Source organism: Vipera berus (genome assembly GCF_964194415.1).
Source record: "Vipera berus genome assembly, chromosome: 2".
In the NCBI taxonomy this organism is placed as follows: Eukaryota; Metazoa; Chordata; class Lepidosauria; order Squamata; family Viperidae; genus Vipera; species Vipera berus.
Genome location: NC_138203.1, coordinates 126,158,799 through 126,280,587, shown reverse-complemented (window position 1 = coordinate 126,280,587; position 121,789 = coordinate 126,158,799). Strand labels below are relative to the sequence as shown.

At 42.4% G+C, this 121,789-nt stretch overlaps 3 protein-coding genes across 5 annotated transcripts; 2 read left to right on the top strand and 1 right to left on the bottom strand.

Annotated features, from left to right (window-relative positions):
* Positions 1–2,026: 2,026 nt before the first annotated feature.
* Positions 2,027–9,864, top strand: LOC308664519 (uncharacterized protein). 3 transcript variants are annotated; one of them, XM_081321838.1, is made up of 8 exons: positions 2,027–2,214; positions 5,103–5,356; positions 5,523–5,586; positions 7,418–7,545; positions 8,347–8,465; positions 8,936–9,071; positions 9,480–9,576; positions 9,724–9,864. In XM_081321838.1, exons 1-8 carry the CDS (start codon positions 2,106–2,108, stop codon positions 9,768–9,770), a joined length of 954 nt encoding a protein of 317 aa, XP_081177964.1. In that variant the 5' UTR covers positions 2,027–2,105; the 3' UTR covers positions 9,771–9,864. The 3 variants fall into 3 exon arrangements, with proteins under 3 accessions (XP_081177964.1, XP_081177963.1, XP_081177965.1); XM_081321837.1 differs by having other exon boundaries at positions 9,480–9,864; XM_081321839.1 differs by lacking the exon at positions 2,027–2,214 and adding an exon at positions 2,277–2,379 and having other exon boundaries at positions 9,480–9,864.
* Positions 9,865–10,041: 177 nt separating this feature from the next.
* RBM10 (RNA binding motif protein 10) lies at positions 10,042–43,965 on the bottom strand. Its single transcript, XM_081321836.1, has 24 exons — positions 43,864–43,965; positions 34,554–34,672; positions 30,432–30,618; positions 27,382–27,573; positions 27,073–27,142; positions 24,831–24,904; positions 22,794–22,880; positions 21,838–21,898; positions 21,569–21,742; positions 17,362–17,522; positions 16,565–16,662; positions 16,348–16,435; positions 15,743–15,956; positions 15,483–15,640; positions 15,235–15,376; positions 15,003–15,094; positions 14,661–14,837; positions 13,947–14,096; positions 13,117–13,182; positions 12,598–12,783; positions 11,265–11,339; positions 11,052–11,155; positions 10,750–10,879; positions 10,042–10,295 (listed from the first exon to the last, which is right to left on the bottom strand). The coding sequence occupies exons 2-24, from the start codon at positions 34,568–34,570 to the stop codon at positions 10,170–10,172; spliced, it is 2,829 nt and encodes a 942-aa protein (XP_081177962.1). The 5' UTR covers positions 34,571–34,672; positions 43,864–43,965; the 3' UTR covers positions 10,042–10,169.
* Positions 43,966–45,384: 1,419 nt separating this feature from the next.
* Positions 45,385–95,799, top strand: NDUFB11 (NADH:ubiquinone oxidoreductase subunit B11). Its single transcript, XM_081317624.1, has 3 exons — positions 45,385–45,582; positions 80,563–80,693; positions 95,622–95,799. Exons 1-3 carry the CDS (start codon positions 45,400–45,402, stop codon positions 95,749–95,751), a joined length of 444 nt encoding a protein of 147 aa, XP_081173750.1. The 5' UTR covers positions 45,385–45,399; the 3' UTR covers positions 95,752–95,799.
* Positions 95,800–121,789: the final 25,990 nt, after the last annotated feature.

Genomic DNA, 121,789 nt, shown 5'->3' with positions numbered 1-121,789 from the left:
TTTGAACAGGGGTTTGCCTTATTGCAAGGCCGGTAGCAGGCTGGTTCAGAACACTGGCCTCAATTTGGAAGTCAGGATAATAAATCTACCTGAATCAAATGGTGGAGTTTTTCCTGGCTGTGTCATTTACACGCTGTACAGTTCGGTTGTAAGGTTCAGTGTTTCCCAAAAATTCAATTCTCTGACCAGAAAAAACAGAAACTGAACCATCCTTGTAGCCATTCCTTTAGGTACAGAAGGCTCATTAGAATTTTGGAAAGCATGTTATACTCACTTACAAAATCTTTGCTCTTTTTTCCAGACAGTGTGAGGTAGTGTTCATCCATCATGTTTATTTTCTACAAAATCAAATGCCTCTCTTGTAAATACAAAGGTGGTTTGCTGATTTACTTATCACCTTTCCAGATAATTAAGTATTCAAAAATTAAAACGGGTTAAGGTAGGGAGTCTAATGAGTATGAGGGCAAGGGCCATGTCAACAATATGCATATATGTATATATATTTCACACTTCTTAACCCCCCATCTCCCTCACAGTAGTATTGCTCTCAGCTAGATTTAATTATTTTTTCTTAGCTTATGATTTCAACTTTCTTTCCCAATAACAATAACAATAATAAGAGTTGGAAGGGACCTTTGAGGTCTTCTAGTCCAACCCCCTGCTCAGGCAAGAAACCCTATACTGTCTCAGACAAATGATTTTCCAGTCTCTTCTTTTTTTTATTGAAAAGTTTTACAGTACATTTTTGAATACAAAACCCCTCCCATCCCCCTCCCCTCTCCCCAAACATCCCCAACTCTCCCCTCCCCTCCCCCCCCACTCCCCAGAGCTAAATACAAGGTATAAAAATACAAACAAACATAATCTAAAATATGCAAACAACAATAAAATATTAAATTCTATCGCACTTTAACTCTTAATAAAATAACTACAAGCTAGTTATACATCATATAAATCCACTACTTATTCAAATGCTAAGTGAAACTTTTTAGTCCCATATTTATTCTGGATATAATCAGTCCATCTTCTCCACTCCACAATATATCTCTGTTGCAATTGGTCTTTCAAATACACTGAAATCTTTGCCATTTCTGCCAAATTGGAAACTTTTAAAGTCCATTCTTCTATAGTCGGCAGTTCTTCCTTCTTCCAATATTGCGCTACTAAAAGTCTCGCTGCCGTGAAACCTCGGCTCTTTTATGACACATGGACTTCAACTCCCAGAATTCCTGAGTCAGCTGGGAGTTGAAGTCCATGAGTCATAAAAGAGCCGAGGTTGCCTACCCCTGAACTAGAGACATACCCAATTTCAGCAACCGTTCCTTTTAAGTTTTAGCCTCCAGTCCCCTCCAGTCTTCTACTTCTCTTTTGCCTACTTCGGATAAAATGGCATTCTCTGAGAACAGTATGATGGGTACTGTTCTGTCTGCATTATTAAACCACAAAGAGTTGGATACCCTTGCTGTCTAGTGTACTGTATTACAAACTCCCAGAGATCTTCCAGTGAATGCAGACCCACATCCTTATCACTCCCGATGTATTGCAATAGTTGGTCGCTTTCCAAGTTCTCTATACTGGAAACTTTTCCAAAAATATCCTTTGATTCTTTTTTGGAACTGGGACATACCCTTCCCTCTAAGTCTAAGCCATAATTCTCTCCCTGCAAGGTTTTTTTTTTTTTGTTTGTTTTGGTAAACGTATTTCTCACCCCCAAAGAAGACCTGGCTCTTTGAGTTCTCTGGCCTGGTCTGAGCATATTAATTGGGATTTTAACTGTTTTTTTTACTGGGGTTTTATTGCAAGGTCTATATAATTCTTTTTAATTGATTTTAAGTTTTGTAATTGTTGTATCTGTTTTTTTTTAAAAAAAACCTTGTGAGCCGCCCTGAGTCCTACGGGAGAAGGGCGGTATATAAATTGAATAAATAAATAAATAATAATAATAATAACACATGAAATCCTCGACGGTAAAAGAGGCAAAGCGAAGCGCTATTAAGTTTTTTTTTCCCCTCTGAGCTCTCCGCTGCTTCTTGATGGAATTCGATGGATGAAGGCGAATCAGGAATCAGAACGACTGGCCTAGCCAATGAGATGGGTCCGGGGTGATGAGCAGGAGTGGGGGCGGGCTTTACACAAGAGGCACTATGGCGGCCGAAGGATGGTCCGAGCGGGTTCGGAAGCTGCTGAAGAAGATGAATTCCTTTCACGGAGCAGGTACGACCGCGAGCTTTCCCCGCGAGCAGTTTTCCACAGGATTTAAGCCACCGGAGCGCATACAGACACGCCCAAGCAGATTTAAAGCCAGCGTTTAGACGCCTTTCATTCTTAAACAGGATTGAAATTCAACCGCTAGAAATGCAGAAAGCTTCAGCCTAAAAGGTAAGCAGCCAAGGCGAGCTTGCCCTCGTAAGGGGCATGTTTCATTACCTGCAGCTCTACTATGGGGAGAGACCCAAAGAACGGGAACGTATAAAAAGGTAACTGCCATTTCCTTTAAAAGCGCGGAAGAAATCAATGAGAAACGGAGTTTACTCCCCCACCCCCCCTTTTTTTGTTTTTCCTTAGCTTCACCTCGTGCAAATCGCACCACAAATCTGTTCGAAGTTGTGGGCGCTTCATGATTGGAGGTTTTTAAGAAGAGACCGGACAGTCCCTTGTCTGAAATGGTAGAGGATCTCCTGCTTGGGCAGGAGGGGGTTGGACTAGAAGACCTCGAAGGTCTCTTCCAGCTCTATTCGGTTTGTATTGTATGGCTTGTGGCAGTCAGTTTTTCAAAGACCTCTATGCCAGGGGTCTTCAAACTTGGCCCTTTTATGACTTGTGGACTTCAACTCCCAGAATTCCTCAGCCGGCATGCCTGGCTGAGGAATTCTGGGAGTTGAAGTCCACAAGTCATAAAAGGGTCAAGTTTGAGGACCTCTGCTCTATGCCAACAGCAAGATAAATGAGCACTCTCTCTTATGGTTTAATTATTTCCAGTACAGAAAGCCCAGAGTAGGAAATAAATGGGCAGTTTTTGCAAACATTGGGAATGATGCTTTTCAGAGCCTTCCTAAAAGATCCGGAATGAAGGCAAGCTCCGAAATGGATCCGTTTGCTGGTACCTTAAGATCGTGGTTTGTTTGTTTTTTTAAAGAAAATGACAGTGAAAAGCTCTTTGCAAACAGGGAAACAGACATCAAATGGCAAACGTGGTTTAAGATAAGTCATGTAAAAACAACGGGGCAAAAGGCTTAATTTTATGTGTTCTGATTGAAACTGAGATGATCAGGAAAGAAAATGGGAATGTAGTGAATTAGACTTAGACTAATATACTTATATACCGCCCTTCTCCCGTAGGACTCAGGGCGGTTCACAAGGTTTTTTAAAATAACAATACAACAATTACAAAAATTAAGAACAGTTAAAATAATTACATTTAGTAATGAGGACATATGGCGGGACCCTGTATGTCTTTTCTGACTTCTGTTGATGGTTCTCCTGGAGGATGGATCCATTCCATTCTTCTGGCTGAGGTCGCCCACTTAGGTGGGTTTCAGATCCCCGGCAGCTCCCAGGAGGGACACCTGCTGGGGTGCCTGAATCCCGCTGGGACGAAGGAGGAATCAGAGGGTTGAGGCTCCCTCCTCTATTTTTAAATGGCACAGGCTTAGGCGGAGAAGATAAACTGATGAACTGGAGGCCTTATTAAATCCTGCTGCATATAAAGGACAGGCAATAAGGCAAAGCCAGAGTAACAGAATACAAGAGCTGGAGGTCTTCTAGTCCACCCTCCTATTTTCCTTCTTTCTTCCCTCCTTTTTTCTTCCTTCCCTCCCTCCCTTCCCTCCTATCCTTCTTTTATCTGAATTAGCAGAATACCAGAGCTGGAAGAGACCTTGGAGATCCCCCAGTCCAACCCCCTGCTCAGGCAGGAAACCCACCATTCCAGACAAATGGTTGTCCAATCTCACAAATGCCTAGACAACAAAATTCTACTTTTTTTTGCCCCTGAATTAGTGAGAGCCAAAAGCCCATTTTAACCTAGCATCATTAAAAATCTAATATGCATTAAAGGTGGTGTGTTACTTTGTGGGCCTCTTGGACCACCCCTGTTTATTTCTGGGCACTTTAAACAGGGGGCCCTTCATTGTGCATACGGAGTCTGGTTCTTCCTTCCACGGCGATGCAACTGATGATGCACGTGTGCCCAGAATCCCAAATGGAAAGGAATGGGATCAGAGCTGGCAGTGTCAGATGAAGAAAGAGAGAAGTGGGAGTAAAGGGAAACAGTTCAATGGTGTCTACACATTGAGAAAGGCCAAGGGCAGGTAGAAACGGTATTGAATTGGTGGATGAAGACGCCAACTGAATTGTGGCAGTTGCTCTGAAAAGGCAAGTTCTATATAACTTGCATAAGTAGGAAATGAATTTAAAAAATCAGATACTGTAATGACGTTTCACAAATTTGTGCAGTGATGTCACACAATATCCTTATTCAGGTTTTGATAATTTCACCTTAAGAAGTTGTAGGTTTTGGAAAAGGACAGAAAAGAAAATGCAAAAGCTCAAGTCATCTGTCAAGAAAGCAGTTTGGAGCTTTTTAGCTTACTACATGATAGCCATCAATTTGAATTGCTTGAAAAAGAAATTGGATAAATCCATCAGTAAAGTTAGGTAAATAATAATAAAAGGCTTTTCAGTATTGGTTGTTTGCATGCTGCTTGTGACCGTCACATGGTCACCTTTTTACCTCTAAAAGAAGAAAACGGTGGTCTGGTTTTTTCCCCTCAGGCTGTAATGACTCTTATTAATCCTTTCCTCATAATGATTTTTGCTGTAAGTAAGCTACTTTCCCTACATCATCTTTGGGTTTGTACAAGTAGTCCTTGTCTTACGAGCACAACTGAGTCCAAAATTTCTGTTGCTCACCAAGACATTTGTTAAATTAATTTTCCCCCATTTTATCATCTTTCTTGCCAGTTGTTAAGTGATTCACTGCGGTTGTTAGGTTCGTAACCCATAGATCATTTTCCAAGGAAGCACTTTGGCAGATTTGTCTGATTTGTAGAAACTAGATCTTAACTGCAATAGAGGATTGATTTGGGTTGATTTCTCTGCAGGTTCTTCCAAGGCACTGTGTTTGCCATTTATGGTTACTGGACAACAAGTAGGGTATGTCCCACCGGCTGTAGCCAAATGTCTCCATCAGCACCCAACTGTTTTCTCAGTGCCTCAAGGAGATGAAGCCCCTCCACGGGTGGAACTTAACAAACAACTGACTTCTTGTGACCAGAGGACAGCTGCTGTACAAAGGGTGCTCAAGGAGCTGAAAGAACAGGAAACTTTCCCTTGTTTAAAAGGATGGAGAGATGAGGTAAGAGGATTTGGCACAACCAGGCAAAAGGAAGGTGACTCTTCTATTTCTGACTATAGAAGAGATGTAGGCAAGAAAAATCCAGTTTTTCCCTTCTGAATAACAGTTTAGGAGGACAACAGTGCAGCGGGAGCTATTCACTAATAAAAACATGCCTCTGTTTCAGATGTACAATGTAATGCCCTATTTTTGTGACATACCTTTCTTCAGCATGGAACGTGCTGCAACACGTGAGTTTGAAATTTAAAAATCTTGGCACTGCTTTGCTATATAGGAAAGACCTGACTTGTGCAAAAGTAAATAATAATGCCAATGTGTGTGATTTTTAAAATTATCTTAGAAAAGAAAGCCAGAGTGGTATGTTAGTTAATGTGTTGTACTAGGGGCAGAGAGGCCAAGATTCTAGTCCACCCCCAGTCATGGAAATTCATTAGGTAACTTTGGGATAATCATTTTTTGTTTATCCTACCTTAAAAAGGTAAAGGTAAAAGTTCCCCCGCACATGCGTGCTAGTCATTTCCAACTCTAGGGGCCGGTGCTCATCTCCGTTTCAAAACCAAAGAGCCAGTGCTTGTCCGAGGACATCTCCGTGGTCATGTGGCCGGCATGACTAGACGCCAAAGGCACACGGAATGCTGTTACCTTCCCACCGTAGTGGTCCCTATTTTTCTACTTGCATTTTTACGTGCTTTCAAACTGCTAGGTTGGCAGAAGCTGGGACGAGTAACAGGTGCTCACTGTTACACGGCACTCGGGATTCAACCCGCCAAACTGCCGACCTTCTGATCGACAAGCTCAGCGTCCTAACCCACTGAGCCACCTTGTTCCTATCCTACCTTACTGGGCTGTTATTACGAGGAAAACTAGAATGGTGCACTATGTATCCTGCTTTGAACTGTATACAATATGGGATTTAAATCTAGGAAGACTGTTTTAAGCTGCAGACATGGGATAAAGCCTCAACCAAAGAACTTATGGCATTCCTGTCAAAGTATTTCATTTACTTAGGAAATTTAGATAAGAAATACCTTAGTGAAGAAACAGTGGGGAAATGTGGCTTCTTTGCTGATATTCTTTTAAATGTGCACATTGACAATTGTTTAAATACTGTAAATACTCCATTTGTTTCAGAAAATATTTCATTATTAAGGTTTCCCATGATCAGGTATATAGAATAAATCTCTTGAGTTTATTTATCACCAATTCTAAAGGAAAAATGATATTTTCTTCCTGTTTCCCAACCCCAAAATAGGAATGAACATTCTATGAATCCTGCAATTACATTTTGTTCCAATATTGCTTCCTGAATAACCAGTATATAATTTTATAGGTCTTTGAACAAAAACTTTATAATTTTATTTTAAAACAGATGGAATAGTTTGGACATAAAGGGTAGCTCAGTATCCCTTTAAACTGTTAGGGTGAATACAATAAAGCATGTCAAGATCACTGCACAACCCAAAAATAAACCTAAGCTGACACTAATTTTCCTTTCCTATGAAAAAATTTCTTCAATAGTATGCTATAAAAAAAACTGTTCGTGCCAAGCATTCCTCTTCCATAAAATGCAACTATTAAAAGTGTCAGACTTCCATCAGTGTATAGGAAGCTAAGCAGAGGCAAATCACTTCAGAAGAGATGATAGCAATTCATTCTCTGCATTGGAGTTAACCACAATATAGTCTCTTCAGTGCAAAATTCTGATTATTGAAAGTTTGGGACTGGTCTTTAGGTATTTTTAATGGACCACCAATCCTGGATCAACCTCAGCAGCTCTAGAGAAATAAAGAACAGTTTGAACTTGCATAAGAATTCTTCAAATATTGCACTGTGAATCTTACGGAATTGTGCCTATGAACCATCCTCGCTGTTCATTTAATATCCTATTTTCTTGTCAATAATCCCCAATGTTTGTGGTATTTTAAAACAATAGTTATGTTATGAAGACTTAAGCAGATGAAGTCACCCAAATTCAGAACATGTGGTGCAAAGGTAGGTGTTTGATTTAGGCAGCAAGAAGCGTTGTCTAAATCCATTTCTCATTTATTTCTCTTGATTCAGCATTATTCGGAGTGAAGTGCTATGGTGCCCACCTAAATGGCTATACTTGGCGAAAAGGTGAAATGCACATGTGGCTGGCCCGTAGAGCCTTGAACAAACCCACATATCCTGGCTTATTGGATAATTTGGTAAGAGACAAAATAGGATGACAAACAAAATATCTCATCTGAAAGTGAGATTAGCTAACAGCTATCTAATACACTTATCGGTCCAATATAATCAGAGAAATAACTTAATGAGCTTGGGCAGGCCACAGTATTGGGTTGAATGCCCAAAATACAAACAAGCCTTTATTATTTATACACAATTTTCAGCATGAACCATTTTTTCTTAGCAATGTGAATAGGGAAGTTCTTCTTGCCAACATTCTTACAGATTAAAAGCATATGTACTAGTCCTCAATCTACAATAGGGACCAGAATTTCCATTACTAATCAAGGCAATTAACAGAGTTGCACCCAATTTTACGACCTTTTTTTGCCACCGGATAAGCAAACCACTGCAGTTAAATACACAGTAATTATGCAAATCTGGATTCCCCCATTGACTTTGCTTGTCAAAAGCCAGTTGGAAAAATCACAAATGGTGATCGCATGACCTCAGGACACGGCAACTGTTATAAATTTATGCCGATTATTAAGCGCTCAATTTTAGATCATGTGACTATGGGTATGCTGCAAGTTGTAAGTGAAAAGACCAATCATAAATCACTTTTTTCAGCGCCATTGGAACTTTGGCTACTAAGTAAATAATTGTGTGTAAAAGCTCCAAAGCAGTCTTGAAGCCATCTAGTTTGCAAACTCAGAAATTATTCATGTTTCATGGACAGAAAAGATCCTTCTTAAAATACCAAAAATAGTTAATGTTGGCTGCTTCCTTTATGGTAAACCACAATTTAGGTTTTGGGGGGGGGTTTGTTTATTGGCTAGGCTGCAGGTGGCATTTCATCAGAGCTGGGTGTCAGAGACACACTAATAAAAGAGTGCCAAGAAGAGGCTTGCATTCCTGCTTCACTTGCTACATTATCCAAATCCGTTGGAACTGTCAGGTAATGCAGAAAGTTCTAAAATCCAAGGTACTTTGTAGTGTAGCAGTATTTATGTTTATGTTGCATGTATATTTACATAACTATGTCCCTTGAACTTGACATCGAGGGAACACAATTGTATTTATAGCCAGTCATTTCGCATTTCAACTACTATATGGCAATTTTCCTGCTTGCTACATATTCCAGCTGAATCGTGAAAATATGGAAGCAGCATTAATATGTACAATTTCTAGACCAGATTGCCTTAATGTAGCACACAGCATTTATCTATTAAGCATATATGGACCTTTAAATGTGACTCCTAATTTCATAGGAATCCAGGTAGCAGTATATAAAGATGAGCTCTTCCAGAAGAGGTCACTTCCTCTGTAACTCTAGTCAGTGTTACTCCACATGAGAACATTACCTGAACCATTCTCTACGCAAGTCACTGGTGCTATTGAATTATTCTCCCTCTTTTCCTGCCCCAGCTACACATATGAAGGGTCAGATGGAGGCATCTATTCTGAATGCCAGTTTGTATTTGACCTGGAGCTGCCTGAAGAATTTGTGCCCCAAGTGGGAGATGGAGAAGTGCAAGAATTCTATCTTTGGTCACTTGATAAGGTTCGTAGGTGTTATGTTGCTTACCGATAAAGGTTGCCCTTTTTGAACAATAAAAGATAAGCACTGGCAACGCCTCCCACAAGCAATTTTCTTTGTTGTTCCCATTTGTGATGTCTCTCTCTCTCTCTCTCTCTCTCTCTCTCTCTTCCCCCCCCCCAATGAGAACTGATTACACATTACTGATCCTATACCATTTGGTGGCATATTTCAAACAAGAGATGGTAGGGCTGCAGCTCCCCTGTGGTTTCCTAGCTTGTTATTATATTTAACTTTATTTGGAATGATAGAGGAAACGTATTAGCACACATTCTCATTAATTCTGTGCTATGGTAGCCAGTCTAGGCACGACATTAGGAATACTAACTGCCATTTCTACTTTATATGTTCATTGTAAATCTTCTTGGGCAGGTGAGAGAGGCCATCGGATCTTCAGATTTCAAGCCCAACTGTGCAATGGTAGCATTGGATTTTCTGATAAGACATAGTTACATTCAACCTGATCAAGGTAGGAGTCAGCAATGTATGGTCAAAGTAAACGAACTAGGGGAAGAGAGAAGGGGGAGAAAATGACAGAGACAGGCTCCTTTGTTAGAAATGCATCTGAAGGATAGCGAGTACCATGCATACAGTTTTCCTCTGCTTCTCTTTTCAGAACCCCATTACGTAGAGTTGGTGGAAGGGCTACACCAGAGCCTTTGAAAAGCCAAGGACTGCCTGTTGAGATGATCTAGGGTTTTTCCTGCGTTTTCTTTTTTGCTAAGCCAAGACCTGCACCTCAAATGGAAAGCCCAAGGACGGAGACTACAAGATCCTGGTCAGTGCTACAATTACTGCCTCTTTGTACCTATTTGTGGAAAGTTTGTAAACTCAAGGGTTTACTGTACCACATTTATACATAGTGAACATTGGAAACGTTAATGGTCACAAGAGCACCGAGTATATTATTCATTTTCCACATGCTTCAGCCGTGTAAAATCCTCTTTTGTCCATTTGAACGTTTAATAAAAAGTCAACCAAAAGAACATTCTGAAAATTGGATGGCGGGGAGTAAGGGGAGACAGCAGCAAAATACTGTACAATAGGTGCTTCTTACAAAGTTCAGTCTGACTCATTGAAACGAGTGAGCATTGTCTTGTGCAATGCTTCCCGGTACGACTCTGATGCTACAGCCCCATAAGAGCTGCCACGTGCACCAAGGCCAGACCCTCGTACCCGAGTTGGGGCCTAAGAGAGAAGGAAAAATAAAATCACATTGAACCACCCAAACAAGATAATGCCTTGTAACAGAAGGGGGGGAGAAACTACATCACAAATCTACTCTTTACCCTATTTTGTAAGATGCCATATTTTCCCTAGACCATCATCGTAAGCACACCATCAACTCCTTGTGGAAACAATTCAGTTCTTGCTCCCAATTTCTATTTTTTTTAACAATTATATTTCCTAGCTATAACAGCAATTTTCTTTTTTAAAGACAGTGTAATATATGGGACAGAAGAATCCCAAGGCAATTATGCATATAAATTGATCTAACAAAGCTCTAATGCTATGCAATAAAACTCAACTTTCCCTTCACACAAAGCCAGTGTATAATAAGAGAAAGCATCTGGAGAGGCTGAACGCCCTTCCAGAATACAAAATTTATTTTTTTTACATATAGATCAATCCGAAAAATTACCTCAATGGGGGTTATGATACCCTGTTTCTTGCGACCCAACCCGCTGCCCTCTTTCCAACCCATGGCCTGTAGCATGCGGCTGCCAATGTTGTCGCTTCCGAGTCCGTCTCGTGTGGGTTGTTCAAAATCCCTGTTGCAAATGGGGGAGGGGATGAAGTAAAGAATTAAGACAATCCTGCTCTCTTCTGCCAATCAAGACCGGGGGGGGGGGGGAGAAACACAGCCCAATGCAATGAGGCAAAGGACACTTTGTTAAGAAAAGCAGCTTCTTCTAAAAAGGTAACACGTAGCGTAAAACGTACACCGTGGCTGGGGTCACAGCTGAATACTTTCTTTTCTTGGGTTCTGGTGGCTCAGGAAGCCCGTACTTTTCCCTTCGCTCAGCTGCACGATCTCGATACTTCATCTGACAACAGTGATGAAGGGACGGTGTTAGCTGACGAGATGCTTCCTATATAACACGTTCCCTTGTGTCCCACCCACCCCAACCCCATTATCTGTTCCATCTATTGTACCTCCATGTCATTCTTTTCAAGAGCCTCAAGCTCTTGCTCTGACAAATGTGCCCGTCGGTGAATCTCCAAATTTTGCTGCAGGGGAGAAAAAGAACAGAAGGATGAAGGGTTGAAAGTAGAATCAAAACAATCCTCTGGAGAGCCATGTTGCTCCTAAGACATGTAATCGTTTCTGTGTCAGCAGGATTATGTTTATATTTCAGCTTAATGCTTTATACCTGAAGCACCAAAGGCAATAAGCATCTTGAAAATAAATGATGGCAAATTAAAAATTACACAGATGTGTAAGTCAAACTGGAACAAACGTTTTCAGGTTACATCTAAACCTTACTAAAGGAACCAAAAACTCGAACAAAGAATGCTTTCCGGGCATCTCTGAAACTATCTCAGGAATACGGTCAGAAATAGTCTGACTCTTTGGAGCTTAAGATTCTGCCGACAAAATTCTGAAGCAAACCTTTTGGGAACTTTGTTGGCCAATCTCACCTTGCTAGCCGGATTTGGCTGTACTCTAACAAGACAGGAGTAACAATGATTTTTGACTTTCCTTGCTGACATTTTCTGCTTTTGGCCAGGATAAAACTGAAGCAGAGGATTTGGGATTTAGATAGTCAAATTCAAACCAGTGCTTCCCATCTTTCCTACCTCAGATCTAGATTTTAATATCTTAACACATTCTTCATTAGACTTTGGCACAAACTGAAATAATACCTATTGGGAGAACAACTGGCTAACTAACTAGTTGAACGCAGTGGTTGCCTTTATTCAGATATAAAGGTTGAATCTATATCACGTGTTACTACAATTACCTGTTATATAGCTAACAGGAATCAAAACTCCTATTTCCCATTGTCAGTAATTTCTGTTGCTCTTAACAATTAGAAGATTATACCTCTCCTATGTGATCAATTCTCAGAAACATTTATGAAAGTTGCAATATTCTTATTGATAGTCATGACTCTTATAAACCACTTGGTGTGTCTCATTATCTCTTTCACAATATTAGCTGTTCATTATTATTATTTTTTGCATTTGTTGCAATTTGCTTTTTTATAACCGGTCTTAGATCACAAATAATGCAATTAAATAATTCAAAACAGTAACAATCTGTTCCAACATGCTGACAAGAACAAAGTTGCTTTCTAACAATTTATAGGCCAGGAACAGCGAGGTCTTGCTGGAGCTGGCATGGTCCAAGTATTAAAGCTCTGCCTACAAAGAATGAGAATCGTCACAAAATGTCCCCCCCCCCCCGTGGCCTCTAATCCAAGCAATCCAATTAGCTGCTATTGTCGATTGTACTGAAAATGGCACACCGTTGTCAGCTGCATACCTTATGTAAACCCGAGAGCTGCTGGTGACGAATAAGTGCCTCCTTGCTGGGAAACTGTCTGCGACAAAGCAGACAAGCCAGTTTGTGCCAATCAGTCAATTTCTCCTCCCGATCAGCTGCCTTCTCTTGTTCCTCTTCACTGTCGCTTTCACCACTGTATGCAGCCACTAAGCCTCGTGGTGGACTCTGCAAGGGGGGGGAGGGGAGGGTTACATGCCCTAATCAGAACTATTACCATAATCTGTCGCAACCTTTTTCAATTTAGTGTTGTTCCCTGGGTGAGTGAATTCCCATAATCCCCACTGTTCTGGATAATCTCAGAAATAGCTTTTGACACTGAAGAGTTCTGGCGTTCAAGACTTCCCGTGATACATAAATACTAGTATTTCTTATACCTCAACGTATGAAGACGTCAGCAAGATTTATAGAATCGCTACACTTTTACCCGTTCTTCTGGTCACTCACGAGCGAAACCCAGAAAGTTTTAAATTTCAGAGAATGTCGAGAGGAAAGGCTTACCAGCCTGTCATCACCCGTAAGCTTGGACAAATCCATGGTACTATGTTGTCGCTCAGCCAGCGCTCCCTAAGAAGACACAAAGGGGAGCAAGGGAAGAATTTAATCGTTTTTCTTAATGAAAATACTTTTTTTTTCTACTCGGCAGTCAAAACAGTCTCTCAAACTACACAAGGAAGTCATTCAGGACGTTGCATAATGATGAACACTAACTCAAGCATAACCACTCCTCCATTTCTGCATGATTGTATTTTTTCAAAACGTCACATTGCAACAGCAATTGTACAATAGATATATGCGTTAATGGTGAAATAATATCCAGTATAGCTCTTTATTAGTTAACGAGGGCTGATGAATCTGTGTTCTTACACCTTTATTAACTACAGGTAGTCCTCGACTTGCAACAGTTCATTTAGTGACCATTTGAGATTACGATGGCATTGAAAAAAGTGACGTACAATTGTTTTTCACAACCACTGCAGCATCCCCAGGATCAAAATTCAGATGCTTGGCAACTGACTCAGATTTATGACATTTGCCGTGTCACCTTTTGCAGCCTTCTGACAAGCAAGATCAACGGGGAAGCCGGATTCACTTAACAACCATATTACTAACTTAATAACTGCAGTGATTCCCTTAACGACTGTGGCAAGAAAGGTCGTTAAAATGTGGCAAAACTCATTTAACGATTGTTTCGCTTAGCAACAATAATCTGGGGTTCAATTGTAGTTGTATGCCGAGGACTACCTGTATCGGATTGTTTTGTTTCAATTGTCCAAAATGAGCAAACAGGTATATTCCTCATTTAATGGTGGGCTCCCCACAAATTGTACCTTTTTCTCAAGGATAGCATAGCCAGCATCAGCTGTGGCCGATTCCCGCCTTTCATCCTCTCGTATGGAGGAGACTGGCTGAAAGCTGTTTTTGAAGTTCTCCTTCTGTTTATTGAGGCTGCGGGCCCAGCGTTCCATATCCTTGGCAATCTGGAGGACAGTCCATAAAAAGGAAGGAAAAGTACAGGGGGAAAAGGGGGAAAAAAACAAACAAGAAGGAGAAATGAGCTCTCGTTTCACATTGAGAAGATACACTGTCCTCAAAAGAGCAGGAACGTTAGCAAGACTGAAAGAGCAACACTAAATTTCTGTCAAAAGGGCTCCAGAGAGAACTGCCTTTCCCCCCCCCCACTCTCCCCATGGGAGGGAAATGCTCTTCCACTATGGGATGCCTTGCTACTATTTCCAGTCATTGTGGAATGTATTTTCCCGCTTTGAAAAAAAAAAAGAACATCTTAACACAATGTAAAATTCTTCCCTGTGCAAGTTACTCAGTCTAGAGAGGAATACCCTTTGAGGAAGACAGAATCATAACTATACTTTATTTATTTTATTTATTAAATTTTTATACCGCCCTTCTCCCAAAGGACTCAGGGCGGTGTACAGGGCAGCTTGCCAGAAAATTCTAAAGGCTCTTCAGAGGTGAAACATCTAGAATTCAAAGGCAGAGGAAGAGAGGCAGCGTGAGGAGAAAAAAAAAGGTGGTCAGCTCACCTGCTGGGCTGTTTTTGTCTTATGCTTCTCCTTTTTCTCTTTTCCCTCTTTGCTGCTGCCACCTCCTGAACCGCTACCATCCTTGTGGCTGTCAGCCGCTTGGTCTGAGGCTGGGATGTAAGTGCATCTCTCACTTTCCCAGTACAGATACTGCTGCGTCTGAGCATTGTAGTAATACTGGCAAGAAACATTGACACAGCACATCTTTGGATACCGCAGCACATTGTGCACTCTGAGAGCTATCCTAGTACTACAGGACGAGTCAAACTTTCAGCTCATTGTTCTTATCTCTTTGCCGCAAGAAGAAAGTAACCAAGTCTGCCCCAAAGACAGACAACTCACCTGGGAATTAGGATCGTAGTAGAGCCCGGTAAGAGGATCGTAATAGTAGCCAGAGCTTTCATCATACTGATACGTGGAGACATCTGGGACAGCTGGTGGCCAGAAAGAGAGAAAGCAATGAGCAAAAAAAAGCAGCCACGCAGCCTAAAAGCGTTGGCAATCTCCTAATGGGGGTTCCCTGTTCCCAAGAAGATCTGAATGTACACCAATCCTTCCTCCCTCCACCACTCACGGTACTGTGTGTAAGGCTCCTGTCCAGCAGAGCCGGCTGACAAACTGGAAGTGCTGGTGGACATGCCGGGAGTTGTACTGGAGAGCTGGGCAGCATTAGGCACATCAGGCTTCAATACAGCTGGGGAGACTATGGTGTATGACTGAGAACAGGGGAGGGAGAGAGAGAGAGAGAGAGAGAGATCAGTAGGTGCACAGATTATGAAATCTTCTTTAATGCATGGACTTAAAATCACCCCAAATATATACCTGACCAACAGCATTTCCTTGGGCTGGACTTGTCCCTTCAGAGCCTCCGCTGGCCTGGTACGCGGCTGGTACAGCTGCGTTCTGGCTGGTGCGAGGGAAAGTTGGTAGGACAGGCATTGGATCAATACCTGGCACACCAGGTTCCTGTGAGGCCTCAGCTATTTTGCAAGGGAAAAGGCAGGGAGGCAAAGTAGCCAGTCAGTCAGGAGGTACAAAGCATCCTAGAGGTCAGAAAGGAGTATGAGGCAAGAGGAGCTTACCTGCTACTGATCCCTCCCCCTGGATCTTGTCTGCCTTCCCAGCAGCTGCTGCTGCCCCAGAGGTGCCAGACTGAGATTGGGATCCTTTCAGGTACCCCGCCTGGGAGTACGCTGTGGCTTCTTGAGCGCTGTAAGGTTCATCGTGCTGGTAATAGCCATAATCTACAGACTGCTCGTCCTGGGTAGCCCAGGAGCCCTCTCGGCCCTGCGACGCCTATTTGGCAGACCAATCGAGAGGAAACCTGTTACTAAGGCAGGGTAGCAATTATACTTCTTTCCCACAGTAATAAAAAAATTGTTGAACGTAGATGTTTTCTTCTTTTTTAAAGGTTTAAATTTTACGGCACTATGCTTTTAATGTTAAATTATATATTTTTAGCTTCTTCCCCCCATAATCGGTGGCAGCAATTCACTGTACATCACTGCATTTCTGCTGCTGTATGGGATATACCTAAATGTTCCCCTTCTTGCCCAGAAGTGCTCTAAGAAGTCAGAATATTTTCCAGAATATGTTTGAGAAGAAAAAAAAAGTCCCCCCCCACCTTCCACCTCCGTGTCCTAAACCTGTTCAATCTTCTTTCCTTTCTCTTCCCTCAATCAGTTACCTGTGAGATAGCCCACTGCGCAGCTGCAATGGCGGTGCTGGCTACCGAAGCAGCACTAATGCGGTTTCCATCTGATGAACTTAGGTCCCTGTGCAAAGGGATGAAGAATTTTTAAATTTTACTGTATTCATCTTGTCCCCACCCCAAACTCAATGACTCTCGAGCATTCCTACACCAGCAGAAGACTCAATTCTTAGGCAAATGACTTTTTACAAACCGTTTGGAACCTTTTGCAAATTCCACATTAATTGTCTTGCCATCAATGTTTAGTGGTGGATGGAGGGCCTGAAGGATCTGCAGCAACTGAGCTGCCTCCTGAGAGACAAAAGGACAAGAAATTAAAACCCTCTGAAAAATAAACGTACAAGCTGCTGAATAGGATGTTAAATGTGCTATAGTGATGAATCGGGAATATGCAAACTCAACTTCCCACTCAACTACATAGTATCACTGGGTATCTTTGATCCCCCTGTCTCAATCCAACCTATTTTACAGCATTGTTTTCCATCTGCCTAAAGAAACATGAACCCTACTGGCATTTAGTCTTAGCAATTTCTTTAAGTGTCCTTGAGGGTGCAATTCAGAGGAGAACAAAATGTTATTAATCCTGAGCTCCATTCTGCACTATAGATAGTTCTGCAGCAAAAAATAGTTCTCAATGCACAAAAGATTTTGGATTGTGCTCCAAGGTTGTGTTTTGTTCTTCAATATTTAAGTATTAGTATGCTTACTTTTCCATAAACTGCAAAACCAGACACTGACATAATTTAGTCTATATTAGTTTACTGTCCTTTTCTGTTTGCTTCCCCTCAAGTCTTTAGCCTAGTAGAAGGGAGGGAAATAATGCCTTGAGCCCGTAAGATCTTCTACATAGCTTCCCCTTGGCTTTCCTCAGACTAAAAGTTCAACTAAGCTCTGTTTTCTAAGATATTACCTTCCTAAAGCCTATCATTCTCATGATTTTAACCTCTAAAGCAAAACTGAATTGCCACGTGTGTTGTTTGTTGCACTCACCACAATAGTAGAGAGCTGAATGAAAGCAAAACCACGATTGAGCTGTGTCTGCTTGTCTTTAATGACCCGGACATTTGATGAGGAGAGAACTGCATATGGCGCCAAGGCACTTAAGATGGAATCCATTGTGCTATGTGGATTCAGGTTTCGCAAGATAATGGCTGGCAAATAAGACACAGCATGGTAGTTGGAACTGTAAACTTGCGAGTACATGTGAATTTTCATCTAAAGGAATTTAAAACGCCGCACAAAAGCCAATAGAATTTTGCCTTCCTTTTTGAATGATGATAATAAATAAAATTTATATACTGCCCGACTCGCAGGACTCTGGCCCTTGTGGCTATGAATGAAACTTTACTCTCATTTTATCTGTTAAACACAATATGAAGACAAACCAAATCCAAATTTAAAAGCTTAAACAACACTGTGGGCACTCTCCTGGCTATTCTGTTTATGTATGGCAGTGGCAGATTCACAGTTTGAATTCTGATATACGCTGCCATTACTGTTTGGCTGTTTCGTTTTGATAACAGCTTCTGATGGACAACAAAGTCAGGAGGACATCTTTTTCCATTTCAGATACTTGACTATGACTGGTTCCCTTTCTCAGCAATAGCAATGAAACAGTAGCAGAGCAGAAAAGTATTCAATTGTAGAGATTTTTTTTCCTTCTCAGTTTTCTTACTGCTATTGCAACTATCTTCTTTTTCTCTTGGAGGGAAAAAAATCTCTCTTATCAAATAACAAGCTGTGGTATATTTTCCCTCAATAGAAGGGGACTTCCGGTTTTGCGTCACGGCGAGACGGATGCAGGAAGGCAGAGCTCTGCCTTCCGCGCACCATTTTGCCCTGATGGGAGCCCTAAAAAGGCCCTTCATCACCCTGAAGAGGCGATGAAGAAGCAGGGGTGTCTCGTCGATCACAAAGACGGTGGTCTTTCCGTTCGATCCGAGAAAAGCCCTCCAAACCAGCAGGGGAAAGACTGGCTACATTCCTATAGCCACTCAGTAGCTGCTGACAACTGAAGAAGAAAAGCACCAATTAACACATCCTAAACAGCATGTATGGAACTGGGTGAGAATATTGATCCAGAGCTGTCAGGGGAAATGCTACAATTTGGGAGACAAATGAGGGGAGAAATTGCGGGAGAAGGAAGGTGGGAGTTGCTTAAGGAACTAAGTGGGCGGAATTCCCCCCCCAAAAAAATACCCTACCTAAATTGTTTTCTTCATACCAAACAACTTTCATAAAAAAAAGAAAATTCCTGGGTGATCTAATTGCCTTGGCTTGGAAAGCTACTTGGCAAAGAAAGAAAGACAGAGTGAGTTAGATTTAAAAAATAGAAGATTTGACCTATTAGAGGGGCAATATGTTTAAATACAGGGAGTGCAGAATTATTAGGCAAGTTGTATTTTTGAGGATTAATTTTATTATTGAACAACAACCATGTTCTCAATGAACCCAAAAAACTCATTAATATCAAAGCTGAATATTTTTGGAAGTAGTTTTTAGTTTGTTTTTAGTTATAGCTATTTTAGGGGGATATCTGTGTGTGCAGGTGACTATTACTGTGCATAATTATTAGGCAACTTAACAAAAAACAAATATATACCCATTTCAATTATTTATTTTTACCAGTGAAACCAATATAACATCTCAACATTCACAAATATACATTTCTGTCATTCAAAAACATAACAAAAACAAATCAGTGACCAATATAGCCACCTTTCTTTGCAAGGACACTCAAAAGCCTGCCATCCATGGATTCTGTCAGTGTTTTGATCTGTTCACCATCAACATTGCGTGCAGCAGCAACCACAGCCTCCCAGACACTGTTCAGAGAGGTGTACTGTTTTCCCTCCTTGTAAATCTCACATTTGATGATGGACCACAGGTTCTCAATGGGGTTCAGATCAGGTGAACAAGGAGGCCATGTCATTAGATTTCCTTCTTTTATACCCTTTCTTGCCAGCCACGCTGTGGAGTACTTGGACGCGTGTGATGGAGCATTGTCCTGCATGAAAATCATGTTTTTCTTGAAGGATGCAGACTTCTTCCTGTACCACTGCTTGAAGAAGGTGTCTTCCAGAAACTGGCAGTAGGACTGGGAGTTGAGCTTGACTCCATCCTCAACCCGAAAAGGCCCCACAAGCTCATCTTTGATGATACCAGCCCAAACCAGTACTCCACCTCCACCTTGCTGGCGTCTGAGTCAGACTGGAGCTCTCTGCCCTTTACCAATCCAGCCACGGGCCCATCCATCTGGCCCATCAAGACTCACTCTCATTTCATCAGTCCATAAAACCTTAGAAAAATCAGTCTTGAGATATTTCTTGGCCCAGTCTTGACGTTTCAGCTTGTGTGTCTTGTTCAGTGGTGGTCGTCTTTCAGCCTTTCTTACCTTGGCCATGTCTCTGAGTATTGCACACCTTGTGCTTTTGGGCACTCCAGTGATGTTGCAGCTCTGAAATATGGCCAAACTGGTGGCAAGTGGCATCTTGGCAGCTGCACGCTTGACTTTTCTCAGTTCATGGGCAGTTATTTTGCGCCTTGGTTTCTCCACACGCTTCTTGCGACCCTGTTGACTATTTTGAATGAAACGCTTGATTGTTCGATGATCACGCTTCAGAAGCTTTGCAATTTTAAGAGTGCTGCATCCCTCTGCAAGATATCTCACTATTTTTGACTTTTCTGAGCCTGTCAAGTCCTTCTTTTGACCCATTTTGCCAAAGGAAAGGAAGTTGCCTAATAATTATGCACACCTGATACAGGGTGTTGATGTCATTAGACCACACCCCTTCTCATTACAGAGATGCACATCACCTAATATGCTTACTTGGTAGTAGGCTTTCGAGCCTATACAGCTTGGAGTAAGACAACATGCATAAAGAGGATGATGTGGTCAAAATACTCATTTGCCTAATAATTCTGCACTCCCTGTACTTGTTTGAATATGATTAAAAGAATGGATGACTCTTAGATATAATTAGACTTTTATAATGAAAGATATGATTTAGAATTAACATAGTATTTTTTTCTCTTCTTTTGATATGGGAAATATGAAAAGAAGAGGATTGGTATGAATAGGTTTTAGCTATATAAATGTAATTAATATTGAGAGAATAACTGACAAAGATACTTTAAATATTGATGGGAAATCAAACTTTTAACAAAAGCACGAAAAACAGGATATCGATTTGTGAATTGATATTATTTGTATAATAGTAAAATATGATGAAGATGTTTATAACTGTATACATCAATAGTATCAAGAATTATACTTGTATAATGAGGGGGAAATGGAAAAAATATGGGGAAGAAAGGAGGATCGGGAAAAATACTGGATTGCGCAGTACTGAAGAGATTTATATTGAAGAAGTTAATGTTAAATATGTGAACCCAGACATGTTGTTTACTAAGCTCTAAAGATTGTAATTCTTAAAAATTAATAAAACTTTTTTTTTTAAAAAAAGAGGAGGAAAGGTAACTAATAAAATAGCTGAGCAATAGCTATAGCATGTGTATGTTTGTGTGTGTGTGTTTTCAGCTCACTGCAGTCATATTTCCCCATAATTTTCCTAAACTTATCTTCATTTTGCAAAGAGTGTTTTTTTGTTTTTCCGTATTTCCTGTTTCTACTTTATAAGTTCTCACTTATCCACTTCAAATCAATGATAACACCATGTCCTGCTATCAGATTACTTTCAAAAAAGAGTTGACATAATTCATTCCAACTGCAGGATCTACTTTTGCAGGGACTTTCTTCCATATAAGATTTCAACACCTACTACAAAACATCTATCTACACATTAGCACATTTTCCCCTATTTGCCAATCAAGCTTACCAATCTGGGCTCACTTTCTAGAGCTAGGAGTTACATTTAAAAACTACACCAATTAAACCAGCCAATTTATATTTTACAGCCAAGTTGGGCCTGCCGACTTCCAAACCTGCCCACAAAAATGCAACTATGTAAAATGTTATGGAACCTTCCTCAGAAGCTTTGACATTTTTGAATCAATCAATCAGCGAGTAAACCTAATTAATAAATCTCAACCCTCTCATCTATAACAATTGCCGCCCTGAGTCTTCGGAGAAGGGCGGGATATAAATGGAATTTAAAAAAAAATTAACAGTTTCATGGGAGAACACCATGAAAATTGAATGACTTTATTGCCCTTATACATCAAATTCTATACTTACTGTCATTAGCATTCTCTGTACATGGTTCAGACATGGGGGCCACAGGCTGAGTGGAAAGAGCTGCCGACACCTGGTATGGCTGTGGGAGAGGCAGAAGGCCTTGGCTGAGTTCACGCCCTGATAATGCCACTAGTTGATCTAAGCGACCGCCAGGGGGTAGTTTCTGCTCAGCTTCTGTTGCAAAATGAAGGGTGATAAAATGGGGGGGAAAATAAGAGTAGTTTTTACAAGCACAAACAGAGCTAAAAGAACTGAGCTATTAATCTTACCAGATCTGGGAATGCCACACTTAAAACACTTCTCTCTGCGCTTGAAATTCTGAACTCCACACTGTTGGGGGGGAAGAAAAAAGATAAGACTTCATTTTCAAATAAATGTTCACCCACTGAACACTCTTTTATAAAAATGTTTCCCTATCAGGATATGTTCCTTATTGCAAAATCACAAATACAAGTGGCTTCCATTATCCAAGGACTTGGTATCTGTGGTTTCATATAATTACAGTTGGAAAATACACAACCTGACTTTGGTGTCCATAATGTTCTATCCCTCACATCCCAGTTTTTTTTCCTTCATGATTTTGTGTTATTTTATGTTTGCAAAGATGCATTTCTGCAGGCCTAAAGTACTTTGTTATCAGCAGATAATGTTGGAATGGAATCTGTGAATGAAAGCCACTGTACCTAGTACTATCCCTTAATGTGTGATTTAGATTTTTGTCCTGATGGTTGTGATGGAAAAGCTTTGAAAAATATTCAATATAACCTTGAAAAATAATCCCTTTGTCCTACTTATGCATCAGTCTTTGCTCATAAAGTCAAGCTTCCTAAACTTCTCTGAATCTTTTATTATCTTCTTGGTGGTGCAATCTTTGACAAAAACATTTGCAATCCTTATTTTAGAAAAATACTGAGGAAAAGAACACTTTAATCCTTATTTTAGAAGCAAAAACTATTCAAGATAAGCAAGAGGGCTGAACTTATCCTGAGCTTTCATTACAGAAACAGGGGGGTGTTGCTTCTGCCTTTGATTAATATTCAACATTTACCCCTTGCAACTGCAAAAAGTCATAGCCGTTGTTCAAAGTACACCAGGCCACTGCTGAACTCTCCAATCTTGTTCCTCCAGCAGGACCGCATCCTTCACACCGCAGTCCTGACCCACAACTCTTTGAGTACCACATCACAGAATACCTCTACATACCGATTCCAAAAAAAGCAGATACCTTGCTGCAGAGCCAATCCTCGTTGATCTTGGGTTTAGGGTCACTGTAGTGCATGGAGACCTTCTGGCCAAGGATGGTGAGTGAATGCTGCAGGGAGAGAAACACCCCAATGAGACTCTGAAGTGGAGGGAGAGAGAAGGTGCCCATCACTGCCGCAGCAGAAAGAAGGAGAGGTTCAAACCCTTCAGCTGAATGGATGAGGGTGAGGGAGGGAAGGGAGCATAGGCTGAGAGAGGTTTGGAACTTGTCTATTTGGCTAGTGCACACCTAATCTGGCCGACACCTGTTTCTACCCAAGGCACTGGGACGTCCGGTTGTTGTGATGGAGGGAGAGTGTGTTGGAGAGAGAAAGAAAGATGAAGAAAAGGAGAAACAGACAGGAGAAATGCAGCCGTGCTGTGAGATACCACTAGACGACACCTCTAGACCACTAGAATAACCTTTGTTGACCTTCTGCCCTACCAGCTAGCAACATTTCTCTTTACTTCTCTTCTCCCAACCCAGTGCCATTATGCCCCCCACAATGGGCATCTTTCCCTACCCGCTCCCTCATTCAATACAGATCTCTGCTACAGTAGTGTCACGTTCCAGTTTAAGGGCATGCTTGGAGAAAAAGTCAATCTCCTTTGAAAAAGAAAACTTTTGGGAGAGCTTAAATAAGATTTTAAATTATGCACACATTCCTAGAGGTTCAATGCTAGACTTCTATTCTGTTCTACCATACACAACACCCCAGTTTAACTGTCTGCTGTAACTGTATATTTACCTAAACTCAACGTTTGGTGAAGTCGCCAAAAAAAATTCTACGGGCATATAATCCAGGAGGACCAGAACACTAAGCCAGACCACTTTCCACAACCAACTTCTAAAAGGCCTAATTGACTAGAGCCTCTTTCTGGTAAATGTACGAACCTTGCCTCTCTCTTCCCCACTGCCAACCTTCAGACAGAAACACTGCCACTTTCACACACAGTTTACAGTCTGTGCTTAAAAGGAAACCCTCGTCGTGTCTCTCATCCCAATTTTTCCGCATCCCTCCCACATCCAGAGCAACATGTATCATCTCAGCCATGCCTGGGGCTACACGTCAGCTCCCACTGGGGATGCGCACATGTGGCCCGGCTATATTGTCAACACAAGAAAACAGGAAGAAAAGGAAATGGCAAAGGTATCTACCACAGCTGCATAAACCCCGGGAAACCCAGTCAGGGCTAGGATTGCATTTTCATCCACATTATGGTCGCTTGGAAATTAAGAGTAGTTTTAAACTAGTCAGAACAGACAGTTTGGGTCTTGAAAAACCTGGCATGTCACATCGTCTCTACTGTAAACCTACAGTGCTAAAGAGAACATAGGGTCTTAGACAGAGAGGCTGTCAAGAGACAGCTGTTGTGGTAAAGGAGGGGGGGAAAAACCTTCCTAGGGAAGTTTCCATTTTAAACTTGCACTCCTATCATAATATCTGGCAGATTATGGAGGAAAAGACACCCACTGAGAGGTGGCCAGCTTCAATATCTACTGTTCACCTACAGCTATAAACTGCCAGAGTCACACTGAGCATGCGTATTTCCAGAGCAGGAGAGCACAGACAGGACTCGTGATTTCCCAAGCCCCTATTCCCTACTGCTAGGAATTCCCACAATCCCCTTAATGTGGATCAGCATCTAGGTTCCCCTGCTCAACATGTCAGACCCCGCTGTCATCCCCATGGTGGAAATTAAATCCAGGTCTGACTTGCTGCCTGCATTTTTTTTAATGTCACTTCAAAACCCTGTTTTCTTGAAAACCCCCCCCCCTTTTTTTCTTCCAGGTCATGAGTAGACCTCAGAAGTCCAACGCCCAGTTCCCAGTACTCTGTTTGATTCCTGGAATTGTAAACAAGGCAAGATAGCTGACTTTCAGTTCTAGCTGCTCTTCCTAATCCCAGTTCAGTGATTCCCTAAGGGGAAAGCATCTAGGATTTGTCACATGAACCAGGTGTTCGGATTGGTCATTAACAGTAGCAGTACTTGTGGGTTTCAAGTGCAGCAAAGCAACCTGATTGGCTTCCATCCATCGTGTAGCGTCCTGCAAGTGATTAAACTCGACGAAGGCGAAGCCCCGGCTCTGACCTGGAGGACAGCATTCAGATACAGACGCAGTGTGTTAGTCAACAGATCCAGCCAACATCACGCACCCCTGTTGCTGTACCAAATGGGGCAAGGGCGGGGCGCAGGGGAGGAAAATAAGGTAGAGTGGGAAGGCACAGAAAAGGCACCCTAGTTGCAAAATGGAGTGCTGCAGACTCAAATGCTGGCCACCAGCATCTCTTATGATCATTCCAGTAAGGTATTTTTGATGGACAGATGCTATTCACTGCTACTCAAACCATAGAGTTGTTTATTTTTCCCAGAACTGAGAAGAGAATTGTGGTGCCCCACTTCCAGGTCAAGGCTTATCTAGCCTGTATTTCCAAAAGGATAAGGACAAGAGAGAGAATATCGTTGAAGAGATCTAGTTCTAGCACTAATAGAGTCAATTATCTAAAAGAATCTATGCAGGAGGCTACATATGGCACTTGTCCTATTGACTTTGCTGTTTAGCTTCAGGAAAGGTTAAAAAAAAAAACACAACCCACATAACAGGACATAAAATGCTCCAGTCTGCTGAACTTGATTCGGAAAGAATTGGATTTTAATTCCAGCTTAACGTTCATTTGATGACTCTGTCAATCACTTTCAATCTTATTGGTCCATCTGTCCAACAGAAACAAGAATAGTTCCTTTCTACTGCAATAAAGAATGATAAATGTTGCCTGCATAAATGTAACAAATTTGTGTGCCTACATTGAGAGACGTTTCTTAAAATTCCAAAGAGGCATTGATTTCCACTTTTTTCCCCCCTTAGTAGCACTGGAATTAAGATAAAACATTTAAAGGGAAACCAAAACTGACATAGGTGAGACCAGTCGACTAAACGGGAATGTTCAAGAGAAGACATTTGGGGGGGGGGGGCTCTTTCTCAAAGAGTCTGCAATTCCAGTCTTTGTGAAAATGTAAAATTCATTTTGCATTGTAATTTTCTCCTCTTAGCCTCTGGTTGCCCAAAGACGCAGGGTGCCTTTCTGTACCCTCCATCTTGCTGTATCTGCCAGTCCACTTCAGGCCTTGAACAAGGGCAGATATGGAGGGCTATAATCAAAAACATAAACCTTGCTTTAAAATAAAGGAGGGGGGGGGGGAGAAAAGAAAGGTACACAGCCCTATCTCAGGGCCTGCAACTGTGTGTGATAGGTAGGGAATAACCTTGGCAAGAAGAAGTATACTTACCTGCTTGATTAAACCACTTACTTTATTCCCAGAACAGGCCTACATCATTTTGTTTTGGAGCAAACTAAAGAGATCTCTTTTTATACTTGCCTATACCATACCCATCCAGCTTGTGGGCAACCTGTCCTCCTTAATGTAGGCTGGCACTATTTATGGTCTATTAAACTTAGCAAGTTCACTAATCAAGTACTGTATTCACACGGGTGCTTGACAATCTCCTATCCCATCACAAAAAAAGGCAGAAAAAAGCCAGGAGTTTTCTTAAATCCTTGGTGAATCACAAGTGCCTGGAGAATTATAGTTAACTTGGTGGGAGGGGTCAAGAGTTGGACACACGCCCAGGTATATGTTTCATCAGTATCAATCTTAAAATGAAGTCTAATTCTCACTGCAGAGATCTAAAAAGGCACACAGATGTGGTCAAACAGAAAGTGCAATATATAACCAAACGTTTGTCTGCATCCCTTGCCATGTATTTGTGTCTCTTTATCTCAAAGAAAGAGGACAAGTAAGAAACATAGAGGACAAGTAAGAATTCATCTTAATACAAAAAGCAGTACTGAACCACTAAACCTCTGAAGAGTCACACTTAATGCAGAGTACAGTGAAACTTGGAAATGACAGGCCACGTCTTCTGCTACTTTTTCAGGCCAATCTCACAGCAGAAGAACCACTGAGGCCCCCATGTATAAGATTTTGATAACAGACAATAGCACTTAAAGGACTTACTTCTGAGTCAACTTGCTAACATCTGGAAGACTGACTTATCCTTATCGCTGATTTGGCAGATTCTAAATACGCTACAAGCAGAAGCTACAACTGAATACTTAATGCCACAGGGCAAAACTGCTCCACAAGCACACATGCATAGCATACCACACTCTTAGTTTGCCGTGTGTCAAATGCTAGTTGAATTCTTGCAACCGTATCAAAAGAAAGGAGTAGGAAAAAAGCTGCGAACAGAAGCTCACCTGAGGCTTTATTTCGCATGAGTCGCACCTCACGGGGCTGGAATCCGTGTGCCTGGAGCTGAGCCCGGATCTACAGATGCAAAAGGATGCCAGTAACAGGAGGCTTTAATATAACAGTCACTGAAAGTAGTAGCGCAAGGTTGTTAAAACTGCTGGCCCACCTCATGCGTCATGCCGAAACCGCGCCCACCTCTGCTCCGGCCATGGGGAAAAACTTGTGATACGTCACGACACATCACGTGACGTGACGCGTTTGACACCCCTAAGGAGTAGTAAACGTTGGCCTTTTAGCCCAAGCAACCAACTTACATCACTCTCAGTGGCAGATTGAGGTAACATCCTCAGCATAATGATACTGCTAGCCTTCTGTTCTTCTTCTTCCTGTTCAGTCCGATAATCTTGGTCCCGGTAATCGCCATCACCGGGAAATCCCAAATGCTCATTTGGGCTATCTCGTTTTCTGTGTTGTGTCTCTGATCCGGAGGAGGCCTCATAAGAATCCTAAGAAACAACAGCACAGAAGACAACACCTTAGCAGAGTAGGCGGCCAAGACTGACCTAGACAAAGAAGCCCTTAGGCTTGCAGGCGAAGGCCTAGCACTGTACAACCACGTTGCCCTCCGAGCATTCTGCCAAACGGATACCATGTTTTATGAACAAACACTTATCTACAAACCCAGTTCCAGTGTCTCCATTCTTTTGCATGTAGTCCTGCACAATTTCTTCATATAGCCCGCAGGAGAAAAACGAGGGATGAATCCAACCAGACATGACTTATATCGGCTAAGGTCTACCTTGCAGCGATAAGAGAGGCAAAGCACCATTATTTCTCCACCCTCGTTGCTTCTGCAGACTGTTGCTTGGCAGCCCTTTTCAGGATCACCCGGTCTCTCCTGGGACAGGAGGGCTCACGTGATCATCTCCAGGCCCATACAGGGGAATCTGTTGAAGTTGCTTGGATTCACTCTCAGCTGGGACCCATACAAGGTGCAGGTCCATAAGAGATGCCTGGGGAAAGATCTTACCCGATCCGGTGGGACCGGAGGAAATGGACAGGGTCCTTGATGCTGTCAGTACAGTGCAGTGATGCTGTCAATTAGATTCCAGTCCCTCCTGTTTGGTGAAAGCCTCTGGGATGGTGAGTGCCAGGTGGGTTCAGGCAGTGATTAATTCTTCATTGCAGTAGGGGACATTTCCAGGACTTTTTAAGGAGGCCCTAGTTTGCCCTCTCCTCAGAAAAAACCATCTCTTGATCCCACCTGTCTGGACAATTTTCATCCAGTCTCCCACCTTCCCTTTATAGGGAAAATGGTAAAAAAAAGGTGGTGGCTTGGCAGCTTCAGAGAATTACGAATAAAATGGATTATCTTGAACCCTTCCAATCAGGATTCAGGCTGTTTTGGGGACAGGAAAAGCACTGGTGACACAGTAGTTAAAAGTGTAGTATTACAGGCAAACTCCTCCCACTATCTGGAGTTTAATCCTGATGGGGCTCAAGATTGGCTCCGCTTTCCATCCTTCTGAGGTCAGTAAAAATGAGGGCCCAGATTGTTGGGGGCAATATGCAAATAAGGCTTACACTGTAAACCATCTGAAGAGTGCTGTAAAAGAGGCGGCATATAAGCCTAAATGCTACTGGCATGGTGGACGATCTTTGGTCCGAGTGGTATAGGGTTAGTGCCTCCGTCCTTGCTCTCCTTGACCTCTCAGCGGTCTTTGACAGCATTAACCAGGGTATCCCTTTGGACCGGTTGCAGGGCTTGGGGCTGGGTGGCATAGACTTGCCCTGGTTGATCTCCTTTCTCCAACGCAGGTCCCAATTGGTGTTGATAGGGAATGAAAACTCCAGTTCATGGCTGTCCCTCTGTGGCGTGTGGCAAGGCTCAGCGTTCTACTCCTTTTTACATAAAGCCACTGGGTGACATCATCCGCCACCACGGCGTGAGGTACAATCAGTACGCTAATGAGACTCAACACTACCTACCCATTCCCAGTGATCTAAGTGCTGCTGTCGCTGCTCTCTTGCAGTGTCTGGAGGCTGTGGAGATCTGGATGGGGGAATGACAGGTTTTTGCTGTACTCTGGTTAAGACCAAATGGCTTTGGGTGCACAGAGCTTCAGGATCCCAGAATTTTTAACATTTTTACTTCTGGAGGGCTTGTACTACCCGACAGACTTGGTGCACAACCTGGAGGTTCTCCTGGACTCATGACTCCTGCTTGACGAGCAAGTGACAGTCATGGCTAGCAGATTCTTTGCACAACTTTGTGTTGTGTGCCAGTTGCCATGGCTCCTGCCCTTTGGAACATTGTGCGTGCACACACACACACACACACACACACACACACACACACACCCACACACCCAGGGGAGATCAGCACCCACCCTTCCGGTCTTCTGAAAGGGCTTGAAGACCTGACTCTGCCAACTGGCCTGGGGCCCCAATGGGATAAGATCATTCTGGAGATGGTTAACAGACTAGATAAGATTCCCCCACCCCATGCTTTTGCTTTCTTTCTTACCATCTTTATCAATTTCAAATTAATTTAAGGTTGCTATTTATTGTTTTAACATTTCTATTAGTTTTTAATGACTATAAGCTGCGTAGAGCTGCCTCGAGGAGAGATGAGTGGCATACATGAGTGGCATACATGGCCTGGGTCCGGGTTATTTGAGGGAACACCTGCTGCCGGCATCAAATGCCCTTCGCCCAGTGCGCTCCCACAGGGAGGGTCTGCTCAGGGTTCCGCCGGTGAGAGATTGCCGGCGGGTGACACCCAGGGATAGGGCCTTCTCAGTGGGAGCGCCTGCCCTCTGGAACCAGCTGCCGGTGGAGCGGAGAACTGCCCCCGACCTCCGATCATTCCGCCGGGGCCTGAAGACCTGGCTCTTTGAGCTCTCGGGCCCAGGCTGAGGAGAAATTTTTAATTGGGGTTTTAATTGTGTACAGGGTCAATTTAATATTTTTTAATTTGGTTTTAACTTTTGTATGTTGGATTTTTTAATTCCCTGTAAACCGCCCTGAGTCCTCAGGGAAAGGGCGGTATATAAATGTAACTAAATAAATAAAATAAATAAATATAAATTGAAGAAATAAATAGTAAACAAATTTGACCTCCCCAATCAGCTGCACTTCGAACAGTATGAAATTTCCTTAGGGATTCTAAAGTAGGAAAGAAGTTCTGATGCCTAAGTCGAAGGAATCCTAACCCGTGAGGCAGCAGTTATTCAAAGGCTCCAAGTTATTTAATTGCTCAGAAAAGCCATTACTTTATTGTTGCTGAGAAAACTACACGAATGTGACCATTAAACAAACAGGAAACAAGATTTGCTGGAAGGAGATTTTACCCTCAACCTACCTCCACGCTATGTTCTTCAGAGGAATCATCATAGTCGTTAGAAGGTTCCTGGCTGTTGAAATCTCTCATGTAGGATCGATAGTCCATATCTCTGTAATCGTGGTCCCTCTGATTCCGGCCTTCTGAGTTTTCATCCTGGATCTGTTCAACAGCACCATATCGACCTGTCCGATCCCCACGGCCACCTCTAAAATGTGTGAAAAGGAGAAATGTTAAAAAAAGAGTGGTAAAGTACCAGCACCACTACTGACAAAGAGGAGAGCGTACGTTCTCCTTAAACTTTCCATTACAGCTTCTTAACACAACTGAAACAGGAAAAAGTGATAAAATATTTAAAGAAGTCAGAGCTTCCAAGGAGTATTATTTCCCTTACACTTGTTTATACAGAAGTGTGTTTATATATTTATATTTATCCACATTAGCCGCCCATTTCACAATCAAGTCATTCTGGGCAGCATACAACAGAACACATTCTCTCTGTGCAGGTGTATGAAAACAACATGTGCTGAGAGCTTGTGGCTTCGAGACAGTATTGAAGTTATGCCCCATCTTTCCTAGGCAACATGGGAGATGGATTGGAGATGAGCTTTGCAGACTGACATTATTTAAATGGCCGTACCTTCCTCATTATGCCAGCAAGAGAGCATTGCTCTGGCTGTAACTTAAAATTACTTGCATGCTGGAATGCAATGAGTAAGGTGGTTAAATGCAACTATCATTCGTGTTTAAAGGTAGATGGACACAATCTTTGTGAAATCTTCAGAACTATAATCAGACTAAGATTCCTAACTTACGGTAGTTGTTCTCCACCTGTTAAAGTTTGTTGACTATCAATCAACATATCTATATGTTTCGTTCCCTATCCAGCAAGCTTTGTTGCTGTAGTGAATTGCTCTTAACCCTCATGAAGAAATCAATGGAAATCAAGAGCATTCACCCCTACTGCACTTCAGTAAAGATACTGGTAATCCCTTATAACAGGTCTGATCGAAATCAATTGTCCTAGTCATCAACTGAAAGGCATAAATTTAGGCTAATTCAGTCTTTAAGAAGATCCACTGATTGATTACTATTTCTTATACTTCTGTAACTTGGAAGGGCATATGAATGATGACACTGCAAGTTTTTCACTTCTTTTTGCTGTTCTAGTGATGAGAAACACAGGCAAAGCTCAGCACGCTAGGTTTCCAAGTACTGCCAAGCCCGTTCTACAGCTGCTTTCTCTGGCACAACGCATTAAGCGCCTTTCTTGTGCCAAATCTTTTCTTTACTATATTAAGAACAGTGGACAAATACTCTTAGATTACATTTTTAGTCACACAATTCTCATATTGCAGTGTTGCTCTGCCCCCAGAAAGACTTCATTATGTTTGTAAGGCCAGCTCACAAAGGTCTACTATAGAGAGTGTCCTCTCGTATGGTATTGTGGTTTGGTATGCTGGTCTGACAGCCGCGGACAGGAAAGTATTACAGAGGGTAGTGAGTACAGCACAAGACATCGTGGGCTGTTCCCTGACACCACTGGATGACATCGCCAGGGCTCGCTGCCTTGGAAGAGTGAGGAAGATTCTCAGGGATGACTCACACCCTGGACGGTATCTCTTTACTCTCCTACCATCCGGTAGGAGATATAGGAATATAGCCAGCCGTACCAACAGGCTGAAAAATAGCTTTTATCCGTGGGCTGTTAGGCTTTTAAATGGGACATAATCTTATGCAGAATTGACTTGGGAGGCCGGTGTGTGGTGTAGTTGGTTCACATAGTGTGGTGGGATGGAGGGTTTGTTGTCACTGTGTATTGGGGGGAGAAAGCACGGGGGGAGGCTCAGCTAATCTCAATGTACACATGTTGTACTTTGACAATAAAGGTTTATTATTCACGTTCATCATTACAGATTATACATTCTTCCTATTCTACTAATAATGATGCTGAAGTTAATGACAATTAAAGAGAGACTGGCCTTAATTTAGCTATTCATTCATTTTAATAAACTGATTATGTGCCATCATGTTGTTTGCAACACCTAGCAACTGTATAGGTAGATTTTCTCCATGACAATCTATCACTAAACTGTCCTTTTGGGTCTCCCAATACCAATACTTCTCTATTTGGCTTCTTTAAACTCCAACTTTCACTTCCATGGTATCATAGGAAATATCATGGTCTGCACAATTCTGACTTTTGTAGGCAGACACATCATGGCATTTCAATAGGTTTTCCATGGCTTTCACGGCTGCTCTACCAAGTAGTAAGTAATCTGTTACATATCTCTTTACTGCTGATGGTTGATCCTAAAAAGCTATCCACCATTTCAATGGCTTCATTGTCAATTCTAAGATTGGTTGTTCTACCTGTTGCCATTAATTTGGTCTTTATCCCATTTTTTCCCAATGTCCTGCTTAACTTTTAGTACTAATGTTTGGAGATCCTCTGCAATTTTGGGCTATCAGGGTAGGGTCATCAGTGGTAGCACAGATTATTAATCTTTCCCCCTCCAATTTTAAAATCACACTCATCTTCTACTAGTCCAGTCCTTCTCTTAATATAATACTCTGCACATTGGTTGAATAAGAGAGCCAGTTTGTTTCACCATGTTCTGTCTGGACTGTGGCTACCTGACCTATATCTAAGTTCCTCATGAGGACAATGAGATGCTCTGAGAATCCCCCTTTTCTGAGCACATTGCACAAACTGACACAATTAAAGGCTTTTCTATAATTATAACAGATGCAGTACATAGTGACATCTTTCTGTAATCCTTTGGCTTTTTCAGTTAATCAGCATGCATCAGCAATAATGTCTTATTTTCCTTGGTCTTTTCTAGGCCAGATTGAACATCTGGCGTCTCCTTTTCTACGTAGGGCTCCAATCTGTGTTGGATGACTCTAAACATTCTTTTGCCAGCATGTGAAATTAAGGATATTGTCCAATAGTTTGTACGCTCTGTTAAATCTTTTTTTTTTTTGGTATTGGAATGTAGCTTGACCTTGTGTCATTCTTCAGATTTGCTGGCCTAACTTGATTAGGATTAGGGCGGGAGCTTCTGCTGCCTGCTTCTGGGTGATGGGTTTGGGTTTTATTGCTTTTTATGTATTTTAACTTATTGTTATAGTTTTTGGGGCATCTTGTTTAATCTCTTTTAACTTTTGTATTCTTGTTTTTTAACCTGTATTGCCCTGTTCACCGCCCTGAGTCCTTCGGGAGAAGGGCGGTATACAAATAAAATTATTATTATTAAATTATTATTATTTAATGGGTATTCCGTCAGTTCCTCTAGCTTTCCAATTTATTAATGACTGGAGTGATCTAACTTGGTTTTCTAGTACTAGAGGCCGTCATAAATAAAGAATATCTTCTAAGATATCTTAGATGTTGACATCTCTACTGTATACTATTTCAATATACTCCTTCCGACCTCCTTTGACCTCCTTGGAATCGGCTACCATCTGTAGCATCCTTTAGGTTAGAAAACCAACTTGAGGTTGGAACTTTCTTTTTAAAAGACTTTCCTCCTTTTCTGTTTCTTTTCAACTTCAGTATCTTTATAAATGTTGCTGTAATACTGCTTCTTGTCTCTTCTGACAGCTCTCTGAAATTCTTTATTACCAAGTTTCTTTCTGAGATTTTTGTCTTTCTTCTTTCTCGGCAGTCTCTTTTCACATTTATCCTTACTTACTTAAGTTCATTCCATAACTTCTCCGTTTATCCGTGAAATTCAAGACTTCAAAGCGATTTCTGATGTTTTTCTTGAAAACTGCTGGTGTACGATCATATCCTGGAAACTGAATAGCTTTCTTCTTCTTTAGCTTAAGTTGAAGTAGTTCATGGTTTGTTCCACAGTCAGCACCTGGTCATGCCTTTGATATTATAATTGAGTTCCTCCTATTATTAGCAATAATATAGTCATTATGATTTCTATACATTACATCGGGTTATGTCCATATATAGAGGCACCATTTTGGTTGTATGAAGTTTTAACAGAGCAGATCCTAAAATTACTGATTTCTTTTCACAACTCCTTGGCTTAACAGCATTGCTCATCTAACCTTAGCAATCCTAAAGGAAAAAGAGAAACAGTATATTTCTTCCTAGGCTGTAAAGTAATTGAAAGAATACTTTACCTTCTCTCATAGTCCATTGCTATCTGTGAAGTGCAAATGCCTCAGGAATCTCCCAACACGAACCCTTCAATGGGTAACTGCCATCCCAGAAGGTCATAAGAAGTGGATTATAAAGATTTCTGTAGGGAAAATAGAACACCATGTGTTTATTCAAATCCTCATGTAGCTTAGAATCCCAGCAGCAATAACTTCTAATGCAATTTCTAACATCAAAATGTTTCCGGTTTCATGTGTAAAGGCTGCATAGTTTTTAAATTAATTGTATTTAATGTTTTGAAAGAAGATAAATGAAAAGAATGTAAGAAAATACAGAACATGTAAACCCAAGAAATAAGATAAAGATAATTATCCTGATTGAACTCTGAATTGAACATACTTGGTTAATGCAGTATTAATCTCTGACAAAACGAGGAACGGTAAGCAATGCATTATCAATACTAAAACTAAGATCTGATTTAGTTCTGTAAACAAGAAAAAGAAAATTCTGGATATGGCACAAATCCATGTATTGCCTTCTAATACAAGAATGGTTACAGGTTCTCAAATCTGCAATTCCCCACAGTGGTAACCCACAATTTCACAAAAACTCCAACTATTATCTTCAATTTTGCAAAGATGTATGTTAACTTAAATATAAATCTAACATCTCATTGCTGGAATCAGCTACGTATGTAACTAAGCTCAAATCTGTATGACTGGTTATTATTATATTATTATTATTATTATTATTATTATTATTATTATTATTATTATTATTATTATTATTAAATTTCTATACCGCCCTTCTCCCGAAGGACTCAGGGCGGTGTACAGGGCAATACAATAAAATACAACATACAAAAATTAAAAAAATATTAAATATTACAGCCCAATTCAATACAATTAATACAGTAACATTAAAATACCCCTAAACCCATCAGACCAGGCCGGCTTGTTCAAATAAATATGTTTTTAGGTCACGTCGGAAGGAGCGAAGGTCGGGAGCCATCCGGAGCTCCACCGGTAAACGGTTCCACAGGTCTGGCGCGCCCACAGAGAACGCCCTCCCCCTGGGGGCCGCCGGTCGACACTCTTTGACCGACAGCACCCTAAGGAGGCCCTCTCTGTGGGAGCGCACTGGACGAAGGGAAGTTGATGCCGGCAGCAGGTGATCCCGTAAGTAACCCGGACCCATGCCATTTAGGGCTTTATAGGTCATTACCAGCACCTTGAATCTTACCCGGAGGACAACCGGAAGCCAATGCAGCTCGCGGAGTAGAGGTGTTACATGGGAGTGTCGGGACACCCCCACCACAACTCGCGCGGCTGCATTCTGCACCAGTTGGAGCCTCCGAGTAGTCTTCAAGGGCAGCGCCATGTAAAGAGTGTTGCAGTAGTCCAAACAGGAGGTCATGAGTGCATGAGTGACTGTGCGCAAGGCATCCCGGTGCAGATAGGGCCGCAACTGGCGCACCAGGCGAACCTGGGGGAAGGCCCCCCTAGTCACAGCTCCTATATGATCTTCCAAAGAGAGCTGTGAGTCTAGGAGGACACCCAAGTTGCGAGCCCTATCTACGGGGGGTAATATCTCACCCCCCCATAGTTAACGATGGAATAATCTGAATTTCCCGAGACGCCAGCACACACAGCCACTCAGTCTTGTCAGGGTTGAGACGAAGCCTGTTCCTCCCCATCCAGACCCGAACCGCCTCCAGGCATCGGGACATCACATCGAGGGCATCACTGGGGTGGTTCGGGGTAGAAATAAAAAGCTGGGTATCATCCGCATATTGATGATACCCAACCCCAAAACCACGAATGATCTCACCCAGCGGCTTCATATAGATGTTGAACAGGAGAGGCGAGAGGACCAACCCCTGAGGGACTCCACAAATGAGAGGCCTCGAGGCCAACCTCTGCCCTCCTGCCAACACCGACTGCGAACGTCCCAGGAGCTAGGAGAACCACCGTAAGACGGTGCCTCCCACTCCCAATCCCCGAAGACGCCGCAGTAAGATACCATGGTCGATGGTATCAAAAGCCGCTGAGAGGTCTAACAGGACTAGGACAGAGGAGCAACCCCTGTCCCGAGCCCGCCAGAGATCATTCACCAGCGCGACCAATGCCGTCTCCGTGCTGTACCCGGGCCTGAAGCCTGATTGGTACGGGTCTAGATAATCAGCTTCCTCCAGGAACAAAGGAAGCTGCTGCGCCACCACACTCTCGACAACCTTGACAAGAAAGCGAAGGTTGGAGACCGGACGATAGTTGTTTAACACAGCTGGGTCCAGGGCAGGCTTCTTGAGGAGGGGTCTCACCACCGCCTCCTTCAAGGCGGCGGGAAAACTATCCTCGCTCAAAGATAATGTGGAGAGTTCTTTCATAAATTGTTCATAGGGAAAATGTCATGGTTTCAGAAAACCATAGGCAGGTAAGGACAGATCACAACTTTTCCCACTATATACTTCTGATCCCTCCCATTTCCTGAACTCCAGAAAGAGACTAAATTCTAATACGTCTTTCATGTATTAAACTAGTTAAAACTTTTACAAATGCATTCTTAGCTTTTTAATCGACTGGCTATCTGACCTTGAGTACATACATATCGGGTTTCCCGATACTCCCATGTAACACCTCTACTCCGCGAGCTGCATTGGCTTCCGGTTGCCCTCCGGGTGAAATTCAAGGTGCTGGTTATTACCTATAAAGCCCTATATGGCCTGGGTCCGGGTTATTTGAGGGAACACCTGCTGCCGGCATCAAACGCCCTTCGCCCAGTGCGCTCCCACAGGGAGGGTCTGCTCAGGGTTCCGCCGGTGAGAGATTGCCGGCGGGTGATACCCAGGGATAGGGCCTTCTCAGTGGGAGCGCCTGCCCTCTGGAACCAGCTGCCGGTGGAGCTGAGGACTGCTCCCGACCTCCGATCATTCCGCCGGGGCCTGAAGACCTGGCTCTTTGAGCTCTCGGGCCCAGGCTGAGGAGAAAATCTTAATTTGGGGTTTTTAGTGTACAGGGTGAATTTAATACTTTTTAACTGGTTTTAACTTTTGTATGTTTTGATTTTTAATTCCCTGTAAACCGCCCTGAGTCCTCAGGGAAAGGGAGGTATACAAATGCAACTAAATAAAATAAAATAATTCCGGTGTTTTATCAGTCAGATGATCATTTTTGAGGTTTGAAACAGATTTAGAAAGATTTATGGGTCTAAAGCACTTTGAGTCTCAGTAGCCAAAGCTCCCACTAACAACAACAAAAAAATCCTTTCAGAAACATTCTCTGTTATTCTCTTGTAGAATTCCAGAATTAATTATATTTCTTAGTGCAGTGGCTTATGAAAACTAAATTCCAAGAATTTTCAACATGGAGAAGAACAAACACAGGTAAGTCAACAGAAAACTGTGAATTCTTTATGAGCTGCATAACAAATATACAGGTTATCCTCACATTACAATAGTAATTGAGATGGGAATTGCCATTGCTAATTGACACAGAAGTAAAATGCAACATCACATGACCATGTCACTTAGCAACAATTCCAGTAGTCCCAGGTGCCATCATTAAGCAAGGACCACATGTGACCATGACTTCCAACCTCTCCATAAACTTTGCTTGTGGGAACCCAGCAGGAACATTGGAAATCACAGTTACGTGACCAGGAGACACACTGTGATGGCTGGAACTCCAAGGACCAGTTATAAATCCCCCTTGTTCGGTGCAATTACCAAGTCTGAATGGTTGCTGAACAAATGGCCATATCCCAAGGACCACCTGTACTTTGCTACCATTATTCATATACTCACTGTAATGGTTCCCATGAAAAACTGGAATTAATCTTTTAAGAAATAAAGATTTTCTTATCCTTGCCAGGTTAAATCTAATGGTCTTTGTAGGATCTATGCTTGTCTTACTAGTTCCCATTCATCTAATATTAAACTAAAGACAAGGTACAATTAAATCATCACACAACTGCAGCTTTTATTGTACTAGTACAGTGGTAAGAATGCAGTATTGCAGGCTTAACTCTGCCCACAGTCTGAAGTTCAATCTTCATGGGCTCAAGGCTGACCCTACCTTCCATCCTTACAAGATTGGTAAAATGAGGACCCAGATTGTTGCTGACATTGCAAACCGCTCAGAGTACTGTAAAGCACTATGAAGCAGTATATAAATCTAAGTGCTATTGCTAATGAAATTTAAGACATACAAAGGATATAAATATCGCCAGTTTCTTTGTGCATGCTGACTGTTCTATGAACTATTTTCTTATTCACTCCAACAAGATACAGTAATTTTTATCGCTATTCTTAGAGTAGAAATCCAACCCAAGATGTAATAACTAAACTTAGTAACTTCATTAAAGCCTCTTACAAGTAACAAAAACTCTTCCCAGATATGATTATAATTAAAACTGACCAAGAAAGACAAATTCCCAGTGGCCAAATCAGTCACGATATCACTTATATCCCATTAGTACCTTCTCCTCTGATGTTTAATTTAAATTTACTTAAAGATAACCAATAATGCTGTTCAGAAATGTGTCTCTAGTCAAGAATATTTTAACATTTAAACTATGCCTTCCTTCCCAAGCATGTCAGATGAAATATACATTTGTAGATGAGCGTGCGGAGATTCAGTGGATGTGAATTTTGCATTTATGTTTGAAAATGTATGCTCAGCTTCATCAGTTTATCTCATAGGTTAAGCATAACAGTTTGTCTCTTGCTTAGCAAGTTCTAAAATCTAATTCCAAAAATGTGATTTCAGAACCAAGGTTTATATCTTATTGCTGAGATCAGCATCACCTTTCAGGTATCACTGCAGAGTATTAAATGTATCACTTTTTTTAAAAAAAACCTCCAAAATCCCACATCTCTCAAGTTTTGCAAGATTTGTTCATCTTCCAAAGTTTTGATTACTTTGTCTTCATTTTGATCTTCTGAACTTACTTTGATGAGAACAGCCACACTGTCAATTACTGGCTTGATATCTAATACAAAACAAGCATTTTTTTTCTTTAATAAAGCCATTCTCTCAGCACTTCCAAGTCTGGACCAAAACCAAAACCATGAGTACCAATATACTCTTATTGTACAGTAACAGAATCTTGCAAATCTGAAAGCATTTCTCCACTGCCCTGCTTTTACTTTTCAGAAAATTAAAGGGGTAGGTGTCTTTTGAAATATTTTCCATTCCCTTATTACTATCCCACCAGGCTCAAGGCTGACTCAGCATTCCATCCTTCCGAGGTAGGTAAAATGAGGACCCAGATTGTTGGGGGCAATTAAGCTGACTTTGTAATAATGCCGCTTGGGGGGGGGTGTGAAAGCCCTAATAAGCAGGCATATACATAGAATGAAGGCTACTGCTAAGTTTGTAAGCCGCCCTGAGTCTTCGGAGAAGGGCGGGATATAAATGGAATTAAAATAAAAAAAAATAAAAAAAATACTTCCACAGACTGAGATATCTCTTGTCTTGACTATTGTCTAAGCCGCAGCACTTCCTCTCGTCTCCCAAGATCATTCTCACAGCCCCATTCTATATTCTATAGCACAATGTTTATTAAACAGTACTGTATAATGCACACATATGATACATAACCATATATGTCCATGTGTGGATAAGACGACCTTCAAATTTTTAACTAAAATATCATGGAAAATGTGCCACCACCTGATAAGCCATACCTCAAAAATTTTGTATTTTTTTTTAAATTTTCACAATTGGCTTATCTGCAGGTGGTGCAGATCATTTTGGTTAAAGATTCAAGGGGCTGCTTAGATGTAGATGGGCTTATCCATGAATACGTACAAGATGCAGAGGTTCTGAGGGGAAAACCTATCATATATATAACCAACGTTTTGCAAAGTGCAGGAAAGGAGTAAAAATAATAAGCCTAAATAATGAAGGCATCAGGTACAAAGAGAACAAAATATGGCTAAATCTAATTTATATCAAACCATTCACTACATCACTCCATATCCTTATATCTTGCAAACCAACCTTGTTTGTATCACTTTCATACACTGCTTTTTACATTTCCTTTTATTTTTAAATTCTCATCTCTTATCTTTGGAGGATCTTTACCAACTCCATTGAACCAGCCATGACTTTCACAATCTTTTTCTTCTTCTTTCTCTTCCTTCTTACACTGGATTTGTGATTCTCTCTATATGGCTAAATCATCTCAACACAGAGAAGATTCTCATTATTCACAATAGTTATGTCCTATGAAGTCACACTGAAAACTGAATTAGCAAATACTGAAACCTCAGCTTGTATAATTCAATTTTTTGCTTCTCTCTGTATCCACAAATGACAGCAAAGGTGCCATGAGTATTTTGTCTTTATAAATAATTTTCACCACATAGGCCCATTTCTTTCTATCAATATTATAATCCTAATATTTCTCCATCCCTTTTCCTATATCTATTAAATATTCTACCAAGATACAGAAATCATTCTACTTGCTCTAGTTTAGATTTATGTAAAATTTAAATATTACCGGTAAACTTAAATCAAGTTCAGGAACGGTGAAATATGGAAGACTGCTTTCCCATCAAGTCCTACAAATTGAACCATCAATTCTCAGAAAACTGAAATAACAGAATAACAGAGTTGGCAGGGACCTTGAAGGTCTTCTAGTCCAGGGCTTTTCAAGTTTTTCGCCCATTGTACCACTTTTAGGATATGGCAACATCCGAGTACTACCAGTTACCTAGCAAGGTGTCAAAAACTTGATTACCCCCCCCCCAAAAAAAGAAAGGAAAAAAGTGATGAAGTACAGTTAGTCCTCAACTTACAACAGTTCGCTTAGTCACTGTTCAAAGTTACAATGGCACTAAAAAAAGTGCCCCCCAAGCCACAGCCGAGCAAGACACCTGCCTGCCCGCCCGGCGGCGCTCTTCCTCCTGTCCGAGGTTTTCATTGTTGTGAGCATTTTGTTGAGGATTGGCAGTGGGGGCGGGGTGTGTTTTTGGTTTTTATTCCCCCCATCTGCTGGGTGGTTGCAGCACGTTTTGGTCACTTCACATGACCCTGGGACACTGTGACCATCATAAATAAATATGAATCAGTTGCCAAGCATCTGAATGTAAATCACAAGACCCTGGAGATGCTGCGACATTCCAGCTGATTGGCGCTTCTTCTGGGCTCAGCAGAAGTGCCAGGATCAGCACCAAGCTCCAGCTGGAGCCAGGCGCTGATCCTGGCACTTCCACTGAGCCCTGACAGCTCTGCAGCTCTAGCCATCTCTCGCTCAGGCTTGTGTGGTGCTGCCATTCCCCTCCCCTGCTACCCCTTTTCTAGGATGGTCATGTACCAGCTGCCAGGTGCCAATGTACCACAGGTGGTACCCATACCACTGGTTGAAAAGCCCTGTTCTAGTCCAACATTATTGTGCCACCCCAGTCCTTTTCACTACCGTGTTTCCCTGAAAATAAGCCCTAGCTTGATTTTTGGGAGTCGCCCTAATATAAGCCCTATGCCAAAAATAAGCCCTAATTTTGGGGTGAGGCAAAATCAAGCTAGGGTAGGGGTGTGGAGCCACCCCACGCAACCCCTTACCTTGCAGCCAGGCCTCTCCTTGCCTGTCCACTTCTTCTGTGGCGTCTTCTGCAGCCAGGCCTGCATTTCTCAATCACAGGCCTTTCCAGAAGGCCTCTGCAGCCAAGAACCGAGCTATGGATTCAATCCACAGCTCAGTTCTGCAAGACCTCTGTAGCCGAGCTATTCAATCCATAGCTTGGTACTCGGCCACAGAGGCCTTCCGGAAAAACCTGACTATGAAATTGCAGACCGGAATGCCACTGCAGAATGAAGCTGCTCCTTCGGCCACAGACGAAGTGGACCAGCTGGGCAGGGCTGTCAGTGCCAAAGGGAGTATAAAAGACATCCCCCCAAAATAAGACCTGATGCCTCTTTTGGAGGCAAAAAAAAATAAGACCCCGTCTTATTTTCGGGGAAACACAGTAGACTAGACATACCCAATTCCTGCAACTATTCTTCATATACCCCATATTTTATACCCTCCAGCCCTCTAATCATCTTTATTGCTCTTTTCTGCACTCTTTCCAGAATTTCAACATCTTTTTTATAATATGGTGACCAAAAGTGGATGCAATATTTTATGTGTGGTCTTATTAAGGCTTTATAAAGCAGTATTAAATGACTTGTTTCTATTCAAAAATAAATGTCAACAAATTCAACAGAAGACACTACTAAGTACGACTGGGCTTATCATATTAAAGATAGCAATATTACCAGCAATTGGCAAACCTGGGGTTCTTTGTTATCATGCTGCATATACAGTTCTTAGTGTTTCGGACTAACTGCCTCTCTTACATTTCCTGGCCCCTTTTAGCTCCTCAATGTTTCCGCTCTGAAGTCAGTGTTTTTGCAGCATCTGCCTTTCCAATCTCCAGAGAAAACAGATTCTAGACCTCAAAAGCTTGCTCCACAATTGATGTTTGTTCTTGACCAGCCACAAAAACATGTTGCTCTTCATATTGACCCCCTCCTCTTCATAAGAGGAGGGTGTGTGTGTGTGTGTGTGTGTCAACTTATTTTCCAAAGCACCAGAGGGCAAGGCAAGAAACAACGGATGGCAACTAATCCAGGAGAGAAACAACCTGGAATTAAGGAGAAACTTCCTAACAGTGAGGATAATTAATCAGTGGAACAGCTTTTGCCTTCAGAAGTTGTGGGCGATTCATCAGGGGAGGTCTTTAAGAAGGGACTGGTCTGGAATGGTATAGAGCAGGGGTAGGCAACCTTGGCTCTTTTATGACTCATGGACTTCAACTCCCAGAATTCCTGAGCCAGCATGGCTGGCTCAGGAATTCTGGGAGTTGAAGTCCATGAGTCATAAAAGAGCCATGGTTGCCTAACCCTGGTATAGAGAATCTCCTGCTTGAGCAGGGGGTTGGACTAGAAGACCTCCAAGATCCCTTCCAGCTCTATTCTGATTGCTATACACATAGGACCTAAGAGGCGAGCCCAAGTCTCTCTCCATAGGAGCTTTTCGCTCCACCCCACCCCACCCCCAGCCCCACTACCGAGCAGGTTTCCCCTTCCTCTTTTGTGTTCGGATACAGGGGCAAAATTGGAGAGTCCTTCAGGCGCGGAAAACACAAAAGCGGCCTTTGGATCAGTTTCCGCCAGGCTCCAAAGCAAGGCGGTTTTCTTCTCGACCAGCAGCGAGGAATGATGCTTTCTCTCGGATTGCCCAGGGCCCCCGCCTGTCGCGCCTTGGGGAAGGGGGGGGATACCCAGCCTATACCGCCCCGTCCAGGACACCAAGCCCCACAATCCTCGGCGCGCCCGGCTTACTCACCTGGCGAACCCTTCCCAGGCTCCCGACCGCTGGAGAGACCACCGAGCCACCCGTCTCGCCTTGCAAAATGGCGGCGCTCCTCCAAGCCACCTTCCCCGCCCCCCCGCCTCCCCCCCGCCTCTTCCCAAGACTCTCTTCGTCACGGTCGTCGTCGGTGACACCGGAGCGTCCGACCGCCTCCCTCATTTCCCCTAGCGCGCAAGAAAGCCCATCATCGCGAACCCATTGGCTCGCACTGTTGTAGCGACCGCCCCCTCCGCTTTACGATTGGTGCAAGACTCCGTCGCTCCAGCTTTTGGTTCGTCGTCGTTCGCTTTTCTCGCGCCGGCTTGCTGAGCTGGTCCTCCGAGCTGCTCGGAGAAATTTGCTTTGATTTCGTGTTGTTGTTGTTGTTGTTGACAGATGCGAATATTTCTTGTTAGTTGGAGTCTAGCAAGATCGGCTCCTCGTTTGCAAAAGCCTGTGCAAAAGGAGTAGGGATACCCAACTGTGCGGAACCTACAGTAACCATCAATTTATTCATTAATTGCCTTTGCATTCACGTTGAACAGTACACTAACTGCACCAGCTAGGTTTGCACAACGCATCAAAGCACACTCCAGTCCACTACGTTCGGTAAACCTAACCGTAAATGGAAATCTTTATTAATCAATGCATCTTTCCTTTTATGATATACAATCTTCCAAAGAGGCTTAGAAGCTGATAAACTGTTTTACATTAAAACATTAAATAATATTGAGTGGTACTGGCCTTGAGGAAAGAATACAGTTGGGGCAGGCGTCAAGGGAATATTTTCACCTGTCGCTTCATAAGTTACTTTTTCCATTGTGAAGTCAGGAGGGTGTTGTACTTGGAATAATCTCCCCCTCCCCATGAATTCATGAGACGTTTTCTACATAGAATAAAAAAAAACAGGACAGCGCTATTAACGCAATAAGGAAAACTGACAAACAACTGAGCTCAAGTATACCTTTTAAAATAAAGTTACGAGCAGAAACATTCTTTTTCAGAATAAAAGGTAGCTGGAGCGATTGATCTATTGCTCACCTTACAATCCTACTAGCTTTGCAATACGAACTCCAGGCAATAGAGTAGGGACCATTTGAAGAGAAAACCCTGAGAGAGAGACTTGTTTATACTAGTAGTTCAATACCACTAACAATCTAAGTTGTATTTGGTCGTACACCGTCACAGAGGCTTTTTCAACTTCTCTATCGGGGTTTTTATTTAAAAGGAAAAAAAAGTCATCTCTTACAATTCCGAAATATCCATCGAACCTTCTCCACCATTACTATATAGCAGGGGTCGGCAACCTCGGCTCTTTTATGACTCGTGGACTTCAACTCCCAGAATTCCTGAGCCAGCATAGCTGGCTCAGGAATTCTGGGAGTTGAAGTCCACGAGTCATAAAAGAGCCGAGGTTGCCGACCCCTGCTATATACAGACTACAAAAAAAAAGCGTGAAACTTTTGCTTCCCCTTCCCAGCACAACTTCCGGAGGAACTGGTTCCGCTTCCGGTTAGATTGTTGTTGACCATGGCGGCGTTGCGGAGGCTGCTGGGCTCGCAGAGGTTGCTGGGGTTACCGGTTCGTGCGGTCTCCTCCGGCCAAACAACGAATGCCACGGTTTCTACCCGGATCCCGCCGGCCTCTCGCTTTCCGGACGTGGTTGAGTGGCACCCAGTGGAGAAGAAAGACGAGAAGAGCGCTTTCATCAAGGTGAGAACTGTCAAGAGGAGAGAGCTAAAGAGGCAGGGGATCATAGGGGCAAGCTGAGTAGGAGTTTTGTTCCATTCCTGTTGAAAAGGAGGTGCAGTATATTTGGAAAGGTGCTTCATGTTCTCTAAGAACATCTTTCTGCGATATTTATTTTTTATTTATTTTTATTTTAATCCCATTTATATCCCGCCCTTCTCCGAAGACTCAGGGCGGCTTACAATTTAAGCACAAACCAATGTGCTTAGCAATTGCCTTCATTCTATGTATATGCCTGCTTATTAGGGCTTTCGCCCCCCCCCCCAAGCGGCATTATTACAAAGTCAGCTTAATTGCCCCCAACAATCTGGGTCCTCATTTTACCTACCTCGGAAGGATGGAAGGCTGAGTCAACCTTGAGCCTGGTGGGATGCGAACCTGCACTAATTGCAGGCAACTGGTGTTACTTAAGGAGGCATCAGCCCACTGCTCCACCATGGTATGCCCTCTGGATAGATCGGGCTACAATTTGTAGGATTCACAGCCAGAGACTTGTGCTCACGGAAAGTTTGGACAACGATCTTGCCAGCACGTCTGGAGATTTCTGAAATGTAGTTGTCTATCCTGGAATTATGAGTATTTCATGGTCCCAGTTTGTAGCTGCAAAATAATACCTTTCATGCTAACCCAAGAATGCAGCTACAGCTAGTCCTCGACTTACAACAGTTCATTTAGTGTCTCTTCAAAGTTACAGCGGCACTAAAAAAAAGTGAGTTACGACCACTTTTCACACTTAGGACCATTGCAGCATCCCCATAGTCATATGATTTACATTCGGATGCTTGATAACTGACTTACATTTATGATGGCTGCAGTGTCCTGGGGTCAAGTGAACCCCTTTTGAGATCTGATGAAAAGCAAACTGAATGGGGAAAACCAGATTCATTTAACAACCATATTACTAATTTAAGAACTGCAGTCATTCATTTAACAAATGTGGCAAAACTCACTTAACAAATTTCTCACTTAGCAACTTAAATTTTGGGCTCAACTGTAACTGTAAGTTGAGGATTACCTATTCTGGAATAAGTATAGGGTATGTATTCTGCCCAAGAGTGCATCATTTATGCTTCTTTCACTCAGGATTTGTGCTGCATGGAGAGATGGGAAAACTAGCATTGTGTAAGTTTTCTTCACTCTGCTTAGTGAAAATGTTAGTATGTCCAATTTCAGCTTTTCAGAGTCCTGAATTACTAATATGCTCACTAGAGAGAGAGTCATTGAGTTTAGGCTATAGTTTTGAAACAGTCCTTTCTTTTTTCTTTCTATTTTAGAGTCATAGAATTATCATTGGAAAGAATCTTGAATCTTGAAAATCATCTCCAAACCATACTCAGTGCAGTATACAACCTCAACATCAGTGGGAGATAGAAGGCTCTTGATTTTTACAAATATTAAGCAGATTGCTGTCACAACATAACAATAATGAATGAAGACAAATGAGTCTGATTTTTCACTCTAGTGTATTGTTTAAATTGAAGCCTAAGATAGCACTGCAATATCTAATATCCACTTGCTGATTAGCCTTATGCCATGCTTTAACCGCTACATTAAACTGGGTCTCATAAATGCTGTAGCTGGTTGCAATTAATATAATAAGGCAAGAGAGAATTAAAATGAAGTACAAACAAAAATTCAGTATGTGTAATAAACAATGGTTTGTGTAACTATACACTTTCCATAACATATTAAATTATCTGTTAAAGATAGACATGAGGTTTGTGAGCATTATATAAACATCTATTCATTAATCAGTTGATTAACATAATCATAATCTTAATATGCAATTTAGTGATTGACTTATCATTTTACACTAATTCTAATAGTTTGTTTAAAGTAACATGTATGAATGTAGATAATTATACATTATTCAAAAATTTTGTCATGAAACAAGCCATGGCATAGTGTAAACCTATCTATATGATTCTCTACTCAGAATTAAAACTTAATTAGTTGAATGTGGCAGATATTGGGAGCGGCCCAGAGTTGGTTGGAAGATGGGCAGCTATATAAATGTTTTAAAATCGATCAAAACTGAATAGCAGATGTTTTTACATGAATAAAATGTAAACTGTTCTTTATATATATTTTTCTTTTCTCCCAAATCGAGCCACAACTTCAAAAAGTATAACTTTTTATTAAAAGAGTGATTTTACCAAGTTTGTAAAATTTATTAAAATCAGCTGTTTTAAAGAAATTAAGAATTGCATTTTATATCTGTATGGATACCTTTTATCTGGTTACAATTAATCAATTGTATGTTTTCAAATGAAAAATTCCAAAAGGAATTCACACAATAAAATACGAAGCAGGGAATTGTGAGTGATCCAACTTTTGGGTGGTTGTTATAAAGCCAACTACTATCATTGCTAGATTTTTCTCTTCTTGCTGAATCAATATATATATTCCAAATCAGAACACCCACTCCACTCTAAGTAATTATTAAGGTAATCTTCTCCAACCCCTTTTGTGGGAGAGAAAAAAAAAGAAATATTCAGCCCTATTAAAATTAAGTGGATAATACATCATCATCATCGTTTTAGCCATTGTCTATCCACTGCAGGATGAAGACCTGCATATTTCCAACCCATACAGTCCTGAGCTTTCTTTTGCCAAATGGGCCTGCTGATGTTGCTGATCCATCTTGTTTTAGCTCTCTTTTGTGGATGCTTTTTATCAAGTGGGATCCATTCTATGATTGCCTTGGTCCACCTGCCATCAGTTCTTGCTAGGTGACCAGCCCATTTCCATTTCGATTCTTTTACTCTCTTGACGATATCGTATACTTTTGTTTGTTTTCTAATCCATGTGCAGATCTTTCTATCTTGTCTTGTAATGCCAAGCATGTATCTTTCCCATGGCTATTTATGCCACTCGTAGTTTTTATATCGATTGTGAGTTAGTGTCCATGTTTCACCGGCATATGTTAGAGCAGGTAGCACACACACTGATCAAAAACTTTTAAGGCACAGCAGGGGGAGGTTGTTCTTGAAAATTATGCTTAGCTTGCCGAATGTCTCCCAACCACATATAACACACTGTTCAATTTCCTTTATCCTATCACCTTCCTCTGAGATCCTTTGGCCAGGGTATATGTGGTACTATATCTAGTAGTACTACTAGATGTAGATCTAGTTCTTCTCCAGATGTATTTTTTTTCTTTCTTTGGTGAATTTATTAAACATAATCTGGCTCTTTTTCAGGTTTATTTTTAGGCCAAACGGTTCTGCCTTTGTGCAGCTCTTATATGTCCCTTTGTAGCTCTTCTGAGTCTTGTGAGAAGAAAACAACATCATCTGCAAATCTGAAATGATTTAAATAATGGTTATTTACTGATTAGTGGTTTATATCGTTCTTGAATCAGTATCGTGATTTCTCTTTTTTTAGTTTCCTTATGATCTGTGGTTTCATTTGGAATCCCAACACGTTTTTCTTTGGTTACTGTGGTAGGAATCACCCCATTTGTAGTAGATCAATGCTATCTTATGGTCTGACTGAAACATTTCATTCCTTTTGTATTTTTCTTGTTTAATATTGAATACAGATTTCAGTATCCTTTGAATCTCGAGGTTATAGCTCCAAGAGTAAAGGAACTAGGAACTTTTTAAAGGGCTAAGTGGATACTGTACGCTTAAAAGGGTGCTATTAAAAATAACCTTCAGATGTCATTGGGAGATTAAGTCTGCTTTCCAACGGCTAACACTATTATATAACTTTTTACTACAGTCATATTCTTTTGTAGTCCTTGGCCATTTCAGAGATGAGTGTTCTTGAGCCAGTATTTGTTTCCAGTTTTGTAAACTTTTAGGATAATAAATATTCATTGTTAGAGGAGAACCTCTATGGTTCACGGTTGAACTGTGGACTCCTTGGTGCTCATGTTTTCCTGCAGACGTTTCATTACCAAACTAGGTAACATGATCAGTGCCAGAAGGAAGTGGCGTTTCCTCTCTGTTTATATACAGATAGTCCTTGACTTACGACCACAGTTGAGCCCAACATTTCTGTGGCTAAATAAGACTGTTGGGTGAGTTTTGCCCCACCTCGCTGTCTTTCTTGCCACAGTTGTTAAGTGAATCACTGCAGTTGTTAAGTTAGTAACACTGTTGTTAAGTGAATCTGGCTTCCCCGATGACTTTGTCAGAAAGTCACAAGAGGGGATAACATGACCCCCGGGACACCGCAACCTTCGTAGATATGAGCCAGTTGCCAAACGTCTGAATTTTGGCTGTGTGACCGTGGGGGCTGCTGCAATGGTGCTAAGTGTGAAAAATGGCCATAAGTCACTTTTTTTCAGTGCCATTGTGATTTTGAATGGTCACTAAATGAATGTCCTGTCGTAGTTGGTGTCCTGTCGTAGTTGGTGACATATTGTTTTTTTTCCCCTTTATAGTTCCTTGATTAGGCCAATTGATTAAGCAACAGCCTAACCTTGAATCACCTTGATTATTAAACAAACAAATGCCAACCATGGTACCCAGCAGATCAAAAACCTACCAAGGGGAAAACAAAACATCCATCCTGGATTTATTGCCCTGCAATAAACAGAAGATTTTCCTGCTTGCCAGTCTTAGTAAGAGTTTGCAGGCTTCTTTATAGGGTTGAGTCTCTTTGTTAAATTCCATGACTTGAAGACCAACTGGAACTCTTGGCTTCTCAGCTACATCCATTGATCTTGGAATAGCAGTTACATCTGGCCACATGGTGGTGCTGTGACTCCATATATGCCATTAGAACTAGGGTTTGGTTTTGTTTTTTTAATTGCTATATGTGCGATTGTTGTTGATCCTGCCGGCTATGTAGCTTTGGTGCCTCAAGGAGATTTTAAGAAGCAGGGGAAGAGAGCAAGCAGTTCACGTTTACCATTACCTTTATTGACATGTTCAATTCAGAGTCATTTCACTGTCTGGTTAAGTGAGACAAGAGCTAAAAGGGTATCATACTATCCATTGTCTTTAGAGAGAATTGTAGCTTTTGCTACTAGACGGGACAATGTATTATTGGAGGAGTGGGATGTTGCTTAGTTCAGAGGTCCCCAGCCTTTGGGGCACCAAGGACTGGTTCCATGGAGAGAGGTTTTTCCTGCGGATCGGAGGGTGCGTGGTTTTGTGTGCTGCCTGCGTCTCGTGGATGGGGTTTTGCTAGTTTGTGTGGCCCAGTTGCTGGCATGCCGCGGCCCGGTACTGGTCCATGGACCAGGGGTTGAGGACCCCTGGCTTAGTTCTTTCTTATCCATATTTTTTTCCCGCCATTGCTATAACTTCAGCATCTTCTCCCAGTTTCAGTTAAGTCAAATATTTTTCTTTGTTCCTGTTTCTTTAATTTCTCTCTCTCTCTCTCTTTGATATGGATTGTTGTCTGAGTGCTGGTAAAAGGAAACTTTACAGGAAAGCATGATGGCTTACTTAGTTAGAGTAGGTGCTAGAGAGCCAATGAATACAGATTGTTACCTATTCAGGCATTTTAGTGGAATTTTCTCCTAGTTTCTGTACTGAGAAGCTATGTCAACATTTGCAAAGAGCACATCTCAACTTGACAAGATGCAGGAAAATGAAAACCTCAAATGCATTAAAGATTTTGATGTCTAGCTGAGAGTGATGTTGAAAAATCCATGTTTTGTCTCTTGAATGAACAGCTAAATATATATGGTTTTCTCATTTGATTTAGGGAGCTAGAAACCATCTGCATTTATTTCTTGATTTGCATGGCCCAAAGCTACCGAGTATACAATAACAGGGGTGGTAGAATTTAAGATTATGCTAGGGATCTTGGAATGTTCTTTGACTAGCAGTTATTTTTCTGTATCCCACATCTTGCAAGCAACCATATATATTTTTTAATCAGTACTGGTATCTCTAGGATACTGATACTCCTTTGCATGAGCTGAATTTTCCATTCAGTTGGAGCTGAATTTCAAACTGGCTACTGATGAAGTACAGATTCAGCAGCAGTTTACTATAAAATAAGTGAAGTTATTTGCATTAGCCAATACACACTACTCACAGCTGCACAATTTTCTATTCTATATATTTAACCAAATATCATTTCTACCATTTATAGAAAGGTAGGATTAAGCGCATTGGTAGGTTTTTTCCATTACCCAATGCTATGAATGTTTCTGTTGAGTACTATATAATAGCCTACTGTGAACACAAAATTGCGTTATGTAATTTCCCAAACAGTACATCTGGAAGTGTTTTTCTGATTTTTGCCTTTGTGGGAATATGTAAATTCAGCTGTAGTGATTTATAAACTATAGCACTTAGTTTAATGCGTTTCTAACTATTGAGAAGCCTTAGAGAATAAACATATCCTTTCCTACATCTGAAAACAATAATAAAGCAGGCATCAGACATATTTACTAAGAAAGGCATTCTGTAAATAGAAGGTCAGAACTGAAAAGGAAGACTGTCATTTGAATTAACATCCCTACAATTTAGTCAGATGTTTCCTCCACGAAATATTGACACTGTTATGTGCAGAAAGGTGGAAAGATTTGACTTGACCCACAATGGAGGAATGGATAGTGCAGATGGTAGAACCTCGTGAAATATCCAACTTGGCTGCTTTATTTAGAGAAAAGGCATTGTGTAAATTTCATGATTGGAAATCGCTCATTGATTTTTTTTTTGTGGGAAACAAAAGTCACAATATATGGTTTTGAGGATTAGATTAAAAATAATAAATTATGGAGAAAATGTAAATGCTGTATTTATCTGTTTATTTAAATCTGCTGGCCGCTCATCACACCGCAAGTCAACTCTATAACCATAAAGGGGTTGTTTCATATTTTTACTTATAATGGCTGCTAGAGAAAATTGGAAGTCACTTCTTTACAGGTCCTTCTCTTTTCTTTTTTTACTTTGATTGCTGCACCTTTGTCTTTGCTCTTCGGGTTTTTTTTTTGTTTTTTTCTTCCCCCCACATTTTAAATATTCTGATTCGTTTTTATTCTGCTTTTAAAATTTTATTTAAAAAGTTTCTTCCACAAGTTTCTTCCCCTTCTCTGTTATTCTTCTTTCTGAATAGCTTTTTGATTTCCTTTCTTAGTGGCTTTATTGTCATGATAACTACAGACCTTCCTATACCCTAGAGCTGAAGTTGATGTCTAGTAAGTAGGTGAAGTTGCAATGTATGGCAGTGAAAGTCGGACCATAAGAAAGGCTGAGCGCCAAAGAATTTAGGCCTTTGAACTATGGTGCTGGAGAAGACTCCTGCGAGTCCCTTGGACTGCAAGGCGATCAAACCGGTCAGTCCTAGAGGAGATCAGCCCTGACTGCTCTTTAGAAGGCCAGATCCTGAAGCTGAAACTCAAATACTTTGGCCACCTAATGAGAAGGAAGGACTCACTGAGAAAAGCCTAATGCTGGGAAAGATTGAGGGCAAGAGAAGAAGGGGACGACAGAGAGTGAGGTGGCTGGATGGAGTCACTGAAGCAGTAGGCGTGAGCTTAAATGGACTCCAGAAGATCTACCAGGACAGGAAGGCCTGGAGGAACGTTGTCCATAGGGTCGCGATGGGTCGGACACGACTTCACAGCTAACAACAAGTAGGTGAAGAGCATTTTCTCTTCCAAAGTTATGCAGTCAAGAATTCTCTCACGTGCTTCTGAGACCCTCTGTTTCCATCATTATGGTGATAGTGAAGCCATTATGATGCTGTGCTGTGCTGAGTTTAAGGGGCAACGTCCTTGAAAATTAGGTTACTGCCACCAGAATAATCTATGAATTTGACCAAAGATGGGATGAAATTAGGGCCTTCCTATAGAGGGATGACAAATAATATCTTTACACATAGATTTTCTTTTCCTGCTATTTCTCATAATACCTCAGAGGTAATACTATTTCTGATGATGGCGGAGCTTTAGGAAATTTCTAGAGAAATAACATGACTTTTGAGTTCTTCAGAGAAACCTCATCTTTGTGCTGTTCTTGATTGAATTTGTTGTCAAGGTAATAATCACAATCCTTTAACGCCATCAATAAAGGTAAAGGTAAAGGTTCCCCCGCACATGCGTGCTAGTCGTTTCCGACTCTAGGGGCCGGTGCTCATCTCCGTTTCAAAGCCAAAGAGCCAGCGCTTGTCCGAGGACGTCTCCATGGTCATGTGGCCGGCATGACTTGATGCCAAAGGCGCATGGAACGCTGTTACCTTCCCACCGTAGTGATCCCTATTTTTCTACTTGCATTTTTACGTGCTTTCGAACTGCTAGGTTGGCAGAAGCTGGGACGAGTAGAGACTGACAAATAATTTTAAGTTATGCAAATTATGCTGAAAAGGGGAGTTTTTCTGTGTGGGCTGAAATGTTGGTGTAGTTCTGTCATTGACTGCCCCCCATTAACAAATGGGCTGTTGTATCATGTATTCATACCACTCCTGAGCAGCCATCAGGGGCTGCTCTGTTCTTATCATAATAAACAAATGCTGGGTTTGTTAAAGATCACGCAGAACATTAAGTGATCATGTATTTTGTTTGATTTTGACTTGTTGCTCAAATGTAGCTAATTGTAGCTTTTGCAGTAAGTAAAAGTAATAGAAACAATGACTGCAGTCAAGCAAGAAAGAATGAGGATGAAAGGGGGGGGGGAAGGCTCAATTGCTATTATAGTTTCAGGAAAGAGTGGAAAGTAAATTGCAGGAAAAGAAGATTATTTGTAATTGAGTTCCGAAATCCCATCTGCCCCCAATTCTTTTGGGAACAAAGTTTTCAAGATTAATTGAAACTGTACAGTGCTATCATTGTGTCCTCTGCTTCATTTATAATTACACTTCCTTTCCCATCCTTCATCCCTCAAATCTGGCACATACCAACTGCATCTTGACACCTTTGATCTAGTTTCGTTTTGCAGATCTCATTTGTAATCCTTGCATGGTATTATGTGGGTCAGAGGAAACACAGCAATGCAGGTTATAAGATTTAGTGAATACACAAGGGAAATTTTTTACTGTAGCCGGAATTTGCAGCTCCTTGTTTCCCAGAAATGTGTGGCAGCTGTATTGGGATAGAGAATTATCCTTATCTTAAGATGTTCACAGAGGTTCTGCACTTGCTATGCTTGCTGAAATGGGGACACTGATTTTCTCTACAAGCCCTTTTCAATGCTTTCCTACTTGGCCTATGGCTGTGGCTGGGATGATGAGAATCCCAGTTCCTGGCGTTAAGGAGCAGCCGTGGCTTTGCAGCTTATGGCAATTCTTGGTGCTCTGATGGATTGGGTTCAGAGCCAGCATATCTACTGGATGGACAGCTGGGATCCAGGCTTCTTGGAAGCATTGAACAGCTGGCTGATTGCTTCCTTTCCGGAGAGGCATTCCTACTGGAGCATCTGCCTACCACACCTGTACTGCTTTTCCCTAGTGGACACCGAAAGCAGCAGTATCCCTTTACTCTTCTTCTAGCTCAGGCATGTCAAACTCGCAACGTCATGTGACGTCACGTAACATATCACAACTTTTTTCCCATTGCTGGCATTGGGATGGGCGCGGTTTCGGTGTGATGCATCCGGCTCGCGGGCCGGCAGTTTGACATACCTGTTCTAGCCGTTCCATTTGAGTTCCACTGAAAGAAAGAGCTGGGTCAGATCCAGTTTAAAATTTTGCAGCTAAGAGGACAAAATATAAATGGTGCTGTTCTCCCACCGATCAAAACACAGGAGCACCTGTTGTTGCATAGCTTTCATTCGGTCCCATAGTATTTGCACAGGAGAACGGTGGAAACGTGAGCTATGAATGGTGAAAATGTCATCCCCTAACTCTGACCGCAAGGAGCGATGTCCTTAGAGGTGCTTGACTGAGTGATTGCTTCTTGTTGAATGAACAAGGACTGTTGGAGCAGCACGCTCCAGGGAACGGCCTCACTAAGTGAGACAACAGGAGTGGAGAAGCCCCTAAAGTACTTTTCCTGTAAGTTGAGAGCTGGTGTTTGGCTAATCGGACAGCCAACCAAGAGAGCAAGAAGCATTAAAAGTCTTTCTACTCGTTGTGCCCCAATAAGCAAAAATAAAGTTGAATGAGTAAAAGTCAACAACTGTGATTTGTGACCGGTTGCTTAGCGACCGTTTTAAATTAAGACAGATCCGAAAACAGTTACTCACAACCCAGATTCAAAGTTCCGGCAGCCACCCCACACCCACATGCTCCCATTTTGGGCGCTCAGCAATTGGCCTGCATTTTGCAGCCGTTTGCAGCATCCCTCAGTCATGTGACTGTGACTTCCATTGGCCAGCGTGACTTAAGACCTTAATTCCAGGCTGAATGACTGTCGTAAACTGAGGAGCGACTGTATACTCCTACTTTAAAACAACCTGACATATATGCGGTAAATGCTGGCTTGTACATTTCCTTGAAGAAATAGGCCACAGGTCTGCAACCCGCAGCTCCGGAGCCGCATGCGGCTCTTTCAGCCGTCTCCTGCGGCTCCCGGGACTGCCATGTGCAGTCCCCCCCCCAAAAAAAGTGGGACTAAAAAGGTTCAAAGAATCAATTCAAATATGCAGGGTAGGTACATATCTCGCCTTGGCTCCACTCTTCAGTCAAACCCTGTTCTGCGCATGCGTGCATGTACGCACATGCGCACATATTTTTTGCGGCTCCCAGTTTTTCCTTTTGTGAGGGAACCAGTTCCGAGTGGCTCTTTCACTGTTTCAGGTTGCTGACCCCTGAAATAGGCAAAGGATTAGGGCACTTTAGCAGGTGAGAAAAGATGGATTTATCAATTGCGCAAGGAGACTGTACAACAGAAGCTGACAGTAAAAGCAGCTTCAGTTCAGGAAGACAACCAAAATGGAGGGTTAACACCAATAGCTGAGAGTAACAGTTAGAAGGATAGGAAGTGGATGATATTCTGTACGGTGGGAACTGAGAAGCAATTTTTAGAGACGAAACGTGTTCTGAGCATTTAGTAGGAAGGAAAAAAAAACGTGATAGTAAATTTATAAAGGGCAGAGATGTGCCCTGTCAGAAGGCTAAGAGAAAAGCAGTGACTCGCTACAGGAAGGAATCCAAACAAATAAAATGGTAAAATAAAAAGTAGCAACAAAATGCTAAAAAGGAAAGCAAAACAGAACACCTCCTCACCAGCAATCAACACCCAGATAAGCAGGGTGAACACCAGGAGAACAATCAAGCAGTAAATAATACCCTAATCAAGGAACTACTAAGTCAAACACTCAAGTAGTAAACAACAGCCTAATCAAGGGACTACCAAGGAGAAAACAAAACAGCCCCATCAACGCTGGCAAGGCAAGCTGCTGTATATAAACAGAGAGCAATTCCCCCCCCCACACACACACACACTTCTAGCACTGAAAATTGAATGGGGTTGTACTTCCGTTTTACAATTGGAGATATTCTTGGAATCATAGCTCCTGTTTCGGGTGACAGCTGTGGCTAGGAAGGCCTTTGAACAAATTTGTCTTTTTTTTCCTTTTTACTGTGTTCTTATAAATCATTGCATTATTTCCGTACAGTGATGTTTATATAATTAAAGATTATTGACATTCCATTATTATAGCTTATAGGTACTGAAAATAGAGGGGGAAAAATATTCTATGTATCACCCACAATTTCACAGACCAGTGTCACAGACATAAAATAATTTGACTTTTTTCATTCAAAATTGAATATTATATTGCAAAAAGAACTGCTGTGACTCACATCAGAGTATTTGTTACATGGTAAAGATTTTGATCTTAAACAAATTGCTTAATATTAAACGTTAATACTACTAAACTAAATATTAATTACTTAATATTCAATATTGTTGTAAATCATCTGGAGTTGTCATAGCCATATAAATGAATTGCGTAGCCATATAAATGTGTTAAATAAATAAATAGTCTCAGTTGTTTTGTTACTAGATGTGTGTTATGTGAGGGAGAAATAGAGGGAGGGAGGGAGCGAAGAAAAAAAACTATTAAAAGAGTTTTGATTTCCTCCTTTTTATAGTTCTGCTAATTTGCAATAACTGTAGGCATTTAAGCCCCATATTATATTTGCCCTGCTGTGTAATGTCTTGAATGTATGATTTTTGGCTTAATTTTGGGTTTAAATTAAATATGCACTTATATTGTGTACACAGTATATACTATTAGTTTTGCCATTGCTGCATATCCTCCATATTTTAAGTTTCAAATCAGATATTGTTGGAATTGTGTCATTTTTCCACGCTGAACAAAATTTATTCTTGCTGCTATAAACGTGCATCTCATTAAATTATGATGTTGATTTTCTGGGAGTACGCCTAGTAAGAAAAGTTGTAGTTTCATTTCATATTTAAATTCCAAGAATTTCTTCATTATACAAGGTATGTAGCAAAAGGTTCCTTTGGTTTCATGACATTTTCATCATTTATCACTGTATAATTGGTGCAACCATTGTGCCCATAGCTAGATTGGGAAGACATTCACTGATGCTTGATTCATCTTATATGTGGACTGTTGCAATATCATCTGTATGGGCCTGTCCACTCAGGAGCTGCAGCTAATCTAGAACACAGTGGCATAGGCAGTTAAGAACATGCTATAGCATACTCCTATAAGAACATTGTTTCATGAGCTTCCTTGGTTTTCAGGAACAATTTAAGGAGGCTAGTTTGTTTATTTATTTATTTATTTATTTATTTATTTATTTATTTATTTATTTATTTATTAAAATTTTATACCGCCCTTCTCCCGAAGGACTCAGGGCGGTGTACAGGGCAATAAATATCAAAATATAAATACAAAAGTTAAAAGAAGTTAAAAGAATTAAATAATCATGCCCAATATTAAAATATTAAAATTAAAATAAATATAATACAATGCTTAAAACTATGTTAAAATTAGATCCAACCCTAAACCCATCAAACCAGGCCAGATTGTTCAAATAAATAAGTTTTTAAATCGCGCCGGAAGGAGCGAAGGTCGGGGGCCATCCGGAGCTCAACCGGCAAGCGGTTCCATAGGTCTGGCGCGCCCACAGAGAACGCCCTCCCCCTGGGGGCCACCAATCGACATTCTCTGATCGGAGGCACCCTGAGGAGGCCCTCTCTGTGGGAGCACACTGGACAGAGGGAAGTTGATGCCGGCAGCAGGTGCTGCCGTAGGTAATCCGGACCCATGCCGGATTTAGTTATCACATATAAAACCCCTCGGGGCATAAGGTCTAATGGTTTATGGGACCAACTATATTCCATAGCTTCCATACATCCTATATAATCAACGTGCTTTGGCTCTCATTGATTAGACAGTGTAACTTGATGGAATCTAAGTAATGTGCCTTGTCTGCCACTCACAGCACCTCCCATTTTGAATGATCTCCGCCCAGAGCTTGTATACCTCTCACCCTAACCCAATTGAAACAAAACCCTTAAAACCTGGTTCTTTCCCCAGGCCTCGAGTTCGTGGTTGGTGGATACATTGGTGGTGTTTATTTTAATAGTGTTAGTGTGCTTTTTCTGGGTGTTTGTTTTGTAGAATATTTGTATTATTATGTTTGTCTTATCTTGCATGCTATTTTAGAATTGGGATAGAGTTGGAAAGCCCATATATTGAATAAATAAATGTAATAAATAAGCAGTTATGTGATCTGCTGAAGAAAGGGCAAATGCACTGTTGATTTGTACCAAGAGAAGTATACTGTACATTCCAAACGATGGAAAGTATTGTGATGGTTCTACTTTATTCTGCTTTGGTCACACCCCACTTTGTCCTGTTTTGGGTATCTTCACTGTAAGATGGATTCAGATTCAGAGAATGACAGTGACAGTGATCAGGAGACTAGATATTCATCCATATGAAGAGAGACTGAAGAAGCTGACTATGTTTTGCCTGGACAAAAGATGACTGGGTGGGGACAGGATACTATTCTTGAAATATTTGAAAGGGTATCACACAGAAGAAAGCAAAACCTGTTCCCTTGTATTTCAGTCTGCCAGATACGTAAGAATGGATTTAAGATTTTGAAAGACGTATTTTTCCTAATTGTTAGATGAGGTATCTGCAGGGTATGGTTAAAAAAAAAAGTTAAGATGGTAGCCACAAGGGGGTGATTGAAGCTCTACCTGTTTTTTTATTGGGTCATGTATACAATGCACATAAAAAATGCTTTGACTGCTGTATTACACCCACCATATTGACTTTTTTTAAAAAAAAACATACTCTGTAGGCACCCCTGAGCATTAGGAAAAAAATCTTGTAACAGAAAATGCAGTTTAGCACTAGAACTGATTATTAAGAGAGGTGCAGATTTCATCCTCATTCGGTGTACTGAAACAGAATCTAAACTGTTCTTTTCTGAAAATATTTTATCATATTTAAGAACCACCCATTCATCTCATAGAGGGATATACTCTGGGCAGTATATGATAAAATATTAAAAACATGAAAAAAGCTATATAAAATTTAAAGGAAGCAAGAAATGTTAAGAATTACTTAAAAGGCAGGGGCTTTCAGGGCACCAACCAATCCCTCAACTGCATGCTCATCTGTTTTAAAAATGCTTTAATTTGGTTTCCTGCACTGAGCAGATGATTAGACTTGATCATCTACATCATGGGTGTCAAATTCGATCGCGTCACGTGAGGTATTGTGACGTATCGTGAAGTTCTTTGCCTTTGCGGAGCTGGGGTGGACGTGGCCTGCGCATGACGCATCCAGCCCGCGGGCCGCCATTTGGACACCCCGATCTATATGGTCCATTCCAATCCTGTATTTCTGATTGTACAATGGAAGGTACCCATGGAATTAAATCTGTCTCTACTCAGTCAGGTTTGGCACCTAAAATTTAAGATTAAGATAACCTTTACTGTCATTTCTTACTGTGAGCACACTAGCACACATTAAAAATGAAATTCTCTTGCCTGCTCTCAAAAAAAAGTATATATATCTGCCCATACCTATACATAACACACATAGACATAGCAGAAAGAGGAAACTTGAGAGTTCGCAAAGTTGATACTATATGGAACAAAACTGTGACTGAATCTGGATGTTCTGCTTCGGATACCACGAAGCTTCCTCCCAGAAGGTAACAAGGAAAACAGGCTGTGAAGTGGATGTGTAGTGTCCCGGACAATCCTGCGGACCCTGCTCAAGAATCGCTTATATGCTACGTCCTGGATAGAAGGAAGTGAACTATTAATAATCTTCTCTGCCATCCTCACCACTCTCTGCACCGCCTTCCTGTCTGAAGAAGTGATGCTTCCAAACCAGACAGCGATGCCATATGACAGGATGCTCTTGCTTGTCAATCGAGAGGGGACTCTGTCTGGTGTGGAGGATCAAGACTGGTAGCAGCAATGACGCGAATGCCATTTGTATTTACATTCCATCCATACATTCCATTGTAGAATGAATTGAGTCAAGGTCGCTAGTGCAACCTTGGAAATACAATTTTGTCACTAGTATCTTTCCGTAGCATGGTAGCCATTCTTAGTTTAATGTTTGCTTTGTGTACACTTAATAAAAGAAGTAGCGAGAGGTGTGCAGTTTAGGGAGAGGTGAAAGGAAAGAGACTGCAGAATGTCTACAATCTGATCTTGTTGGATTATTAATCCTGTTAACAGTATTTCCTGGGTTGCTTCCTTCCACATTTATTGGACTGGAGTTTCATCAGTTGTCAATCAATGACCAGGGCCAGAGAAGATTATGAAGTGCATAATCCGTGTCATTAGGAAGATAGAGAGATGGAGAAGCCTGAATTAGAGGATAGAGAGCTAAAGTTATTAAGTACATTATTTGCTATCAAATGAGATAGTTTGGCATCTTCTATTCTGTCAATTGTATGCAATGTGTTCAAAGACCACATGTGTTCAATTAAACTGTGGTAAATTAAACTACAGTCTGTTAAATGAGTCATGACTCACTACAATCATTTCCTTCTGTGAGCTAAAATCAAACTAAGTACCTTAAGGTTATTGTTTTGTGAACAGTTATTGTGTGGTGAACTCAGCCACTGTCTTGTTGGCTGCATACACTTCTCAATGTTTCATTAGTATTACCGGCACTCATCTCAAGTGACAATGAATGTTAATCAGTTACTTTTCAATGTCACTTCGTTTGTTATAGGAAACAAATACGTGGGTTAGTTAGACAGCTTCTGTTTCAATGTTCTGCTTGACCTCTCAGATTTTCCTTAGTGTTGAGTGTTTCCTTCTTGATGATTGGGAAAACATTGCTCTTTATTGGCATTTTTTCCTTACCACGAGTATTTTAGAGCATGTACAAATGCACAAACTATATGTCAATAAATTTAGCAATATTTATAATCATGAAAAATGGAAGTGTTCACAAAATAGATAGGTAAGGTAGGAAATCAAAAAGAAACATACAGAGGAATTGTGGTTTCAAAAACCACTGACTAGAAAGGCTAGTCTAAACATATTTGCAATATACCCATCTTCCCCAATTCATTTACCATATTATAAAATAAAAGGTTTTTGATGGGGAAGTAACTGCCGTATCAGGCTTATAATGTGTCCTCTCAAATTATTTTTTTCTTTCATTTCCTGATACCATATGTATCTTTGAATATGCCTAAGCCAGCTGTTTTTATGGTAGATGTTTTGTTATTATCTATTTGGTTATCCACGTTGGACAGCTACCATCATAATATAATTTAGGTTTAGGAAATGGAAGACCACCTCTTTCTTTTTCATCTTGCAAAATTCTAAATTTTTCTGTTGCTTTTTCCCACTGCACATAAATCTGTTTTACCGTTCTTATCAATCCCTATACTTTTGATTATCTGCTTGTAGGATGGTCTTATGGAAAACAGCTAGTCTAAGAAGGTATTGGTCCATCTAACTCAGACATATCAATCTACCGGCCCACAGGCCGGTTGCATCATGTGGAGGCTGCGCCCACCCCAGCTCTGGCAATGCAAAAAAAGTCACAATACGTCGTGACATGACATGGCGAGTGACACCCGTGATCTAACTCAATCTTGTCTACACTAACTGGTAGTAGCTTGCCAGGATTTTAGTCAGTGGCTTTCTTAAAACTAGAGCAGAAGTTCCCAGGATTTGAATCTAAGATTTTATACTTGCAAAGCATCAACCAGGCAGCTGAGCTTCAGCCTTTGACTCTACACTTCATGGAATCTCACACACATACTGTATAAGCATTATGCATCCTGCCTTAAGGGATTTAAATAAGAGTTAGATGTTAATGTCACTATACGTCCAGAAAAGTTAGAAAAAAATAATTAAAATTGAATCATTGCTAGTCCTTCCCATGTTGGGCCATAGCTGATCACTTAACCTCTGTTTTGTGACATGTATCTGTTCAGTGAAATTATTAATCAAAGGTAGATGGTCTGTGTTTGTAGTGAGATACTGTGTGGTATCTCGTATCTTTATAGGATGTAAGCATTCTTTGGGGACTTTGGGAATTAGCTTGCACAATCTACAAATCCACTTCTAATTGTACTTGCCAGCTTGGCACTAAGTCTGGAGATGTATTTCTGTTCTTACAATTATGGTTCAATACTAGGCAACTGATGTCTGCCTTGAAGAGGATTGTGATGGCTAATTTTTTCTAAGTAGCATGATGACCACTTTTTGCTAGGACAGCACCAGACTGTATCAGGAATATTAGAATCGCAATCCACTTCAGTTCACAAGAAGTGAATAGTTAAGAAGCCCCTGCTGTAGAGAAATTAGATTTTTCCAGACTGGAATGCCATTGTCATAAATCTCCTGCCAGGTTCATTTAAGCAGACGTTCTCTCTGCAAACCTCAAAATTGACATTACCCAGAAGCCAGAACAGACTTATACCTTTCATGCTGGATGGAAATGTAAGGAAACGTCTAAGCATCTTGGGAGCAATTTTGAACCTTGCTCCATAATTAGCCCTCAGTACTGGGTGGGCTGGAAGAAGGAGGTAGGGGGACTGCCAGAGTCTATACATGATATATCAACTGCTGTATCTTTAGTAAGGAGTTGGTTTTGTAGCTTTAGGCAATGTTTTATACAGGTTCCATGTATGTCAATACTGCAAGGAAGAGGCAGCAACTGTGGAGCCCTGGGGGTAGGCATTTATTAGGCCCAGGGGAAATTAATTGTAATGCCTGCTGTATTTCTGAAGGCTCAGGAGAGAAAAGGGAGAATAGATTTCTGCCTGAGAAATTTTCCACTAAGGAGAATGTGGCTCATGAAATACTAAAATGTTGCCACCCCTTCAATCGGTGAGTTGGGCTTTATGGTGAAGAACTATAAACTACCAAACCATATTCTGCAAGAGTGATCCCTATATGTTACGTTATATTAAGTGCTGTCATTTTAGTCTGAGCAGCTCACAAATATCACCAAGCGAAATAAATAAATCCTCAAAAAATGAATAAGCTCATGTATAAAATATACCAAATATAGTATCAAAATTTAAAAATATACAAGAATATGCATGCTCCAAATTATTATTTTTTTTCAAACATAGCATGCCCTCCTCCTGTATGTGGTGGAATAACCAAGTCTTAACTGTTATCCTGAATTCCACAAGGGAAAGAACAGGCAGAATCTCCATGGAGAAGGAATTCTAGAATATAAGAACAGCAATTAAAAATGTCTCCTTCCAAGGCCCGATCAAATGGTTTGTTCCTGAGCAAGACTGGAGGTAGTGGACCCTATTCAACTTGATCAGATGGACAGATGAATATGAGAGAAGGTGGTCCTCGGATAGCCCAGTTTCCAAAACAGTGGGTTCATCCTGTCCAGGCTGCCATGTTTTGTACCAGATGCAATGTCTGAATGCTTTCCAAGGGCAACTCCATGTAATATGGATTACAATAATCCATGCAGGAGGTGACTATGAACATGGCCTCCTGATCTAGGAATGGCCACAGTTGGCACATAATACTGTACAGACGTCCTTCTGAGCCCAGTTGCCACCTTCTAATTAAACAGAAGCTGTGAGACAGGAGGACCTCCAAATTGTGAACCGTCTCTGTGATTGGAGGCATACAACTCTGTTGCAATTTTGTAATTCTGTGGAATTGTTTGGTCCACTAACCCAAAGCCATTCTCTCTTAGAGGGATATGTCCTGAGACTATTTCTCCCCATCCAGACTCCAACAGCTTCCAGGTGCTAAATCAGCATGTCTGTTGTATTACCCAGGCTCAAGATGTATAACTAGATACTTGTAGAAGGCGGAGGGAATAACCTTGAGGAACTGGAGGAAGAACTGCTGCCAAAACAGTGGTCACATTAAAAAAAAACATGGTCCAGAGCAGAATGTACACAAACACCTCAGCCAAGCCACTTCCTAGTTTGCGTGATGATAGAGAGGGAGGGGGAGTTGCATTTAGACTGGCAAGATTCTGCTATTAAAACTTTCCAGTGAAAACAATATCGGCTATATTACTTTGGTTTCCTAATCTAATCTGCTTTGAAAAGCTGACAGTATAATCAGCATCTATTGCTGTCAGGCCATTTTACAGCATGTGACTTCTCCCAGCAGTTTTATGTAGATATCAAAAAGATGTGAAGGGAACAGGAAGGTCTGAGGCATTCCACAGAGTAGACATCCATAACCAGATATCTCCTAGCCTCCTATCACTGACTGAAGGCCACCATCCTCTTAGAAAGGAGAACCATGACAAAACAACGCCCGCCCTCCAATCCTTTTAGGCAGTCCAAAAGGACGCGATGGCCAATGGAATGGAAAGCCCCTGAGACATCAAGAAAGTCCAAGAAACCTAAAACGTGATTGCCCAGTGTCCAAATAATCCACTTGGCCTAGGATTGTGTTCTGAAGTTGTAGGGCCATCATTTTGTCTCCACTGTTCTCTGAAAAGGGAAGGTTGGAGACAAGTCCAGAGGCGGCTGGCTGTAGAAATCAAATAAACAACCAAATAGTTGTGCCAGACAAAGGCTTCTCGGGGAGGGGGGGAGGGAATACTACAGCCCCTTTCAGCAGTTATGGGAGCAATCCCAAGAAGTCTAGTTTATCACCTGCATCCAACCTCCTGTCACCCCATTAGCAACCATGGTAACCGATGGAAAGATGGCAGAGTTGATATTTTAAGGTGCCCTATACACTTCCTGTAAATATTGTTAAGTGTTAATTCAGTGTAAATTAAATCAAAATTTGGTTGTCTGGGCCCCGCCATTATTTTTTTTTATTTTGGGGGGAATGCAGCCCCCTGCTTTCCATTCAGAGTCTGTTAATTGAAAATGAGTTTGAGAGGGATGCAGGGGAGGATAGGTCTGATTGAAGGGAGGGTAAACGGGGCTCGCAAAGACTAAAGTTCAGAAGATGACAGCCAGTTTTCTGTCAGAGCTGGGTGGCTGCTGTAAAACTCTTCCATTCCTCTTCCAGCCCAGTAACCTCCTTCAAATTAAAAAGGTTAGCTCTGTATTTCTGTATTGAAAATACTCTTGATTGTTTCCTTGAAATCGGGGGACTCACTTCTTCTCGCCTGGTCATGAATTTTTTCCAGGAAGCTTTTTTATTCCCCTCCACCAATGGTAGGAAGCTTAAACAAAAGATAAACAAAACCGTAACTGTAGAATCAAAGAGCAGAATGTAAACTAATAATACCAGATCGGCAATAAAATTAATAAAATAAATCGAGAAGGACTTAAATTACAAAGAATATAATTTGAGATTATACAGAGGAGGAGGAGGAGGCAGCAAATAATCAGGACCCAGAGTATGATAAAGCAGAATATTTTTTTCAACCAGGTAAAATGAAATGCCAATGGGAGGAAAAGTAAGCTTATTGGGAAAGAGAATTTCCCAGTCAGTTTATCATTGCAAATGTGTTAGGACGCTGGGCTTGTCAATCAGAAGGTCGGTAGTTTGGCGGGTCAAATCCCGAGTGCCGCGTAACAGAGTGAGCGCCTGTTACTCATCCCAGCTTCTGCCAACCTAGCAGTTCAAAAGCACGTTAAAAAATGCAAGTAGAAAAATAGGGACCACTACGGTGGGAAGGTAACGGCGTTCCGTGCGCCTTTGGCGTCTAGTCATGCTGGCCACATGACCACGGAGACGTCCTCGGACAAGCGCTAGCTCTTCGGCTTTGAAACGGAGATGAGCACTGGCCCCTAGAGTCGGAAACGACTAGCACGCATGTGCGGGGAAACCTTTACCTTTACCTTATATGTGTACTAGTTGTACTGCCAATGGTGCTGTGATAGGAGGCTTTCCCTCAAAGACCTAAGTATAAGAAAGAAAAATCATGCTGAAGAAGGCCATGCTTCAAGTACGGTTGAGCCAGTCATTTGGTCTAGTGTTTAGGGCATCAACATAGAAATTAAAGGGACTTTGAGTTCTAGTCCCATCGTAAGCACAAAGCCAGTTAGAGAACCTTGGGCAGTCATTCTCTCTCAGCCCTAGGAAGGAGGCAAGGGCAAAACCACTTCCAAAATTTTGCCAAGAAAATCTGTAGGGATTAGGGCAGGCAGGTTGCCCGGAGTCAGCACTGATTCAGAGATACAAAAAAAAGTTATTTAAATTGCTTGACAACTAATGATATTGTATCTGTGTTTTTATATGCATGGACAAATTGTGTGGGCCCAGATAAGACATTCTCTGTGAGGTACAGTTTCTAAACGCTTTACAAAGTCAAGCCCCATAAATATAAATTTAAATATAAATATAAATAAAATATAAATAAATGCAAAAATTTGTGTTTCCTTAGTGTGTTGCGGGAACTGTAAAGCATACAGGTTTGCATGTTTACAAACTGTAATTTATAAACAGATTGGAAAACATAATTATTTCTTATTCTGTAGAACCCAATTACAAAATATATTGATACAAGTATGTGACTAAGATGTATTACAGCGAGTTGATCTGCTGATTAAGCAGTTGTAAGAATAACTTTTTAAAGTCTTTATCAGCCTTTAACATATCCATCCTGAGTTCAGCTGGACTGCTAAAGAAGCATGTATAAACTTTGCAACTAAATAGCTGCTGCAGTGTTCATTCCAACAACCTGACAATTTTTCATTCTACAGGTTAAGATATAAACAGAAGCTGCTTCCCGAGGCCATCAGAGAACTAAAATAAATCAAAAGTATGCCACATTAGTAAGGCTTTCAATCAATTTAAAATAGAAATAATTGAGTGACTGAAATTTTTTTAGACTGGTAGTTGTGAACGTATAATTATGGATATTTATAGAGGCACCCAAAATGTTCTAGACACTCAATGAAAAATGAAATGCAGCAGGGCCCCTATCCTCATGCCCAAAAAAAGGGGGAGGGAGAGACCAAGGAGAACAATTGGCAAGTTCAGTCGTAGTTTTTAAATTTATGACAAGTTATCTCATTATCCTAGGAATGATAGCTGAGGAAGGTTTGGAGAGTGGAGGAGTAAATGGCAGGCTGTCCTGGCCAAAGCAAAGGGATAGCCTTAGTGCCACTCATCTCCCTCAAACATAGATCATGGGTGTTTGGCCTTAATTGGACCTTCTAGTGATTTCGTTGCATTTCGTACAACATAGAATAGAATCTGCTTGTGGTTGTTAATGATATGGTCTGTTTCAAATTTGTCCAAAACCAGTACTGAATCAGTCTACCGTAATTTGGAAAGATTCAAAAGGTGTTTGAATTAAACGAAGTGTTTGCTTCTTTGATTTAGACTCTTCTGATAATGTACGAGTAATTCGAATGACATATAGGCATGCGGTCACTGCTTTCACACAACCATAGCATAGCTTGGTTTGATTTACCGTGTAATAAAAATCCTGCCGTGGTGCCTTGTAAATTGTAGCCTGTATAGCTTAGCACGATGTGAGATCTCGGCATATTGTGGATTATTCAACTAATTAATTAAACATCGCAGCTTTAACACAGTGTGTGAAGCAGGTCAGGGTGACTTTGAAAATGGATATATTTCTCCCCGAGGAAAAGAAATAGGAAAAGCTTACTGTGGGAATGGAGACAGGGACAGAGCTTTTTAAGTGATCTCTCTAAACCTCTATCTGAGGAGCCATCTCTGCCCAACGAGGCAAACCTGTCCCACTCGTGCCAGCAGAAGAAAACCCACTACGGATCCCATCTGCTAAGGAATTGAAGCAGGCAGGGTCAAGGAGAAGAGCCTTTTCTGCTGTGGCCCCATCCCTGTGGAACACGTATATCACTTGAGGTGAGCACTGCCCCCCCTCCCTTTTGGCCTCCCTGAAGGTGGCTGGCCTGGGGCCCGAAGGGAAGCACTCACCCCTGAAGGTGGCTGAAAGGGTAAGAAGACTTCATAGCTAGCCCCATCTGTTTCTTAGCTCTCTTGGTTTTTAATAATATTTTAATTGTGTATTTCTAATGTTTTAATATTTTAATTATTATTTTTTTCTTGTTTTATCACTTGTAAGCCGCCCAGAGTCACCTTGTAGGGGAGATGGGTGGCATAAAAATGTAATAAATGAGACAAATAAACTGTTAATTGCAGTATGTTGTTTTACCAGTTCTTCCCATACTCAGTGCTTTGTGGAAGTAAAATAATTTGTTGTACTTTCAATATTTGGTATTGTTTTTAGTTCTGTCTACCATGTATAGTAGTAATGTTACCAGGTGGTTTTGGGGGTTTGGGGGTGTTTTTTTTTGGGGGGGGGGGTTGGAATCAGCAGGATGGTAGCCTTGGGTGCTTAGACATTGGTTAAAAATAGAAAAACTGAAATTATATTTTGTTTCTTAGTTTATCATCTGGGATGATTATAAACAGTGGCATAAAGGTTTTGTCTGAACTTTGGGTTCAGACCTCAAATTGAATTGGGCAGCTTCTAAATAGGTCTGAGGCACATCAAGTTATTTCCTGAATTGCTTTATCAGAATCTAAAATGAAAGTTTGTGGTCAGTTGGTACAGATTATCAAGTGAAGTCCTGTGTCAGCTCCATTAGGCAGACTGGAGCAGAAAATCCACTGAAAGGCTGAAATTACATTTTAGCTGTAATATCAGAATCTTGCAAGGCAGATTTGTGTTGTACTTTCCCTTTCTTATACTCCAGTGAAGTAGAGAGGCATCTACCTGAGTCACTTCCAGATGTTATTTCATTCTTTAAAAATATATTTTGCCAATGGTTCCTGAATATCTCCTTGAAAGTAATCTTCCTTGCTCTTTACACTGTATACTAATTCTTCTCTACCTTGTTTTTTTTTCTTTTTGAACATCTCATGTGAGCCAAAAAGGCTAATAGATGTGTGAGAGAATCTGAGAGAGACTACACACACACGAGAGTGTGAATGATGAGGCTGTCCGTGACAATTTTGGACAGCCAGCAATAAAAACAATATAAAAAAAATAAACAAAGGGGGAGAAAAAGACATGACATCCAGAGGAACAAAATCATCCAGCTCAACATTTTTCACATTTCTCCATCTTAGTGTTAAATTATCCCATTTCACTTAATGAGAGTGGGTTGTTAATATAATATAATATAAAATATAAAAACTTGCAACTTTTGCTTTTCACTAGTTGATGAATGTACTAATTTAGCTTTTGCTGGTGATAATAAGAAAGAAGGAATTTTATGACTTTACCGGGTCACCTGTCTTTTGGTGAATCACTGCAAGATTGTCTTAAGTTTGAGCATTCACAAAAATACAATTATGCCTGAGAATGAAAGAATGGGGAGAATAGGATAGGATTCTTTACAGCAGACATGTCAAACACAAGGCCCGGGGGCCAGATCAGGCCCGCGAAGTGGTTTCATGTGTCCCGCGAAGCCATCCTGGAAACAGTGAGGGAACGGCCCCCACTGCCTTGGCCCTGGCCCAGAGACCCTCCTTCTGCCAGAGACCCTCAGATCTGTCCCACTCCTGCCCAGGCCCCCATAGGCACCCTTGATGCGAACGATGTAGAGCTGGCCATGCCCACCCAGTAGGCCATATGCATTCTAGCCACGCCCACCCAGTAGGCCACGCCCACCCGGCCCCCTGAGGGCAACCGCAATGCTGATGCGGCCCTCAATGAAATTGAGTTTGACACCCCTGCTTTACAGTATTGCAGCATGGGTGCAACAGCTTTGAGGTCTCCTAGAAGAAATCTATGGATTTCCTATCTTGGAATGCCAGGCCGATTGCCTATGAAAGAACAGATCGTAGTTTTTATCCTGCAACAGGAAGCCAAATTCTAAGCTGTCTCTCTTCCTTCTGCCTTCTCCAATAGCTGGAATTGACTTTCTTCTTTAAAGAAAAGGGCAGGCTTGCTTCCTCCACTTTCCTCTTCTCTCTTTTGTTAGTGTCACACTTCAGATTGCCTTTCGGAGAGAGGAAAACCAGTCCCAGGAGGGTCTTCCATCTCCATTAAATAAATGAATTGGTGAATAAAGGGAAGGGAACTCTGGGGAAGTGCAGGTTTAAAAGTACAAATGGATGTATTTGTACTTTTTAAAATTAAGGTATATTTCATGAGCGAAACGAAACAAATCTGCCCTTTGTTACCAAAGGGGGGAAAAAAAGAAAGAAAAAAATGGACTGATTCTACTCTTCAGAAAATCGAAACTACATATTTAAAGGCTGCTGAAATGGAGAACCAAAGGAGTCCGGATACACTAGGTTTGGTTGATTCAAGTTACAGCAGGATGCTATTGCTGGGTGTTTTAACCTGCTTGAGAATAATGTATGTCACAATAAAGGGCTAAATGGAAGCTGCTCCTCCCATTCAAACTTCTGTCTGAGGGGCAAAAGGGGCTTACGCTCACTTTGCAAATTTAATAACAGCCTGGCTTTGCAGGGCCACAGTGGGAAACATTGATTGAGCCCACAGAAGCATCACTAATGTGACCGTTGCTGCATGCAAGTGCTATTATTGTCCAGTAAAATGATGATTTGTAGACAGGCGTGCGAATGAGCAACGAGGTATGTGCAATTTTGCGTGCCATTCTGAGTTCTAAGAAGCACGTTTCCCTTGCTTTTTTGCGAGTTACTTACTTTTTAGAAGGGACATTGAAAACAGGTCTTCTGGCACTTTGGGTGTCTAGGGAGTGACACTTCTTTGCTTGGGCAGGAATGACAGCTCCTTTCTCCCTTGAGATCCACTCCTCAGCCGTATTCTTCTACTTATATATGTACCCCTTGCCCGTTTTTCGCATCCTTTGATTCTGTTACACTGTACCACCCATATCCGTTCATAGCGCTGAATACGCATGGTGCGTTTATATGGCGTTTCACGGCAAGTCTGTTTGCGTGATTTGAGTTTTTTTATTGTGGAAATATTTGGCGATGATAGACAGCTTTATACTTGAGATAACCCCCCCTCCTCCTCTCTCTATTGACTGTTACGCTATAAATAAAAATATGAGGTATGCCGGTTTTAAAATTTGACCACTGATGTTGCTTCGGGGTGAAATATCATCAATATGCTGATGATACCCAGCTATTCATCTCCACCCCGAACCAACCCAGTGATGCCCTCGATATGATGTCCCGTTGTCTGGAAGCGGTACAGATTTGGATGGGAGAAAACAGGCTTCGACTCAACCCGGCCAAGACTGAGTGGCTGTACATACCGTCATCTCGTTTAGTCCAAGAGGTTCCATCTCTGACTATAGGAGGAGAGATGTTACCTCCCATTGATAGAGCACGCAATCTGGGCGTCCTCCTAGATTCACGACTCAGTTTTGAAGATCACATTGGAGCCGTGGCTAGGGGGGCATTTGCACAGATTCGTCTTATATACCAATTGCGCCCCTTTTTGGACCGAGATGCCCTACGTACAGTCACCCACGCACTCGTTACCTCCCGTATTGATTACTGTAATGCTCTCTACATGGGGCTGCCCTTGAAGACCACCCGGAGGCTTCAGCTGGTGCAGAATGCAGCTGCACGGGTTGTGATGGGAGCTCCCCGATACTCCCATATTACACCCCTCCTGCGTGAGCTGCACTGGCTACCAGTTGCCCTCCGGGTGAGATTTAAGGTGCTGGTACTTACCTTTAAAGCCCTACATGGCTTAGGTCCGGGATACTTGCAGGACCATCTGCTGCCGGGAACAAATTCCCATCGTCCAGTACGCTCACACAGAGAAGGCCTCCTCAGGGTACCGTCAGCTAGGCAATGCCGGCTGGCGACCCCCAGGGGGAGGGCCTTCTCTGTGGGAGCACCAAACCTATGGAATCAGCTCCCCCCTGAGCTTCGGATGGCCCAAAACCTCCAATCCTTTCGCCGCGGCCTCAAAACACACCTGTTCCACCAGGCTGACCTAGACTGACAGGCATTTTAATTAATTTATATTTAGTATTTTTAATTCATTTTTTAAATTCTCTAATTTTAATTTACTGCACTGATGTTCTCAATTTCATTTTTATCTTGATTTCTGTACTTATTATATGTTTTGTTGTTAGCCGCCCTGAGTCCTTCGGGAGATAGGGCGGGATATAAATCCCATCAATAAATAAATAAATAAATAAAATGCATCAATTTCCAAGATAGACTGACTGAATAATTGCTATGCTAAAATTGCCTGAAAAGGTGGAGGTCATGAAAGTATCCAAGAGATGTCTGTCTGCTTCACAGAGGCCCATGTAAAAGTATTGTGTCTGTTTCCAACAGAGCATTTGACAACAACCACAATACATAATTAGGTCTGGCAACCAGAAATGTTAATGGAAGGGAGACAGACATGATGTGCAAGAGGTCTACATCAACATGGCAACTCTGACTTGTCCTTCCAAATTACCTCTTCCCCGCCCCATAAATAAATAAACCTCTTCTGATGTCTGGTATCAGAAGAGATTCCCTCAGAAATGGAAGAATTACATGTGATGTCCCAGGAATTAAGAGGAAGGGTAATGTAGGAGGAATTAGGACTGTCTACTTCGAGATGTTTAGTAAAGCAGCTGCTTCAATACAATCCTTTCAGTTTTATTAAAGATTTGCATTATTGAAACGTCAGTACTTTTCTGAGATACGTGAGAACTTAAAATATACTAAATATATTTTACTGTAGGCAACATGTCTTTGGGGGGCATTTTCTTTACCATTTCATATTAGCGCATCTCAAGTCAAAATAATTTTTTAAAAAAAAAATCTGGGGGTGGGGGCTTCAGCTATTACACTGAGGCCAAAAATTCCACTGAATTATTCCAGAGTGGACTGTAGGTAGAGTAGATGAGTATGGTGAATATTTTCTCTTTTCTTTGGGTCTGATTGATACATATCACTGAGCCATAATGTGATTTGGTTCTTTGGCATGGCATGATGTAAGGAAGTGGTTTGTGCGATAACCTATAGCTAAATCATCCTGACCTAATAATATGCACAAATGCAGTACTGTATATGTAGATGGATGAACAGGTTTTGCTCTGAAGTTTGTTACCCACTGGGAGCTTAGTCCACTGGCAGCTATTTCTTGGAGAAGGGCCAACAAAAAATGAGTATGAATTGGGGGAACTCTCCAGTGTTATTGAACAATGCAGTTGGGATTCATTCAGCAGACTAATTACTATGTATTAAATGCACTGAATAATCACTTTGGTTTTTCTATTTTGTTATACAGTGCCTGATTTCCTCCATTTTTAATGTGATTAAAGCTATCTTTCACAGCCTGTCAAAGCTGCATTAAGAAGCATTCACAAGGCTGTCGGCTATGTCTGTTAATCTCGCCCATCTGCCTTGCCCCATCTAAAAAAGGCTTAAAATATGGTCAGATGAGGAGAGATGCAGACAGAGGATGTGAGACAGCCATTAGGACTTGGGAGGCCGGTGTGTGGTGAAGTTGGTTCACATGGTGTGGTAGGATGGAGGGTTTGTTGTCATTGTGTGTTGGGGGGAGAAAGCAGGGGGGGAGGCTCAGCTAATCTCAATGTACACATGTTGTACTTTGACAATAAAGGTTTATTATTATAATAGTAGCCTTGGGGGGGGGAATACCTGACCAGTCTCTGTTGTAAAAGTCATGCTGACTACTCGTTAGAAGCCTTGCTATACTCTAAAATACCACTGTATATTTCCCAGCATTCCCTTTCAGCAATGAGTTTAGCACCATATGCTGTTTCTTTCAGCAACTGGAGCCTGAATTTCTAGAGCTGAAGGGTATGTCATTTATGAAAGGAAGTTGAGGATATTGGGCAGCTTCAGCCTTTGAATACCCCCAGGGCAGGGGTAGGCAACCTCGGCTCTTTTATGACTCATGGACTTCAACTCCCAGAATTCCTGAGTCAGCTGAGCTGACTCAGGAATTCTGGGAGTTGAAGTCCATGAGTCATAAAAGAGCCGAGGTTGCCTACCCCTGCCCCAGGGTAACACTCAACCTCCAGATAAAGTCAGTGTCTCATTAACACACTTGCACATATCACCCGAAAAAGGGAATGGACAGAATTTGAATAAAACCTGTTTCAGACAGTTCTTAAGGCTGGGGCTTGTTACTGTTTGTTGTAAGAAAGCCGCATCGTTTTTCTTTCTGCTGCAGTACTGTAGAGATTTCTTGCTTTTCTTCCTGAAGGATTGATTCCAAGAACCAACATATCTTCAAAGTATCTCAGCGGAAGCATTGAGCTGCTGGCCCAGCTTGGACTTCAAGCGCCAAACGTAGCCTTTTCTGTCGGGTGGTGGAACATGCTTGCTCTGAGCGGGATGTAGTAGGTGGGAAGGTCAGGTATCACAGCAGACTTGCCAATAAAGAAATAATAAGTTTTTACTGACAGTTTGTCATGGCAGACACGTCCACTTATGAATCTGCCAGGTTGACGATGCATGACACAAAAGCTGGGCTTGCAAGGAGGGGAGCAAAATTCTGTAATGTAAAAAAACAAAACCCCAAAATTCTTAATTTCTGTGACACCAGAATTGATGCAAAAGAAACCCTAATGATTTGAGATAGATGGTGCTTATGTCTCTGGTGGTGGCATCCCAGGATAAGGATGGTATTAAAGAGCATTGGAAGCCTGGTGATACCAAGGACTCTTTTAATATTTAGTTACTTTTTCCACACAAACACAAGTTAATGTCTGAATGTGGGTGTCCTAACAAATATGTAATGTTGATTTCCTTTAAAGAAGGCTCAAGCTGTTGCCAGGGGGAGGTGTGAAGCTCACTCTTTTGTATTCATGATCAGAGGGGGCAGCGCGGCATAAAAGATTGTTGCTATGTCATCGTTGTGGAATTAAGACAGTTATGGACTGTTTAGTTTTAGAAAACGAATATTGAACCAACCTTTATAATTAATCCACTGGGGTTTTTTTTTTAAAAAAAAACATGCCCCTATTAAGAGCTGAATCCTAGTCAAACCATAGTTTAAGGTTTTGTTTTAGTTCTTGGGTTTGTATTTTGCCCATCCCACAAAGGTTATGGCAAACACACACGTGTATTATTTTGCTGATTCCAGTATGAAAGGTTAAGTTGTGAGAATTATTTCTCCTAGAATAAATAAATGTTTGTGCATTCCCAGATAGTCTCTGCCAGGTCTACACAGCTTCAGCCTTACCATGTCAGGAACAGCAAGCCAAGCCTGTCGTGCCCTTCTTTGCAAACCTAGGAGGAAAGCAGTTGTAGCAATTTAATGAATCCTTGTCTTGCTTATATAGTACTTGATGAACTGCCTTCATCAGCATACTTGATGAACTGCTCAGCATATCGCTGTGGGGGTCTGGCTTAAGAGATGATGGGGGATTTGGAAGTAAATGGGCTCTATACCATTTTCAAAAGCGTTAACCAGATGGAATTTTGTCTCTCCTGGTCAAAAGCTGTATGTAATTGAGCCAGACGGGCTTTCTGATCTTTAGAGACCAGCGTTGTTGAAGCCTGTCTTGGGAGCCTGAAATGAGCAAGTGGCAGAAGCCACTGCCAGAAGGGGAAAGAAAAAAAAACATTTGTAGGTCCCTCCTTCTCCCATCCTCTTACCTAGTCTTGGAGCATGCACAGCACCTGCTAATTTTCTGTGTGTGTGTGTGTGTGCGCGCGCGCGCGCACACTTGCGCCTACATGCATGCATGTCCGCGTACACATTCATGGAATTGCCCCTCCCCTTTGCAAAATCTCTTTAATTATTTAAGAGGTGGTAAAGCTGCCCATGCTTTTTAAATAAATCATTAGGACCTAAAATTGCTGCCTTGCCTGAGGGAACGCTGCGAAGCAGTGTGTATGAGGTTGGGATAAATAAGGAAGTGCAGTGGGGGGTGGGGGGGGTGGGGAAAGGCATTGGGTCAAGATTGGTGGAGCCTTGGTGGAGCAGTGGGCTAATGCCTCCTTAAGTAACACCAGCTGCCTGCAATTAGTGCAGGTTCGCATCCCACCAGGCTCAAGGTTGACTCAGCCTTCCATCCTTCCGAGGTAGGTAAAATGAGGACCCAGATTGTTGGGGGCAATAAGCTGACTTTGTAATAATGCCGCTTGGGGTGTGTGTGTGTGAAAGCCCTAATAAGCAGGCATATACATAGAATGAAGGCTACTGCTAAGCTTGTAAGCTGCCCTGAGTCTTCGGAGAAGGGCGGGATATAAATGGAATTAAAAAATTTTTAAAAAATTGGGAGGATCTCATTGAAATAAAACCCTCTTATCGCCACTCAGTTTAGCCAAGGCTGCTTTCATTTGCTCTCCACCTTTAAATCCAGCTAACTTATATCCTTTAATGATCCATACACTTTTGTTGTCTCCCCCGTCCACCCAAAGGATATGTATGGCTCAATCAAGTTATGTTTCTATAACTTTTCAGTATTGGAACTGTGGATCCCTCCCGGATACTACAAATAGATAAGGCATTGACTCTTTCCGTGTTACATTTGCTTTCTTCACCACTGAAGGAACAAGTTCACTGTAACCAAACTGGGTACCTATGAGATTTGAGAGCACGCCTTCTGGGTACAACTAGCTCTTAAAGAAGGAAATAATTTCCGTTGGCTGTGGTCTCACCGTGTACCGTATGTTGCCATATTTGAGGGTAGGAGAAGAAAACCGTAAGGTTTATGGTTCAGCTAAAAATGTATACGTGAAGCATTTTGGAAAAAATTGCAATTGTGTCTTCCCAAAAGAAAACATTGCCTTTGTGTTATTTCTTTCGGTCAGGGTGGCAATATGTTTTGACGCAAAGCATTAGGATCATATCCGAAAAAGGAAACTTAAAAAAATATATATTACAGAACTTTATATTATTTTGGATGTGCGGCATAACGAGCAGAAAGCAATCTTAAGCACTTTTGTGTCATAAGATTATAAGTGCCCTTCTTTCTATTTATTGCAAAGTGAAAATAGAGGTTGGGCAGAGGTTTCAGGGTTAGGGACTGCCCTTTGACTAAGTGCTCAGGAACAAGCCGCTCTACGCAGTTTTTATAAAACTGCCATGTCAGGTTTCTCTCCCTTCCCTTCCCTTCCCCAAATTGAATTGTCCCAGCTCAGCTAGGGGGGGGGGGGAAGGAAGGAGGGGAAAGTCTATTCAGAGGGAGGACTGTACACGGAGGCTTGCTGTGACTCAGCCTCAACCAGTTAAGTAGGCGAAGGAATAAGGTATCCCTGCTGTGTGTGGCATAGCAGTGGGGGTGGAGAGTATGGGTGGTGGCACAGCCTAACTCCACAATCAGCAACTGGCTCTGTAACCAGCTAGTTATCTCATCCCCACCGTGCCCAGACAGAATTCTTGAGGGTTAGTTCAGCATTCCCATGAACCTTGGCTTCTCTACAGAATTCTTGAGGGTCCCATGAACCTTGGCTTCTGTGCATGCCCGTGGGCTTCCCTGTGGTTCCAAGGAAGCGGAGAATACAAGAATGCGTCCCAAGTGAAGGCAGGCAGGGCTGCTGCAAGAGAATTTTACTCCTTTGAAGGCTGCTATTCTGCCCCTCCCAGCACCCAAACACTTTAGATTTGTCCTTCAAAACCCCCGGCGCCTAGAACTGGGCAAAAGGGGTATCCAAGCAACAGCCGAATGAGATTGCAGCTCTACAGGTTTTTTTATTAGCCTTCTGAAATTCCTTTTATTTCCCCTTCTGCTGCATGTGACGGCAATAAGAGAAAAATAAAACCCCAAATGTTGATGCGTAAATAGACAGTGGGCAGTAAACAGACAGCGATAAACTCAGAAGTACAGGTTCCTGCTCCTGCATTTGAGAAATGAGTGGACTTCCCACCTCAAAGGTGTCCTGGTTTCTGCAAGGTTGAATGCTGGGAGGTATAGCATCTTTCAATTTACCATCAGAGAAATAGGCTGCTTCTAGTTCAAAGCCCTCGTCGGAGGCTTTCTTGCTTTAAATCTCCTCTCAGTCATGTAGCTCTGACTAGCCCATTTGTTCTTGCAGTGAGTAGATTATATTACTGTGCTACAGTCACAGCTATAATATATATGAAATTTTCTATAAATTAACGCATATATTTCATTTATTGCCTCATGTTACAGTACTGCACTGAGAAAGGATATTTGGATGACTAAAGCAAATTTGATATACTAATAACGTTGCTTTGGCTCTAAAATCTTGCTTACATTTTAATAATCTAGGCTGCATGCTATCATCTTTGACTGTTTTTCAAACTATAGCCCTTTGGGCCAGTATCGTAGACTTTCAAGGACTTGAGTATGATACCCTTCCTTCCCCCTTTGTTCCAGCTTACAATTCAAATTGTGCTACTCACTAGGAACGCTATTGTTATTTTCTACCTAGTATGAGCTGGACCTCTTTTGCTTAGCGCCTGCAATTTTAAGGGAAAAGAGTTTCTCAGAGCATTTCTTTCCACAGTGGCCCTGCAGTTGGCTGCCTCGTACCTGTGGTTGTTCTGTGGGTGTGTTTCTTTAAGCCTTTGCATCTGCCTTTTTTTTTTAAAAAAAAATGAAACTCCAGAAGTGGCTGCTGATTTCCACAGTTGACAAACCCTGGTAGCTTGCATCGTTGGCTATCCTCACCTTTTTAAATAGGGCATTGTGTTGCTTCATTCAGTATGTGTATATGTGTGTGTGTGTGTGTGTGTTTCTTTGGTGACCAGCCTGCCTCTGAGCAAAAATATAAGCTCTTTTTCTTTTGTTGCTGAAGCAACAGCTGGCGGACATAACACATCTCCAAAAGCATCCTCTGTGCTTCTGTTCAAGTTCATGATGCCAGGGCAGAATAGGCTCTTTTATGAAGAAAAGGGCAGGTTGGGCACCAGCAGAGTCTGAGACTTAGAACGGCAGTACACAATTCTAGGAAGACAAGGAGGAGGAGAAGTTTGGAAGCAATTGTATCATAAACATCACGTGCACCGATGTCCTTTTTCCTGGGACATTTTTATAAGGGAATCTAGTCCAGAAAATGCTTGAAGTTCGTACTTTACTCTCCCTCCCTGCTTACAGTTGGTCTCCACTAGTGTATATTTTAGTAATTTTCACCTTTTCCTTTTTGCACAGCTGGAGTAAGATTTTTTGGCAGCATTCGTTTTGTTCCCCTTTTCCCCATCTGACTTCTAGTCTTAGCAAAGTGGCTTCAGGTTTGCTGAATGCTATATTTTTTAAAAAAAGCGATGCATAATGGAACTGAGGTCTCTGCTGAGCCCAGAGGTCAGATCCATACCCTTCTAGTTGAGAACTGTTGTTTATTTCCCAAAACATTTCATTTTTGTGCCTTAGCAAATGTTTAATGGAATCAGTTTGCAAAGTTATTGGTGTGAAATAGCACACACAAGCATCACACACATACCTCCTTAGCTGAATCTTTGTTGAAGTAAGCAGGTGAGAGAAAGATTTTGAAGACAGGTGATAACTGACAAAATGATTTTCCGTGTCTCCCATTGCTTCACATGTGCATTTTGAAATTTTAAAGACGGTTCACTTTTTGAAATTCCTATCTTTATAAATGGGAAAAGGTGGCCCTCAGCTTTGGTTGATGCAGATGGAACCTTACTTAAGGATAGAAATCTCCATGGCTTTGTCATTAGAATGGCTACTAGCCCTAAAATAAAACAAGATGCCATTTTCATTATTAGCGTGGGATTAGCGGTGCTGTTTTTCTTTTGATGGGGGGGTTTAGGGTATACATGAAAGTGAACTTTAAGGGAAAATATCAAAGGGGATATGTTGAAAACACTTTGTGCAGCTGTAAAGTAACTGCATTGTGTGTTTTTTACATTTCAGAATCCAGACTTTCATGGCTTCAGTGAAGATCCTGTTGTTGATGTGCTGAATATGCGTGCTGCCTTCTTCTTTGGAGTATCTATTTGCCTTGTACTGGGCACTACCTACCTGTATTATCTGCCTGATTATAAGTAAGATTCACAAGCTAAACTTTGTTTTCATTTGTGCATTGCCTTGTAAGGCTTTTGTGTGTTTTGTCTTGATGTTTTCAAAGTCCAAAACCAGTAAGTCTTCACTTCCAAGTTTTCCATCATTCCATTTATTTCTTGCTCCTTTGGGCTTCCCTATTAAATGATGTACCCCTGCCTCCACGCCGGCAAAGGTCACTAGATTTTTATTCCCATATTTGCCCGATATGTCCTTTCCTAGTAACACACTATCTTTTTTTTTAAAAAAAGCAGGGGCATTACAAAGAGGAATGGGATAAAAATAACCTTGTGAGAATCCTCTTTAAGGATCACCTAAGGATATCCCAGAACATGAGATACAGGGTACCAGCATTCCAGGGACTAGGAAATAGTTCTATTTTATCTTATGTCACCTGTATAAAAGGAAAGGGTCATCACGGATGCTTTTAAACCTACAGTATGTTACAATTTACCAAGTGTACATTTTAGCTGTACTAGTGAGCTAAAGTATAAATGCTGACCTTCTTCTCTTATAAGTGTAAACTCAGTAGTCTGAGAGGCGCATTAACTAATGAATATATGAAAGTACTCTACCATCTAGCTTTACAATGTAGATTCTTTTCATAAGCTTGGCACACCAGCAAAATATTAAACGTGCACACACAGATGTACTATTTCAGTAGGTTAGCAGAGAAGTGCAAAGCTTGAACCCTGAGAATTGCATGCGCCCCACCCCCAGAAACCTTCAAAATTCTAGTCCTGATTTTCAATGTGAGAAAGTAGAAACTTATTACCTAGAGGAATAATGTGAGTTATATTTTAGGTGTGTGCGTATCTAAATGTGCTTGTAAATGAATTGAAATTGTGTTTTATCTTTTGCCTGGTTCCTTCCATTAATTCTTGAATATATTCCAGCACAGCATTCAAACGTACACTCCCTGATCCAGAAAATGGTATGTCCCTCTATGTTAGGGGTTTTCCAGCTCTTTATGAGAAATGTTGCATAGATAAGTGTATGGGTATCTATACTGTATGAAGTTTGTTGTCTGCTTTTTTTTAATCACTATTTTTCCAAAGGGACATTTGCAGGAGTTTGAATGTGGGGAAGGTTGTATATAACAGACTCTAGCAGCCTAAACCTAACCTAACTTGCTACCCTCCGGATACGAAGGAACTGTGAGAAATTTCTTTCTCCCACCTCACAAACACACATATGTGCGCGCGCATGCACACACACACACACACACACACACAAAGATACATGCAGAGAAAGAGGGGGGGAGGGGAAGAGACAGAGATCGATTTCCATCATGTATGGAGGTTTTCACTACCTTTTGTGGCCTTTTATGGCAAGATAGGGAACGTCTGTGGAGGAGATCAGAGAGAAAGATTTAGCAGAGATGGAGGTAATTACAGAAGAAGGGGGGAAAAAAATCAAAGGTCTTGAATCTGCAACGTGGTAGGTCTGAGTCCCTGTAGGGATATCAGTGGATTTGATGGACAGAAAGCTATCAAAGCAGATTCCCTCCCACTCGGCAAGAAGCAGACATCATGCTTTGATTTGAAACTAAGACTGCTGCATTTGATGCATGCATCTGAGGCCAAAGAGGATTCTGCCTATAACTTTGCTGTTGTTCCACCCCTGACACGGCTCCAGATGAGCCCATCCCTGTGTAATATTGTGGCATGAAATTGTATCTTTCACAGGCAGGGCCTCAGTTTGGTGCCAGTTTTCACAGGTACTGAAGAAGACAGTGGCTACCATAAGCTTGGAGAGCAACTGGGACATGACAACCTTTCTTTGACCATGGAGACGTCCTCGGACAAGCGCTGGCTCTTCGGCTTTGAAACGGAGATGAGCACCGGCCCCTAGAGTCGGAAACGACTAGCACGCATGTGCGGGGGAACCTTTACCTTTAATCCAAGCATTAGCAACGTGAGGTCCCAGAGCTTTATGTGGCCCACCCCAAATCCTTATAGGCTGTTCCTAAAACCCCTTCTTTTTACAGTTGCCTAAAATGGATGAGATTGTTTCTCATTGTCTTGATTTGGCAGGCACTATCATTGCCTCACCCAACTGCCATCCTGCCCTCCTACTTTGGAAGTTGCTCTATCCTGGTTTAACCAATCCCTATTCAAGCAATGTCTCAGTTAACGTCCCCAGTACAGTTTCTATTTCTATCCTCCGCAGAATGAAAAACCGGGAAGTTTTTATATGTTTCTGTTCTATGCCACACCGTGGTGACTGTTCTTGGGTAAGGGAAGCCAAAATGAACCACCCATTAGGAATTGGGATACTTCCCTTATTACCGTAGTTTTGGTTTGGGGATGGCAAAAGTTTGGAACCATGGAAAGCTACGTTTTGAACAGAATTTGGAAAATCCAGTTTGGAGGCATTCCTTTCTTTCCTCCAGAGACTTTGAGCAGAAAAAAAAGGAACAATGTGTCTTGGCAGATGGAAAGTACTAAAAACAAACAAGAATGTCTGTTAACAACAAATCATAAGAGAAAATGGAATGAGTGATATAGTTCGGACCAAACAGAAATAAAATGAGACAGTTTATATTGCTTTTTCTAGTTTTTACTTTTTTGAAATACACCAATTGCAAGAACCAAGATCCATCCTTCCTTCCTTCCTTCCTTCCTTCCTTCCTTCCTTCCTTCTTCCTGTAACTTACAATTAAATTAGAAAATCTAGGATTACTCACACAAAGACTAGAAACTGATGAACAGTACTTACAATTAAAATAGAAAATCTAGGATTACTCACACAAAGACTAGAAAATGATGAACATAATTACAATTAAATGAGAAAATCTAGGATTACTCACACACAGACTAGAAATTGGCTAGATTAAGGTGAACAGTACTTCATTTGCATCACGAAGATTAACAATTCAAATAAGATAAAACCTTTTCATCAGTCGGACCAACTGCCTGGCTCTTTTGCCAACTGATTACAATCATGCCTGGAAGTTCTGGGAATTGTGAAAAGCAGCAAATTAAGGAAGGATGTTGTAGGTTTGTATTTTTAATTTACTTCCACCACTACCTGTTTCCAAGATCCAGGAGCCTCAAAGAGACCATTGTAACCTGGAGCATGGACTATAGAAAAGAGGGGCATCCCTGTTAAATAGCTGCATGTTCTGAGAGTACCAAAACAGAAAGAGAGTCCCTGGCAGCAATTCTGTCCTTGTCCATTTTTATGTAGAGGTAGACAGATTCATGTGACCTTAGAATTAGCCCTCTGTGCCAAGGAGTAGGGATTTCTCTTGGTGTCTGAGATAACTCATAGCATGACTTTGACTGAGAGTTCAAGATAAGCTGGCACATCTGAATGTTATGGATGGATTGTAAAGAATTTTTATAGAAACCATTCTGATAAGGAGGAAATATAAGAGTGTCAAATAGTAGGATTATCTTGCTATGGAAACCCACATAACAGAGGAGAATAAGGCATTGTGGAAAACTGTATCCAGTGCGATAGAATACAAAAAGCCTAATTCCATTGGAACCGAGAGGTAGAAAGCGTCTACTGAATGCAAATAGGTTCAAGGCTAGGTTTAGTCCCTAATAAGTTCTGGAAAGACCCTGCGTTGAAATATCAATGCTGTCCTCCCAATCTGAGCTAACTTGCTCAAGGGCCTGACAATTTGTCCTTGTCTGACCTAGAGGAATCAACGGGAAAAGGGTACAGAAGCATAGGAAAAAGATTGCACCCTGTCTCTAGGAAGTAACTGTTGTAAAGGTAAAGGTTCCCCCGCACATGCGTGCTAGTCGTTTCCAACTCTAGGGGCCGGTGCTCATCTCCGTTTCAAAGCCGAAGAGCCAGCGCTTGTCCGAGGACGTCTCCGTGGTCATGTGGCCGGCATGACTAGACGCCAAAGGCGCACAGAACGCTGTTACCTTCCCACCGTAGTGGTCCCTATTTTTCTACTTGCATTTTTACGTGCTTTCGAACTGCTAGGTTGGCAGAAGCTGGGACGAGTAACAGGCGCTCACTCTGTTACGCGGCACTCGGGATTCGACCCGCCAAACTGCCGACCTTCTGATTCAGCATCTGTCAAGGGATAATTCACATAATACTTCGGAGCTAAAGTATTTCCCTTTGCAGAAAGAATTTCAATCTTTGGTGTTTTTGTTTGTTTTTTTTCATTTAGTGAAAAGACAAGTCAAGGGGGATGTAATTGAGTTTCGTGTAATTATGCGCAGCCTAATATGTTTTTCAGTCTTCTGTGAAAGGCTGAAAGGACAAGAAATCCACAGTGGCTTCTGATCTCTCAACCGCAGCTTAAGTGAATGAAAAGTAAGCTACAGGATTGAGTGTTGCTCTCTTTGATGCAAGTTGTTCCTGCCCAACTAAACTGTAGTTAGATGGTATATATGGTATTGTGATCTTGGCATGATGTGGGAAGTCAGTATTTTCTAGTCTTAATGCTATCCTGCATTATTTCTCAAACAAGATGACAGAGTGGGAAATTGGTTAAATGTGAAATTAGAACGGCTATCATATCTGTATTAGGCAATAGAAAGAGATATTACGCAGCCTTCCAGTCTTCTTCAATTTGCTTTAACATGATTAAAACACTACAAGAATTATGTCTCCCCCAGCTCTTCTTACCCATCTAAATAAAATCGCATCTAGAAGACCTTGGCCCTCTTATAAGATGCTTATAAACCTGTAATTTTTACCATTCTTCTGCCTCTTGTTCAACTCTTAAGAAAGGAAAGCTATAGAATGGTATTTCTCAACCTTGACCATTGGAAGATGTGTGAACTTCAACTTCCAGAATTCCCAGCATGGCTGGCTGGAGAATTCTGGGAGCTGAAATCCACACGTCTTCCACACATACATTGACATAGAAAGTGGGGTTGAAAGGTAAACTTGTGGAAGGCAGAAAGCAACCAACTACACACACACACACACACACACACACACACACACACACACACACAAACTTAAAGAACTGTCCGTCTTTTACCAAACTGCACACCACAACCGCAAATCATTTTTCTACAACCCATGAAGTCTGATAAAATGCTCCTGACTGTTGTAAAGGAAGCTGTGTTTCCTCAGGATGCCAGAGAATGAGCACAATTAATGGGCTCGTCTTGTTTGCGTCTCAAAGCAGTCAATTTGGAAATTAATGTACAGACAGGAACTAGAAGATGTACTTCGGCTTAGGGCATAACTTTGGGGTTCAGCATCAGCGACCACCAGCCTTGCCCCTCCAGTCTCTGAAAGCTAGTGTGGTGCTCTGTGTAAAAGCATCCCTCCCCCAAGCATATGTCAGTTCTTCCTTCTCGCATCGGAATCTTTTCACTGTCTTTTCCGGTCCTCGCTGGATGAAAGAATTTGTTTTCAGGCAAGATAACCTATTTAGAAAGGGGGTTGTGTCAATTCACTGGCTCTCACAGGAGTTATTTTCGGGGTGCACCAGCTGGCGCTAGGTGTGCGTACGTATATATAGCCAATGGGATATAGATAGACCAGCGCCCAGAACTGGGAAGCATGTTGTTTTGGCTGGCAGGGAGAGGCCGGCTAGAGCCCGGCTTCGCTGCTGACGCACTCCGGAACCTTCTGATCAGACAGAAGCAGCTTGCAGAGTTCCTGCTCCCCGTGCGATGGAGCCTGAATAGGAACCTCATTAACAAGCTTTGCTCCCACCTTTTGCACTGAGAAAGGAATTCGGGAGCCCTGGTGGCTGTTTCTCCCGTCTCCTCAGCGCCGCGGGTTCCTATGGGAGCAGTGCAAAGCCCACTTAACTCAGTTCTCTCTTCCTTAGCTCTCTTGCTTCCAAATCTTGCTCAGGGTTTAGGTTCAGCTTGAGACGCAGATCAGCAGAGAGTTCAGAGGGGCAGGGTTGCAGCCTTGCCATGCTGCAGGCAGTATTCAAAGGTATCGCTTCCAGGTATCCTCTTCCCTTTGGGAAGGGAAATCCTCTTCCCTTTGTAATGAGGAGATGGGTGCTGATTAAGTCAGCCTAAGAGTGGTGCTTAGTTTTGGTCTGGCGTGTTATAAGTTGGCTCTGGCAGGTAATAATAGGTCTCAGTTAAACAAAACATAATATCGGATCACAGGGTGCATCGGATTACTCCTTAGCTTCAGCGAAAAGGCACATATGCACAACCCCAGCTTTACAAATCAATCTTCTTCAGCTTTACTACTTCCAAATGTAATGCAAGTACACTAACTTGTGATTCTCCCGGCCCACCCTAAGCAGGTATGCTATGAAGAATCTGAACACACTCTATCTGCCATCTTATTATTATTATTAAAGAGTTTTAAAGTTTTACAATACATTTTAAACATAAACATAACATACATTATCGAGTACATTTAAAACATAGCCCCAATTCCCCTCCCTCTCCCTCCCCCCCCGACTTCCCAGAGCTTGAATACAGGGTATTGCCTTTAACAAACTTCAACTAAAATATGCTAAATAACTATAATCAAACTTCAAATCCTATCGCACTTTAACTCCCTTAAACATAACTAAATAATAACACATCTTATCATTCTAATAATTATACTAATACTCATTCATATGCTAAATGAAACTTTTTAGTCCCGTATTTATTCTGTATATAATCAATCCATCTCCTCCACTCCAATCTTGATGCAAAATTCCAGCTAAATTTATTTATTTATTTATTTATTTATTTATTTATTTATTTATTTATTTATTTGATTTGTATACCGCCCTTCTCCCTAAGGACTCAGGGCGGTGAACAGTGACATAAATAACAGAATGCACAAATACAGATATTGAAAACAAATTAAACCCTAATTTTGCCCAAATGCAGAAGATAGTTACCTTAAAACAATAATTAAAACAGAACCCGTCAGACCAGACCGGATTGCTTAAACAGATATGTTTTTAGGTCGCGTCGGAAGGAGCGAAGGTCGGGAGCCATCCGGAGCTCAACCGGTAAACGGTTCCATAGGTCAGGTGCGCCCACAGAGAACGCCCTCCCTCTGGGAGCCACCAGACGACATTCTCCGAACGGCGGGACCCTTAGGAGGCCCTCTCTGTGGGAGCGCACTGGACGGAGGGACGTTGATGCTGGCAGCAGATGATTCCTAAGGTACTCTGGACCCATGCCATGTAGGGCTTTGAAAACCATTACCAGCACCTTGAATCTTACCCGGAGGACAACTGGGAGCCAATGCAGTTCACGGAGTAGAGGTGTAACATGGGAGTATCGGGAGACTCCCAACACAACTCTCGCGGCTGCATTCTGTACCAGTTGGAGCCTCCGAGTGGTCCTCAAGGGCAGCCCCATGTAAAGAGCATTGCAGTAGTCTAAACGAGAGGTCACGAGTGCATGGGTGACCGTACGTAGGGCATCTCGGTCTAGATAGGGCCGTAATTGGCGCACCAGGCGAACCTGGGCAAAGGCTCCCCTAGTCACAGCTGTTATGTGGTCTTCTAAGGAAAGCTGTGAATCTAAGAGGACTCCCAAGTTGCGAGCCCTATACTGTATATCAGAGAAGTGCGTTTGGGTTTGCTTTTAAAAAAAAAAAAACACCACGAAAACAAAACATTGGTACTAGGTGTGCAGTCTTATTCGCACGGTTGTGACCTGTGCTGAGCTATTTTTGTGACTGCAGATACACAATGTTAAGCCAGCGGCAAGGCTTCAGGGTTGATTCTTCTTAAGCATTCATCTTCTCTGGATTGATGGAGACTCTTCCTCTCTTCTTTCTCCACCATCATCATCCCCATCCCACCTTTTCATCTTTTCTTGCTGCGCCTCTGCAGCAAGCCTATTTGTGCCGCCTTCTACTTTTTTTTTCATTGTTCCGGCTTTGGCTTTGCTTTCATAGGTTTGTTTTTGTCTTCTGCTGTTCTTTCCTGGACTGCTCCAGTTTTTTTTCCCTTCCCCCCCCCACTTTCCCCCCCCCCTACTGCCATCTACAGTATTTCTCTGTGCTCTTATTCTTATGGTTAATTCCTGGCCATTCCTGTTTCAAATCACTGCCTGCCTGCTTTGTACGCCTTTTTAATCACTAAAGGAAATAATTAAGAGAAGCAAACTCTATTTCACACCCAGTTGTTTCCTGTAATTTATGCCTTATATCTTCATGATACATATGTACATACATACTTCTTCATCACCCTCACCACCCAAATAACTTCTCGGAGCTGGGGATTAAGAGATTTGCTTATTAAACCAAGTTTTTTTTGTTTTGTTTTTAAAAGCAGCTGACAGAGGGTTTTGTTGTTGTTGTTGTTAGTTGCGAAGTCGTGTCCGACCCATCGCGACCCCATGGGCAACGTTCCTCCAGACCTTCCTGTCCTCTAACATCTTCTGGAGTCCATTTAAGCTCACGCCTACTGCTTCAGTGACTCCATCCAGCCACCTCATTCTCTGTCGTCCCCTTCTTCTATTGCCCTCAACCTTTCCCAGCATTAGGCTCTTCTCCAGTGAGTCCTTCCTTCTCATTAGGTGGCCAGATTATTTGAGTTTTAGCTTCAGGATCCGGCCTTCTAAAGAGCAGTCAGGGTTGATCTCCTCTAGGACTGACCGGTTTGATTGCCTTGCAGTCCAAGGGACTCACAGGAGTCTTCTCCAGCACCATAGTTCAAAGGCCTCAATTCTTTGGCTCTCAGCCTTTCTTATGGTCCAACTTTCACTGCCATACATTGCAACTGAGAAGACCATAGCCTTGACTGTACGCACTTTTGTTGACAGAGGGTTTAGTCAGTTCCAAAGGAATTGCCTTCATTCTCCTTTTCTGTGAACCCTCATACAGTGCTCTGCCATCACTACTAACCATGGAGAGTCATCTTCATCTGCTTGAAGTCAGAACTCCGAAAGCAATATCAAGGAATGGAGGAAGCTAGTGGATTCACCAAGCCTAGGCGACAGGTTTTTAGGAATGCTGGGCAACGCTGAGCAAATTGCATGCGAGTTCATCCAATTTTGGCTCGGCGGTGCAGAATGCTTGGTACTCTGTTCTAAATGGTGAAATGATACAACGAAAGGAAAGACAAGCGAGCTTTTGAGCAGACCGAGGGTCCCCAGGCCCAAATGAGTTTAACGTTTGCAAAGGAAAGTTGGGTGGTGAGCCAAACACAATTTGTGCTTCCGAGCGAAAATGCCACTCTACCTTTCCTGCGCCAGAAAAGGCTAGGAACCTTGAGAGGGAAACAATTCAGAGCTAGGGTTGCTTGGAAATGTAATAGGTAGCCTAGATAGAATATTTGCTGCTGTAACTTGCGCTGGTTTTTACACATGAATAATCCTTTCCTGTGACTGCTGCTTGCTGTGAAAAAACACTAAAGGGCAGCAGGAAATCTCTTTTGCCTACTTACGGCAACCACAGCTCTGCGGCTCGGCTGGGTATCTCTTCTTCAGGATCTCAGTCTCCCCCTCCCTCCCCCCCCCATCTTCCTGACATGTAACCTTCTGACTTATGCAGGTGTCTGATTCAGATGATGAGAAGAATGCTGGGTCTATAGTCTGACCTTTGCCCCGACTGTGCCCTGATCCAGGCACACACATCAATGGGAGGAAGCTTGGCAAAAGGCTGGAGGACCTCTCTCTGTATTCCAGGGAGGCATCTGATTGCGAGAAGTAACTTATCTCTAATTGATGGGGGGGTCTCATTAGTGAGGCCCTTGGGGTAATAAACACCACCGCTGCAGCCAGCATCTCTGACTGCCTAGTTCAGGAGGTAGAGGAGGGGGAACCACAGGGAATCGGGCTACCAGCTTTTGGAGAGGACAGGTTAAGGAAGAAAAAGATGCGGACAAACCCATGCTGGGATGAGAAGTTCTGCTCTTCTGATACAATTCCCTGGAATCACACAGGTAATACAACTCCTCGGAAGAGCTTAGGGTAGAGGGGGAACTCTTCTGTTTTGCAGATGGCAGACTGAGTCAGGAGGTCTGGTCGGATTCTGCTGCTGGCAGAGGGCCGCTGTGGCCCCTGGTCTTGCGTGCCTTTGTCTATCACCCCCAACCCTTGGGGCCATGGTGGAGCTCTGCTCCGTGTGTGCCGCGTCTCCTTTCACTTCTGCGCTTTCCGCATGCCTCCTGAGCGTAAGATAGCACGCTTCGTCGGCCCTCGGTACATATTTAATGGGAGATTTCAGTGCTCGTAAGGGGCATCGAATATTGTACCGATTGGCGGGGGAGAAGAAGGGAGTAATCTGATCTTTTAAGTCTGCCCCTTGGAACTTCCTCCCGGCTGGCTTCTGTTTTCCTTTCCTTTTGAAGGCTGTTGCTGATGAGTGATGCTCTCCTCTCTACTTTCCTTCCTTCTTAACACCCTTCTTCTCGCAGAAGTGTTTTCCCTGCCACAGAAACGCCTTTCTGCCACCGTTCCTGATTCAGCTGCTCATTGGTCCGGCACTTTTTTTTTATCTCTGGAATTACTGCAGTCCCATTTGCCTACCGGAGGGGCTCAGATAACAGCTCGCAACCCAGCCTTTAATATTTGGCTTAATGAGCTGACGAGGCAGATCTTCTGTCACTGCCGAATGAGGAATAATAATTAAAAGTTGCTGGAGGCCAAGGTTTGGCATTGCTGTTCTGGAGTGCAGAACATCAAGACCCGTAATTGAAAGAACGGACTCCCTGGCCCCTTACGCCTCTTTCCGGCAAATTCAGGTGGTAGAGCAGACTGATTTGTCCTGACAAAGTGCGGATCCTTCAGAAAGCAGTGCAGCATGGGTGGTAGGTACATATTAACATATGTTGTGTAACTCAGGGGTCCCCATACCCTGGTCTATGAACCAGCAACCGGGCCGCACAAACAAGCAAAGCCCATCTGCGGGATGCGGGCAGTATGCAAAAGCACGCCCCCTCTGGTCCACGGAAAACCCTTTCTCCACGGCATCGGTCCCTGGCGCCCAAAAGGTTAGGGGCCTCTGGTGTCACTGATCAGCACAATGCAAAATGCTGATGCTCTAATGATGCCCTTCTTTTGCGTCTTGTCTTCTACTGTATAATACCCAAAATGTTTCCCACACTGCCCTCTGCTGGGAGTGGAGGGTTTATTCTTTCCCCACATTTGATCTGGGTTATGTCTGGGCTGTCTATCCACCTTTCTCGACCCGGCAGCCTCAAGCCATGTTGGACGGCAACTTCCCTGATTTTTGTGGGCAAGGTATAATGGGAGTTGAAATCAAACACATCTGGGGGAAACAGGTTGGGGAGGGCTGGTTTGCCTTTGCTTGGAGGGAGAGAGTCCTGATTGCTTTGAGGGCAGGAAGAAGGATATAAAAGTAACATGGTTTACAATTATATTGTTGACTGAAATTCACATTTCAGTCCCGCCATTTTGAGGTTTCACTTTGAGGCGAAAAGTATCAGTAGAAACCAACTATCTAGTACTATTCAAAATTACAGTAAAAACAGTTTAAGCATAAACCTACCCACCCACCGACCCCCCAAAGTGGTAAGAAAACAGAAAAGGCTTCAAGCAGGGCACTCCTTAAACACTCATGCTTAAGAAGTGGAGGCGGGTTCGGACCTTCCTGTCTCTGAGCTTCCCGATTGTTTTATTAAAGAGAATAGAATTATCTATTGTTGCTTTTATAATAATAATAATAATAATAATAATAATAATAATAATAATAATAATAATAATAATTTTATTTGTATACCGCCCTTCTCCCGAAGGACTCAGGGCGCCCCCCCCATGTTAACTTCCTGCCACCAAAACTTTGGTCATCCTTATGATTTGTCAGAGGAGCAAGGTGAAAACAAACCATGGTTAAAACATCCATGGTTTATTTTAATCTTGCTTTGTTGACAGATCATAACATTCTGGTAATGCTGAATTACAAAGTATGACTTACAAGCCCCAGTGGCTGGATCCACCATTGTATAATGCCAGAGCACATGAAAGCCGGCTGGGTAACTTTGAGCCAGTCATTCTAAGTGAGCCCAACCCATCTCACAAGATTGTTGTGAGAAAAATAGGAGGAGAAATAAATATTAGATATGTTTGCCACCTTGAGTATTTGTATAATGATGATCATGATCATGATCATGATCATGATGGCAGATAGATAGATAGATAGATAGATAGATAGATAGATAGATAGATAGATAGATAGACAGACAGACAGACAGACAGACAGACAGACAGACAGACAGATAAATGCCCACAAAACATGTTTTCCACCCTTTTCATAATGACAGCCTTCCTGTTAAACTAGGGCTCTCAAAGGAACAAGAGTTTTCCAGCTTTATTGGCCACTGGGCATATTTAGCTTGCTGAGAGCAACTTGGGTCAAGATACAAGATGGAAGAGAACAAAAGAACACAGTTGGAAGGGACCTTGGAGGTCTTCTAGTCCAGCCCCCTGCTCAAGCAGTAGACCCCATTCCAGAAGAGTGGCTGTCCAGTCTCTCCTAAAAGACCTCCCCTGATGACTGTCCAGTCTCTCCTTAAAGACCTCCCCTGATGAATCGCCCACACCTTCTGAAGGCCAGCTGTTCCACTGGTTAATTGTCCTCACTGCTAGGAAGTTTCTCCTTAACTCCAGGCTGCTTCTCTCCTTGATTCGTTTCCATCCATAGTTTCCTGCCCTGCCCTCTGGTGCTTTGGAAAATAGGTTGACCACAACCCCCCACCACCACCAATCCCCCTCTCTTCTTTTTGGCAGCCTCCCAAATGTTGGAACACTGCTATCATGTCACCCTTGGTCCTTCTTTTTCACTTTCAACTGCAACTTAAAAAATTAAAACTTAAGTTCCACTTCTTTTCAAACGGGTGGACCTGCCTGTAGAGCAAGCAGTAGGTTATACAACAGTAAGAGATTTCAGCCAGCTGCTTAGTATTCCACACTCACCTTACTGGGGAACCTGAGCAGGTCGAGCTGGGGGATCCCCTGAGAAAAGCAATTTAGCAATGTCGGGTAGGAAATGAAGCTCTAAGGCAGAAGGGGATTTTACTGCAGAAAGATGATGATGTGTCAAAGTTGGAGGGACAGACGGAGGTAGAAGGTAGAAAGGTAGAAGAAGCAGGTAGGGGTCCTTTGCCTTTAGGACATGAATCCCATTGTCTGTTTGCTGGCTGCAACGAGTGGAAACAAAAATTTCTCCCATGATAGGGTTTTGAGTCACGTTCCAGTTGGACAAACCAGTTAATTCCTAGTAGACCGAATTAACTGTGAATTATATGTAGGATGCGTGTGCTTGCATGCTCAGAAAAGTTCTTTATTGGGTTGGGGTGATGAGAAGTGTTGAGAAGGAAAGTGGATAGACCGTGGTTTAGAGTTGGCTTTGTTGTACTAGAATAGCGTGATATCCCAAGACTGGGAAGAATGTAAGGCAGACATGTCAAACACAAGGCCCGGAGCCCAGATCCGGCCCGCGAAGTGGTTTCATGTGGCCCGCGAAGCCATCCTGGAAACAGGGAGGGAACGGCCCCCACTGCCTTGGCCCAGAGACCCTCCTTCTGCCAGAGACCCTCAGATCTGTCCCACTCCTGCCCAGGCCCCCATAGGCACCTTTGATGCGAACGATGTAGAGCTGGCCACGCCCACCCAGTAGGCCATATGCACTCTAGCCACGCCCACCCAGTAGGCCACGCCCACCCCGGCCATACCCACCCGGCCCCCTGAGGGCAACCGCAATGCTGATGCGGCCCTCAATGAAATTGAGTTTGACACCCCTGATGTAAGGCATCCTCTCTCCTTCCTTCTCTCTGTTGGATTTGCTTGACTTTCTGCTTTTCCCCTTGCTTCAAGAGGAGGAAGCAGCAGGCGTTTATAAACTAGGCCAGGCCCCACTATTGCTTTCTAATTCATGAAAGCAGATGGCTGGCTCTCTAGATTTTAGATTTATGTAATATATACATACAAATCGTGTGGCTCAAATTAGCCACTTGGGCATCTCATGTCAGCCTCGCTCTTTCTGGTTGAACTGATTAAGTTCAAGCAGGAAACTCAAGGATCAAGTGATCTGGCATGGTCCAAACGTGGAATAGAAAAAGCTTAGGCAGACAGAATTAATGAAAAACCCCAACCCGAGATCTCCCTTCCACTTGTTATTTTGATCTTTCTGTGGGTGGCCCTTCCCCAAATCCCGTGAACTGGAACAGAACTGTGCAAGCGGCAGGTTGATGACTTCTTGACGAAGCACTAATTAAGGCAAGCAGCTTTGCGCTTCATCTCGGCACAGTGTAATTAATGCTGTGGCTTTGATTGGGTTCGTACTCTTCACTTCGTCTGCCGATGGCATGTCAAAGATGCTACGGACAAAGCAGCTGGCAGTGCTGCTTAGAAGCTCTGCTAGAGCGTGCTGTGTAAGAAGAAAACAGTCCTTGGTAAGTGGCGGGACCTGGATGGGCCAGTATGAGCGCTACGTGGTCTTTCTGTTCCTTTTAAGAGTCTTTATATCTTTTTTATATCCAGAGACATGAGCCACACTTGGCTTCAGTCTAGCCAAGCTAAATTCTACGTCTTGGGTAGTTTTAGCTGAATCAAATTTCTTCAAGTCCTCAGAGTCATAAAAAGTCTCCACTTTGAGGAATGGATTTTTGCACATGGCTTGCCAATTCCATTCTTTCTGGGAACTTCGAATGTAGCTTGTCCGCTATTCCATTTTTCCTTCTTCCAAAGAAACACAAATTCTGTAATTTCTTCCTGTCTTATCTATAGCAACAAAAACACTGATTCCAGTTAAAGCACGCAGCTTGAACAAATGATGTAATAGGCACATTTGCATCAGTATGAAATAAAGAACATTTCTGTAATGCGGTGTCTAATTTTTTTTTTAGAAATGTTGTAGTTTATTCCATGCGTATTACCCAATATACATCCTGTTTCTCTGCTCACCAAGGCAAATTAATACCTAGCAGTTCTTGTGGCTGTTTTCCCTGGAGTAGGATCAAACATCTACATAACCGCTTCTGGATGATACTTCTTCATAATTGACTCAGAACTTCTTCTTTTCCCCCCCTGTAGGCAGCATCTTTGGGCTCGCCGGGAAGCTGAACGAAGAGTTAAGCAGCGAACTGAACAAGGACTGCCCATCATTTCCTCTTATTACTTTGACCCTAGCAAGATTGTGCTGCCTCCTGAGGAAGAGGAATGATCACTTTAATGTTTACTTGTATGTTGAGAATAAACCTCTGAGCTATCTATCCTGGATGCCAGCATTCTGTTATTTCTCTTCTCTGTGGAGATTGAGTGAAAGAGATTTAGCTACTTGGTCTTCTTACTGTATGGAACAAGACAGGTGTTGCTTTCCAGGGGGAGTTATTGCTTTGCCCATGTGTACCTACTTTTAGTACTAGGTATCAATATCCTACCTGCAGCGCTGGGGCAAGAACTGCATGCATGAGGCCTTCCAGGGTGAGAAGAGAAATTGAGCCATAAAGCAGAATATTTCCAACACATTCTGGACCTGATAAAGGGTGTAAACATCAGAATTGAGAATTTTAGCTATATTTTCTTTGGGGAGAGGGGCATAATGGAGGGATTCTTGCCAGCCTTCTCCTTAAAGCTATTGAGAATCTAGTCGAATTTGGCTGCACCATCCAATCCCTGGCATAATTGTACCCTGAGCAGATGGCTCTGCCCGGTGCCTTCCAGTGGAGGGCTATATATCTATATCGCTGCCCATTTTTGCCGTAGCTCAACTTGCTCCTTCTGCCTACGGTGCCTACCTCATAGCCAGCCAATCTGGCATGATCATATTACTGGCAACAAGCCTGGAATCTGGTTCTCAGGAGTCCTGGCTTTGTTGGAATTTGATAAATGCTGCTTGTTGGCCACACAAAGATGTAGGTATTGTGCGCAGTTATTGGTACTGCTATCAGATTAATCCTTCTGGCAGGTCTGTTAGGTCTTTAAGGAGCATGTTAAGCAGAAAACCAACAGCCATGCTGTTACATCACTTGCATTCTGTTGTTTCTGTTGGAATTTTGTCTGCTGCACCTGTTTTTGGAAACACAAGAGCCTGGCTATGGAAGGAGAGGTGCAACCAAAAGAACAGCTCCTATTTAGGCAGAGATTTCTGGGCCCTGTTTAGTCATTTCCCTTGAAAATGTTTGTGTCATATTTATGTTTTAAAAATCAAGGGTGTTGTCACTCTCTGCCCCACTTTGTGGTTTTGAGGGAGAATAAGAGTGTTGCACATGCCTCCTCAATTTCCTGACTGAAAGGTAGGATATAATTCCAATAAATAAAGTGCAGATGTACAAGACACTTTTGAGGTGCAATTCTTTTGCCTTGTTTGCCACTGCAGCCTTTTTTATGTTAGATTGTGTAGGGAAAAAACCATCATTTTTGCCAGATATGTGTGGTTGTATAACTTTTATCATACTAGCTAAAAGGAAGAGAGAGCACGTTATGCTATGTACTTTCTATCCCTACCCCGCCCCCATCTTTTATTTTACTGAAGAGGTGAAACAAAAGGAAAAAGCAAGGCTTTTATACCATTCATAGAATTGAAATACAGGTAGTCCAAAACTTGTAACCATTTATTTAGCAATTATTCAGAGTTGTGACAGCACTGAAAAAAGTGACTTATGGCCTGCTGTCAACATCCAGGTCGAGAATCCAAATAAAACTCCAGTTTCATTCCGTTTCCGAAAAGTTTACTGTTTATTGAATACACTGCATGGTTATGTCAAAGTAAAACTAACTCTGAAGTTCCATCACCAATTCCTAGACTTAAACAATAATTTTCCCAGTCAAACCCCCAACATCTTATGTACCAACAAGTTCACTTTGTTATGGGAACCATCTGCTTCAAATCCACACCTGTTCTGGTGTCCTTGACAAGGCTTCAGGCTCCCAGTCTTCCACTCTCCTTACCTACTTGAAAGTAACACCTCCCCACCTTAATCTAAAGGCAAGTTGAAAGGCAGAGGCATATAGCTGCCAAAGTTTCATCATTGACACCTGTCCTTGTGTTTACTTCTATAAAGGGCTTGGTAATTAGCATATATTTACAACTGTTGCATGTCCCAGGTTCATGTAATTGTAATTTGTGACCTTCCCAGCTGGTTTCCAACAACCAAAATCAATGGGAAAAACCAGATTCACTTAACAACTTCGCAATTCATTTAACAGCTATGGGAAAAAGACTGTAAAATCAGGCACGGCCTTCTCAATTACCACTTCAGTAACAGATCTTCCATTCCCAATTGTGATTATAAGTCTACCTGTAAGTAGCTGAAGTTGAAAAGGAGCACAATTACTTAATGGTTTAGATGGGCAGGGTGACCTCATAACTTTTATTCCTCCCTCTCACCCTACTGGAGAAAACTGAGGATGATACAGGAGGCCTGTTATCATGTATTATCGGATAATGAGGACTCCAACACCCATCATTTCCGACCATTGGCCATACTAACGAGCTGATGGAAGTTACTATCGACTTCTTTTTCTGCTCCTGTATTTCTTGTGTGTTCTGCTTAAGCCTCTTTTTCAGAATACAGACGAGGCCAATTTCAGACACTGGGGGCTGCTTCAGAAAAGAGTGTTGGAAATAAGGGGAAACATAGCATATTGGATAATCTTCTGCCAGCTGGTTCTGGTGAGTCTACCCTCCTGCCAGCTGCTTTTCAAACGGAAAGGAGAAGAAACACCAACTTTTGCCCGTTACTTATGGGAAAAGTAGTTGCATCCAGTCATCCAGCTTTACAGGTAGTCCTCGAGGTACGATCACAATTGAGGCCAAACTTTCTGTTGTTAAGTGAGACATTTGAGTTTTGCCCCATGTTACAATCTTTCTTGCCACCGTTGTTAAGTGAATCCCTGCAGTTAGTAACACAGTTGTTAAGGGAAGACTTCTCCATTGACTTTGCTTGTCAGAAGGTTACAAAAGGTGATCGTATCCCAGGATGCTCTGACTGTCACAAATAGGAATCAGTTGCCAGGCGTCTGAATTTTGATCACTGGACCGAGGGCAACTGTGGTGAGTCTGAAAAATGGTCGTAAGTCATGTTTTTCACAACAGTCACTAAATGAACTGTTGTAAGTCAAGGGCTATCTGTAGTTGCACCCACACATCCTGCTTTGATCCAGATTCGGTACTGCAGAGGTGTCAAACTGCCAGCCCGCAGGCCGGATGCGTCATGGTGAAACCGCGCCCACCCCTTTGCCAGCAATGGGGGGGGGGGGAAAGTCGCGCTACGTTGTGACACATCATGTGACTTCCAAGTTTGACACCCCTGCAGTACTGGGTTCCTTTTGACTTGGCAGGTTGTGTGAGCAGTTCTTCCGCAAACTATGGAATCTGACTTGTTTAAACCTCGCTCAGTGAGATGTGTGAGCCAGGCCCTCTGCTTGTTTCCCATGCACGAGCTCACAGCTTTCCTTTGGTGTATTTTCTTCTCCCTAGCAGCCTGAGAAAGGGTTGCTCTGCAGATCACATCATGCCCAGAACGGTCTCCCTTGGGTTGTGCAATTCAGGTTTAGAACAGGAGCAAGAAGCTGTTGGTCTGGTGGAGGGAGGAGAAAGAAAGAGCATCTCAAAAAGCAGCTATGACTCACATGGATGCCTGCACACACACACACACACACACACACCCATGTGCAGGCAGGCAGCCGTGGGAGTGCATCAGGCAGTGCTTTGGGACCTCATTGTCTTTGCCCCACCTCTTGGCTCCCTAAGATGAGCAGAAAGGGTTCTCCTCATTCCTGCCCTGCCATGTGCTTCGTCCTCTTTTTATCCCCCTCTCAGCTGTGGCTGGTACTCAGGCATCCTAATTCTTCACCTTCTTAGCTTTGTCACCAGGTTTCTCTACGCTCTCTCTGGGAATAGCAGTTCCTAATTCAGGCACAGCTGCTCCCATTCAGCAAATGGTGCTAATCTCCATTCACAGGCAAGGCAGAGCTGTGATAACATCTTGCCAACATGTTGAAGCTTTGTAGACGGCTGCACTGCTAGGCCGGCCCCAAAGGTGGCTGCGTTCCGATGTGTGGCAGACAGACATATGGAGGTTGTGAGTTAAATCTAGGGATTCGGGGGGGGAGGTGGAGGGAAGGGAGATAAAAGCTAACACGGTCTGGGGTTCACAGAAATGATTGTGTTCCCTGTCAACATACCCTTCAGGGTTTCGCCGAAGAAGTGAGAGCGCTTGAAACTGTTGCTGATGGTGTAAATTAAAATAAGAAAGTTTAAAGCCGCTCATAACATTAGACCAATGTTTGGTTTTTGAACAAATCACTATCTGTAGTCCTGGGAGATTGGATCAATGTGTTCACCATGCCAGGATTCTCAACATTTTGAGCCAGTGGGCACAACATTCGAAGAATCTTCTGCAGGTGCTATGGCTGCCGTGAATAGAGGTGCTTGCCAATTAGAAAAATGGCTGCTACAGTGGCATAGCCAGTCTCAAAACAAGAATGCTGGGAAGAGCTTGGAGGACTCAAGAAAGAGGCTCATGGGACACGGATGCCCCATGAGCTTTGCTTTGGGACTCCTAGAAGCCTCCCCCTGCACCATCATCTCCCTTTCTTCAAGGTCTCTCCTTCCTGTCCATGTTGTCCTTGCAATATTTTGACAGTCCAAAATGACAAGTTGCTGGGTTTCTAAGACATTGTCACACAGTTGAAATGACATACATTGAGAAATCATGCATACTGCATCAATGTCAAAAAATGGAAAGAATGCAGAAAAATGAAGAATAAAAACTAGCACTAATGATGTTGGGTAATGAAACAATTGCAAGAAAACAACCAAGCTCGGAGAGCATCAAGGACTCCTCATTTCAACCTTGAGCTGCAAATATTCTCCTTCATTGGGACCCCTCAATAAAGAATATGATTGCAAAAGAGGTTTCCTTTGTCCTAGTCATCACTCAAGTTGACCAAAATTTTTTCCTGCCCTTAGGTTTCTAATAAAATTTTTCAATTACAGCTCTAGTGGCTGGATGAAAACTTAGTCATTCTGACCTCTTTTTTAAAAAAATGTCTCATTCTTTGAATCAGATCTTTGTGTTATTTTTGTTAACGTTCCAACCAAAATCTGGCAATTGCCAATGTAACTACTCTAATAATCTTGTTTTATAGATATCCAAACCTTAAGGAGTTTGAGATATAGCTCGGGGAAGAAGCCTGCCCAAAACCCTGAAGAGCTTTGGCAGTCCTCTACATCTCAGTGAAGGAGATGCAGTGCAGATGTTTTGGATCACAATTCCCATCATGTTCCATTCAACATGGCCAACAGAATTTGACTTGAAGGTATCATGTTGCAAACACCTGATATAATCCTACAAATGGGGCCATGTTTTGACCTACCATTGGCTAAACTTATATACACCTATGGTTTACTTGGCTTTGTAATGTGAATTTCATCCACCACAATTTGCACCATAAAGCAGGCTTAATCAGGTGGTAGGCCCATGTCTGAACTTGGAAGTGAGGCAGAGTTGGGCCAGGATGCTACTTGACAAAAGACTGCTGGCTTGGAAAGTTGAAAGTCTCTCACAAAAGATTTGAACCTCAAGCTGTTGAGTATGTAGAAGCTTGTGCTTCTCACACCCTATATGTGAGTAATGTGTGGATTTAATGGGGTTTATGAGCACCGGCCCCTAGAGTCGGAAACGACTAGCACTCATGTGCGGGGGAACCTTTACCTTTTTATATACCGTGAAGAATCAAAATGGGGCGGGGGGGAATCTGAGAACGTTCAAACTGCAGAAGAAGCAATACCGCACATTCATGAGATGAAGAACATTTAGCAGTTTAGTATTCTGCTGGTGAGGAACAGGTCTTCCTTTCCTTAATGGGCAGAGAAACGTTCTTATTGTTCAGATGAGAGTGAGAATTGTGTAACTTCTCCATTCTTCCTGCCTCTTGGGCTGCAGTCAGTTCAAAGCCTTTACCGCATGATGTGACTGAATTTACAAAGTGGTGGTTCTTATTAACTGGAATGCCCTGTTGATCAGGAAAGAAAGGATCACTTTTGAAGTGCGAGCGCGCACACAAAGGGAGACTGTCTTCCTGTCTTCAATTGGAGCTTAAGCTTCAGAAGTCAGCGGCTCTAGCTTTTCCTAATACACAGATCAGCATCTGTCACTAATGGCTGCGAACACTGTGTACCTCTTTGTACGGACAGAGGAGAGGGAGCCGCTCGAAGTTTAAGGTGTGATTCTATTTCCACCTGTCTGTGGTGAGTAAAGACAGGTAATACTCAGCTACTTATCCCCATTTTGTTGAGAAGCAGATAGGATGTCATAGAAATAGAAGGAAAACATAAGCGAAGCCTTGAGGGTGGGGGAGGGCCTTAAGGTAAAACTGACCTGATCCTTTGCAGGCTTATGGCTAATGGTGTCTGACTCCCAAACATACCTCCAAACACACACACACACCACTTCAGGGATCTCTGCTCTCATTAGCACTCAGCTCAGCTACATATCCCTGAATTCCCCATCCATGTGGCCCCTCCCCACTCTACAAATAAGAGCCTGCTCCTCCTCTTTCTGAAGAAACTGGGGGGGCATGCACCAGAACCCCAACAGGTGCACAGCTCTCCCCATTTATTGCATAAGGTGACATAGGAGCACCTGACACAATTGCGATGACAGAATTCAGGAGAGGTATATTCAGCTCCCTCTGCGCCCAGAATTATACCTCCAAACAAATATTGAGCTTTTTATTTTAAAAAATGCCCCGTTCTTGTTTACACAATGCCACGTGGGAGTAAATGCTTGGATGCACACAGCTAGGATGCGTATGATTGCTTATGCGCAGTTAGCTGATGGCAGCCGACCCTGTGGAAGCCAGATAGGGAATGTTTTAGAAACCTTTTGATTCTCCTTGTTTCCTTCCTCCACCCCCACCCCTTATTCCCCCCTTTTTTTTCTCACCTGGGCATCTCAAGTTTCAACCCAGGGTCTGGTCCAGGCATTCCTGCATCTCATTCCCCATCAACTATCCTTGCCATTCTATTCCTGGCTCTATCTGATTCCCCCTCTCTGGTTCCTGTGAAGAGGAGCTGGACGAAGACTGAATATTTCTGTTCTTTTTAGCCGGGTTGTTGCTGAAGGGTTAACCCTCCTCCTCGACCTTGTTGAGCTGGTCTGTAATCTAACAGGCGTCCGTCCAGCTCCACATGTACATCCAGGAGAAATGAATCCCCCATCCAAGGAGCCCGCCATCCTTTCAACAAATACATAAATGCATTTTGCCCCCGCGCGTGCCACGCCACAACTTACAGCAGCTCCTTCTAATCTGTAGGAAAGCTGCTTTTGTTTCTGATGTACAGGAATTAAACTCTGAACCTTGGGGTCGGCCCTTAAAAGAAGGCGTTAAAAGAAGGCTGAAGCCCAGCGAAGGGCTCCTTGCAACTCGCGTGATTATCCCTACTTGTGGTAATCCTCGTGTTCTGAAGTAAAGGAAGGCAAAGCCTTCCCAAACCCGCCTGGGCAACAGGCCACCGTGTGCGCGGGTGTTACGCGCGCGTGTACCCACGCCCCGCTCTCTTAGGGAAACCCACCTGGCTGCCCGCACCCCAGCTGCTCAACCCGCCGCCCCCTCCGCCCCCCCTCCCGCTCCCTTCCCTAAGAGACCCCTGTGCCCATCGATCCCCCCTCGGCAAGGAGCACACTGGCCCCTGCTTGCAAGCCTCTGCTGCTCGGCGGGGAGCCTGTTCCCACGCACGCAACTCCTCACCAGCCAACCGCGGAGAGAAGCCGAGCGAAAGCGCGCCGCGCAGGTGAGGCTCCCGGGCGGCGCGTCTCGGGGCGCCCATCCCGGTCCCCCCCCCTCCGGGAGTGGGAAGCCAGCCCTGCCTCCGAGAAAAGACCCGCTCGCCCGCCGCCGTTGCCAGGATCTGCCCCCTACACGCCTCTTTCGACCCCCCCCCCGCCCCGCCCCGTCCCCAGTCCCGGCTCTCCATCTCCGCCTGGCTCTGGGTGTCTCTCTCGCTCAGTTTCTCCCCCCCCCCCAAACCCCCCCCCCAAACCCCCCCCCTCCAGCTGCCGCTCCCTCCCGCTCCTGCCTTCCGCCACTTGGGCTCCTTGCCAGCCTCAGGCAGCGCTCAGACTCTGCCAAGGAAGCGCAGAGGCGGGCAACTCCGTGCCATGGCTGAGCCATCCCGAACGGCCCATCCTGTGCCCCGCGGCAAGCAGTAACGTAGCCCGCCCGCCAGCCCCAGGTGGGGGAGGGACACCCAGCTCCACCCCAGGTAGGACAGGGAAAGCGAAGCAAAGGGGAGGGAGGGAGGGAGGCGGCTGGATCTCTGGGCCCAGGCTGGGGAGTGGGATTCGCAGCTGGCTGGGCAGGCAGAAGATGGGGAATAAGGCGGCGCGGATTGGGGGGGGGGGGTGTTCGCCAGAGCATCCAATGGAAGAAAGAAGTGGGGTGGGTGCTCGTCTTGAAGAGAGGGAGGGCATGGGTTGCTTGATGGACAAGGCCAGGAGTGTAATTGTTTTCTTGACACTGGGATGGTCAGAAAGTTTGGAAGCATCTTTAGGACAAGGGGGCAGAAGATGAGTGTGTATGGGGAAAGGTGGGATGATCAAGACAGAGCAGCTGTGAGTATATATATGCCTGTGTTTTGTGTGTGTGTGTGTGTGTGTGTATAAGTGAGCGTGTGAATAAGTGAGCATTAAATAAAAGAGGCCCCGGGCAGTATTCCACAGAAAGGAAATTTACTTTGCACGCTGACACAGGCAGTGATACTTCGGTTTGGGCATTAGGTGCAACCAGAGGCTAAAGGGATTTGAACAAGCTTATAGCTGAGTGTGCACCTCATTTACCAGGGCAGAGACACTATAAAGGGACTATTCTGCACCTGTTCCCAGGATTGGTGTAATGTGGACCATGTGCATATGTTTAAGCACAACCCATAAGATCCTGAACGTTTTGTGCCTGTGAAAAAAGGCATCCATTTATTCATGGATGTCTGCAACAGTACGTTCCTATGTGCTCATTCGTGCGTAATAGGCTCCTGTTAGATTGCCCTGTGATTAGTTGGTGTCTTTGGATCTCGATGTGTGTGTTTTGTGCCTTCACAGCTATAGGGACAACTTCCTTGAGATTCAGTCTGCAGGGAAAATCACTTACTTTCTTTTCACCACCAATTGCCAAATGACTGTCTCTGGAATAGGTTGTCTCTACAGGGGTCCCCGCAGAGCCACTGTCACAAAACTGAATTGTGGCTTCAGCCAGAGTTGGGACCTTTTGTGGGATATGGGCAATGGATTTGGCATCCAAAAATAACTAATCTTCATGACTGGAAAATACACTTTTAGGAGACTCCTAATTGATCTTCTTGGCACTCCTTGTCCATTCCTCTTGTCAATAATCTGTCTGCCTTTCTCTGCAGCCCATGACTTTCTTTTGAGTTGCATTTTCACCTTCTCCTCCTCCTCCTTGTATTGTTTTACAATTCTGGCAAAAGATTTGATTGACTTAAGAATTTAGGGAGAGCCCTTTCCCATTCAGTTGATACTCGGCTAATTTGTGTTGTGCTTAAATAACATCTGATTGATTCGTTCCAACCGCTTTTTTTGCATGTGTATTTCACACAGTTTACAAACTGGAGCTGGCAGAATATAAGGTTTGAGGATGCCAGAGGCTAAAAGGTCTCATTCTCCTGTCCTTTTATTGTCTCCAAAATTCCCCACTGACTGAAACCTCTGTTGGAATTAAAGAGAAAACTTCCCTCGTAATCACAGTGATAAAGTATGCTGAAAAGTTATTGAAATATTATAAGACAATGCCTTGTTGACAATGTGTCAGCAATGACGTTCAAACTCTGGGCATTTATGCAAGTATCTGAGCGAAAAAGCCTGCCCTGTTTCTGTGTGCTGCACAATTAGAAGTTATAAATTCATGGACTAAAATAACACAGCTTCAGAAAGAGACTGAAATGAAATGGTACTCTGGAATAGATAAGATTTCCCTGCTTTGCTCCTCAAATGAACGCATATGCGATTTCCCATGAGAGCAGATTTGATCCAATTGGCAACCAGTTCAGAGCGGGGAAATAAATAAGCAGCATTGGTTTCCATTATTAAAGTATGGCATTTGCTTGCCATGGTTCCAGCTTGCATAGGAGGTCTCTCACTGGCTATGGAAACTGCTGCCAGAGGCAACATACCACCGACTGCCAGGAGCTGGATAACACCAGTGTGAAGAGACTTTTTTTTCATGTCCCGCTTATAGCTTTCCCAGAAGTAGCAGAGTAGAGGACAGGATGCTGGCTGGTCTGATGTAGCCGTGTTTTCATTAGAAAGTGCTTTATATTCAGCCCTGTTCTTAGGTCCAGCGTGAGTCATTTAAGATAGTGTTAATCTCAGCCAAGTAAAGACCTCTTTCTTATGGGCATACAGTTTTGCAATCTGGGGATGGTTCCTTGGAGAGATTTAATTCTGGTGGCCTTCACTGGGTCTGCAAGGATTGGACCAAACCCTGCGGATCACTTCCTTGAAATTAAGGGTGGTCAAAAGAGGTGCCACTCATTTGGACAGGAACAAACCATTAGCCTAGCTTCCAAAGGCTCTGTTTGATCTTGGGCAAGTCCCTGGTCCTTCATACAGTGGATTGTGTTTATTTTTTATTTTATTTATTTTAATTCCATTTATATCCCGCCCTTCTCCGAAGACTATGGGCGGCTTACAAGTGTTTGTTTGTTCTCTCTCTCTTTCTCTTGCAGAGAGTGCAATGGACTTAGACTTGGAGTTTAGCAAGTTGTGAGCTCATTAACACTCATGCTAGCTCGAGCTATGTTGTCATTCTAAATGAAATACATTTCATTTTACCTCTTTTCCCTTCTCTCACCCCTTCCCAACCCTCCAAACGATATATCTTGTTTCCTCTCCAGTGAGGATGAAAAGATCGTGTTGGGGTCCTTGCATTATCCCCACCTGGTTTAATATTTTCCTAGTTGCATCCACATCTGTTCAGCTGAAACAAAGAGACATGTTTTATTCAAGGCTCAGCAGGCAGAACCAGAGGCCTGTGATCAGAAAAAATGGGATGGTGGGAAGGTACAATGGCCAGGAGAACGGCCACAAGGTGGTTCATTTGGTTTTGATGTAGTGTGCGGTCTGTATGCTCCAGTTTATGGTTTAAAGAGTTAATTAAAGCCAGATAACTGTAGTTTATGACATAAAGTATGGCTAGGCAAACAGCACAGCATGATTTTTAGGTGTGATATTTCCACAGTTGTTCTCCCGCTTCCTACCCTCACCCCACCCCAGTCTGATCTCCTAATTAGTCAGAGGACCGCTGGGATTCTCTGAGTCCAAAGAAACAACCTCTCTCATCTGCTGGGATGAGCTGCGAGGTGTTTCGCCTTGGCAAATTTCTGCACAGCAGCTTGCACGTTTTGTGTGCTGTGTTTGAATTTGCCCTTGTGACAATCTTGTCCAGCTAGAAACGGCACTAAGGCTGGCTGTCCACTGCCCTGCTAGAGCTGCATTCGCACTTGAGTGGTGAGTACATTTCTTTTTAAGTAGAAAGGTCAGTCGCGAGGCTGTCTCTGGGGCCCAAAATATGCATCCCCGCACAGCATTGCTAGATTCTGGTGTGAGATGGATAAATGTGTGAATAAATAAAAAGTACAGTAAACAGAACGTGAAACTCTTCCTTAAAGGGAGGGATTTTTGGGTTGCTAGCCAGAACTGGGAGGGATGGTGAATGAGAGAGAGTTATTAGACTTAGCCTTGGTGTGGATTGATTGATTAATTGATTGATGAAATAGTTCTGTTTCTCAGTTCTCACATATGTGAAGAAGGTAATCATCTACCTAGCCCCCACCTGAGCATCCTTTTTTTAGCTCCTCCAAGGAAATGCTTTTCAACATATTCACACCTCTTGATGCCAAACAAGGGTAAAATAATAAATAGAGAGTGATTTGAATGTATGTGTGAATCAGGGAACTGGATGATGCAAGGGCATGCATGGACTCAGAAAAGCTACACACACAGACACACACACACTGATTTGCATAAACGACTGCCTGCCACTGTATCACTCAGGGATCATGGTAGAATTCTTCCTGCGTTTAGTTTATTGCTGAGACAGTTTTCTACTATCACAACCTTTCCCTTGAATGCAGATGAGTTCAGCCAGCAGCACCTACCCATTTGAGCCAGCTTCCACGGGTTTTTTTTTTACTTGTTGCCTTTCCCTGTAATTTACCCTGAGTACCAATGCTTGCTAGCGGGGTTAACAGAGTTAACGGGATTAACAAAGAACAGTCGGGAAAGATTTCCAGGATTTTCATGGGATTCGCCTCTGCTGGACTGAAATGGCAAGGGCTAGTTGAAAATAACACAAAATCAGTCAAAACAAACGAGATGATGGTGGTTGTTAGCAGCAGCAGACATTTAAAATGACTTTGAAAAGTGAAAAGTGCCTTACATGTATTACCTCGGCAGTTCTTATCATCAGTATTTGATTTTTCTGAAAGGAGAATAATTTTTCAAATGTGAAGCAAAATACCACGTTGTTGTTTTTGTTGTTGTACTGTAATTTCCCTCAAGTATGAAATAGAGTTTGCCAGGTCTGATTGTGGGATGAACTGATTTGGCAGGATTTTTTTTTTTTATTGCCTGAAAAAAAGGGGGGAGAAGCAGTGGTGAGATTCAGCCGGTTCCGGTAGCTAATTTTTGGTTGCCCAGGCCCAGAATGGACTTCCAAAGCGGCATCCACACAAGAGAACCGGTTGTTCACATATTTGAATCCCACCACTGGGGAAGAAGCCTTTTTTTTCCCTAGGTGTAATTGTGGAACAAATGAAAACCAGGGACACACGAGCCATGGGAACGGAAGCCTTTGCAAACTTAAGTTTTACTTATTTCAAAAACAATTGTTTGTTTTCTATCTAAGACAGGGGTGTCAAACTCAATTTCATTGAGGGCCGCATCAGCACTGCGGTTGCCCTCAGGGGGCTGGGTGGGTATGGCCGGGGTGGGCGTGGCCTACTGGGTGGGCGTGTCTAGTGCGCGTATGGCCTACTGGGTGGGCGTGGCCAGCTCTACGCATCAAGGGTGCCTATGGGGGCCTGGGCAGGAGTGGGACAGATCTGAGGGTCTCTGGCAGAAGGAGGGTCTCTGGGCCAGGGCCAAGGCAGTGGGGGCCGTTCCCTCACTGTTTCCAGGATGGCTTCGCGGGCCACATGAAACCACTTCGCGGGCCGGATCCGGCCCCCGGGCCTTGTGTTTGACATGTCTGATCTAAGATATGATGGTTGGTAAAATGCCCTCTGGTGATCTTACGGCAAAGGAAAGACTTGAAACACGAGGTTGGCTAGCTGCAATTGCCAGTGAGAAAGAGAGAAAAGAAGCTGAAAGCAAGCTGCAGAACAAGGGAAGAGTCCTGAGAAAGGAGCTTTGACTCTTAAAATGCCCATATATGGTTTTTCTGATTCCAGTGTTTGCTGGGCTTCTCGGCTTAAAGATTATGCTAATACAAGAGTTTGAGGTAAATTCCTTCTATTGCCCCCTTGGATTTGGTACAGAAGGGTATGATAGTACTTCAAACTTTATTTCATTGATCATATGCCTAAAAAGTCTTGAGTGTTTAGGATACAACAACATCTCATGATCCTCAAATGGAAGTCATCTGAAACTACTACCCACCTCCCTGGTATTTAGGTATGAGTGCCAAATCAAAGGATTGCAATGTGAATCAAGGATTATTTGATTTGATCCTTGCTTATTTTTCTTCCAACTGCAGCCTTCCAGAACTTGATGTCCTCCAGGTTAGTTGGATCAATTCCCATAATTCCCTGTCAGCAGAGATGCTGACAAGGGATGGCATCAGTGCAAACCCAACACATCAAGCTGGAGTTAGCTGCTGTAATTCCGTGAGTTCACTGGAAAGATTATCCTGTTATCAAAAATAAGCATATTTTTACGGTGGTTCTCCTCCTATCTCCTGGGCCGCTCGCAGTTGGTGTTGACAGGAGGGCAGAGATCCGCCCCGAGGCCTCTCGTTTATGGAGTTCCTCAGGGGTCGGTTCTCTCTCCCTCCTGTTCAACATCTACATGAAGCCGCTGGGCGAGATCATTCGTGGTTTCGGGGTGGGGTATCATCAGCATACTGATGATACCCCACCCCGAAACCACGAATGATCTTTTTTTCTCCACCCCGAACCAACCTAGTGATGCCCTCGCCGTGATGTTCCGTTGCCTGGAGGCGGTCCAGGTCTGGATGGGGAGAAACAAGCTTTGTCTCAATCCTGCTAAGACTCTATGCATACCGGCATCTCGGATTAACCAGACTATTCCATCTTTAACGATGGGGAGTGAGGTGTTACCCCCCCCCCCCCCCCGTTGATAGGGCTCGCAACTTGGGCGTCCTCCTGGATTCACGGCTCAATTTTGAAGATCACATAGGATCCGTGACCAGAGGGGCTTTTGCCCAGGTTCGCCTGGTGCACCAGTTGCGACCCTATCTGGACTGAGATTCCCTACGCACAGTCACCCATGCACTCGTGACCTCCCGGTTGGACTACTGCAACGCTCTCTATATGGGGCTGCCCTCGAGGACCACTCGGAGGTTTCAGCTGGTGCAGAATGCTGCTGCGCGAGTTGTGATGGGGGTTTCCCGATACTCCCATGTAACACCTCTACTCCGCGAGCTACATTGGCTTCCGGTTGCCCTCCGGTGCTGGTGATGACCTATAAAGCCCTAAATGGCTTGGGTCCGGGATATTTGAGGGAACACCTACTGCCGACATCAAGTTCCCTTCGTCCTTGGAGGGCCTTCTCAGGGTGCCGCCTTCTAAAGACTGCCGGCGGATAACACCCAGGGGGAGGGCCTTCTCAGTGGGTGCGCCTGCCCTTTGGAACCAGCTGCCCGTGGAGCTTAGGACTGCCCCCGACCTTCTGTCATTCCGCCGGGACCTGAAGACCTGGCTCTTTGAGCTTTCCGGCCCAGGCTGAGAGGTTTTTTTTTCCCCCTCAGGGATCAAATTTAATTATTTTAACTGTTTTTAACTCTTGTATTGTATTGATGTTTTTAAATACTTTGTAAACCGCCCTGAGTCCTACGGGAAAAGGGCGGTATATAAATTCAATAAACTTAAACTTAATATTTCACATACTGAAATATTGAAGAATCAAGTAAAAATCCCTGCATTCTCTCTCTATTTAGCTGTTAATGTGTGCCCAGTTTTAAAGCCCACATATCCAGGAAAACTATTACCCTCTTTTTATTCCAAATATATGTTTCTTCTGCAAGGAAGGAAATGTTTTTTTTGGGGGGGTGGGGTTGGCGGGGGTGGGGGGTGGGGTTTGAATTTTGCTTGCCTCAGGCAAGTTGAGGCTGTTGTCTCAGATGGCTGATTTGCAATGTGGTTTTAAAAATATATTATTATTGTTATTGTTTTTATTATATTATTGTTCTTTTGCTGTTATTTTTATTGTTTTTATTATATTATTGTTCTTTTGCTGTTGTTATTGTCATCATCATCATCATTTATGATGATCATTTATGATCATTTATCATTTATGATGATGATGCAATTACACTGCTTATGAGATTTAATATTTAAGACTTGCAAGGACCACTTTTTAAAACTGTGTAGATTTTTAAAAACAGTAGGTCAGCAAGATCGGTTGCTCCAAAAGGAGGGCAAGAAGAATAAATATTATTTAGTACTCTAAGCGGTTTGGAGATGAGGGTGGGTGGGTAGGTGGCTGGACCCCTATCAGGTATCAGATCTCTGAAATTCTTGAATGGGGCATCATTGTAGTTCAAAGAAACTACTTTGCCTTGCTTCCGTCATGCTTCATCAAAAGTAGCTCCTTTTTTCTATGATCTGAAGAAGGCTATCTTGGCTCCCTGGACAAATGCTGATGCAAGCACATGGTGTGGTGGGTAGGTGCAAGGAGAAAGCTGAGAATCCTAGGAATAGAAAGGATTGATTTCACAGTATTGCCTTGACTCAATCTAATTTATGCTGCCAAATTTTGGAAGCTGCAATTAAGTATTTTCCCCATAGGTGTTTGGGCATGTTCAGCAGCCCTTGTTTTCAAGTAAGAAGCAGGTGAAGATCATCCTTTGTTGGCAGTGATTGTGACTGCCCTAGTATGTCCCTGGTGATTATATTTTATTAAGGCTAGACGTATCTGCTATGTGTTTTGTCAGCTTTTATTTTTTATTTTTTATTTTATTTTAATTCCATTTATATCCCGCCCTTCTCCGAAGACTCAGGGCGGCTTACAAGCTTAGCAGTAGCCTTCATTCTATGTATATGCCTGCTTATTAGGGCTTTCACACACACACCCCAAGCGGCATTATTACAAAGTCAGCTTAATTGCCCCCAACAATCTGGGTTTTAGTATCGCTTTACCACGTGTTTTCACAATGGCAAACCACTCAAGCGTCTGACAGGGGCTGCACCCAAATACTATAAACTGAACAAATAACAGTCTTTCTGGGGAATTCCCAAAATGTAGTAAACTGTGAGGGTTCTGGGTGTACCTTTTGAGTAAGAGCCGGTTTAGGCAAGCCACTCCATCTGCAGTCCATCATCTGAGATTCCGCAAAATGAGTGGGGCAATCCCATCATTGGGGATGGTGGCATACTTGCCAAGAGGCGCATAAGACAGCTGGCTTGTGCAGCTGAGTGTGGCTGTTTATGGCTTCAGGTCTTTGCCACTGCAAGGCCTACTGTGCATGTACTACCGGGCGTGATTTGGCGGTGTGTGTACATCTTGTCAGGTTAGTGAGGATTATACACCTATATCTTGCAGATATGTTGGGCACAATTGTGCACAGGCCAGCAGCCCTTTGACTGCGTCATTCAGCATCCTTATTGAGTTACCTACTGGTAACTCATCCAGATTACCAAAGAAATGGCTTGGCATAGAGCTCCCAAGGCCTTACAGTCACATTGTTGTGTGACTTGAGTATTTCCTATACTATCTCTGTCTATGTTGCAGGATGTAGCTGGACTCCCCATCCATTGTGGCCCATTAAGTTACCTGGCAGTGTTGCTAGCAAGTTGCTGGGTTGCTATGGAAACTCCCAGCTTTCTTGGGGTTAAAGCATCAATAACAGGGTTAGGAGAACTTTCCCCAGGCATTCTCCGTCAGTAACAGGTTTGGAAACTGTAAGCTGAGACTAAAGAACCAAGGAGGCCACTCCAGACCAGCCTAAAGGACTGTTGCCTTGGGCAATGGAATCTATCCCAGCTATTATGGGATGTACAGCTACTTCCATAGCGTTTTGTCGACATCTAAGGAGGTAGCTGCACCGATGGATTGCTACCCCGGCTTCCTGGTCTGATGTGGATCCTTCCACCAAAAGCCACTTTGATCTCCCCGCTGCCTTGATGTTTTTCTTTTCCACCTGCCTTTCCACATTATTTCCCCAAATCCAATCCTGGCAGCTTGTTTTCAGGTTCCTTCAGTCATGATCTTACCTTCTCTCTGGCTTCCCTTGCTTGTGAAGTGACAAAGTTGCCTGTCCCCTACCCACAAGGGCACACTTTTTCATCCAGAGACAACAAATGGGGTTGTATCACAGCTGTTATGGGCTAATTGTCTGGCAGTGTGATGGCATCTCCCTGCGAATGCTGTGGGATTTCACATATTTTTATATATATAAAAAGAATACCGTCCTATCTCTTGTGGCACCGAAGCAAATGAAAACAGCTTTCTTCTAAAGATGGACATAAATAGTCCAGGTAGATTTCCACCAGAAAGCAGTAAGAGAACCCTGCGCCAGATTTCTAGCAGAATGAAGGGAGTGGTCAAATGTTTCTAATCTCAGTGTAATCTTTTAAGCCATCCCTATTCCTTACATTTCTAATTCTCTGGATTTCTGCTCCATGTTTCTGAGATTTCCCATACTGGAATACAGTGAAAATTATTGGACGCCCCTCAAACTTCACACTGAAATTACCTCCTGAATTCTGGCCAAATTTTCCCCAGCCTTTTTTCTGGATGCCTGAGACATTTCAGCACTGGACATTGAAACGGGTTTCTTTCACCTCCTTTTCTTTCATCTCCACTTCTGTCTTCTCACTCAGTTGTTATTATTAGTACAAATATCATCATAGTGTGTGTCTTTTTTGAAGTCTCTAGGGAAAGCTACAGAGGGTATTTTGCTTGTTTTTCTTTGTAATTAAAGGAAAAAGAGAAGAAGATAAAAACATCATTCCTTTATATATATACATATACATATACATATACATATACATATACATATACATATATATATATATATATATATATATATATATATATATACACACATACATATATACACATACATATATACACATACATATATACACATACATATATACACATACATATATACATATACATATATACATATACATACACACACACACACACACACACATACATACATACATACATACATACATATATATATATATATATATATATATATATATATATATATATATATATATATATATATATATATATATATATATATATATATATATATATAAAATGAAGTTTACAGTATGGGTGTAGTCTTTCCCCCAGAAGCCCTTTAAGGGGCTAAATTCCTCTTCTTGTTGTTCTGTTGGAGTAACAAGAGAGGGAAATTTACATCCATTCTCTTTTAAAGCTGCTTTGTTTTTGTTTTGACTGTTGTTGGGTAGTGTAACTTGCCTAGCAAAACAAGATACAATACAAAGAGTTCAATGCCAGATCAATTTTATTTCCATTTCATGTTATATTATGTGTTATCTCTCCTACAATTACTGCTAAAGGCCTTTCAGGGAGCTTGTGTCATATGTATTATTAACAACTTGGCAACAACAACTTTGTTGTTCATGAAAAAGAACAACAAAGTGATTAAACCATAAGAATCTGTGTTGCAAAAGCAGAAGGCAGTATGTGCAACTAATTAGGATATTTCGACAGCCAAACACTGGGAGAAGAATCCCATTCTTCTACAGTATTCCAGTATTTGAGGGGCTGCCACAAAGAAGAAGGGGTCACATTATTCACCAAAGCACCAGAGGGCAGGACAAGAAACAATGATTGGAAACTGATCAAAGGGAGAAGCAACCCGGAATTAAGGAGAAACTTCCTGACAATGAGGACAATTAACCAGTGGAACAGCTTCCCTCCAGAAATCGTGGGTGCTCCATCACTGGAGATTTTTAAGAAGAGGCTAGACAGTCACTTGTCTGAGATGGTATAGGTTCTCCTGCTTGAGCAGGGGGCTGGACTAGAAGACCTCCAAGGTCCCTTCCAGCTCTATTCTAATCTATTTTCACTCTGTTTCTCAAAAACCAATGGAACTGACTTTGTACACTTTCCCCTGGTTAGCGAAAAGCCCTCCTAGTCAACCCTTTGTTTTTAGATAAAAATAAACAATTCCACAAGGTGAACTCAATTGCTGATGGTTACAGGGACTTGTAATCACATCTATTTATTGGGAATAGGCCTTATTACTTGTTCCTGTAAAAAATGCTTTTTAAATTTTTTATTAATGTGAACAGCAAACATGACTTGCAGCTCTCTAGAATAAGATGATTCCAACTTCCGTTTTCCTAGATCATGATGGCTGGAGAAGCTGGAACAATATCTAAAAGAGCCTCAGTTTCTTCTCTCCTGTATCTATGGATTCATCTAAGAATAAATCCACTAAACCCAGTGGGGATTCTAAAGAGATATGTAAAGGATTGTGCTCTGTGCAAAGCTGGATATCTTTAATTTGTAAAAAAAAAAGCAGTTGCTGAAGTACACTCAGAATGGTTGCCAATAAAATGTGACCTTATTTTCTGGCATATATTTTATAGTACAGATAACAAATTGGAAGAGCCAGTTTTCTGTAGTGGTTAAGGCACAGGGCTAGAAACTGGGAGACCCTGAGTTCTACTCCCATCTTAGGGACAAAACTAACCGGGTGACCTTGAGCCAGTCACTCCCTCTCCACCCTGGGGAGAAAGCAAATCACTTCCAAAACATTGCCAAGAAAACTACAGGGGCCAATCAGCAACGATTCAAAGGCACACAGGGGCAAAACTCCCCCTAACAATTCCAAATTGGAAAAAAGATAAATATTGCAGAGAGGACCAAATTGAAGGCACAGTAGAGCTCTTGGCAATGTGTTAACTATGAGTTGTTGTTATGCAGAGCAAAACGCTCAGGCACCGATTCTTGGTATAGAACATGGGAATGTTGCAACTGTGAATCTATTTCCATTTCCAAGCAGGAACATTCAATCCAAATATCTAGTAATCCAATAATGCAGTCATTTTTGTCAATGGATTGATTTTGGCAGAACTTTTTCATTGCAATCTTAAGATAAGTTTGCTTTACACATAAACATGACCCCGTGGAACCAGTGGAACAACCGAATGCAACAGATGAATCTACACTATTGATTTTGTCATACTTACAATGCAGTCCTCCAACACAGATCTTCCCCAAAGCAAATCCCAATACATTCAATGAAATTTATTCTCTGAAGAACTGTATAGCTTCAACAATTTTCCCTGGAAAGCAATACCGAATTTGGTCAAACTTAGAGCTGTAAAACAACCACAGGGAATCTATTTAATTTTATTAAAAACCCAAGCTTCTCTTCCTTAACTTTGCTCTAAACAGTTTATTTTATAGCTCGATTATTGTGGGTTTTTTTGCTTCTTCTTTATTCCTGTCAACATGCTGATTGCAAGCATAGCTCTAAGCTGTTTATATACTATTCCCAGGCTGTAAAATTAATGATGTGGCATGTGCATACTACAATAATGTATTGCTGCAGTTCAGTTGAAATGGGAAACTTTTGCTTCAAAAACATATTGAGAAAACTACTACCCAATAAATCACTTTCTACCCCAAATCCTAATCATTTTATAATGTAGGCATTGATTAACTTTAGACTGCTCATTGCCATAGATCAGAACTAGAGAAGAGGTGACTGATTAGGGCTGAAAAGCAACAATCAAATTACCTTGCCCAATAGTAGCAACTGTGAGAGGGATCTCGGAGTTCTGGTGGACAATCGCTTAAATATGAGCCAGCAGTGTGCTGCAGCTGCCAAAAAAGCCAACACAGTGCTAGGCTGCATTAACAGAGGGATAGAATCAAGATCATGTGGAGGGTTAATACCACTTAACAATGCCTTGGTAAGGCCACACTTGGAATACTGCATCCAGTTTTGGTCACCATGATGTAAAAAAGATGTTGAGACTCTAGAAAGAGTACAGAGAAGAGCAACAAAGATGATTAGGGGACTGGAGGCTAAAACATATAAGGAATGGTTGCTGGAATTGGGTATGTGTAGTTTAACGAAGAGAAGGGTGAGGGATGACATGATAGCAGTGTTCCAATATCTCAGGGGTTGCCACAAAGAAGAGGGAGTCAAGCTATTCTCCAAAGCACCTGAAGGCAGGAAAAGAAGCAACAGATGAAAACTAATCAGAGAGAGAAGCAACCTAGAACTAAGGAGAAACTTCCCGACAGTTAGAACAATTAACCAGTGGAACAACCTGCCTCCACAAGTTGTGAACGCTGCAATACTGAAAGTTTTTAAAAAGAGACCGGACAACCATTTATCTGAAATGGTGTAGGGTTTCCTGCCTGAGCAGGGGATTGGACTAGAAGACCTCCAAGGTCCCTTTCAATTCTATTGTTGTTGTTGTTGTATCTTCAGTCAAGGATAGCTCTAAAAAAAGGGGGGGGGCTTGGATTATTTCTGAGTCTTGAACTATGTTTGCAAGCACACAAAATTGTTGTGCTGTAAGTTGCTTTAAATTTTCATGCCATTTTCTCTCTGACACCTATTTCCTGATCTGTGGAGGCCTCTGGATTCCATATCCTCTTTCTGCCTCAGCTTTTCAGCCATACTAAGTCTCATTTTAGTCTTCACCTTCTCTGCTTTCCTTTCACCTTTTTGTTGGTATGGTTTCTTTCCAATATGGTAACCATGTCAGGAATTGGGTTTTTAAACCTTCCCTCCCCTGACTGTATTTTAAGTTGTATTTCCTTCTATGGAATGATTTGCATTTTAAATGTAAATAGGTTATTTAAACATAATCCGTGTACAAAATTTAATCTAATTTGGAAATCATTTTTGGATTATATTCTAGTCATGGACTTGTCCCACATCCACATCCTTTAACTTAAAGCAGAGGTCCCCAATCTTTTGGGCACCAGGGACCGGTTCCGTGGACAAAGGTTTTTCCACAGACTGGAGGGGGTGTGGTTTTGTGTGCTGCCTGCATCCCACGGATGGGGTTTGCTTCTTTGTGTGGACCGGTTGCTGGCATGTCGCGGCGCAGGACTGGTCCACGGACCTGGGGCTGGGGACTGCTGATTTAAAGGATAGGGGTTTTTGCCAACTGACAAGCCTAATTTTTCATTTTAATTTATAGTTTATATTCTGCTTGTTACTGCTGTTGATACCTAATATTAACTAATAAAGATCTGCGCATGAAGATACGATATCCAAATATGTACAACAAATGTTATTTTGAAAAAGTGTACTCAGTAGTCAATTTTATGATCCTTGCAAATCTCCTGCCTGTTTATTTTGTACTCCTCTACCATTTCCCCACTTTGGGTTTTTTTTGTTTGGTCTTATTAAATAATTTTTTTTTTAAAAAATTGTGTGCTCCTTCGGCCATAATCTATGCACTGCCTTCCAGTGACTTATAGGTTGTTCAAATCTGTTCATGGTTGCATTCTAATTGTCTTTCCTACTGTTATACAAAGTGAAGCTGTAGGAAGATGATGTAATGATATGTGAGAAAGACCTTGAGAAAGATTGGGGGTGGGGGGAGAGAAGAGATGCTGCCTAGGAAACACTCAGATAAGAGAGGGCATAGCCTGTAACTACATAATGGGCAGAAAAAGAGGCACAGAAAGGACCTAATTTTTCGGGTCGTAAAGGAGATGGTGGGAGATTTGTACATTCAGGTTTGCAAGATTCTGTTAATATAGCTTTACAATAAAGTAAAATTAGCTCATCTGGTTTGGTTTTCTGTCTGGTCTACCCGGGAAGGCTGACAGATGTCTCCCTGGCCTATTCACACTCCCATTTACCTACTTACTTAAAAGAGGGGCTCCATTATCTGAGCCGCAAAAAAAAAATTCCAAGTGAGCCATAGATGGCGGTAAAAGGATACAGGACATTCTTGCTGTTTGCTACCATGGATGGTAGCACCAAATGGCTCTCTTAATTCCTGCAACCCAGACTTGGGATGGCTGGGCAAAAATGGGGTTGGGTAATTTTAATTCAGATGTTGCAGGAATCCAACCATTGCTTTTAAGAGACTGTGTAATCCTCATCCTCACATTAAGAAATAACACAGTTTATTCTTTGATATTCTGTGATATAACTACTTTATAGCACTCATGTTTTATTAGCCTAGTCCAGGGATAGCCAACCTTGGCTCTCTTATGACTAGTGGACTTCAACTCCCAGAATTCTTGAGCTGGCTCAGCTGGCCTAGACCTAGGGTTCAGTGTCTTGTCTTTTCAATCTTCAGGATGATCCTGTCTACTAGAGTCAACATTACAGGATTCAGGATGAGCTGACTGGTGATGAACTTGTTTAAAAGTGTCCCATGTGCAGCCTGTTGGGAAAAGCCTTTCTTCTTAGTTAATAGACAAAGCAGTCAACTTAGGCCTCACATATATGTGTGCCAGCTTTTCTCAGTCTCTAAGAAGCGTTGCTTGAACAGGGTCCGTAAGATTATCTGGGACACTGCACATCCTGTTCATGACCTGTTTTCCTTGTTACCTTCTGGGAGGAGGCTTCGTGGTATCCGAAGCAGAACATCCAGATTCAGCCATAAGTTTCATTCCATACAGCATTAACCTTGTGAACTCTCAGGCTTCCTCCTTCCGTTATATATTCAAGATGGACAGTGTTTAATATTTATTTGTTATGTATATGTAGGGGTGTGGGTTTATACATATGTTGTATATAGTATGTTTAGGTGTGTGTCATGTATGTGTTTCACTTTGAGAGCGGGCAACTAAATTTCTTTTTTGATGTGTGCCGTTGTGCCCACAGTAAAAAAATGACAATAAAGCTTATCTTATCTTATCTTTTCAGGAGGCAACTGGACTTCCTTTTTTTTAATATGTTTTATTGATTGTTAACATACACCTTAATATTTGGTAAACAGCATGTTATCTGGGTTAGTGTTTAAAAAACAATAACAATTAATTTCTATAATTCTATAGCTTTGCTTGATTTCTTCTTCTTCCAATAATATTCTCTTTTGCCAACCTTAAATTAATACATTTCTTATTTAAATAAATGACAATTAAATATAGACATTTTTCTCATGTTTCTGCCAATAATAACCACATCAATATAAAGCTTCTTTTCACTGATCATCTTGATTGAGGAGGCAACTGGACTTTCTTGTGTTTCTTTTGAAGACTTTTCGCTTCTCATCCAAGAAGCTTCTTCAGCTTTGGCTGGACGGTGGGGAATAGAAGGATTTATATTCCTTGCAGACAGCTGGTCATTTGCATTCTTTTGGAGAGTCCTTGAGGCCCTTTGGAGATTTATCTGTGTCCTCAGGGTCACCTGAGTGGTGCAAATGTGTGTGGCGCCTTCTTGGCTCCAGGATGTTCTCTGCCCTGGGTCCCTTCACTGCGCTTCAGTTTGAGATGCAGACAACACAATACTCATTCCCATCGGCCTGTTCAGTGAGCGCGCTTGGGCTCTGGAATGCCATTCCGTGGGAGACCCATGTCACTTCCTCATTAGCAAATCACCTTCCAGATGATGGAGAATTAGGAGAGACTTGGGTGCATCATTCTCATGCCATTTTTTAGTATTTGAAATGTTTGGCATTTCCCTACTATTTTGTGGTCTTCTGGATTGATTTTGACAGGGCTGATGTTATGAGCCACTTACTACTATATCAGATATACACAAGTTAATACCTTGAGCAGGGAGTGACCAAATATTACGTTGATGCCATCTTGTGGCACTCTGCCCTTTCTCTGCCCAACCAATTTGTTTTTCTTAGTCCTTTTCCTTGAATCCTTGCAAATTTTGCAACTCATCCTGGCTCTGCCTTCCCCAAACTTTAGTGTTTCATCCAGTTCTTTCTTTTCAGCCCAACATGCTTTCTTAATTGCCATCCTTTTCCCATTCGGCTTGTTTCTGTCATTTAGTTTCCAGGCCCTCAACCATCTTCTCTGTGCTGTACTCTTGGTTTTATTTTCCTTAATTTTGTCTTCCTATCCTCTTTCTTATTTGCTGGGGAAAGTATTACAGAGGGTGGTGAGTACAGCACAAGACATTGTGGGCTGCTCCCTGACACCACTGGATGACATCGCCAGGGCTCGTTGCCTTGGAAGAGTGAGGAAAATTCTCAGGGACGACTCACACCCTGGACCGTATCTCTTGACTCTCCTACCATCGGGTAGGAGATATAGGAGTATAGCCAGCCGCACCAACAGGCTGAAAAACACCTTTTATCCGTGGGCTGTTAGGCTTTTGAACGAGAAATAACTTGTGTGAATTTTATGCAGAATTGACTTGGGAGGCCGGTGTGCGGTGTAGTTGGTTCACACGGTGTAGTAAGATGGGAGGGCTTGTTGTCACTGTGTGTTGGGGGGTGGGAGCACAAAGGGAGGCTCGGCTAATCTCAATGTATACATAGTTTTACTTTGACAATAAAGATTCATTCTATTAGCTAGAAGATCCGTCATATATCACACTCGGCTCTAACGTGGTTTGCCTAGGTTTGGTTTGTTATCATTATTATCACTATGAACCCAGGCACTGTGGCTTAAGAACTGATTAAAGGTATGTGAAAATAAGATTACTGATTGCTTTCCTCAGCATCTTGTCCTCAGACCCTTTTTTTCTGGCAAGTCTTCCCCTATTCTAGTTCTTCTTTTTACTGTCCTTTCGTTCCCGTTAGCTTCCTTATTCAAGGTGCTCATTTCTCGTTTATCATCTGAACTCTCTGTCTTTCTGCATGCAGTTCTTCCTTTCTGCTTCATGATGTTTTTTTGCTGGGTACACATTACCATTTTACTTTCCACTTAGAAATGTGAGTGTTTGTGAGCATTCGGTTGCTAATTGTTTTTCCCTCTTCGGCTAGAATGCTTTTAAACATTCCACGACACTACAGCCATTCACAGATAGGACCTTGGAGACTAATCAACAGTGGGCAAAGTCTAAGGCTGGCAGTGAAGATTCTCATAGAACCGATTTTCTATTCAGCCCCTTTCCCTCCC

Coding starts and splice junctions, on each gene's coding strand:
- LOC308664519 (XM_081321837.1), top strand. CDS start 2,106: ATGAGCAGGAGTGGGGGCGGGCTTTACACAAGAGGCACTATGGCGGCC. Junction 2,215..5,102: donor GAATTCCTTTCACGGAGCAG/GTACGACCGCGA, acceptor ATTTCTCTGCAG/GTTCTTCCAAGGCACTGTGT. Junction 9,072..9,479: donor ATCTTTGGTCACTTGATAAG/GTTCGTAGGTGT, acceptor CTTCTTGGGCAG/GTGAGAGAGGCCATCGGATC.
- RBM10 (XM_081321836.1), bottom strand. Junction 27,574..30,431: donor CTGAAGAACATAGCGTGGAG/GTAGGTTGAGGG, acceptor GTTGTTTCTTAG/GATTCTTATGAGGCCTCCTC. Junction 22,881..24,830: donor GATGGATGGAAGCCAATCAG/GTTGCTTTGCTG, acceptor CTCTCCCTGCAG/CATTCACTCACCATCCTTGG.
- NDUFB11 (XM_081317624.1), top strand. CDS start 45,400: ATGGCGGCGTTGCGGAGGCTGCTGGGCTCGCAGAGGTTGCTGGGGTTA. Junction 45,583..80,562: donor AGAAGAGCGCTTTCATCAAG/GTGAGAACTGTC, acceptor TTTACATTTCAG/AATCCAGACTTTCATGGCTT. Junction 80,694..95,621: donor TATTATCTGCCTGATTATAA/GTAAGATTCACA, acceptor CCCCCCCTGTAG/GCAGCATCTTTGGGCTCGCC.